The following is a 144179-nucleotide window of genomic DNA, read 5'->3' on the forward strand; positions in this document are numbered from 1 at the left end:
CACATGACGCGTGTGACATAGTAATTGTGGGCACTGAGGGGTGGGCACGTTTACTATGCAGTGTGCGCGACCGACTTGAGTCGACATTATGGGCGCAGGCCCTGTGTGCAGGGCTGTGCTTACATGTGGAGATGGGCACTGAGGAGTGGGCATCGTCACTACATTTATAGCACCATCGGCCGTGGCCGGACGAACGTGCACGGGTTTCGTTTTTACAGAAACCACATGACGCGTGTGACATAGTGATTGTGGGCACTGAGGAGTGGGCACGTCTACAATGTAGTGCGCGTGATCGACTTGAGTCGCTTTTATAGGCGCGAGCCCTGTGTGAAGGGCTGTGCTTATATGCGGAGATGGGCACTGAGCAGTGGGCATCGTCACTACATTTATAGCACCTTCGCCGTGGCCGGGACACCAGGAATTACACCTTTTTCGGGAAATATCTGGGTAGCCGTGATAACGGTTTTCGTGTGCAGGCAAGCGGGCAACCGTACAGGCTTGCGCATTGCAAACAACGCTGAAACAGTCACAATCTCTGGAAACTGAAACAGCGGCGCGCTTAGGTGAGAGCCCGGCCGCAGCGGAACTCGTACACCGGCGCTTCTATGAAGCAGCCATCGTGTGTAGTGCCGACGCAGCGTCATGCAGCATGCGTAGATGGCTTTCCCAGGATGGCTTCGGGGCTCCCGGCCTCACCGTAATCCTCTGCCGCGGTCCCCGCGGCGCGGGGCGACGGCCAGTAGAGCGAGAACGGGGGTCTCGAGCTGCGTTGCTGAAGCTGTTGTGATAACGGCTTTTGTGTGCAGGCAAGCGGGCAACTGTGCAGGCTTGCGCATTGCAGAAAACGCTGAGACAGTCACAATTCCTGGAACTGAAACAGCGGTGCGCTTAGGTGAGAGCTCGGCCACAGCGGAACTCGTACACCTGCGCTTCGATGAAGCAGCCATCGTTAGTAGTGCCGACGCAGCGTCACACAGGAGGCTTTAGATGGCAACACCGCTTTTGCCGCCGTCCAGCAGAGGGCGGACAAAGGTGCGTCGCTATCGCCTGTTCCACCGGCGGAAGTGAGTGGTAGTTCCTGTTTTTAGCATCATCAGTGTGGAGAATGCTAGTGAGACAGACGAACGAGTTCGTGCTGAATATGGAGCGTTCCAAGCCTTCGCCACCTCTTCGTGAAGCTCAGGAAGAAATGAGGCGGGCTTTGAGAAGTACGCTCATCCGAAAGGGAAATACCATCCAGCCGGGAACGAGGGGGGGGGGGCGCTGGTGCAAACCACTCGCGGCCGAGACTCATCGCGGCCAACACGAGCCTTCGCCCCGGCTCCTTCTCGATGTCAGCTCGTCTGCTGGGCTTCTGAGCAGAAGGCGCGAGATCCTCGGAGCTCGCCCAGCCCTCACTGCCCGAAGCTAGCAGAGAGCGCGTGTCCTCTTCCCCCGACGCGACCCTGAGATCGACTTCCTCGGACGACGCGCCGGCAAACAGCGGGCGCTGCCCACCGGGAAGCGATGCAGGGGGGGCCGGTGAAGCAGGGCGAACCGGCGAGCTCGGTTGAGCTGAAGACGGTTCCAGAATCCGCTGGAAGCGATGCTTTTACGGCGCCTCAGCGCAGCGGAGAATGCAGGCTCAGAGAAAAAGGCCAGGCGAGTCCTCAGAGTCACCATGGCAACAGCTCGCAGTGGGGGCATCCGCCGTCAGCGAGCGAGCGCTGCATGATCTTCACCCAGGCAGGAGACACAGATGACGTACCGGTCTCCCTCGCTGAGTGGGGTTCTGACGAGCCGCAGGAAGGCATCTTAAAAAAGACGCGAGCTCTTTTACGAGTGTGTGTCGCCAGGGCGAACACACACACACACATAAAGAACAGCTTGTATAAACAGGATTGAAAGGATATAGGCGCCGGATAGCGCAGCAGGAACGGCAATGGAAGGCGGCGATGCCAGCAGCTTCAGAATGGCTCGTCCTGCTGATGTGCTTTCTCAGACGGCGCTTGCTTCCTCCGTGATCCAGCGATGCGTGAGCTTCGCTGAAGAGATGAAAAATCAGGTGAGTCAGCCTTTTCGAGCTCCTTTTATAGGTTGGGCCACACCCGTTTCGGCGGGAAGTGGCAAGAAGGGCGCGAAGCGCCCTTATTGGTCTGATGTTGCATCAGCCCGCGCTCGATAGGCTGTGCAGTTGCCGCAGAACAAGCCAATGAGCGAACGAGCCGTCTCGCCTATGGCTGTGTACTGCTGCAAATGCGCTTTACAAAAATACAAAATTAAGGATAATTTTTTGCTTCAGTATTTCGTGAAAAGAGACTTTTCCCATAGCGTCTTAGCTAAGACGCAGTACGAGAGAGCTCTCGTAAGAGAACCTGAATTTCATGCTGTCCCTTCACTAGAAGTAAGGGACGTAGATATTGACACTGGAATATCTAGCAGGAATGACATTTCACAAACTGACTTATTGCAAATGTGGCATCACAGCACAACACCTAAATTCACTGAGGTTTTTGGAATGACCCATTTTCTAAATGCCTGTAAATGCAGACTGCATGGCTAGGTAATAACAGCAACAGTAATAACACATTTTATATGAAGAGGTGTATATTTATAGTTTTCATTTCATACATTTATTTATTTACCTAAATGGTTATTTACCCTGATAAAGTTTACTTAAATTTATTTAAACTGCTAAAATCTTTCGATTCTTCTAGGTAAAATTGCAGTCAGTTCAGGTTTAGCTTTAACAGTCTTAACCACATGAAATACATATCATTTTCCTCTCAGTAAAAATACCCCAAATGAAAATACAGTACATTCAGTGCCAATATTGCTTAATGAATGAAAGAAAATGAAAAACACAAAATCATATAAGTACTGCACACAAAAACTCAAACCTCAACTGAAGTAGTAGAGGGAGTATAATAGCTACTTCACCAATGAACAACTTGTTTCATTGAGGTACAGTGTGAGAATGTCTTGTTTGTGTTATTTGAAAAGGCCTGTGCATTTAGTTCTAGAACATAAATTATATACAGTCATACTTCAAACGTTAATAAACGATCAGCATTAAATACACTCTTAAAAAAGGTGGTTCACGATGCCATAAAATAACCTTTTTGTCTAATTTAGAACCTTTAACATCAGAAGAAATTTTATGTTTCAAAAAAAAGTTCTTTGTAGCGAAAGAAGGTTCTTCAGATGATAAAAAGGGAAGAAAGAGATGGTTCTTTAAAGAACCTTTGAATGAATGGTTCTTCTATGGCATTGCTGTGAAGAAAGTTTTAAGCACCTTTATTTTTAAGAGTGTATCCATTTAAAATGTCTACATATCTACAGAAATCCGTGGTGTAATATCTTCCTGCATTTAATCATAGGAGGTGTTTTGGTCCTGCTCTACATCTCTGGTGAAGGTGGGAACTGGGCCTGTGGGAGTGTTGGTAAGAGTACAGTAGTCTTGTTTGAAACACGCAGGCACTGGGTTAATAATAACCGCTGCTTCAGAAGTCTCGCAGCCGTTAAGACACTCAAGACTAAGAATGGAGTCCTTCAGAGACAGAACATCCCCACTCAGACACAAGTTCAGAGACTGGAAGAGATTTTCCACTTTATCAGGCAACTCTTCGCAGAACAAAGGAAATTCCTCACACGGGATGCTTGTCTCACTGCGCGTATCAGGCATTTGGCACGGGGCCCAGACCTCCGCTGTGGGGCCCACATAGGGTGTGTGGCATTGTGCTGTGGGATACATGCCCGTTTTCTCTACCTGATCCTGTAGTGTGGTAAAGACCTCGGAAATCTTGTCAATTTTTGAAAAGTCTTCCGTAACTTGAAAATCTTCTAAAGGAGTTTTTGCCAAAACCCAACACTTGTGAAAAAAAGCAGGACAAACATTAGTATGATCTGAATCTATGGATATATCTATATATTAATACAATTTAAACTACATTAAGTTTTCTATAAGACTAAAATGTAATTTATTCATTGTGATATCAAAGCTGAATTTTCAGCATTATGACTCGGAAGTCTTCAGTGTCACATGAAAATCATTCTAATATACTGATTTGGTGCTCAAGAAACATTTCTGATTATTCTCAATGTTGAAAACAGTTTTGCTTTATAGTTGTAAGTGAGTTTTGAAGCTGCTGTTTTTGAAGTAAACACATTTGAAAAAATGTAAAAAACAAAACACTTTTTTTTCAACAAAGGATCAAAGAATCCTGGGGATAATCTTACAAGGTTCCATAAAAATATCAAGCAGTTGTTTTTAACATTGATAATAATAGCAACCATGAATAACTGAGCACCAATTGATAAAACCTGAGCAACATTAGAATAATCTCTGAAGTATCATGTCAGCCTACAACATAAAGTACCCACTCTCTCACAAGCCCCTTCGAGTCATTTCATGAAACCCCAAAGGGGTTAAACCCCTGGTTATGAAACCCTGCTCTATTTGAAGTGTGAAATATTACCTGAAAATTGCCATGGTAATTTTGATAAAGTGGCTGGAAGTACGTTTCTGGTGTTGGCACCCATGAAATATCTTTCATCTTAAATCTGCAATGCATAAATATCACACAATATTCACATCTATCTTCTCTGTGACACCTGAGTTGCTCATTATCTCTGTATATATTTCCCATGTCTACAACACAATTGCGCAATAAAAACTATTCTGCAATAGCAGAAAATGATAAACAATTACCTGGCAGCAAGAAAGGACATAAGCAGAATTAAAAGTCCAGCCACTGCAAACATTCCAATGACAATCTTGTCTTGACTGGGCTCATCTTGTCCAATCAACGGAGCAAACATTGATGGATTGGCTTAGATTTTACGTAAAAGATATATTAGAAATGAGAGTGTACATATATATATATATATATATATAAAGCAGTAGCTAGCACAGTATTCACCTCTGTATGCTGTTTTCCATTTCACAGCACTGCTCCAGTCGCTCCACGTTCCACTGTAGGTCTGTCTGTTATCTATCTTACTCTTCACCATCACAGTGTACATTGTGTCCGGATCAAACCTCATTTCCTCAATCTGAATCATTTCTTTGTCTAGTTGAACACTGACTTCCTTAAAAAAAAATGTCAATGTTAACCCATTCGTAGAACACATTTATTTTACATTTAGTCATTTAGCCGACACTTTTGTCCAATTTTCACAACAGGAATACCCAGATAGATGGTGTCACATATGTTTCTTTGATGTGGGTGAAACAGAGGATGTTCTCAGAGAACATGTCCTATGAATGGTAGACATTCATAATTGAATCATCACTATAATTAGTCTTACACTTGTAGGATCTCCGTCTTTGTAGTAGTTGAATTCATATTTGATAGGTAGAGCTATCTGGTAGGTATGTTTTTCATATCCACTCTTCCAAAAGAAATGATACGTCCCATTTGCATATTGTAATGTCAGATCAAATGGGGTTTTTGGTTTAACTGAGAAAAAGAGAGAAGCGTCATGTATGTGAAATATAAACTGTGCAAATCACTTTTTTCTTTGACTACATACAAATACTCACTATTTTTTACTGGCTCAAAAGAAGCATCCAACAGAAATGAATTCACAGTTCCATTTTCAAAATAATTAAGTTTCATAGAATATTCATCAACACTCATGAAGCCTGATTCTACTGTGATATTGCAGATGTGATCTTCATGTACTCTCTGAAGTTGGCAGCTATAATTCCTGTGTGTGAAAATCCATGTTTAGGAAGATCTTGCAGTGCACACATTCATTCGCATTAAAAAGAAATAAATTAATAAAAAAAAAAAAAACTGAAAAATAGTGAATTAATTACTAAAGAGACAAGGAATAACTGGAGCATGCTTACTGTTTCCTGCTGATGGCCTCCAGCCAGTATGATATGTTTCTAGTGGATGTGATTGGTAGTTTTAAAGAGCAGCTGATGGTATGCCAGTAATCTGTCTCACAGATGTACTCTTTTGTCAGATATAAACAGAGAAACGGTCATGCATTTTCAGAAATCCATTGTGACTAAAACTGCAGATTTAAGAAACATGTTTTACCCTGTGAAGCGGCTTTAACCTGCACCGAAAAAGCCAATAAAATGCAGTAAATCCCAGTGGGGCTCATTGTTCTTGTACAAAACTGTAAGAATGCGCTCTTCCAGACTTCAGCTTTGCCAGAACTCACACAACTCTGCACATGCAACTTACAAGACATGAACTGTTTAGCATAAATGTAACAATTTATTCATTTAGAAGACATTAAAGACGACTTACCGGTGAGGAATACAAGAACGATTCATCTTAAACCTTCGATATAAAACCCCCTCAGATTCCATTTATTAAGTGATACAAAATCAGATGTTCATTCTAATGAGAATAAACTGCAAAAGTCAAAACACCCAGATGCTTAAAAATCAAGTATATGTGTTCGCTCAAATTTCAAAGAAGACTCATATTAACTCACCTAATTTATTCTGAAGCATTAGAGAAACATTACATAAAAGCGTGAAAGCTGAAGTCTGAGGCAGTGAAGGGCATCAACATGACTTTATATACAGAGAAGTTCCTGTTTATGTAGGAGGTCTTAACCTCAAATTTTATCAAAAAATCTCTCATTAGTGAAGATGGTATCTCAAGGTTCTCACTTCACCAAACTCCACGAATGGATTACACACTAAACTCTCACAATAAATGAACTTTTGCAGGTTAACATGTTCACTTAGGAGATTTTAAACCATATAAACAACATCATGTAACTGTAGCAAGGAGAAAGTTTGCCCACAAAAGAGTTCGCATACAGGTATTAAATCAAAGGGAGGATCTGAATGCATTTTGAATAGGCCTAAACATAATTCTTTATTATTTTTTTATTATACTAAATTGTATTACTAATGCATCTGAAACATTTCCAGTCAGAAACATCTCGATGTGACTTTCCCCATGTATGACTGATTCTATAAATGACTGCAGCTGACATTTAGCGCAGTGATTTAAGAGATTAAATGTTACAAATGTGAACCTTTATTTGTGGCTTTCTACTGTATGTCACGGTGTCTTTTTCTTCTTCCACTATCAGCCGTTGCAGAAAACATTTTAAAAGAGATCCTGCATATACAGTTAGAAAAATAAGGCCACAAATGTTGCTATACAAGTAGATTTTTCTTATTTAAGCAAAAGTTAATACTTGTTAATACTTATTTGGCTGAATAGCCTATTAAACAAACAACTTTTACAGTAATAAGGCTGAAAAGGAAATGTAAGTTTGCTTTCAAACCCTCCATTCTAACTGCAAATAACATTTGTAATCACCTACAAATATCAAAGTGTCTGCTTCCTTAGTAATAAATAATCTTATCATTAAAATAAAGTGCATGAATCATTTCATGAAAATCAGAGCATTAATGGAAAAATGCAAAGTTTAAAAAGCACTTGACAAAAAAAGAAAACAATTCCCCAAAACAATTCTAAATTCTTCATCTGTCTGCTGAACTAATGATTTGTACAAAAGATCTGAAATGTAGAAATACCCGTAGTATTATCAGGAGGCTGTCATTTTGTAGATCTTTCTGAAACATGCCTTTATCTTGCTCAGAGCAAGCTCTGATAACTGCAACATTGTGTGCAATGACAGAAGAACCTCATTAGATAAACAGTACCTAAACACTGGTTGCACCTCACGTCCCATACTTTTGCTACATGCCAAATAAATGTACTTCAACTGCTGCTGGGAAAGTACAGAGCTGCAGCTGAGTTTGTAGTAAGATGGTATGCCAGTACTGACATAACACCACATCATAAAATCACCACAGACTCCTGTTGTGTATTATTTGTGTTAGCATGTAGCTAAATGTGTTACTTATCTTAGGTTCCAAACATGTTTACACATTCTGTAAAAACTCTGAATATTAGTTGATTAGTATGGGGTTTTCAGTGAATGAATCTTGAACTTTAACTTATTATAAAAATACAAATAAAATGTATTATGATTTTGGCATGCACTAATTCTACTCTTGCACACTAAATGCAGAGGTTGTGTGGTTAATTTGGCAAAACTGTAAATGCATAATGATAATTCAAAATAATTCAAAATACATAATTCACACCCAGAATGCTAACTATATTAGCATCCACGCCAATGCACAATAAAGTTGTTTTTATTATAGAAGCATCCTGCAGTTCTGTCGACTGCACTTTTATTGCCTGAGCTTGTTAGAGCACGTTGGATTCTGATTGGCTGTCAATGCCTTGGTTGTTCATCAAATGGAAAATATCATCCTGAAAGTGGAACCGTACCACTATAATGTTATTGTTATAGCTGTGGTATGAATTCTCTTAAATTTAAAATGATTTTTAGAACTTTACAGTTATCATTCTTGGTGTGAGTGGGCCTTAAAGGACACTAATCATGGAATCCTGCCTCAGAGTACAAATTAATTATTTAAAAAACAACTACGATTTAATTGGTTGCGAATCTGAGCTATAAAGTCACAAATATATTTTTATGCATTGGTTTTAAATCAGAGATGTTATTGCTTGTAATTGTGACTTTATTTGTTGTGACCTCTTATCTCACGTTGTATTACATCTGAAAATGCAATTAGGCCTATAAATATTTTGTTTTATCTTAAACTTTCTCACCATTTCTTCAGGTTGTTTTTTTTCTTCCTTTTACTCTGTCAAAAATGGACTTCAGTAGTCCAAGAGAAAGAAAAAGGTTTTAAAATGTAGTAGGATTTCAAAAGTAGGATTTGAAGAGTGTAATTCATGGGTTTCTGAAGTTCTTGTGACACAGTCACATTAAGATATCGAGTGTAACAATATTTTACTGAGATATAAAAATAGAGTCTGACAGAAAAAGTACAACCCAGTCCATTAGAGTGACAAATAATTATTATTAGTAGCACAACCTCTGACTACAGAACTGAATCAGGTTAGACACCATATTGAATGTAACATAGATCGAAACGAAGCTGTGAAGGACAGGCTTACAGACTGTACAATGTAACATACACTGTATAAAGGTCATAGGTCAGGTCTTTTTTACAATGCACAACTTTTGAAACTATTTTCTAGAACTTTTGTCAACTAAAAATAGTTTTCCGTCAGTTGAGCAATTGTTATATTGTTAAACAGCACTAAAATACTTTGAATTCTCTCACAGCCTCGTTTCCAATCCTGTCATATTAAATATGGCACTAGCTTGACTAGTCTATAGACCTAAAGGAATGATAGTATGCAAATTGAGATGCAGCCACACATACTGTCCTGCAGTCTTAATGTAGAGCAATGTCCTGTGAATGATCACACAGCTGATGTCTAATGAGTCCATTTATGCCACAAATACAGTTCAGTGCAATAAAACACATTGTGAGCAAGTTAGGTCCGACTAGTGAAGTCTTCAAACACTTTGTAGATGCTTTCACTTTCTATTGTCTATTATTCAGCTGTGATTTAGTTTGTTGTAGCAATAGAAACTCCCACGAACAGCTACTTTCCATTGCTCTGGGCATCAACTTGAACTGATGTAAAAGCCACCCACTGTTTGACATAATTTGAATGGGAGCGTCCCACGCCATCCAGCGATGAAGTATCGATCTGCTCGTTCCCATCGAACGCAGAGGGGCTGGAACAATCAGACTCAAGAAATCCACTGTCTATGGTGTCCAAATCCAAACCCATTTGTGGGTAGCCATCATCGGACTGCTCATTAGAACCGAAGGAGTCCAGCGAGACCTGCTCCATGTTCTCCAGATCGTGCTCCTGTAGATGCCAGTCATCAAAGTCTGAACCCTGTAAACTCCTCCTGCCGTCCGGTACAAGAGGCTGTCTGTCATCCAACTCAGCCACTCTCTGATTGGCGTCTTTGTCGTTGAGGAAGTCCTCTAGGCTCCGTCTTTGGATATCACTGGACCAGTCAGCCATGACGCCCTCCTGACCTGATACTGTAACGGTGTGCATCGATATGTGGCCGCCGGAGTGTGCGAGGCCTTGACTGTTGCTGCCGTGGAAGTAGAGTTTAGATGAGTTTTGACCCGCCGGACCAAAGTCTCGCTCGCCGGTCCTGTTAGCAGGTTCCTCTGAGCTGTCATTCTGCTGCTTCTCACAAAGCACCTGCAAAGTGGTGCTCTTCTCAAGGACATCAAAGCTGTTGAAGGTCAGGACTGGTCCGACCCACCTCTGAAATAAAACACAAGAAGATCCTTAGAGTGGTGTGAAATATATACACTATCATTCAAAAGTTTGGATTCAGGAAGTCTCTTATGCTCGCCAAGGCTGCATTTATACAGTTTGTATAGTAAAACCTGCAATATTGCAAAATATTATTCTATTTGAACATATTATAAAATGTAATTTATTCTTATGATTTCAAAGCTGAATTTTCAGCATCGTTACTCCAGCCTTCAGTGTCACGTGATTCTTCAGAATTTATTCTGATTATTTGCTGCTTGAGAAACATTTATGGTTATTATTATTATTATTATTATTGAAATGATTGGTGCTGCTTAATATTTTTGTGGTAAACCGTGATTGACTTTTTGATGAAAAAAAAAATAAAAAAATTATATATAAAAAAAATATATATATATATTTGATAGAAAACTTCTATAAAATTATAAATGTTAATAATGTCACTTTTGATCAATCTGATGCATCCTTGCTGAATAAGAGCATTCATTTAAGACTTTACATATATAAACTACATATCTTAAAGCTGTATGAAATTCTAAACCAAATGAACTTATGAACCCATGAACAAGTGAACAAATTAACTTGTTAAAACACTGATTAAGATCAAACCACTTCTTCACAAACGACGCCTACTTGCATATAATGCAAATGACATCCGTAATCAACTTAACCATCGTTTCCTGACTTTAAAAAATGTGTTAATAAAAAAAAAAGAAAAGACAAAAGATAATTAATTAAATGATTTTACATTCCTATGAATGGCTAGTAAATGCTCCTAAACATTAAGTCATAAATCACAAAGCAACATTTGTCGAGTGTTTGGTCCACTCAGAATGAAAACTAATTTTCTAAACACTTAACTGTACAACTACACACCAAATAAATAAATAAATAAAATAACACAAGGTAAAAAAAAAAAAAAAAAAAACAACGTTCAGTTATTTTAATCATTAAATTTGTAGCACATTCTCAGAAATCTATTTTAGAATAAGAACGGTTGGAAAACGGAACGGTGTCATGGAACAATTTAGAGCAAACACAGAGTAGATCAAAAACACTTATCCCACTAACACTCTACTGTTTTGACACAGTATGTCAAATATTTTCTATTTTAAGTAAAATATAAACTTAAAATTCTTTTGGAATTATATATATTTAAAAATAATAAAGATGACAATGTTTTAAACCTTCAATTTGATGTCACACAGATCTCGCTGTTGTTAATGCGGCGTGTTACTGACCCCTACTGGAAAACGTGTTCACTTGCAGGTATAAAAAAAAAAAAAAAAAAATCATACAACTGCCAGAGTTCCTCAGAAACAGTTTTACCGAAACAAAGCTGGTGTCACAAGTCTTGCAGGTTCAGGACACGGCCACGTTTCATAACGCTTAGGTTTTAAAGAAATCCTCAAACTCCTCAGAAATGCTGTTTCTATTAATATCTTGTCAGAGTTACTAAAGTCCTCAGAGGGACAAAAATAACTCAAGAAGTAGCTCTCAAACCTTTTTATTATTATTTTTTTGTGCCAAGCCTGAGATAAAGGGTAGTACTTTCAGCTCACTCTAGCCTACCCAGCGGAATATTCACTAAATTCCCCTTTAGTTAAAAACAACTATTTATAACTACCCACCTTATCAGAGTTTGGGTTTGAACTCATAGTACTTTCCATTAGAGGGGAAAACTGCTACTTTCAGTTTTCATGTTTAACGCAATCTCAGCCAAATGTTAAGTGAGCCCTCCTGTTACTTTGAAGCCCCTACAGTCTGACTCATTTGACAAATGTCACATTCCCCTCTTGCAAGTGAGGTTAAGCATGTCGCACTTCTGAAAGTCCCCTGATAAGACATGTTATCGTGCTCACAAACGCACACAGAGACTTCTGCTTGTGCACCAGAAATGTATACAAAAAGTCAAAAGAAAGCATACCTTGAAGTCTCCTTGATATGAATTGTAGAGTGGTGTGAAGTACTCATGAGGGCTTGGGATGTGTTGCCATAAGAACAGCTTTTTGATGCCCCCTCTGTAGATGCAAAAAGACTAATGTTACAGGAATGAAGTGTAGTTTGGTCGGTGCATTAACAGGCTGCTTTTGTAGGACACAAAGTCAACTCCGCATTATTTTTTATAGCGCTTTATACAACAGAGACTGTTTGGAAGCAGCTTCACACAGCATTAAAATGTGAAAGTAGCAGAATCAGTTATGCACACTACAAAAATGAGGCAAATCCAAACTCTGCTAAAAACACATGCTGATTGTGTGCCCTAAAAGAGAAATGGAAACAGTGGCTGTCATGAGAAACATCTAGCTTTATCCGCTTGCAGAGCTTGTACGTTCGACTTCCTCCAGTTTTTGGCCTACATGAAAATAGACCGTCTGCAAAAACATATCTGCTGCTGTTGTGGTTTTCGTGAACGTGGGAGGTGAGAAAGAACTATTCATATACGGTAAGTGCGTCATATCGATTACTGGAAAACTCATTTAGAGGAGGCACTATCGAAATTTAAGATCACACTCGTCTGTAGTCTTTTATTCAGCCCGCCACTTTGTGGGATATCATGCAAACTTCTCAGTACATCATCTTTTAGATTTTTAGGAATGAGTGAACTGATCTAGATCGTTTTAAAGGTTAATACAGGCTTCACAGATGTATGACTTACAGATAATAAAAGTGACTCATGTGACTCATAAACTGACTAACAGTCATAACAAAACAGGTTTGAGTTTGCTTCACTTCTGCAATTTGTACAATTCCCTAAATGTACCTCATGGCCTTTATAAGGAGCCAGACTTCTTGATTTTAATTTGGACTTTCTCGAGTAAACAGTTTGTACTGAGAAAGGTCATTTATTTCAGCCTAACGCATATCTGAACTGAAACAAAGTGAAATATTAGACAAATAAAAGCAAGATTGATACTCACAATTTCCCACTGTAAACAAGCAGCACCACCATCAAAACAGGAAGTGCCAACAGCAGGAAATAGAACTGTTCTGACTGTGAAGAGTCAGATGTCCATTCGACACTGTTGCTCCATTCACTCCACATGGATGGAAAAGTTGAAGGATGCACTGCAACCTGAACTTCTGCTACATACTGCCTTCCTGGCAGGAGTTTTTCACCGATGATAACCATTGATTGTTGTTCCTGCTGCAGGATGTAAATTTGGGCCGTCTGAGGAAGCATCACACCATATTCAGAAAAATGTCAGTTAAAGATTTTATAGTATGTATATAATAACACACACATAAACAAGTTTTACCTTATCTGGGTGACTTTTAGTTCGTAACCGTACTGTGTAGTATAAGTCTTTATGCAGAAAGTGTTCTGTATAAGCCACATCCCAAGTTAGGTTATAATCTCCACCAATTTTTGTAATATTTAGGTTGAACGGTTGTTGGGGTTTAACTATGAAACAAAAAGAAAAGCAATGTTAGTGCACTGTACACAAGTAACCAAGACTATTAAATTACAGTGGGGTCCAAAAAGCCTGAAATCGCATTCAAAATCTTGTACCAAGCTCTCATTTCAACCAGAATGTTTTAGGATTTTTAAATATGACACCAAAAAGGTTATGTTCATTAAAGCTCAAGACTGCTCTTCGGATCAGATCATGCTGGAGAACATTTCATCAAAAGAGGATAAACCAAATACTATGAGAGCACTGGTGTTCTTGAACATTTGGATCTCCCTGTATCCACTGTATTACGCAAAGCAGAAGTGAGGTATTTTTTTGTGAACATTCAAGACTTCTGATTCACTAACCACAAAAATAGTTTGATAAAAAATAACAGTTTGCTGTGTACGGCATTATAACATAATTTTTGTGTTAAAAAAATTATCTGAAGCAATCGACAGCGGAAGTCTCCGAGTTACAAAAGCCCACCCACGCTCTTACGTTAAAAATTAGGTGGATATGACATTTACACCAAGCAGATATCAGGACATACCAAATCTGTATAATACAATATTTTCAGAGTGACTCTTTGCTGGGGTCTCCATATTGCCTTGTTTGGTTATTTGTGTGACTATGATAGAGCATTTAGTATCATAGGACATTATATATTCCATATCCTCTGGCTCCATTGTGCACCAGGATTGTGGCGCTTTGATAGTGCAGCTCCCATTCGTGGCATCATTTTCATCCCTGGAATACATGAAAATGTGCCAATTAAAAAACATGTTGCTCAAATGTAATGGCGGTTTAAAAACAATGAACAGTCTAGACTAGGTTCCAGCTTAATGACTCAGTTTCTGACTTAAAGTAAGAACACGATGTGCTAGATCTGTACCTGCAATCTGCCGCAACATGACAAGAAGCTGCTCCTGTCGAGTCAGAATTGGAGCAGTTGAGCATGGAGATAAAGTCTGTGGTGCAGGTCACGTTGCACACGCCATCATCTGCAAACAGTGATGTGAGAGGAAATGTGGTCAATCGAGCTACAGAAACGGTACCATTTCTCCTCAAAGCAACACCTGAATAGGTCAAAGGACACCCAGCTAAATCACTTTTACTGCTCCATCCTTTTGAGGGTGTCGTGTTTAATAAATGCTACCTCTGCACTTGTTTTATAAGATGCTTGATGTAGACAAGAGGGATGTATATATTGCAAGAAATATACACTTACTGCACTTAATAAGTCCACAAATCCCAAGCAAGGCTATGGCTTGCCATAGAGCCATCATGTAGGAACAGGGAAAAAATCTGCGGTCAGCCCTGCTCAAATGCATTGTACAGAGTCCACATGCAAACTGCAAAATAAGTACATACGTTTTTGTACTTCTGTTAATTAATTCTGTTATTAATTTGTCGTCATTTAAATTCTAAAGTTAACCAACACATTAAAACAACAGCAAATGTAAGTAAATTTTTTAAAATTAAATAACACACACATAGATTTTTTTATACATATAAAATGTACACCATGACAATAATGTATGAAATATTTTTCCTCTTTAGCCTCAATACGTGGTTAGTATATGATCAACATATTTGTATTAAACAAGAAGATATTGTCGAGTTCAAAAAGATGCACGAAAGTGCCTATAAAAAGAAGTAGAGGAATATTAAAACTTACCTTGATATTGTTCCCATTGAATCTGTTTACAAAAATCTCAAATCTGAGTGAAAATATTTAATTCTCTTGTTCTCAATCAAACACCAGTCGTACATAGCATAACTCTTGACATTTATACCATGCCAATCTACTGATCAACATGCACAGTCAGAGTGCTTATGACGAAAATATAACATGAGGGATGTGGTTGTGGTTAAACAAGAGCCTATTTCCAGATGCTCCGCCCCTTGTGAGACCAATTAAGGGTATTTCCTGTTATGTAGGTGTTGTCCTCAAGGGCCTGATAAAAGTGCAGTGTCATCAAATTCTGATTTTAGGGGGGTCTGGACAGTTGATAACAGATAAATCATGGATTGGCATCAATTAAACAACACTGAATAAATATAAATGAAAAAGCAGTGATGATGTGTGACATTTTATATTGTGGTGTCAGTGCTGATGTGCAATACTGAATTAAACAAAACACTGTCAACAATTACATTATGTTTGAAACATTAGACTCTAATATTTATCTCCTCAGTCATATTTACAAAAAGAATACATGTGCGCTTAAGAGCTAAAGCTGTGTCCCAAATGACACACCGGACACTCATACACTATGTACTTATGCACTATGTACTCAACCATGCAGTGTTTGAATTATCAAAGGTTATTTTGTAATTCATAATTGGAGTATGATAGCCCCTCCCACTTCGCTACATAATTAAAAACAATTGAGTGCATGAAGTGTCCAACATTACACACTAAGTTTTATAATTTTCTTTTTTTGTTGTTGTTATTTAAGTGCATTGTCCGGGTATTTAAAGTGCATTAATAAAAACTTTTTCTTTTTGTATTTTTCAACGTGAACGTACTACTCGCACTATTCATACTAAAAAAACGTCAAAGAATAGTGTGTAAGTATGCGATCGCTGAAAAATACAAAAAGAAAACGTGTGAAATACCCGGACAATGCACTTAAATAACAAAATATATATATATATATATATATATATATATATATATATATATATATATATATATATATATATATATATATATATATATTGTTAGCATTTTGATTATGCTCGGGCCAGAAACGTAGAGCTCGGTAAAGCCGCATTTGACAGTCGCAGCATAATAGTTTACCCCTAGATTCAATACGAAACTCTTAGTAAAAAAAAAAATTGTGGTCATAATCATGATGAGGCTTTGTAGTTGCAAAAGTATTTAATAAATGCTGACTCACGCATATGAAATGCCCCATGCAATCGCATCTCTGGACCGGAGCCAAAGTCTGGATGTGCGCTGCCACAGTTCGTGTAAACAATGTGAAACCAGACCTCATTTGCACCAATCGAAAGCATATTTACACTGTCTGAATCGTTTCTGAAAATTTCTGTCATATGCACATAAACTGACAGTCTACTGATTGATTAGCTCCTACTAAATATTGAAGAAACTTAATTTTCTGTAGTTGCTTTGCAATGATTTGTATCGTAAAAAGCGCTATACAAATAAACTTTAATTAAATTCACTGTACAGGAAATACTGTACAGTCGTGGCCAAAGGTTTTGAGAATTACGTAAATATTGGAAATTGGAAAAGTTGCTGCTTAAGTTTTTATAATAGCAATTTGCATATACTCCAGAATGTTATGAAGAGTGATCAGATGAATTGCATAGTCCTTCTTTGCCATGAAAATTAACTTAATCCCAAAAAAAACCTTTCCACTGCATTTCATTGCTGTCATTAAAGGACCTGCTGAGATCATTTCAGTAATCGTCTTGTTAACTCAGGTGAGAATGTTGAAGAGCACAAGGCTGGAGATCATTATGTCAGGCTGATTGGGTTAGAATGGCAGACTTGACATGTTAAAAGGAGGGTGATGCTTGAAATCATTGTTCTTCCATTGTTAACCATGGTGACCTGCAAAGAAACGCATGCAGCCATCATTCCGTTGCATAAAAATGGCTTCACAGGCAAGGATATTGTAGCTACTAAGATTGCACCTAAATCAACAATTTATAGGATCATCAAGAACTTCAAGGAAAGAGGTTCAATTCTTGTAAAGAAGGCTTCAGGGCGTCCAAGAAAGTCCAGCAAGCGCCAGGATCGTCTCCTAAAGAGGATTCAGCTGCGGGATCGGAGTGCCACCAGTGCAGAGCTTGCTCAGGAATGGCAGCATCTGCACGCACAGTGAGGCGAAGACTTTTGGAAGATGGCCTGGTGTCAAGAAGGGCAGCAAAGAAGCCACTTCTCTCCAAAAAAAACATCAGGGACAGATTGATCTTCTGCAGAAAGTATAGTGAATGGACTGCTGAGGACTGGGGCAAAGTCATATTCTCCGATGAAGCCCCTTTCTGATTGTTTGAGGCATCTGGAAAAAGGCTTGTCCGAAGAAGAAAAGGAGAGCGCTACCATCAGTCCTGTGTCATGCCAACAGTAAAGCATCCTGACACCATTCATGTGTGGGGTTGCTTCTCATCCAAGGGAGTGGGCTCACTCACAATTCTGCCCAAAAACACAGCCATGAATAAAGAATGGTACCAAAACACCATCCAACAGCAACTTCTTCTAACAATCCAACAACAGTTTGGTGAAGAACAATGCATTTTCCAGCATGATGGAGCCATAAGGCAAAAGTGATAACTAAGTGGCTCGGGGACCAGAATGTTGAAATTTTGGGTCCATGGCCTGGAAACTCCCCAGATCTTAATCCCATTGAGAAATTGTGGTCAGTCCTCAAGAGGCGGGTGGACAAACAAAAACCCACTAATTCTGACAAACTCCAAGAAGTGATTATGAAAGAATGGGTTGCTATCAGTCAGGATTTGGCCCAAAAGTTGATTGAGAGCATGCCCAGTCGAATTGCAGAGGTCCTGAAAAAGAAGGGCCAACACTGCAAATACTGACTCTTTGCATAAATGTCATGTAATTGTCGATTAAAGCCTTTGAAACGTATGAAGTGCTTGTAATTATATTTCAGTACATCACAGAAACAACTAAAACAAAGATCTAAAAGCAGTTTAGCAGCAAACTTTTTGAAAACTAATATTTATGTAATTCTCAAAACTTTTGGCCACGACTGTACACTGTGAACAAGTGACTGATCTCAGCCACAGCTTCGGCGTCTATTAATAGTGCAGAAGATTTTATGAAAAGATGAAGAAAAAAAAACATTGAGCAGTTGTGGCAGAACAGATTATTTGCAAGCTTTGAATGCTTATATCTACTTAATCCGAATTTTGTCACTGTTTTGGAGCACACTGCCTTATAGATAACCCTAAGACCAGTGTTGGGGAGTAACTAGTTACATGTAACGGCGTTACGTAATTTAATTACAAAATTATTGTAACTGTAATTAGTTACAGTTACTAAGAAAAAATGAGTAATTAAATTACAGTTACTTATGAAATTTTTTACGATTACAAAGGGGATTACATTTGAATATTTACACACATCCACATACAGATTTAACGGATTTCTTTCCCAAATTGCACTGACTATTCTGAGACATACCGCCCTAATAATTTCCGGGATGCGGAAATACAGTCTGGTTCGTAGAATCCAGTCTTAAAAACGAAATGCCTAAAGCGGACGGAATATGCCACATTTTGGATGACTAAATCAAAAGTAGGTCAGTACACTTGAATCAAAACATGACATTGACTAGTGTCTGTGAATATAAAGCCCCAAAAATGCAATATATGACTTGCACGTTCTGCGTGTCTGTGGAAATCAGGCGCGGACTGGACACCGGGAGAACCGGGACAATTCCCGGTGGCCTGGCAGCCGATTTTGCCCCACTATTTAATATCATTATTGTATAATTGCCTGCCGAATGTACTAAATTGCGAATCCGCCATTTGATAATTGAATCTCTAATAAGTCATGAATTGTTAGCCATGACTCGCGCCTCTCCGCGCCTCCGCCAAACGGTTTGGATCAGACTCAGAGTAATCAATGAGAGAGAGAGAGAGAGAGAGAGAGAGAGAGAGAGAGAGAGAGAGAGACTGACTAGAGTGGACTGCTGGAGCAGAGAAGCAGAACTCCTGTTCTGGGTTTCATCTGTAAAGATGCTTTTTTTGTCTTTGTTTTTTTATTTATTTAATCAAGCAGCAGCACGTTTCTCATCAGTCATCACTCAAAATACTATATAAAGGACATCATTATTATCTGTTGTAATGTTACAGTAGTAATTTAGCTGAAAAAATTCAGATTTTTTTATAGGTTTAGGGGGAGCTACGACAGACAACAACACAACCCTTACGAAAATTTACATTTTAATATTTAACTATAAATCCAGAGAAAATGGTTACTATTGTTTAACTGTGATAACCAAAAATGTAAAATTATTTTACAAATGTATTTATTTAAAAATAAATACAAATCCATTTGCAAAAAAACAAGGTTATTTTACTTTTATATAGGCTAATAAAAGCATGGTAATTTTTTGTAAGGGAAAACATGACTCGTGTACAGTATTAGGATTTTTCTATAAAGATATTGTAGTATTGTAGAGTATTGTATTGTAAAGTATAGTTTTGTTCAATCTTGAGTATTAAAGTCATGAGAGAGATGGATAACAGGGCAAAATAAAGAGACTGAAGAGAAAAATGGAAGTGAAGGTGCAGTTCGGGAGAGAACTTTTAATTATTTTGCATGTCCCCAAATTAAAGATTTAAACCTTTTTTATGTCAGGTCCATACAAAAATAGTTTTTTTAAATTAATGGCAAAGACATGGTTTCATTTACTACACATAGGCCTGCCTCAGTATAGGAGTACACGAGCACATAAACATAATTTCTAGAACTGCTCTGTGTCACTTCATGTGCATTTTACTTATTTTGAGAAAACTATCATCATATACAGAAACAGCAGTTTAAAAAAAACACCAATGTTTCAGGAGTTTATTACACAGAATACGTCACATGCTTATTAGATAACTGTATTTAAGTTGATGTATATGCTTTTATTTATTATTCTTTAATTTTTACAAATTTAGAAAGTAATCAAAAAGTACTCAAAAGTAATTAGTTACATTACTTTAATAAAGTAATTGAAAAAGTTACACTACTATTACATTTTAAACAGGGTAACTTGTAATCTGTAACCTATTACATTTCCAAAGTAACCTTCCCAACACTGCCTAAGACTAACATATTGATGCTAACATCCAAAAACCTGGTTTCATGGGGACTTTAAGAGATCCTATAGGTGTCTTAAGAAATGCCTGACCAAAATGTTTTAAATCAAGGGGTTTCTCTAACTCAGTTTGTAAAACATGCAGTAAAAAAAGTTTAAACGTATTGTTATTGCACTAATCACATATTATTAATGATTATGTGTTAATCAGTTTAATTGTTTTATTAGTCAATTATCAATTATTTGTTCTTAGCTTGCTTTGATTTGGACATTCAGGTGATAATCATCAGCTTGTGTTTATAGATAATAGCTTGCAACTCATTCGCTTGTAATTAAAGGAAACAGTCCTTTCAGTTTAACTCTGGACGTTGATGAAAGTATCACACAGGCATCTGCGTGTGTGCTCACGGGTCCTAATTATCGTGGGTAAATGTCTGTTTTCTTTTTTCCAGGAGGGGAATTTCGATAGATTTTTGCTTTGAGTTTGCCTTGAATTCTCAATTAAACGGTGCTTGGTTTGGAGTACAGCACTCTCCTTCACTGATAAGGTATGTGACGTAAAAAACCGAGTTAATTTCTGAACATGTACTGTAGTTTGCGGTGTTTTTGTTTGCGGCTCTTGTTAGCTAACACAGCCAGCTATGCTAGGCTAACAGTGTATATTCACACCTCTCTTGACGCGAAAAACTACAGCACCCATGCATTATAATTCAGTAGATGCATGCACGTTGAGTAAACCGTTATGTGCATGCAGTTTTTACGCGAGCAGTTAATCGCAACAACGCGTGCTTTGGCTCATTCAAACGGTTAAAGTGCGCACTGAGGGATGCTCGTGTGGGGAATATGCGCATCTGACAGGTCCACGCGTTCAACGCGCGTTATTCGCTCATTACTGTAATCAAAGCTAGACCAGCATATTCGTTATAGGTAACTGCTTTGTGCTAACTATAAAAGCCCTGAATTTAATGTGGATGTTTAAACCTTCTCGTCTTTCCAGTCATGCATTGTGTGTGTGTGTGTGTTTTACATCTATCTATTTTAGATTAAGTGTCCGCTAAACACATTGGATAATGCTTATCACTTCCTCCTATTAGGTCACCCCCCCCCCCCCCCCCCCCCAAAAAAAAGTAACACTTTGTTTTGTTAAATTAAACGGTGGTTTTTGGATGCGTTGGTTATGAGAACAGCGCATATTTTTAGCTTTTTCGCTTCTCCATTTATATTTTTCTCTCACGACAGATTTGTACTGCATCTTCGATAGATTTTAATTTTCCGCAAATGATAGCAATGAACACGCTTGTAATGATCAAGTCTGCATGAAATAAATTCCCCTCATCTGCTTTTTAAATGCAGATTTTACATTGTAAAAATAGGGATCAATGTACTGAATTACTTTTACAAGTGTATAGCCTGCATCTTTTTTCTTTTGTTCTTTTTTTATTTTCTTTTTAAATTGTGTTTTAGGGTTAATAGAATATCAATAAAATTAATGGATGGATATATATTTCTTTTTGTATGTGCATATGTTCAGGGCTTTTGGTGAAATATCAAACTTGCATTCATTTGTGTGCAGTGCCCACATTTCAATATCGTAATCAACAGCCACTGGAGAGAACCAACTCCTGTCCTACTTATTACTGTTAAGATAATCCATTATGCCGTATGTCACAATACTGGCCTATGAAGATGTCTAAAAATATCACTTTAAGGGGTTGAATTAGTTTTCTGTTTTGTGCATGGTGCACATTTCTCTTCCACTTAACTTTGAAATTATTTTCTTACAGTAGTTTGTCTTGAAAGTGTATTGTAAATCATACCCCACTCTTATTGGTTCTTTTTTTTCTCATGAGTATCTAAGATTAAATGTTATTAATCTGGAAACCTTTTTGCTGTTTCCTGTTTTTCATGTCATTGCATTGAAGGGAGAGCTGCACTATTCCTCCTATTAGAAACCCCAGAGGACCAGGGTTTAGAATTGTATTAAATCGGGAAACCTATTAAATGGTTGCTGTTATGAGTGTATTACACAACCTATTAATCACTTCTGGTAAAATTAGAAAGTAAAGTAAAAGTTATACTGTACATACATGATCAGTAACCAAATGTTGAGAAAATCCTTATTTGTATGATTAAGCCAGATTGTGTACTATTTTGGAGATTTGTGAAAAGTACAATCATTCTGCACTAAACCGTGTAATATTGCATATTATTATTGCTGCAATTTCACTGCTGCATGTTCTTACAAAATAGAAACTAAAAAGCTCTCTATATTTGAGACACTATGGTGACATTTATTCATTGGTGTGAACCAATGTGGTTTCAAGTTTCACCTTTTATGGTAGTCAACCAATTGTATGAACAAAGTTTCCAACTTGATTTTATTCAAGGTCAGAATGTAATACTATTTTGATAAATATTATTTGGAGTCTTTTTTTCTTCTCCCCAATATTCAGTCTTGTAATAACTTATAAAGGCTCAATATAAAGTTGATTATTGACATAATGCAGTTTTTGAAATTGCACACTGATTGTGTAGCTTTACAGACACATGCATCTTATTGAAGAGACATATTTTCCATGTTTTCCAGATTTTCAATCATTTTGTGGGCCACAAGTCATGTCTGGTATAGCGTTAAGTCGTCTTGCCCAAGAACGGAAGGCTTGGCGGAAAGACCATCCTTTTGTAAGTATGCAACGTTTCCGATCATAGATGTGCAGCTGTTCTACTGCTGTTTCAGATTCAACAGGTTTAGAGTATATGTATCCGTTTCTAATCAACGTTTGTTCGAAAATTTAATTTTAGAGTTTTTCGTATCTTTTGGAGGAAAGGCACTGAAGGGGTTAATGAAGGGGAGTATGTTCCATCTGTGGAGGAGAAACTGTTATTTTAAGATGTCTATTACAACTTATTCTGCTGAGACGTCATTATTGAAATTGTTGGGGCGTATTTGTTCACACAAATGAGACCACAGATTAAAGAGTTTCTAGAGTTTGACACTTTAAAAACCTTTGCAACCACCCACAGGATTTATATAAAAAAAAAAAAAAAAAAAAGTATATCAGTGCTGCTTGAGAGTTTGTGAACCCTTTAGAATTTTCTATATGCATAAATGACCCAAGACATAATTCGATTTTCACACAAATCCTGAAAGTTGACCGAGAATCCAGTCAAAGGAGACAAATATATACTTTATTTATTTAAGAAAAATGGTTCGGTGTTAAATATTTCTCTTTAGCAAAAGTAGATGAATCTTTGCCTTCAGTATCTGCACCCCCCCCACCCCCCACTTGCAGCATATAACCGTAACTAACGTTTCTTGTAACTGCTGATCAGTCCTGCTGTAGGAATTTTAGCCCATTTACTCAGTACAGAAACACTTCAACTCCGTGATGTTGGTGGGTTTCCTCTTATGAACTGCTTGCTTCAGGTCCTTCAACAAAATTTCAATTGGATTAAAAAGGTTGGTTCACCTAAAAATGAAAATAAGCCACTCGCCCTCAAGTCATCCTAGGTGTATATGACTTTCTTCAAGACGAATCCAGTCAGAGTTATATTAAAAAAAAAATTGATCTTTCAACCTGTTTAATGCCAAGTGCCCATCCATTTAAAAGAAAAAAGTCTCGCATGGCTCTGGGTAGTGAACAAAGTTGTCCTGTAGCAAATTGATTATGCTTTTTGTAAGAACATTATCAATTTAATCTAGCTTGCGCTTACTATTGTACATGGAAGCAGCTCTGGGTGGAATATGTATGGAGGTTGGTTTTGCACATGCGCTGCTCAGTGATGCATGCGGAAGCGCAGCAGAGAGATCTAAACAAACCAACAGTCACAAATTAGAAGTACAAAATGAGGATTTGTAAAGAATAATTTTGGAGGATCTTGATTAGGGCTGGGTATTGTTCAAAATCTTTCGATCCGGTGCCAATTTCGATACCTCCGTTTCGATACCGGTTCCCATGATACTTTTTTTCAATACCATATGTTTTAAAATCCATTTCAACACCAATACATTAAACAAAACTTTTATTTTTCACCTAAATTAAAACAAATTCTGGTAACATTTCACATTCAAGATAACATTATTAATACAAATGGTTGTGCTTTTTGGATAGGGGTGTGCCAGCAGACACTGGTAACTTGGCCAAAATTAACAAAAAAAGAGAAACCTTTTTGCCACAACATGAACATATTATAAATAAATAAACAAATTATATTGTGTACAGGCTAATATTGAACCAACTAAAATGCAAAAAAAAAAAACCTTTTTAGTGCAAAATTAAACTGCATTTGTGGGTTAAAGAACATTTCATGACTTCTCAGACAACTGTACATTTGTGGCTACTGTGGGTTAATTATAAACTCTATCGTTAACTCATATTTACTATAGTAAAACATGGTACATTTTCTTTAGTTCATAATTAACCCACAGTAGCCACAAACGTACAGTTGTCTGAGAAGTCATGAAATGTTCTTTAACATCATGAACCATAAAATGTAGTCATCGTTCTGCTATGGTTTATTTTCATAATAGGTAAACACAGGTCACAAGTTAACACGGTCACATTTCCTTGATTCAGCAGCTGCACGAGATGACGCCAAGAGTCCTGTCTCGAATCCAGAGACCTGGAGCTGATTCGGTGTAGATCTGTAGCTCGGTGGTTTGTGACTGTTTTGCGGCGCGCTGTCTTTTAGCGAGTGTTCGAAACCCGCATGAACACAGACGTACTTTATTTGTATTTTTTTGTTTATCCTACTTCCGCCGCGAAACAGGCGATCATACTAATAACCTGTAATCTTTACAAGAATATCAGAGTCTTGCAATGAGCATGTCTGCGTTTATTAGACACTTAATATCACGTCAGTTGGTGCTTTCAGAATCGCCGAATCTGCTGCCGTCATTCCAGCACATCTGCAGCAGAGACCTAAACCAGGAAGTTGGTCACCAGATAACACGGTAACCAGTTAAACCGTAACACTGGCTTTGGTTGCAATACTCTTTAGACCTCTTTGCCATTGTAAAACGGAAACGTTTTGAGAAAAAACAACTACACTTGTGTTGTGTGACTGCGAGTATCTTCAGAAATCGTCCCCGTCACGTGGTGGAGGACAGCCAATCACTGCGAATTTAGGTCCTTACATGCACGTATGCTTCAAGCTCACACAGACCCAGCCGCTTGGCAAAAAAAAAAAAAAACGCCGCTTGGCTTTTGGAACCGAATTTTGGCACCGAAAGATAATTTTTTGATACTCCTAGTATTGAAGTTTTTCGTTCGATACCATAAAGGCATCGAAGTTCGGTACCCAGCCATAATTTTGATATAAGTCAATAGGAGATTGGTTTTCCTTTGCTAAAGTAAGGAATCTTACTGCAGATGGGCAGCAATATTCTTTTTGGAGAGCAGTGGCTTTCTTCTTGCTACTCTGCCATGGACACCATGGGGTGTTCAGTGTTCTCCTGATGATGGGAATTAACATTAGCCAATGTGAGAGGCCTTTACTTGCTTAGAAGTTAGCCTGCAGTCCTTTTTGAAACCTTGTGGACTTTTACATGTCTCTTTATGGTACTTTTCCACTGTATGGTTCTCTTTTTTTTTTTGGGGGGGGGGGGGGGGGGGTTCCACTTGGTACGGTACCAGGTTTTTATTTTTTAATCTGTATGTGTGTTCCCTGGGAATTGAACCCACAAACTTTTGTGCTGCTAACACGAGGGTCTACCACTGAGCCACAGGAACATGTGAACAATCCCACCCACTGTGATGTGATACTACTGTGGAAATGCCAACTGCAAAAAAAAGCACCATTAGAGTGTTTGTTGGTGGAGGGTAACAGTTAGTGGTTAAATGGATCGTATTTGATCTGTGATTCGTACGGACCAAGCCCCATGGTTTGTCATGCATGTTATCTGGATTAATTGCAAAATTTGACCATAATGAAGTGAAAGTTTATCAATTGTATGAGTTTACACACACAAGTGATGTTAAACCATTTTAGCGAAATAAAAGGCAGAATGGAACTCTTCGTTACTTGCCCGTGCTGTTTTCCATCACAGCCACACAAACATGAAGCTCGCACACGCAGAGAGGTGCGTTTGACTGCGCACAAACATTGAACTGATTTCTCTTTCCTGACTCATTCACTCCTTACCTTTGAACAGGCACATGTACACAAAATTGACAAAATACAGATCTTGACAATCATGCTGGCTGGCAAATGCAGTCTGTTGTCTTAAGTGAACAAGAACAGCTGAGAAAAGACTGGATGTGTATCATTGCTGTGCGTTCACATCGCCGCCATCGAGAGTGTCAAGAATCGCTCTGGCCGTGCTGCCAACAGCGCTGTAGAAAGATTTGTGGACCTTCTGACGTAAATCGAATGCTTATCTTGTATTTAAAGTGGCCGCAACTCAAACAAGCTTACTGATCTTTTGCAGACTGACGAAGTATTACGATCCTTTACCTAATGTATAAAGCACGAATACCACACTGTAAAAATACAAGTAAACTCTTGTTACAACTCTTGATACAAGTAAAAGTCCTGCATTGAAAATGTTACTTAATTATAATCGGGTATAAACAATTAATGTAAGTATAATCAGGAAAAATTATTTATCCTGTTAGCCAACACCCCCGTTATGGGACTCACAGCTGAAAGTGCCCTACCTAACTTAAAATTGTAACCGTTCCTTACTTCAGTTTGTTACACGCATAATTTTGGTGTCTTTTGAAAAGACCCTTTGGCCTGTATTTAAGGGTTCTACAAACTATTTTAGTCACTAAACGTACCACTGCATATTTTTTTCAATTATATAACAATAGACAGAAACTTAGACATCATAAAAGTGATTTATTTGAGCACTAGAAAGATACAATAAGAATAATTGGAGTAAGAAAAATAAAAAATATTTAACTTTGTATGCCAATTACAGAACATCCTGAGATTGCTAGAAATGCAGCATTTACAATGAAAATACGTGCTGATGGCCAGTTAGAGATGGTAATCATTTAAATGCGCCATAAAGTCAATAAAAATCACACTCTATTCCTATAGATGGCGTTCACTTTGATAGCCGTGATTACACTGTAATGGCAAGCTGATTTGCTGTCAAACAGATGGTAATCATGCAGATACAGGCACATTGAACATAAAACACACACATACCATATTTTTTTTGGACTATAAGTCGCACTGGACTGTAAGTCGCATTTATTTAGAACCAAGAGAAAACATTACCGTCTACAGCCGCGAGAGGGCGCTCTATGCTGCTCCGTGTAGGCTACAGGAGCACTGAGCAGAATAGAGTGCCCTCTCGCGGCTGTAGACGGTAATGTTTTCTCTTGGTTCATTTCTCTTGGTTCATGTCAAATTAATTTTGATGAAGTCGCACCTGACTAAGTTGCAAAAAAATGTGACTTCTAGTCCAGAAAATACGGTATATAAAAAGTTGAAAAATAAAGAAAAAGATGACCCTTAAGTTCCACCTCCATCAGATGACAGGTGTCAGAGCGCGTGTCACCAGACGGCACCAGAATTCAAATTAACCATTAGGGCTGCTCCGATCACGATCATTAATGAGCATCTCGTCAGTAAAGCCGGTTCTCTAATCGGCGGTAAATTCACTCAGGTGCGTGACTTCACATAGAGCAGCTGTTACTACACAGAGCCATTGTTAACTGAGAAGATGCGCAAATAAACGCTGAAAATGAAGTTTATTTGCGCATCTTCTCAGTTAACAATGGCTCTGTGTAGTAACAGCTGCTCTATGTGAAATCACACACCTGAGGGAATTTACCGCCGATTAGAGAACCGGCTTTACTGACGAGATGTGCATTAACGATCGGCTGATCGTGATCGGAGCTGCCCTAATAACCATCTTCTGTCTATCTTTCCCCTCTTCGTTCAGTGGACCCTTACCTTTCTAACTAAACTGGAATTTACAACTGTGGATGTTTATGACTCGTTATTACGACGAATCTGGTATTTACTGCGTTTTTCATTCATGTTTTGATGTGTACTGCTTACAAAAATCTAGCAAATACATTATAAGCTTTCCATTGGAAAAACACCGATCTGTTGATCTTTATGATGATATATAGTTTGTCAAGATTAAATTTTTCCCGTTTCATTTAATCTATTCGTAAATCTTGACAAGTGCAAACAAGGACGTCGGGGTGCAGGTTAAAGGTTTAAAAGTTAACTGGGACTGTAATACTATGATATCATTGGATTATTATTATTACTATAACGTCAATGCACCTCAGCAAGACAGCAACTCGCCAGGAACACCAACACCTTGGTCCACGCATCATTTTTATGTCTCTGTACGCAAACAGGGACACGTCATAGATTAATGGGAAACCCGCCACAGCAATAATTGACCTCCATTTTACTTGGGAGCTAATGTGGTCAGAACCAGAGTTTACAGAGTTTAGTGTGTATCAGGTCTTAAATGGGCAGCAGCCTAATAATACCTGCTGCCGTCATTACGCTCAAATCACAAAACATCAATGTTTTTGACAGCTTAGTCCTTTTAATTTTTTATTAGTAATGTACAATGTGAACACTGAAGTTTAATTTTACACTTATTACAATTCTGTATGTGAATACTAGGACTGAACGATATATATCGTAATATCAATATATTGAAAATTGTTAATATTGCAACATGGAGACGGCATGCAATATTTGAATCATTTTAAAAATAGGCTACTTGCATCAATGTTGCAAAAGGTCAAAGTTTTAGTTTGACCCATATAGCAGATAATGGCTTGATGTTAAAGAGTTAAGTGCATTAAGTTGCAGAAAACAACTCTGCCGTTTCTCTTGCTGTCTGACTCTCACCTGAAGCAAGCGCACAAGCAACATCTTTCACACACGTGCAAAGTGTGCGCACACACACACACACACACACAGACGCGTTTCTTTCAAATGGAGCGGCATTTAATAGCTGTAGATCACTGACAAGCTACGCAATATCACATTCATTATCACAGATGAAATGCCTTCGATAATAAACGCGATATTGTGTACCTTGTCAGTGATCTACGGCTCTGTGTATTAAATGCCGCTCCATTTGAAAGCAGGTGATAGTGATTAAGCAGTAATGGAACCAGATTTACTGACTAGATGCTCATGATCATATTGTTAGATATATCGCCCAAGTAGTAAATCCCCTTTGTTGGCCAAAAAAAGTTAGCGTTATTTTCAGTAATTAAAAGATAAATTAAACGTTTCATGCCTTCATTTGATAACCAGAAAAGTTGATACACAGAATTTGAGGGGGAGAAAATTAGGAAATTTAAGAAAAAATAAATTAAGTTTTATGGATACAAATAATTAGACATGCTAAAACACAGAATTTGGTAACAATAAGAAATATGGTGAGGGAAAAAATAAAACATTTCATAGGGCCCTAAAAATGTTTTTATTTTTTTGTTAAACTTTTAAATTGATGTGAAGTTTCATGGTTAATTAATTAGACTTGCTTTTTGATTTAATGAATAAAAAAAAAAAAAAAATAACAATCCAGAAAATTCAAATGAAAATAACGGAATTTGGAAAAAGATATAACAGATTTAGTGGTAATGTCAACATTTATTATTACTAGTAGTAGTAGTAGCATGATTCAGTTTTTTCTTTAATAAAATGTCACTATTTTAGTTTTTGTTCAGTATCCGTTTTAAAACTTATCAGTTAATGTGTGTTTGTGTGTATGTAAGAAGTACTTAAAGTCCCAATGATATAAAATTAGTGTCAATCATTCATGCATTCAATTTTTATTTTATTACTTTATTTTTAAATTCATTGGTTAAACTAAATTTTCAGATTTGTGACATTACTTTTCATGTACTGCTACAAGTTGTAGTGATTATTTTCCAAGAATGCAAAACATTGGTTATATAATTTTCATTTTTATATAAATTTTATTTTTCAGCATTTTTTTTTTTTTTTAATCTCACACCGCTTATTTGTAACCTTGTTCTATTTTTAACATTATAACTAGGGATTGGCGTTTTCCGCAAATGTCAAATTCGAATATTTGAGCTCACAAAAAACGAATATTCGTTTATTTAAATTAAGTTTAATGACAGTCGTTATTTTTCAGCAACATTTATGGTTTCCTTCATTTTGAACAAGCTTACACACAATAAGCTTGAACATTACACATCGTGTTTTGTAGCTGAAAACCTTTAACAATGCGTGCAAACAAACAAAAGTACAGATTAAAAGCAAAAAAAAAAAAAAGTGAACAAAGAAAAAACGTAAAGCAGCAATTAGGCTATTGTAGAACGTTGCCTACACTTATCTTTGAAACTGTCAGCAAGTCTTTTTTGCTTTTTTGTATTGTTTTACATGTTCTTGTTACGAAATACGGGCATGTAAACATGATCGGGGGAAAGTTGGCTCCTTAGTCTGTTAACAATAAGGCCGGCTGCGGAGAAAACGCGCTCTGACGGCACAGACGTTGGCAGGACTCACAAATAACGGTGTGCTAAGCGAATAAGTTTTGTTAAGCGCTTCGTGTTTTCGTTTCACCACTGAATGGGATCCTCATCTGGTAGAATACAAGGCTCCAGCAAGAACTGTTCCCACTCGTCTCGGCTGGACTCTCTATAATCATCGCTGAAGAACTGGCTCAGCCTTTTCCGACGAGTGGGCATTGCATCCTCTTCATCGTTGGTGACAGCGGCTGCATCCGCACCACTCGCATCAATGAAAATGTTCTGATAATGTTCAAAAATATTTTTTCTTCTCATGTTTTCATCGCGATACCTGAATTGTTTGTGTCGAGGGTCCAATGCAGATGCGAAGAGGAGTTTTTTTACTGCATTCTCCAAGTTAGCGGTGTTTATTCATTGCTTGAGAGATGCTGCAACAATGTTCTTGAATTCGGTCACTTTCTGTGATTCTCCACGGCATATTTGAAGTACTGTAGAAGACCGCAGTTCTTAGGGGCCGTTCACATATCGCGTCTTTTTCGCGCTCAAGTTCGTTATTTCCAATGTAGGCGCGCGGTATGCGCGCTCATAATGGAAGCGACATGGTCGCGATGCGCACGCGGTTTTTTCCAGGCGCGCCAGCACCGCATCGAGTTAAAAACATCTCAACTTTTCAGAATGCTGCAAGCGCACCGCGGGTCATGTGACAAGAACTAAACATTCAGCTTCTTTCCCATAAAAACAACGTTGAAAGCTCATGAAGGAACAGCTGATCATAGCTGTATATGGATTGCCATTTTGAAATAAACTTAGTAGCAGAGCTACTGAAAGCATTTTTTTTTTGTTGCAAATCCATTTATCCTTTGCTGAAATTCCTGCGTTTTCATGGAGAGAGCGCGTCATTGTTGATTAGCAACGGCAGACGCCTCAGGAGCGCTTCTGCCCGAGCGCTTTGGAAAGGAGAAAGCGGCCCGCCTAGCGTTTTCCACGAGTTTTTAGGCGCGATATGTGAACGGCCCATTCATTCATTCATTCATTCATTCTTTTTTGCTTGCATACATCTACAAATATGCCATGGAGAATCACAGAAAGTGACCAAATTAGGTTTTATTGTGGTGTGTGGTTTTTTTTTTTTTTTTTTTTTTTTTTTTTTGCGAAAATTCATTTTTATTTATCGAATAATTAGAGCAGAACGAATATTCGAATGTTCAACTATCAGTGAACACGCCTAATTATAACTGTGTTCCTGTGGATCAGTGGTGAATGCTTTGGATAAGTGTCTGCTAAATGTAAATTGTACTTAGTGCTGTGTTCAAAATATCGATATGACTATGTATCGTCACAGAGATTTGACAATACGAAAATCGATAAAGCTGGCCCTGTATTAATATTGTGGCACGTGGACAGCAGTGGACAGTGCTTAATTTGAATACAAAAACACCGTTAAAAATTGAGTGGGAAAAGTGCAAGGTTTCAAAAAAATAATGAATAGATCATAATATATCGGCTACAACAAAGTTTAATCTGGCCGCAGAGGAACACAAACGGGGTTGCCTGATATAAAGAGATGTTATCCCTGAAACATTGCGCAATATTGAAATGCCTGTTAAGCGTGTCAGTAATCTTTGTCAAACTGTTAACCCTGTGCACGCACTCTTTCCACTAGAGCTGTAGCTATCGAATATTTTAGTAATCGAGTATTCTACCAAAGATTCCATCGAGTAATCGGATAAAATGTGTTTTTGCTTAAAGTGCTAGATTTGTATAAGTGTATATTTGTATAAGTGCAATTATGCAAGAGAAAATAAGACTCCTGGGTCTCTTAAATTGAACAACTAAGTTTCCTTTTTTAAGAATTTTTTTTTTTTTTTAATGCATAGAATGCAATGCATACATCAAAAATAAACCTTTAATTATTACCCATTGTTTCTCTGTCTGTACTTGTACTGTGAACAATGACAATAAAGTTGACAGATGAATTAAGTGCCATTCAGTTGGGGTTTTAAATAAAAAGCATTTTCTGAGATGCACATTAAACACATAAAACATTAATTTAATTCTTGAAAATTAACTTAACTTTTTGGTAACTATTTACTATTAAAAAATAAAAAACATGGAAGAAATGTTGTGATTTTAAATCTTAAAAAAAAAAGTTTTTTTTTTTTTTTTTTTTGGTAGTAGGCTATGTACATTCTTCTGAACAATAGTCTTTAACCGGACTTTTATTTTGACGGGTTGACGTACTTTTACAATTCGGTGTATGTGAAGTGACTCTAGTTTAACTCCAATCAAATGGTCAAATGCTCATGAAGTGACCGTCAGAGCAGTTCTGGAGATGGTTGTTCATGTGTTCACGTCCTTATTTAGTGAGACAACAGACGCTGAAATCACCGGAGCGTCACGCGCGCTTCAGTGTGTGTAAATAAACGAAGAAGCACTTCTGCGCCATTCATTAACAGAGACACGCAGAACATGCAGGATTCATATTTAAATAGACCGTTCTGGCTTAATATTTGCAGATATTACTCCATATCGTGATTTGATGTAAGTGCAATGACCTATTTGATTAATTTTATTCAAAATTTAGCGAATTCCGTGCCATTCCGCGTTAAACTGTAAAATCCGTTTTTATGACTGGATTCCGCGATTCCCTCCGCGTTTTCTGCATCGCGGAAAACATAGGGCCTTAGTTGTGGTATGCCAGCTCTATCTTGCAATGGACACACACCACAACGTTCTCTTTACGTTTGCCCGCGCCCTCAAATCAAAACACTGCTGACTACTTGCAGTGTGCGACTTCGGACGTAGCGCTTGTGTCTCCTTCTGCTTTGTGGGTGACGTAAACGCGTTGTCACATTTAGTGTTGTCACGGTACCAAAATTTCAGGATTCGGTACCGATACCAGTGAAAATCCACGGTTCTCTGTACCAATTTCGGTACCAAAACGAAACACAAAAATGCTAATTAAAAAAAAAAAACAACTTTTTATCACTAAAAATAAAACCAATGCCATTCTTTATACTTATTTACAATTGTGTTTAAAGTTCTTCTACAAGTAATATAATTATGAAAAACAGTAAACAAGTTTCACCAATTTAATTTGAAATTTAAACACATATTATTTTTTGGTAAATGAAGTGGATTTGCTATTAAAATTAAAACATGGAAGACATATTGTGTGATTAATTTTTAATTAACAGTAGTAGCAGTATCGCATACATTTTACAAAATAATAGTAATATTTCTAGCACAATGCCTTTATGTAAAAATGAATTTGTAATGAATGCATATTTGTCATTTATCTGAACTTAAGACTGGTGGTGATGCTTAAGACATTTTTGTTCATTGAGGGTTTCTGTAAAAAAAAAAAAAATAGTAATAGATCATAATTATTATTAAAAGATAATGATACTACTAATTCTACTACCATACTAACAATATACAATGCACTATGGATTGATGAGCTGCTGGGTTCATGAATATTAATCACGTTGTCTGCGTTCGGTCGAACTAATTTGCTGAAATCAAAACGGGGACGGTAAAAGATGAGCGCCAGCCAATGAAATTGCCATTTGCGCATTAGCTTCGCCCACTACCGGAGAAACCGGCATATCTTCTGCTTGTTCGAAAACATGAATAATTCTAAATGAACTACATTATTTTGACAGGAGAAGACAACAAAGAATATAGTTTACATGTAGCATGTCGATTCAGCGTGGTAAGACTCTCGCTCTCTCTCTTTGCATGTGTGAGAAACAGAGCTATCAGCAAAGCGACGGCGAGTCGTGCCTCTTCACACAAAGTTTACAGTTCGGCAAATACCATAGACAGTAAAAGAGGCAAATACAGGTGTACTGTGCGTCCATTGAGATGAATTGAAAAGTACAGATCGCTTGATGGAGAGAGAATTCTGAAGCGCTCAGTCAGTGTTCAGCGAGTGAAAATATATCTGCGCCAATCTTATAATAGCCTCGAACACACACACACTGGCAAGTAAAATCTAAGAATTTATTAGCCAATGGCTAACAATAGACATAATTTACTCGCCCTTAGTAAAATTTATTCACATATGCGAGTGATTTACTCGCAATGTAGAGGCTGTTTTGACGGTTTTCCGTGAATACCTTTAAATTGACACTGGTTTTACTCAAATGAAACCGTAAAATGCTTGTGAAGTGAACAGTTCTGGTGATGTTGTATGTCCTCATTACTGCAAGCGTCATGCGCTTCAGTCTATGTAGTAAACAAACCATTCATTCATTCACACAGAGACGCGCAGATCATGCAGGATGCAGATTTCAACCAACTTTTGATTCTTCTGCACAATCTGACTTTGCTGCAGCTTGGAATTGAACTACTGGTTTCGTCTGGTCAGAGGAGAACTGGCCCCCCAACTGAGCCTGGTTTCTCCCAAGGTTTTTTTCTCCATTCTGTCACCGATGGAGTTTCGGTTCCTTGCCGCTGTCGCCTCTGGCTTGCTTAGTTGGGGACACTTCATCTACAGCGATATCGTTGACTTGATTGCAAATAAATGCACAGACACTATTTAACTGAACAGAGATGACATAACTGAATCCAATGATGAACTGCCTTTAACTATCATTTTTGCATTATTGACACTGTTTTCCTAATGAATGTTGTTCAGTTGCTTTGACGCAATGTATTTTGTTTAAAGCGCTATATAAATAAAGGTGACATTGACATTTTGCGGCTTAACATTTACAGATACTGGTCCATATGGAGATTTGATTTGATTAATTTATGCTAACCTTGACAAATTCCGTGACTGTCCATATTAAAATGTAAGTTTCATTTTCATAACTGGATTTTGAGATTCCGTCCGCGTTTTCTGCTTCGCGGGAATCATAGCGCTGCATGCATCCAGAACCGGGTTTGAACGGGTCCTCGGTACTACCGGTACTTAAAGAAACCTGGTACCGTCACATTTTAATTTTTTTTAGTACCGACTTGGTACCGAAGTACCGGGTCTTTTGACAACTCTAGTCACATTAAAAAAATCATTGCGAAAGAAGCTGACGTGAGATTTAAAATAAATTGAGGCTTCGAGGCAGAGGAATTTGCCTCCAATCCTTTTTTGTATTCGAGTTACTCTAGGAATCGTTTCAGACCTACTTTCCACTATAAACACGCTTGCTTTGTGAAAACACCAGTTGGCTTACAGTTTAGCGATCTCCACTTCCCCACTATTCTCAGAACATTGTAATTCATCGTGTTTTATTTATACGAGAGGGAAAGAGAGGAGGGAGGCTGTGCACTTATGAATTGCCTCCGTTTTGCCACATTTCTCTATTAACAGTGAAGCTGTGGCTTTTATTCCTTTAGAAACCATTGTTACCAGCTCCATGTTGAGGAAGATAATGTAGCTCTTGAGCAATTTAGCTATTTATAGTTTATAAAAATATCGGGGCAGTGCTAAAAAGTTTGTTCCTGAATGTCTGATTGCACGAAAAGCGTGATCTGTGTGTGTGGGTAAGATTCAGAAGACTTTACAGAGGAATTAGTTTAGAACTCTTTATTTTTAAACAAGTACGGAGTGCATTCATTTGTTATATATAGGAGTACATTATTGTACTCTGGTACAGTTATGGAGGCCCTTTATATTGCAGAGGTCAACTGCTTGTAGTTAGCACTGGCCCTAAAGTATGCAGTGTTTTATAAATGGCTGTTTTACTAAATTCTACTGAGGTTCAGTGCCATCCTGTATCTTAATATGTATTGTGGCCTCTGTATCGTGATTTCATATTATATCGTGACTGCTGGTGATACACAGCCCTAAATGTACTGGATGTTCACTTGTCTCTTTAATCTTTGAACTTTCTTAGGTTAAGAGCTTTTGCTGTGGTATCATACTTGCGGAAAGCAAAGTTACATAGTTTTTACATCGTTTTTTTCCCAAAAAAACGATCCGATCAATGACTCAAAAACCGTAATCTGATGTGAACCGTGAGATTTGTGATCAGTTGAACCACTAGTAACGGAGGTCTTGAATTTCCTCCATTTGTACACAATCTGTCTGACTGGATTGGGGTCCAGACTCTTTAGAGATTGCTTTAAAAACATTTCCAGCTTGATGAACATCAACTCTTTTTCTGAGGTCCTCAGATCTCCTTTTGTTCATGCTGTCATATACATCCACAAACATTACCAAACTTTGATGGATCTGTTATTTAATCAAAACAGGAAACACTGACACCTGCTAGTCATCTCACTGATTAAAAACCCCTCTGAACAGATGGACTCTAAGATTAGCCATTAATTTGAAGGTGAAGTTAGAGATACACATACTCTTGCCACTCACAGATATGTAATATTGGATCATTTTCAGTATACATTTTCCATCTCATTTGTTTGATTGGGTTCTGTCAACTTTAAAGACTTGCATGAATATTTGATTTGGGTCATATTTGTGCAGAAATGGGGACTATTCTGAAGGGTTCACAAGCTTTCAACCAGCACTATACAATATGATTTTTATTTTTATTATTATTATTTTTTTTCTCAGGGTTTTGTAGCTGTACCAACAAAAAACCCAGATGGAACTATGAACCTGATGAATTGGGAGTGTGCCATCCCTGGAAAAAAAGGGGTGAGTGTCAATCTGGATGTAATGTTTGTGTTCTATGAATACGTATATAAATTAATATTTCAAGTTTGTAAGACCCATTACTATTCACAACTAGTATTTTCTTTCGTCTTAAATGTCTTCTGTGAACTCTTTGTATTTGTGTGGTTTGGAAAAAACATGTTTTTTTTTTTTTTTTTTTTTTTTTTTAGGCCTTGTATGCTCTTGTATTTATTATGAATGAAGATAATGGTAACTTAATTACTTTTTCCTTTTCAGACACCGTGGGAGGGAGGCTTGTTCAAACTCCGAATGCTGTTCAAGGACGACTATCCTTCCTCTCCACCAAAGTGTAAGTCAGATGTTTAGTGGATCTAATTTTGTTTGTACTTTGTAATCTGCACATTGTGTCTAATTCTGGCTGTTTTTTATAATGTGATTTCTACAGGTAAATTTGAGCCACCTTTATTCCATCCGAATGTATATCCGTCTGGTACCGTATGCTTGTCTATATTAGAGGAAGACAAAGACTGGAGACCTGCCATTACAATCAAGCAGGTGAGCTGTAAAGGTTGGATCCTTAAAGGTTGCACCACTTTGTAAATGTATGGACGAGTTTTTAAATGCTCTTTAAATGGAGCAGCCAATAACAAAGTGTAGTTCAAGATTTTTATGTTTAAGGATGAATTATAATTTCGTTGGATTTTGGTTTCAGGGATATATATATATTTTTTTTTTTCTAAATTGAACTTCAAATGTCATTGATTTGTGGTGCATCTTAAATTCTCCTTAAACCAAATCTTCAATGCAATCCTGAAGAGAGCAGTGTTATCTCATAAAGCTCTACAACTGATTTATGTTTCTAGATCTTGCTAGGAATCCAAGAACTCCTTAATGAACCAAATATTCAGGACCCAGCACAGGCCGAAGCATACACAATTTACTGGTATGCACCTCCAGTTCAAATCTAGTCTTGCCTGTTGAGACCGGAATGCTTATTGCCTGTGTTATGAATCTTGTGTTTGCGTTTCTGTTTCAGCCAGAACAGAGTGGAGTATGAAAAAAGGGTCAGAGCACAAGCCAAAAAGTTCTCACCTTAAACCACAAGATTTCGCACCGTATTGGAAATGGGTTTTGACCAGGTCTCCCTGCCCCTGTAACTCCCCCCTTACAAATCATATCCACTTTATACTAATGTACTGCTGGGCTTAAAGAAATGAATGTGTCGTGCCATTGTCAATCCACTGATTCTCATCCTAACAGTCTCTTCCTGGGGGTTTTAATTTTGGCCTTTTGTATAGTATCTATTTTCTTCGCATTTGGGCAGCAGAGATGCTCACACAAAGTTGTGAGTTAAGGAAATTTCTTCTTCTTTTTTTTTTGGTGGGTAGGGTTACTTGGTAACAGTGCTACATATTTGCAAAAAAATTAAAAAAGGCACAATAAACATCATCCAGGCAGAAGAAATGATATTCCACAGATGCAGGAGGTATGAGCATAAAACTGCTTTCATTTTGCTTAATCTTTTTTTTTCTTTCACACTGGCCTCCTTAGTCTCTTTCATAGTTTTAATAATTTAAACCTTGCTATTAATGTCAGTATTTCAACTGCTGTAAAATGATACTTTTATACTTTTCTTTACTTCGTGTCAGTAGCGAGATTTCCATTCCTGATGCAGGCAGTGTACTAAGGAAGCATGCATTCGGTATGATAGCATCATGCTGCCTAGGCCGTTTGTGTTTTGCAAAAGAAGGAAAAAAAAAAGACTTAACGTAAAAGGCCTCTGAATCAAATGGTTGGTTAGTTAACCGCTGCATCAGTCTCTTTGTGTTCATATGGTGTTTTGTTCATGTAAGTGTATAGAGTAAATAAAATGTTTATACAAAGCCAGTTTGAGAATGCAGGTATGTTCTTCTCATGAACGGATTGATGTCAACCATCTTGAAAGGTAAGTCATCTCATGGTTCTTGATCATGGTCACTTAATGTTTAAATGGCACTGGAATGAGGTTTGATTTACTGTATGTATGTGTGTGTGTATATATGTATATATATATATGTGTGTGTGTGTGTATGTGTATGTGTGTGTGTGTGTGTGTGTATATATATATATACACCGTACAGACCAAAAGTTTCTTCTGCTCATCAAGCCTGCATTTATTTGATCAAAAATACAGAAAAAAAATGTAATATTGTGATATATTAGTACAATTTAAAACAATTGTTTTTAAATTTATTATACTTTAAATTATCATTTATTTCTGTGATCATTATGACATGATCCTTTAGAAATCATTCTAATATGATGATTCATTATCAAAAGTTGGAAACAGTTCTGCTGCTTAATATTTTCTCAGAACGTGATACTTTTTTAGGATACTTCGATGAATAAAAAGTAAAAAAAAAAAAATGTTTTTAAAATATAAATATTTTGTAATAACAATATACACTACTGGTCAGTAATTTGGGTCAGTAATTTTTTTTTTTTCTTTTTTTAAAAATAAAATCAATACTTTTATTCAGCAAGGATGTGTTAAATTGATAAAAAGTGATAGTAAAGAAAATATATTATTAGAATATATATTAGAATTTTTTTTTTTTGAATGCAGTTCTCTTTAACCTTTTATTCATCAAATATATTAGACAGCAGAACTGTTTCCAACACTCATAATAAATCAGAATATTAGAACGATTTCTAAATGATCATGTGATAGACTGGATGTTACATGTGACACTGAAGGCTGGAGTAATGATGCTGAAAATTCAGCTTTGCATCACAGGAATAAATTATTTTTAAGTATATTCAAATAGAAAATTATTATTTTAAGTTGTAGAAATATTTCACAATTACTGTTTTTTTTTTTTTTTCTGTATTTTTGATCAAATAAATGCAGGCTTGATGAGCAGAAGAAACTTCTTTCAAAAACATTAAACCGTAATGTTTCCAAACTTTAGGTCTGTACTGTGTGTGTGTGTGTGTGTGTGTGTGTATATATATATATATATATATGTATATATATGTATATATATGTATGTGTATATATATATATGTATGTATATGTGAATGATGGCAAACACAAAGTTGTGAATTGGAGTTCAACATCTGGGAAGAGCTTAATTTGACATGACAACTCCGGAAACTGTTATTGATTTGCAGTAATTATATACATTCTTATTGTCAATATTCTTTGATTTAAATATGAGAATAGGCAGAAATGATGAAACATTGAAAATCTGATTTAATAATGTAACAAGGGTTGTATAAAATAACTAGTAGACAGGAATTGGAACAATTTTATAAACTTGGAACTTAAAGTAGACGCCAGAAACCGAAACTTTGAATATTTAAATGGTTAAAGACACTTCATTAAATGGGTTGGTAATTAATAATAATTTTCAAATTAATAGTATTAGTTATATCAATATTTTCAAAGTTATAAAACGTGTGATCTCTACTAGTTTTATGAATCCTCTTGTTTTGAATGAGATGGTGATAATATTACCAGTCTGACAGTAAAGTGCCATCTTGAGTGCATCATTTCATAACTACAGGAACACTGCTAGTCTATAAATTGGGCTTTATGTATACTGAGTGAAACCAATTTTTATAAATTCAAGGCAATGTATGGGATTAGGGGGAACTTGTGTAGTGGTGGTATCTGGTTTGAGAAACAACCAGATTAAATATGATGGTGTTTATTCATTATTGGTATCCGATTTAGCAAAGCTTTCTAGGCTCGATGCTGCCTAGCAGCTGCAGACCAGGACCCCTGCTCGGAAGGTCAGTGTGTTGTTGGGCTGTTTGTTAACAGCCAGACACCCATGAGAAAAAATGCTCTCTTTTGAATGTTAAAGGAGTAACAATGGCTGGCCTTGAATTTGAAAAGACTCCCCATTGAAATGAGAAGCTAATGCAGGTGAATTTCCATGCTAATTATGTATTCTTCCTCACAAAGGTAATGTTTAATCACGCTGACATTAATCTGGTAAGCTGTTCTTACTGCTCTCATTCTCATGAGAATTGCAGGTACTGTGAGCTTGTCAACGCTGTTCTGATAGAATGAGGAAAACCCCTGGACTCCAGCCTCTTGCGGGGTCAGCACGATTATGAATATTTTCTGCATGATGTCTACAGCCTGAGCTGTAAGGAATCTGCTAGAAACCACTAAGGGGGGAATCATGTCAGTATAGAGACAGAAAGACCCACTTACAATGTTATTCTGCTAATTGCAAGAGGAGAATGCTACAATTTATTGGTAATTACTGGGTTTATTTAGCTCTTTGAAAGCATATTTTGCTACTTTTAAAATTCTTGGCTTGATGGACTTAAAATTAAGTAAAAAATCTCAGCTTTACAAAAGCTGGCGCACTATAATTAGTGGTAAATGTAATGGTAACTACTGTTGTTGATTTTTCAAAAACCTTATCAATTATGGTATGAAGCTCATGCTTTTATCAATAAAAGGAAATTCGCAAGGACTCGCAACAGTTCGAAGTTAGAAACGTCTTAAGAATGGTTTTGTTTTTAACAAACACGCAACTTTTCCCTTCATATGTTAAGAAATAATTAATAAATAACTATCAACCACATAGCAATGCACTAGAATTATGCTGGCTTGTTTTGCATTGGGAAAAAAAAAATCTTAGAATCTAATTGGACTAATTTTGTGGCCCACTATAGGCTTTTAAAATAATGTATCAATCTGCATTTTGCTAATTACAAAGTAAAAGACCAAAATGTCTCCAGAACCTTTTAGAGTCATTTCTGTCTTAAGGGGTTTCCTACAGTTACCTTGTTGATTGTCATCTTTGAGTAGCTGGTTAAATAATATTAACACACAATGCAAATGACAGTTCTGCAATGCAAATGAAATCATTAACCGTGTTCTACCCACATCCTCGACATCATTAATGCAATTCTCTCCCCATTTCTGGAAAGGTGGCGTTGATTATTTTTCTCAGTCATGCTTCATAAATGCTGATTGCCATTTCGAGACCTTTAACTCCTGACATCAATTTCATTTCTAAATGACTTATTTTCTCTGTATCCAGAATTGCTGCATGTAATATCTTTTTAGAAATCACTCACTGAATGTAATGGGACAATTTTATCCTACATGTTCAGGTGTCACAGACGGTCTGAGACCAGGAAGAGATATACCTTTGATGCATTACTGCATTCCCTTTCCAAACCAATGCAAGATCCTATTGCGTGTTGTTGTTGTTTTTTTTTTTTTTTTTTTTTAACTTTGTTTTAAAGATACTTTGGGGTTGGTGCTTCAAACCTGATCCAGCTGGGGCAGTGCACTAATGATGTGCCCATGGAAACAGACAGAAGGGTCATTGTGAACCTTTTCTTCTAATCAAAAACCATATATCTGCAGTCATCCACCAAGGGATCTACCACACGTTCTATAATGCCAAGAAGCTGTCATTTATATGGTGGGAATTTAATTATTTGCATATATCGATGTGTTAGATTAGAAGTATGAGTCATTTTAATATCAAGAAATAACTTCCCTGTATTTGTGTCTCACTGTTTATTGAGCCGAGCTTTGTTATTCATCATATTTGACGTTCGTTAAGCCTTTCGAATTAACTACATTTCTGCATGAATGACTCATGAAATGTGATATCAGCTGCATCTAGGTACAATAACAGACTTATTCAATTAGCAACATGCACAACATTTGGCAGTTCTGTGTTTTTAATGAACAAATGCTTTGTTGAATAATTAACAGAAAAAGTTTGTGAGCACTTATATCTAGTATCTAGCAGAAATAAACCGCTTCATCCATTTATTTAGCCCTGCAGTACACTCTCAGGAAAAAGGAATAAAAGCTGACACTGGGACAGTACCCTTTCAAAAGGTATAACTTTGTACCTTATTTACCCACAAAAGGTGCATTAGTGCCTTAAAGGTACATATTTTACCTACACTGTTCAAATGAGTACCTAAAAGGTACATAGTGCCTTTTGAAAGGCTACAGGGACAGCTTACAGTTCAAAAAAATAATAAATAATTGAAATAATATTTATAATTTATAAATTTATAATAATATTTAAGAAAGCAGTTTACCATCTTATGCTGCTTTTCTGTAGTTTATATAATGTTCTTTGAGGCTCCGTCGTCTGACCGATTTGGTCAGCGTGTCTGACCGATTTGGGAAATGCCAAACTTCATCAACTTTGGCTACGACATAGCCCTTCTCGATCGCCTTTAAAAGTTCGATGCTGACCCAAATACATATACAAATACAAATACCCCATACAATCACTTTTGGCAGCTCTGAATAAACCCTAATATATGAATGCTTACTATTATTCAAAATGAGGAGACGTCTGTGTGGTGACGATTCAATGCATGAAAGCTTTGAGTGCGGTCTATGAAGGAAGCTTGAAAGAATGATTTCAATTTGATCCTTTCAATCTGTGATTGTTTAAATAAAAAACAGTAAATTGCACCACAAGTGGGCTGGTGGAAGTGGAAACCTAGAGCTTCAAAAGACCCATCAATTGCAGTGAATGGCTATTTATAAAGTCCAGGCCCTACTTCTCCATGTTACAAGCAAGCACAACACAGTAGCAGCCAGTTCAAATCTAATTCATTCTGGCCCGACCACTTAGCATCCACTCAGAAAGTAAGAAACCAGCGTGCTCTTGTCCAGTGGATCTCATTACATTGGGTTAAGGCTTAATAACAGTGCCTCATACTCTTAATTATGGTTTTTATGACTTTTAACATGCTTTAGTTGTTGTGGAAAGTCTGTTTCAATGCTAATGCATCTATAAATTACTAAATTGGACATTTTAGATTTAACTATAGTCAGCACTGGAGCCAGATGCATCGTAACAGAGCTGTTGGCTGTAAATTGAGTTTTTCTGTGCTTTTAGCTGCTCCATGTTGGGGAGTAAGGTAGTGATGCTACTAAATCAATTAAAGTAATTTAAATGTATTTAAACCATACTCTAAAATAATGGTGCTAAAGGTGGTTCATGGCTCGTAATCACAGGGGAACCAGATTAAGTGTTATATAGTCTATCAACTATCATTAAAGGTGCTCTGTAGAACCATAAGAGGAACTCCTTTCTCCTCCTCAGATTTTAGATATGTTACTTTACTCTCATGTCAAATGTTGAGAACCATGTTATCTTCAGAAAATACACTGCATTTTAATGTTGTTTTTAATCCCTTCCCCAGCTAAACTAAGAGACTGTTAAAGAATCTTTAAAGAAATAAACTGAACTTTGTGTGTGTGTGTGTGTGTGGATACTGCAGCTTTTCCGAAAATGATTATAACCCTCATTCTGGGAAAAGTTTGAACCCAGTTGAACAACAGCTTATAAAACATATACTTTTTCTAATAAAACAATACAAATTTTACACTGGAACGTTAAAGAAAACATTTTAAAAAAATAAATACATTTTAGTTGCATAAACTTCCAGATGAATAAGATGCTGCTTGGTTCATCAATAAGCAATATAACAACATTTCATCTCGGAAGTGTGTGAGGTATGGAAAGAGACAAAATACTTTCAAAATCCTTTAAAATACTTTCGTGTTTCAAAGCAGCTTCCCTAAGATGTTGGATGGCGACAATCCCAATCCATTCCGGCATTCAAGCCTGTTGTTTGATTTCAGCACAGCTGTGAAATCAATGAAAGTAAATAACCGTTGGACACATCCTCCTATCCCCACCTTCTTGCAAGCAGGTAAGCCATTTAGAGCTTCTTCCAGCCATTTGGAAATCCGTTGCTGAGAAGAGATGCCCGGCTGGTGCTTTGTTTTATTGGCTCTGCTAAAGAATAATTTCAGTGTACTGAGAGGCACCTCACCCCAGCAGCTACGTAATTAATGTGTCCGGGCCTATTTATAGTAGCGAGGAAAGGCAATGGAGACGTGGGTGGTGTAAATGGGTGAGGGCTACGGGTGGTGGTGGGGTATTAGGATCAAGCCAGAGGGGTGAAGGGACACTGCGTCACCTCTTCGCTGTGAATTCAGAGGCTTCATACGTGGATGACAAATAGTGAAATGTCCTGAGACAGGTTCTGATGTAGCAATAAAAGACAAATTGAACCGAGTCTAGAAACATCTGATCAACTACTTTTATCTTCTGTACAACAAATAATTATATATATATATCTTTATATATGATTTATATATATATATATATATATATATATATATATATATATATATAAAAGTGACGTGACATATGGCCAAGTATGGTGACCCATACTCAGAATTCGTGCTCTGCTTTTAACCCATCCAAAGTGCGCACACACACACACTGTGAACACACACCCGGAGCAGTGGGCAGCCATTTATGCTGCGGCACCCGGGGAGCAGTTGGGGGTTCAGTGCCTTGCTCAGGGGCACCTCAGTCATGGTATTGAAGGTGGAGAGAGCACTCCCCCCACCTACAATTCCTGCCGACCTGAGACTTGAACTCTCGACTCTCTAACCATTAGGCCACAATTTCCCATATGTATATATATTTAACTATATATATATATATATATATATATAATCTTTCTGATGAGAAAAATCTAAAAATTAGACTTCAAGACACTCCATTCAATCTCATTACTGTAGGATAAACAATTGAGATGTCACCTCTACTGAATCATATTTGATATGCACATTTCTAAGGTCTCTGAATGATCAACATGATTGAAACTGCTGAAAAACCTGTTGTATAAAATCTACTACATGCATTATCAATTGACTTATATTTTGGCTGTTAATATAATTGTAAAAACCTTCTCCGTCATGATTCTTTTTGTTGTGCAAACTTTACTATTTTTTTTTATAAAGTAAACATAAGAATATCTTTCACATTGTTAATAATATTTAAAGAGTCATCACTACTTAATGGACTGAAGCAACTTAGGTTTACTTGATTATCCATATAGTTTTCAGAAATATTATTTTGAGGAAACTTTTTGTTTGTGTGTGTGTGTGTGTGTTGCATATGTTTTCACCCCATATATATATATATATATATATATATATACGTTTTGTTTTCAATAAACTGTTTCATTAAAAACAGAATTAAGGAGGACCTTCGGCCCCAGGTTTCCACAATTCTTTGAACAAAAATGGCCCGTGATTGAATCATCGAGGTTCTTCTTGAGTTTAAAAGCTGGCATTTGGCAAGGATTGTGTTTTAATTTCCTGAATTGACTTGCCAGATCTGTCTTTTGAGACTGACGTTGGCTCATCCGATAGCTGTGTTGGCACTAATCTAATCTGGTTTCCCGCGTTGAAAGACCGGTAATCAATAACCACAGCTCAATAAGATCAGCCTATATTAGTGGAGGAGTGGGCTAATTTGAAAGAACTCACCCACATAGCCTGTCACGTGCACATTTTAAAATTAGAAACACAACAGAAAAAGGAACAAAACATCTCAGCGATGTTCTCTACATAGATTCCCTCAGTTGTGCTCAGTTCTGTAGATCTTCCTCTTGCGATCCACAATGTTTTTTTCTTTTTGTTTTCCCCCTCTGGCCCTGAGAACTTAAAGCATTGTGTTTTCTCATATTCTCACACACATGTGCATGAACACACGTTTGGTCTGTGACAGCATGAGTCACCGCACTGTTTGGGAGCCCGGCTCCACGCTTCTGTTTTACTCATACTAATGTCTCAGATGTACTGTCTGCAGGGTAGCACCTCCTCCTACTAATTGGAACAAAATAGAGGAGACCTACATAAATGCCAAGTCTTGGCTGCAGCTTTCTTTCAGTGAGCTCTGAAAACAATAGCCTAGTGGTTTTATGGAGGTTTTGTGAAATTTGCCCTAGTTATACAATGGTGGCAAACCCACAGTAAGGGAGAGGCTATTATTGGGCTGATTTATAAAATTGTAGGCTGTCCAGACTGTGATATTCATCTGTTTGGCAGGCAATACTCATGCAATCCTTATAGAGAATCTATTATTCTCCATACAAAGCAGATGACTTGCTCTAGCTGCAAATATGAACACTTTCTGGACGTTTACACCTGTTTTGCATAAGGAATTATTATTATTATATTATGTTGCTGCACATGACCTACACATAAAACTAAAACATTTCCTTGTTCTATAATAGTATAAAAACACGGCAAAGCTGTTCTTTCTTGGCAAAGCGGCTGACAGCCCCTCAGTAACAGCTCGAGGCATGCAAAGTAGTCTCGCGCTTCCCATTACCATATATAGCTCGAACCGGCGCGCACAAGAGCAGACGGAAACGTCTCGGAGAAATTAAAACGTTTCCATGTCATCAGATGTGGACAAATTCACGTTTATTGCTAAGCTGACATCTCCCGACTTCAAGGGGTAAACCACAAACCAGTTGCGTAGATTTCGATGGGCGAAGAAAAGTCTGAGACGCACAGAAACATCGCACAGCAGTGAATGAGAAATCCACAGGTGAGATGCCTTTCAATGGATTTATGCCTAAATTGTGTTGTCTGAATTGTATTCTTTCATTGAAAGCTGCGAATTACAGTCTGATAAGCATGCGTAGGAAATATTACTAGCTTTAATCTGTTACCTGTGAGTACAAGTCAATGTATATGTTGTTTAGTCTTGCTTTACACCTGCGTTAGTGTTACAGGATTTGTTTTTTGTTTTTTGTTTTTTCAATATAGCCTAGTAAAACGTATTATTTTTGTAATTTAGTTTGCGTAATGGCTTACTGTGGATTTGAATTGCGATTTAGTGTCTATTTGGTCTTTTTAAGATTTTGATTTAAGGTTTCTACCTCTTTTTTTCAACACCTGTAGCTATGTCTCAACAGATGTTATGGGTGGTAAAGTAGCTCTCAGAGGGCGCAGTTTTTGGATTTAATTATTCATTCATTTGTCTGACAATGAAAAAGAGCATTTTGCCCTGAAACTGAATCATCTTGCTTTTGTATTTTGTATGCAGTCATTAGACACAAGCAGAATTGCAAATGATGTGATGTGTATATATCATTAAGTTTTATTGATGTATATAAGCTGATGTTTCATATCCCATTCTTTTGTCTATGTTGTAAAAATGTAATGGATTAAATAGTATAAAACTGCTCCATGCACTAAAAACTAAATTGAAATTTTAAGGAGTGCAGATTTCAGCCACCGAATGCACACATAATGCAAGAATAACTGAGAGACGTGTGTTTGGATAACTTAGGGGTACCCATAAAAAGCTTCATTTAAATGCGAATACATATTTTCTTTTACCCCTGAGATGGTGCGATGGTGCACAAGGGAGTTAGTTGCCAAGACAACAACACATATAGACACAAGATAAGGTTGAAAATTCAAGAAGCAAATTATAAACCATGTGTAGTATATTCATTTAAACACAGTTTGAAGAGCAAAAACTTTTTAGTACAAAGAGGGGAAAAAATCACATAGAATAAATGGCAACTAAACAACTTAACAGGTAGCTAGATGAAGAGTTTATTCATAACATTGTTTTAAATAACCATTAGCTCATTAATTTGATTGTGTGAAGTTGAATGGGAAAGACTTTAGATATCATAAAATGTATGTTTTTTATATACTCTATTCATCATAAACATAATTTCATAAATTGTCAAGATTTTAGAAAATATTGTATACAAGATTGAGATATCTGTAGCTGAAAAATATGTCTTTCTATTTTTACATTGGCCATAGAGAAGCACACGCTCACGCAATAGATTGTCCCACTGTAATTGAATGAGAAAGCTCCGCATTCTTCCCTTTGGAGTCTGATTGACAGTTTAAATCTTTGCTGTTCTTAATGGGGGCTTGAGCAGACGTGTGAGCAGAGCTTCTTGCCACAGGTAAAAGACAGCACTCCATTCTCTCATCTGTCTTTCTGTGAGTTGCTGTGAATGTCTCAGTACAGCTATAGAAAAAAAAAAGTTGAATTGTATTATTTATTTATTTATTTATTTGCAGCGTCTATATTTGAATGTGCAGCAATCAGATGCCTTCTTGGAGTTTAAGAGTCCTTTGATTTGAAAGTAACTATTTTATTAGAGCTGTTGGCTTGCAAATATCCATCCATTTTTCGTTCCTCTCTAAAATCATGATGGCTCGTCATCATTTACCCTTTATGTTTCTCAATCAGCTGCTCCACTTTAGTAGAGTAAAATCCACTGCCTCATTTGAGAAGACTACTTGAAAATTGCTGTTGATTTAAGCAGTGACCTGTTAAAACCGTAGTAAGTGTCAAATAAATCAAGGCAATATTATTGTTTCATATGAAACAAGCAGCACAAACTTTCCATTGATATACAGTGTAGTGGACTACACAGCCTGACAGATGGAAAATATGTGAAATAGATGGTAATAACTGTGAAAGGTAAATAGTAAATTAAAAGTTAATTATGACAAATTAAATATATGATAATTGTGATAACTCACCCTCTCTTCAAAGCTCTATTCTTCACGATGGTAGTTTATAGTGACCATATCTAATAAGGTCCAAAAATAAATCATACAATGTATTGTTCTTCTTCAAGTCTTCTGAAGTCATTTAAAGCATTGCGTGATGAACCAAATGAAATTTAAATAATTATTCACTGAATGTCTATCAGTGAGTTGAATGAGAACCACGAAACTGTTGTATAGCTGTAAAACACTTGAATATAGCTCAATTTTTTGTTATGTTTGGAGCTTAACATTCGTGCACAGACATTTTGGATGATGTAAGGGTGAGTAAAGGATAACAGAATTTAAATCTTTTGGTGAACTATCCCTTAAGCCAGAAAAGAAATCGAGATAAACTGCTCTTTTTTATTTTTTTTTATTTTTCTGCTCCTTTTCTGTTTCATGGATCAAGCATACTAAATTAAGCGGCTTCCTAGCATACCTTGTTTTAGGCAAAATTCAATGCAGCAGTGCATGTATCCTTTGTGGAGAATTCGATTCAGGATGCACTGCAGTGACCTGAGGAAAAAAATAAAAAACAAATAAATGAAAATAAAATAGAAAAATATATGTATTTTTGTATATAAAAAAATATAATATAATCAAATATGATATATGTGATGAGAGGGGCGGGGCCGGTGGAGTTGATGATAATAAGAGACACCTGCACCACTCACCCGTTTCGAGTCCCACGGAGGAGCTCCGGTAGGATAAGAGGAGGAGTGAAAAATCTGGACAAGGCCTTAACTATTTTATGTTGTTTTGGTTTTGTTTGTGCACGGCAGTGGTCCTTGAGGGACTGTCGCGTTATTTTCAGTTTTGTGTTTATTTTATTATTAAGGTTGTGGTTAAATGTTTGCCAGTCCTCACCTCCTTCTTCCCAATCTACAAACTTTGTTACATTGGTGCTGAAACCCGAGAGGAAGGAGGGACACGCTGTCAGAGAGCCCTCGTTGCTGAGGGGGATCACGGTGCTGAGGAGCTCAGGCATTTCAGAGCGCTATTTGTGTTGCAGCCAATATACAAATATATGGTACTACTAAAGAACTACAGCATGTTGCCTTTGATTGATTCAAGTTGATGGCTAGTTTGCTACAAGAAGTCACAGATCGCAGTCCATCGAGCAAGCGTCACTGAGAGCGAGAGCGATGTTGCATGCTTCTACAGCTGAAATTTGGCAGCCACAAACATGCCATGAAAGCAGAGAGCATCACATTTTCTTCTCTAGTCACGTTGGATCTCCCAAGTTTCCATGCGATCAAGTGTCACTGTGAAATCATTCCAACAGTCATCAAGTGTGTGGTCTTGTGGTCTGGTTGAAGCATGCAGATTCGGGCAGAAAGTATTCAAGGAGCTGGGAGAAGAATGATCTCGTAATTGACGCACCTAGTCAGCGATCAGTTGTGTAGAGTGCACAGCAACATGACAGGAGACAAGAAACTGAGTCTTTAAGTGTCCACAGGGAGATATTTTTAGTCATGCAGAGCATGTTTGGCTTATTTTGGATGTTTTTAAGAGTTATTTGAGATGCCATGATGGTTAGGATGCTGATTTAGAGGGAAGTTGCCCATGTAGGCAGTGAGGCAGATCACTAGGTTTTAGAAAAGGGCCAATATTTCACTAGCTGTCATTGTTCAGCATTCAGTGACACAACAAATTCGGTGTAAAAGACTGTGGCATTGGACGTCTATCTGATTTGTTCCATCACATGGTGAGTGTAAAGACCCGTAAACATCTTAAATGCAGCTTGGATGGATACAGAACTATAGCTATTCTTATTTAGTTTCATTTCTGAGCGACCAATAGGGTTTAGAGTCCGATCGATCCCAATTGCAAAATGTCTGTGGTATTATGCCTGATGTTAACGTTGATCAACACTGCAGACTGGCTCTTTGAGAATGGCCTTGTGGGGAATAAGCTGGCATAGATCCCCTGATGGCCCCATACACCTTTTTCACAGCCTGGGGGATTATTGGCTTTATCGCCCTGAGATTGTAATGATAAGAGGCCTGGTTCCTCCCCTGTGCTACCTGCCCTATATTAGTGTTTCCTAACCTTTTTTTGTCTCAGGACCCCAACAGACCATCAGTAGTAGTAAGTGCCAATTCATCCACATCAAACCTGAAATATGTTGCTTTTTGAAAGCAAATCATATATATTACTAGCCATTAAAAGTAGCCATTACTAGCCATTAATATTTTAAAAAGCAATTCTGGCCATGAAACTGTATACATTTTTATTTCTTCATAAAAAATTTGGGAAATGCATCTAAATACAATTTTATTATTATCAGTATTTTCAATGTATTATTATTATTTTGTTATTATCTTATTATTATTATTATTATTGTCATCTTCTAATCAAATTATTATCTAATTAAGTCAATACAAAGTAATAGATATCACTAATACTACTGAACTGTAAAGTATTTAATAAGGATGATTTTATTAATAATTACAGTAACTATGGTCCTTTTTTTAATTAACAAATATTTTAGCAGTGGAAGTCATAATAGGTGGATACATTTCTATAGCACTGAATGGGAGGCTACCGCAAATATATATAGCCTATATATATATTTGAAATTCTAATTGCTTAAATAGAACATTGAAATACTACACAATAGTGTTTTCATGACTTTTTTGATGCAAAGGCATTATAATACTAAGTAAATGTAAATAATTTTGTTTAAAATTAAGAATATATATATATATATATATATATATATATATATATATATGTATGTGTGTATATGTATATATGTATGTATATATGTATATATAAACTTAGTTTTTATGAATGTAAATAATTAAAGTTTTATAAATGTAAATATATATATATTTTTAAAGACGGTTGGAACTTTGTCATCACAGTCCTGTGAAAAGGGTCCATTATTGTTTTTGCCATTATTATTATTATTATTAATTAATTAATTAATTATTAATTAATTTTTTACATAAGAACAGTACAATTACATTTATTTAAAAAATAAATAAATAAACCTGAAACCACTGATCTTTAATTTTGGCAGGAAACCACAGGGAAATGTTTGAAATGATTATTTTGTTTATAACAGATTTATAAACCATTCTCACAGCAAGCTGTTTGGCATTTTATATTTTCAAACGAATATATTCATATTATCAATCTCACAGAGATGGAGTTTGTGTGGAACAGCATTAACTGTCAGTCGTTAAAGGACACTCAGCGCATCAGATTACATATTTATCTAATTAAACAGTCTTTGCTATTTGATCATCACACTAAATTGTGTTCTCAGGCGTTGTTATTATTATTAATAATAATAAAAAAAAAGTAATCTTGCAAGTAACAGTATTTCATATACTTGCCAACACTGATTATTAATAATCTTTAGCACTTGGCAAGTTATAATTTTAGGCCCTGATTATTGAATTTAGTAAATTTTTGTCTTTTGTGTATCATTCATTAAAATAAAAAGATTAGTATTTAAAAGTTGAAATATTTAAAAAGTTTTGACAGCCCCAGTAGTCTTTTGACAATATATATGTTGTGTGTATAAAATATTTTTTTCCTCATGATTTCTGTTAAAGAAATAGAAATCTTTCTATGTTCCCATGGAATCACCCACTCACTGAGCAAACCCATGTCTCATACCGACAACATCAGCTCTGCCCCTCCACTGACTGATCTACAGCTCTGTCTGTCTCGTTGTCTGTCAGGTTAGACATAGCTTTCACTCCAAGGTCTCGCTTGGGGAGAAAAAGCTCAGGGTGTTCTTCACCAACCCAACTAATATATAGATGACACATTCTGAGAATTGTGGGTCTGATTTGATTGGATCACATTGTGGCTAGACAGGTTAAAATATTAAATATATGTGTATATAATTTTGTTATTGAAGTGAAAAAAAATTGTCACCCATACAGGCAGCCTTTTACCTCACTATTCAGAGCTTTATAATGAGAAGGACACTTGACATTTTTCCAATTTATGAAATACTGGAGACTTATGGGCTGGAGGTTATGGGCCGTCTCTCAGTGCTTATCCAGAAAGACTTCATTGTGAGAGAAGAGAGCGGTGATTGTGTCAATGACAATCACAGGGTCTGCCATCACAAATTATTATGAAAACAGTGCTCCTGTTGGATAAGTGGGCCGAGAGCAATAGAAAACATATGAAATAGTGTTCACACATACGATCAATGTTAAAATATCACACATATTTATGTTTTGCATTATTTGTGTGATATTTTAACATTGATCGTATGTGTGAGACCAGAATCATACAAGCTGTAGGGCACTATGATTTCCTTGATGCAGAAAATGTGGATGGAATAGTGGAATCCGAATACATTGAATTTACTGTATAACAAGGAATGTCGCTGGAAATTTGGATGAATAAATCAAAATTAGGTCACTACACTTAAATCTAAATGCGTTATGGACTAGTGTTTGTGAATATAAAGCCACAAAAAATAGTATTTAAATATAGTTCCTTTATGTTCTGTGTGAATGAATGGCACAGATGCATTTCATTCATTTACTTTTTCCGTTTACTTATTGATTTAATTTACTACACACATACTGAAGCGCTTGACGCTCAGTGTTTTCAGCCTCTGCCGCCTCAATATATGAGTACATGAACACTAAACATAATCTCTAGAACTGCTCTGAGAGTCACTCCATGAGCATTTTACCATTTCTTTTGAGTAAAACTATCATCAGTACAAATACATACATACAAATAGAAACCTAAAAGTCTTCGCAACTACCCGTCAAAATAAAAGTTTGGTTTAACTTGAAGAAACTGTGACAGAAATATATTACTTAATATAATGATAGAACTACTAGGCAGCTAAAAATAAAATAATTATTAAAACATTATTTTTAAGAAATATTTACAAGAATTATTTATTATTAAATAATATTTACATTATTATATATATGTATATACATATATATATATATATATATATATATATATATATATATATATATATATATATATATATATATATATATATATATATATATATATATATACATATATACATATATATACATATATATATATACATATATATATATATATATATATATATATATATATATATATATATATATATACATATATATATATAATTTATTTAAAAAAATACTGTGTATTTAAATTATTTTCTGGAAAAAAATTCTGGTAAATACATTAATAAATTTAATTACTCTGAGATGCTTTTTATTATTAAAATGTAATGAAACTATTTTAAAAAGTATTCAAAAAATTAACAGAAACAGAATTTGGTAAAAAAAGAAATACAATTAAATTTAAGAAAAAAAAGTATTTCATTGGGCCTTAAAAATTTGATTTTTGTTAAACTTTTAATAGATTGCTGTTAAATTGTATATGTTTCATGGTTTTAATTATTATTTTTTTTCATGATTTTCGATTAATATAATTTAATTTAACCAATAAAACACAGTCTAGAAAAATTAAAACTGGAAGAAAAAAAACACTGAATCCAGAAAAATTTTAACAGAACAAAACAGAACTTTGAAAAACAACAACAACAACAACAACATGATTTTGAAAAATAGATAAAACGGAATTTGGGAAAAAATTAAATGTATTTCATAGGGCCCTAAAGATGGTCTATTTAGTGACATATGGCATAAAACATAAATACTGACCGGGAAAACCTCATTGTAGACTGAAAGGTCTTCTTCGTTGGATGGCATATCTTGTCAGAAAGAATTAGCCACAAATAAATGAAGGCTGGGGAATAGGCACTGGTCAGTCTGGCGAGAGCATTATACAGCAGCCCTTCCTCATTTCACTTGACAAAGATCAGAAGGTTAACTCATCTCTATGAATGAGAATGAAAATCCATACAACGAAGCGGTCGCTCCGCCTTTGTATATGAATGAGAGTAAGAATCTGTGTAAAAGAAGATTATGAAATCAATAAAACAATTTGGTAGCAATTGGCGAAATTGAAATCGATAAATCTGAAGCCAAGGAGAGATGCGTTTCAGCAATATTGCTTATCTGATGGGGGCGCTCTTAACTTTTACATGCGAGTTTAGGAATAGACAATGGGAATTTTTGGGAGTTCCCTGGTCACGATTGCCAGTGTAACTGCCCCAACAAAAGGTGATATGAGCAAAACAAAAGGGTGATTTGTGCAGCTTTTGTTGAATACTTTGTACCTGCATTGGCAGTTCCTCTCGCTCAGCCGTTACCATAGAGACCCCTCCGCCCCCAGCGGAGAAGCCTTTGACTGCCAGGTTTACCGTCATTCTGTTGAGCAGCGGTGTCATTCACATGGCCCTAGAGCCTCTGCGAGGGACAGAGGCTCAGCGAGGACGACCCGGTGAGAAGGAGCCGATGTTCCTGCTGTCGGCTATGGCAGCGCTCCATGGGCAGCTGTTGTCTTGTGTTTGGTAGTGTGTCAGTTCTAGCTTTTCATGGGAGCTGATGACTGAGACAGAGTGACATTCAATTCAGATGGCGGAGTGCGTAGTTGAAATGATTTCACCTGGGAAGCAGCTGCTCGGTGGTCTGGTGCTAATTGCCACCAGTAAGAGAGCTGAGAATTCAGGTGAATACGCCGCGGTGCTGTTCGATGCACATTGAGCTCGATTCCTGCGCAGTGACTGGTGGAATTTGCTCTGTGTAGGGAGTCGGCAAGGTGCTGGGATTCAGATGGAATGCTTTGCTGTTTCTCATCTTTCGACATTTCTTAATGCATGTCTGGTCAAATTAAAAGAAGAGGAAAAGCAAACAAATCCTTTCCTCTTGTCCTGAGGGTTAATCAAGAGAGAAACCAGAAATTAGCTTGGCTTACTGGAAAAGAAAAACTCTGTGTATAACCTGTAACCACAAACAAAATTTTCCATGTCATTCTTCACCTGAATATATGCCAAATAAAATGAAAGAGGGTGATTTCATGGTTTCTGGTGAAGACGGGGTGCCTACTTTAAGTTATGCAGAGATCTGCAGTCGGAAAAGTGACAAGGATTTCAAAATGTTGCTCGGGTGGTCCCTAATCAGTTTCAGTTTGTCCAGTTACCTGCCATTTTTAGGATAATTTGTTAATCGCAACCAGAAACTTGCCTTATTGTCACGGCAAAGGTTCATGGCCAGGTCAGATTACATCAGAGTTTGTTGTCGTTTGTTTGAAAATTATATCACACTACTCATGTTTAGTCTGGTTAAAACTAATGCCAACCAACGACAACAAATGCGGATAGGGGTAACACACTGATCCAACAAACTCTGACAGACTTGTCTGTTGGTGTTTTTGTTGGCATGTGTCTGTACAGTGTGAATTGGCCTTTTGTTGTGTCTGGAAATGTGTGATAAGTCATTTAGTGTTTGATAAATAGTTTTATATGCACCAGTAGAAGGTTTTATGAATCACCGTAAATTTGGTTTTGGCAGGTCATATCCAAGAGTTGGTCAGGCTAGACCACTGAAAACTGGTTCAAAAAGGCAATACAAACAGGTCCAAATGGCATCAAACAGTGTTTTCTTTGCTGATTGAAAATGCTAAATCTTCAGAAATGTTAATGCGTGTATTTGGTTCATCTGGAAGCTGGTGTTAAGCCTCGCCCATTAGATGGTTTCCCAAGTGACCAGCTGAAAAGTGCCCCAATCCTTGCTAAAATCAGTCAGAAGACCATGCCCCAATCCTTGCTAAAATCAGTCAGAAGACCATGCTGACCAAGATTGGAGAACAGCAATCCAGCTTAGGCTAAAGCCTTCTACACACTGCATGATTTTAGCAATCCAATCAAACCGTGCGACATGAATCTAATAAACTTGTAGGACCCTCATGTAGACTGTACTATGATGATACCTATTGACTCGTCCGCTTCGACACACGTTACTATAGAAGAATAAAACATCATCAACATGCGCTAGTAGTAAACAAAAGAGCATGATGAATCACATTTTGACACTTGTATTTTTTTATGTGTGCTGAAAAAAATTAGAAGCAGCAAAAGAGGAAGGCATAAGAGCTTGAGGTAAGCAGTTTTATGTTTTAGCGCCATATCTCTTTGATTTCATATCAAATTTTATTGGCTGGTCAGTAAACGTGGGTCATAACTGCAAACACACTGTGCGATGATCATGCTGAATTTCTTTCACTGTTAGTAAACTATCATTGGCTATATTTGGTCGCAAGACCTTGATGACGGCCGTTGTTGAACCTCTCTCACTGTACAACACCGGACCACAGATTAGGAGCTATAATCACAGAAATCACCACGATTGTTTCACAATGCCAATCTTTCATCTTGGGACAGACGAAAATCATGCAGTGTGTTTCAGGCTTAAAACAGGGCTATAAAATCCTGCTCCTTGAAGTCCCACTGTACTGCAAAATTTTGCTTCAACCCCAATTAAACACACCTGGACAAGCTAATCAAGTTCTTCAGGACCATTAGAAACTTCCTGACAGGTGTGATGGGGCAGGTTAGAGCTAAACTCTGGATTGGGCTAAGGTGTTTTTTTCAGATGGGTGGGTTTCAAGTCAACCCTGCAGATGGACTAAACTAGCTAAATTTGTAATCAGCATAAATTCCTCGTTTATTTTGAGGTGTTTTGAGGCAATTTCATGCTAGTTTCAGCAGGTCATGTGTAAGAGTTGGTCAAGCTGGAGCTTGAAAAACATGATATAAACAATATAAACTGGTCTAAACAGGTCAACACTGATTTAAAATGCTAAATCTTCAGAAAGATTATTAATAATAAAATGTAACCAAAACCCTGACAATCTGTTGTAGTACTGTGAAGTAATGTACCAGTGACATGTGAACACAGAGATGTTTGGGCTTGTCTTTGATGTATAGAAAACAACTGATACAACAGTGGGCTTCTGAACTCCTCCTCGTAACATTTAGAGATTTGATAAAGGCGGACTGTCATGAGATGAAAGAACCGTTTGTACATCTGCATGTGACATCTCAATCAAAATTACCCTCCGCCACTGATTCTGTCAATCTCTTACGCTCTGATTTTCACCCCATGGTTCTTTCTCTCTTTATGCCACTGCTTTTCCCAGAAATGTGACTAAATGTGGCTCACTAGTGAGTCACTCTCGGTCCGTACACAGAAGTGGCTGTTCTTCTCTCTCAGGCTCTCCCTGGGTTAAGAGCCTAGAGTTTAAACCTCTGGTGCCCAACTCTTACAATCTCCGTCTGCACCACATCTTGAGCTGCCGGGTGAAAAATCCACCACCGTCTTGACATTGAGAGTAATTGCAGGTTTCTCTTCTCATACCGATGACCGCTCGCTGCAGCTGAAGACAAATGAGCCTGATTGGTACGTCAATTAACACTGGACAGCAGCCGCGTGTGCCTTATGCAAAGTGTGTTTTAAATGGATTACTAAAGGGAGAGATGAGGCCTGTAATTACTCATCGTGCCTGTTGTGTGCACAGCCAATGGTCGGCCCGAGAGGTGGAGGCTGGGTTAATTGTTTCGTTGCTCACGCCTTTCTGAGAAGTGCTCTCTGATAATGGCCCCCACACGTCCCCTCGTTCTGTCACCTTTTCACCCCTCCTGTGGCGTAGCTGATGCAGTATGTGGTATTTTCTGCAGATAGTGAACGATCATGTCGACACTGCTGGATCTGAAGAGCAGTGTGCTGAGGCAGGTGCAGAGGAGCCAGTCTCTGAGGACCAGGAGGGAGCCACCGGCCAGTACCAGCACTGGAGGGAGTCCCCCGACACTTGCCCGCCGCTCTGGCACCATCGTACACAGGTGAGTCTGGACCACAAGAGCACACACTCTCTCAAAACTATGGCTTCCATTACAACCTAAAAGGCTTTAACTGCTGAACCTGCTACTTTATTCACCACTTCTATTCCATTTGTACTTTAGAAAGCTTCATGTTACCTTATAGGCAAAGCTGAACACAGTCCAGGATTGAATATCACGTCTTTAAAGCACTAGTACAAAGATTTATGTTTTCTGAAGAACATAATAGTTGTAATCTCTAAAGAACAATGAAATCAATTCAATTTGTATTCGTAGGTATTGTGCTTCTCACAATGTATAGTTCCAAAGCTGCTTTACAAAGAATAGAGCCTTTCGAACCTTCCAGAGAGCAAGACAAAGATGACAGTGGGAAAAGTGAGCATGTTTAAGGAAGTAAGAAAGTTTGGAAAGGCCATGGCTGTGGAGGCCTGCATTCTCCCACTGACACATGCATACAACATTGACAACACATTTATACAAAGCATGTTATACATGTTGTACAAATCTGAATAAAAACATATGTAATGCAACCATAATATAATATAATATAATATAATATAATATAATATAATATAATATAATATAATATAATATAATATAATATAATATAATATAATATAATATAATATAATATAATATAATATAATATAATGCATTTGCAGTCTTCAGTGTCACATGTTTCCTTAGAAATCAGGCTAATATGCTGATTGCTGCTCAAGAAACATTATTCTTATATAAACATCTTACCATTATTAATGGTAATAGTTTTATTCAGTTTTAAACAGTTGTGCTGCTTAATATTTTTGTTGAAACAGTGACTGTGATTGTTGTTGTTGTTGTTGTTAGTGTAAAACTCATTACTTTTAATAAATTTAATATATCCTTGCTGAATAAAACTATTGTAAAATTGTAACTGTGCACACATTTATAATTTATCACCTGCCACTAACTAAAAGCGGCAGCAAATCGTGTTGGTGTGTATTTGAGCAAACACTTGTTCTTAATTTTATTTATCATCAGCTGATTGGCTGCATTTTATTCATCTTAAAAATGTCTTTGTGATTTATGTCCACAATCAACCTGTGAAGTGTGGTTTTAGCAGATGTGTAAACTAAAGGCTAGTTAAAAAAGATGAGCACTTCGATATGTCTTAATATTACACTTAAGTTCAGAAAAGAAATTGCACCCACAATGTGCAATTTCATGGTTGTTTTAACAACCATTATTAGTAATACAGTAGAGGTTAATACACTTAACAAATGGAGGGTAATTGTTTCAATGTTCTTGATGCTTCGAGTTTTGTATTGATCTATTAACTTCCTCCAGATCTTAGCAGATGGTGGCATGACTGTCCATGAACTGGCCAGTGACTCATTTAGCTCTTGAATGCCTACTGTGTCTATAGTACATTCACGCTTTGAGAATGACTCAATCTCGACACCTTGCTCTATCAAATTTCTAATTTATCGTTGTTCAGATTTCAGTACAAGAAGGCCTTTGTGCGGATCATCAACCCGTTCTCATCTCAGGGCGTCATATAAGGCCGTTTGTTCACGTCCCTCTGCGTTTTTTGCCCACGCATATAGCACCCTTTAACACGCACATGGCTTTTAACCAACTTCAATGTAAAACCACCCGCGATGTTATTACACGCTCAGGGCTTTGCCAGTCGTCAATTCACCTCACCACTGACTACACGTAATAGGCGTTTCCAGCAATGACTTAAGTTTGCTCTATGATAAGGATTGCCTGCACCTAATATAGGAGGTCAACGTTTTCCATTATGTATCTTTCAAGAGGAGTCTATTTGACATTTCCAACACCCTTGTCGTCTGTGAGAGACGCTCAGCTTAACCACCTCTTAATGCAACCCACCCGCATATTACAGGACGCAGTTGGACTTTGCCAGCCAATCCAAGTGTGTGATATCAGACGCTTTCAGCAACAGTAGTGTGCGTAGGCTACAATTTCGTTTAGTTTTAAATGTCTGTGGTAGCGTACCCAATTTAAACGTCAATGTGTTCTAGGTATCCTAATTAAAAACACGACAATATAGGTTCCATTATCCCTTAATTGCCCGCAGGAGTATATTGGCCGAATTCAACACACACCCTTTATCGCGTGTGAGAGACGCTCATGGCTTTCAACCATCAATGTAACCCACAGGCGTTTAACAGGATGCAGTTGGACTTTGCAAGCCAATTCAAGTGCGTGATATCTGATGCTTTCAACAACAGCAATGTGCAGAACATTTGTTTTTTAATAAGCTGCCTACTTTATCAGCCTTTGGCTGTTCTGCAGCACTGAGGACATAAACATCGCTATCCTCAGCTAAGTGCTGAAGCGGACAAAGAAATACACCTTCATTGTTGGCAGTAAGCTAACTTCATTTATCTCTTTTGAACGTTTCATTTGCAAAAGTGTCTGTGTCTGTCTTGAATGAATGACGTCCGCCAACGTCATTCGTTTCATTGGATAACTTGCTGGTGACGATGCAGAGTCCACACGTGGGTTAGAAGCCGCTGATTGGCTTAGAAGCTTTCACTCAAAGCTTTCCTCGGGCTGCTTATTGGATGAACCGCTAGAATGAAAATCACTCACTACTCATAGGCCTGGGCCAAAATGTGTGCTTGGTAGGCCTAATTAAACTCTACCATATTATCCCTTAATAGCGAGACTGTCCTCCTCCTAAAAACAACCACATATGTTGTCAACGTTTTTAAATCAGGCGCCCTCTAGCGGCCTTATTACGACAGTCTCGTTTGTTGGTTGTGTTGTCATCAAATGACCTTTACTGTCGTTACCATCGTTACCACTCACAAAAAAGGAGGAGTGACCCAACAGTTCGCAGAGCGTTGTTGTCCAGGTGTGTAAACTATTTTATTTTATGGTTTATTTTTTAAGGTACTGTTTTGATTCTCTGCAATTAATGTGGAAGTACGTTATAAGTGCAGTTTGACGTTTTCTTTACAAATCTGTTGCGAATGCCAGTAAACTAATTTGTGAAATGCCCTGTGACCACAACACTTACCATATTATTTACCATGATAACTGTTTTACTGTGGTATTTGTAGTTAAAGAAAATTAACCACAGTGCCATGCCTTTAATACCTTTTTGTAATGTAATTTTCAGTGTTTTTCTTTTCTGTTTTGCAGTTTCTTCATATCACACACATCACCAGCTCCTACAACAACATTCAGTGTCGAGCAGCTCTTTATGAAGCTCTCTCTCTCTCTCTCTCTCTGATGTTCCTTCCCTATTTTTCGGAACTGTAATTTATAATTCAGTCACACATATGTTTATTTCTTTCTCTTGTTCATCATGGTATATTTCCAAAGCTCAGAATCAGATTTGGATCAGTTCTGTCAGAAAGCTGCTAGTATTAACAGGGAACTTGAACTCGAAGCTCAATGCTGAACTTGAAGAAGTTGTCAGGGAAGCTGAAGTCCTTCACAGGTTCAACACTTGACAGGTAATCTTGAAGACATTTAGTTATACCTAATTTACTTTAAGTAATTTATTATGTGTTAATAACCTTCCTTATAATTTCTTTAAAGTAAACAGTGATTATCATGTAGATGTGGCAGTGGGACGTCTATCCTGTAGCCTGGTTATGAAGATGAGTGTCTCTCAGCAGTGAGATCCATGCCATCTGAGACTTGAAAGCCTTAGTGATCTGAAACAAAGAAGACAACAGCCAGAAGGTGCACAGTAATATACTCATGCTAATAATGGGGAGGGAGGGAAGGTTGCAAGCCGTTTGAGCATTCTTACCGAGCAGTGGTGCCACGTATTTATGTCCGTGTCTAATAGGAGAGTAGTGATTGGAGCGTTTTGACAGCTGACTGCATCATGTGGCCTGACTGAACTAATGCTACGCTTGATGAGTGTTCACAGTAGAGATGGGAGTGTTGACTAGAGGAGAAATAATACAAGTAGACATGCTAAAAACTGAGAGCAGATGTGCCACACAAGAGAGAGTGATGTGGATGCTTTTGGAGAAGGACTAAGTGATCTGTGAGAAATTCTGCAAGAAGGAAAAAAGAGAATTTATCACATGATGAACAATTAAAACATTGACAACAAATGAAAGTGACAAAAAAGTGAAAGCGACGTAACATACAGCCAAGTATGGTGACCCATACTCAGAATTTGTGCTCTGCATTTAACCCATCCAAAGTGCACACACAGCAGTGAACACACACACATACACACGGAGCAGTGGGAATCATTTATGTTGCGGTCATAATATATGACTAGTCATAAGTGTTAAAAGCCAGTTACAAAAACATAGATTGGCCAAATAATGAGAAAAATTAGAACGATTATCTTTTGGCTCACTGCTAGTTAGTCAACTAGATCTTAAGACACAGTCTTAACATAATAGCTATGTTTACCCAACCAGCCCGTGATGTGTCACATGACAAGTTAAACAGCATTTCCAGAACTGCTTTTAGACAGATGTGTTCAATTAAAATCAACATGGAAATAAAGGCAGACTGTGAGGTGTGGACAGATATCATGTACTGTTAGAACGGGAAGAGACGGCACTAATAAAGAATATAGTGGACTCAATATAAACTTTAGTATATAAACGCTCTGACTACTTACAATGGACACAGTCTGCATGAGAGGCGAGGCGATGGTCAATGACAGCAGGAGGAAAAGCTCAGGGCTTGTACTGATGGGGTCGTGGGGTATGTAAAAAGTAAAAAAAAAAAAAAAAAGAAAAACCTTCAAATTCGGTGCAAAATGTAACTGCAGTAAAGTTCTGTTGAGGTGCTCAGACCGACACAGACGTACCACTGGAAATATCTGCCTAGCAGCTTTTAGTCTTCTCCATAAACACACAAGATGGTCAAATTCATCCCTCTCCAAAAACAAGACGGGTTTGAATAGAGTTTGATAGGCCTTCCTTTGGTCTTCCTTTTCAACTGAAATACAGAAAAAAAGGGAAATGTTGTTGTTCTTTTAATACATACATGTTGAGACAGTGTGTTAGAAATGATCTGTGAACAAAATATTTGAAAGGAAGGACTATAAGGAAGGTTATTAACACATAATAAATTAATTAAAGTAAATTAGGTATATGTAAATTAACTAAATGTCTTCAAGATTACCTTTCAAGTGTTGAAACTGTGAAGGACTTCAGCTTCCCTGACAACTTCTTCAAGTTCAGCATTGAGCTTCGAGTTCAAGTTCCCTGTTAATACTAGCAGCTTTCTGACAGAACTGATCCAAATCTGATTCTGAGCTTTGGAAATATACCATGATGAACAAGAGAAAGAAATAAATATATGTGTGACTGAATTATAAATTACAGTTCCGAAAAATAGGGAAGGAACATCATCATGGTAAATAATATGGTAAGTGTTGTGGTCACAGGGCATTTGACAAATTAGTTTACTGGCATTCGCAACAGATTTGTAAAGAAAATGTCAAACTGCACTTATAACGTACTTCCACATTAATTGCAGAGAATCAGAACAGTACCTTAAAAAATAAACCATAAAATAAAATAGTTTACACACCTGGACAACAACGCTCTGCGAACTGTTGGGTCACTCCTCCTTTTTTGTGAGTGGTAACGATGGTAACGACAGTCAAAGGTCATTTGATGACGACACAACCGACAAACGAGACTGTCGTAATAAGGCGCCTAGAGGGCGCCTGATTTGAAAACGTTGACAACATATGTGGTTGTTTTTAGGAGGAGGACAGTCTCGCTATTAAGGGATAATATGGTAGAGTTTAATTAGGCCTACCAAGCACACATTTTGGCCCAGGCCTATGAGTAGTGAGTGATTTTCATTCTAGCGGTTCATCCAATAAGCAGCCCGAGGAAAGCTTTGAGTGAAAGCTTCTAAGCCAATCAGCGGCTTCTAACCCACGTGTGGACTCTGCATCGTCACCAGCAAGTTATCCAATGAAACGAATGACATTGGCGGACACTCTCACACGCGATAAAGGGTGTGTGTTGAATTCGGCAAATATACTCCTGCGGGCAATTAAGGGATGATGGAACCTATATTGTCGTGTTTTTAGTTAGGATACCTAGAACACATTCACGTTTAAATTGAGTACGCTACCACAGACATTTAAAACTAAACAAAATTGTAGCCTACGCACTTGGATTGGCTGGCAAAGTCCAAAGTTGGAAGTTGGTTGAAAGCCATGTGCGTGTCATCTATACGTAAAAGGGTGCTATATGCGTGGGCAAAAAACGCAGAAGGACGTGACAAAACGGACTTATATGACGCCCTGAGATGAGAACGGGTTGGGATCATGCAACAATTACCTTTCTGGCTCTGTGCAGTATTACAGGCTTTTCTTGTCCATTCAGGCCAGGTTTTTTTTGACAATTTCCAGGCAGAAATGATAAAAGTGGTTTGGTCTCTGTGGTTAGCGAAGAACGGTAATGCAAGTCTGTTTGATCTTTACGAAAAGGCAAAGAAAGACCTTATACCAGAGGCTATAAATATAACATGGCTTAAGTGTTTTCCAGCACATCTCCACTGGTTTTAGAAGAATAGAACATGTTTTTTACCCTATCTTGTGTATTTGCTGCTTTATATACTTGTAAAGACATCACTTTAACTTATTTTGTCCCACTTTAACTTATTTTGTCTCCTTTTGTCCATTTAGTGCTATATGATCAACTTCACGTCCACAAACATGTATGTGGAGAATGGGTTCACTGCTGTAGCTAAACAAAGTTGATTGTTTTTCAGTCGTCCTCTCTATCTGTCTTGTTTTGATTCCTTTTCGACTGATTTCAAAGCCAAACGTAATGATGGGCATATGAACCTTGAGGTTTCTATAGCAACCAAAACACGTCTGTTTATCACAGCTGCTCCTAAAATATGAGCTGCTTTATTTTTAATGACTGCACCTCTTCTGTCTGAGGGAAAAACACCTGTTACGTGCAGAGCTGAACTAAATGATTGTTTTGCGCTTGATTTGATGTCCCCTTCTCCGCTAATGTTTTTTTATACCGTACACGAGGGTGATTGCTGTCATTGCCGGCCAGATGTAACAAGCAACGGTCAATGCACGCAATCCCTCCATTGTTTTCCTAACTAGCCGCTGGACTAGACAGGATTCAGTCAGCCTCCTATGAGATTCTGAAGTGCGTTAGCTGCCGTTGCCTCTGGCTATATGATTGCCATCATTAGGTCAGCAGGAAGTTGTTTGTCTCCTTCATTAGCACCAAAGAGAACTAGTACCTGTAACCCAGATACTCATTAATATTATGCAAATGATAGAAAGCTGTGTGGAGTGTCCCGTCCTTATTCACATCACAGGTGACCCTGATTACAGCCTGTGTAAGATCTTCAGATCAATGGAAACGTTTGAAAATGATTATGTGGAGTTAGATCCCAATGCCAGGCACAGATTCATGAGAGATTACTGTATTACTATTTTATTACTCATATATTAGGCCTACTATGTATAAAAATACAAAATAAAAACATTTCACAGCTGTATTGGTCCCTTTTGTCAACACTGGATGATCTTTATGAGAGCATTAAAATATATATATATATATATATATATATATATATATATATATATATATTTCACATGCTTTGAGTTCAACAAGGTTTTTTGATGTTGTCATTTTTCAATAATCTGATCCAATTATGCTTATATTTTGTGCACTGCTTTACAATAAGTTCCCTGTAGTTTTTGTACTTATAGATAATGCATCAACTGACATCAACTAACAGAGTAATACATTTGATACAATATTAATTCATGTTTGCTAGATTTAGTTTGTTCACGAACGAGATTTACTTAATCATTCAACTCGTTCACGAACGACATGGGTATCAGTTCAGTCATTTTGTTCACGAACGATAAGATCTCTAGAGGTTTTCATTGTTAGTTTGTGACAAGTCCATTAATTAATACTTACACAACATTAAGAAATGTATTATTAGATGTTGAATTTAACACAAACTAAGATTAATAAACGTGTTTAATGGTTAGTCCATATTAAAGGCTTATTCACTTCCAGAATGAAAATTTCTTAATTTATTCACCCCCGTGTCATCCAAGATGTTCATGTCTTGTAGTGGTGGAAATTATGATTCTTTCAAGAGATTTGTTCATTTTCAGTTCGTTCACCAAAATGATTCATTCAGAATCTTCATTGATTCATTCAGTTTTCATTTCTTTGTATTACACAAAATATGCCAGCAGGTGGCAAAAAAAAGAGTGTATTATGTATTTTGTCTTAAGTCAACGAATGTATTCACTTGTTACAAAAACTGATCTGGCTTCATTAAAATGTGTGCATAATCGCATTCAATATATTAAGTCTAATTAACTTGTTCAGATGAACAAAGCACAAGGTTTTCTTGCCCAATTAGCATTTTAATTGTTTGGTCAGATAGGTTGTATATTATATATATTTACATTCATAAATCGGGGATTAAACGTGGAATTCTGTATGCTAAATATCAAAACAAGCGTATGTGCACAGTACCTATAACTGTGCTTTGCATTTTGCGAGATTGACATGCTAAATGGCAGACTAACCCGGTTTACTCTCATTCATTTCGTTCACGAACGAGATAAGCTACCAGTTCATTACATTCACGAACGACGTATCCGTTCATTCAACTCATTCACGAACGACATGTGTGCCAGTTCAGTCATTTCATTCACGAACGAGATTTACTAAATCATTCAACTCGTTCACGAATGACATGGGTATCAGTTTAGTCATTTCGTTCACGAACGATAAGATCTCTAGATCTCGTTCAGACTCATATGAAACTGTTCATTGAAGGGCGTATTCAATCACTACATTCAACAAATCACATGCTCCATCACATGTCATACTCGAAGGCTATTGGCTCGAGGTTGAGTAATTCTTTGACAGGATGAAATGGTTGTTTAGCTGCACATGCACTGCTAATAGCGCCGCACTGCTGTGGAGGGAGGAACTTCAGTGAACGAGAAATATGAGTCAGTGGATTATGTGAACGAGAACGATTCCTTTACCTAAAAGATTCGTTATAAAAGAATGATTCGTTCACGAACGACACATCACTAATGTCTTGCCATGTTCATCACTGTTTCATTAGATAAGACCCTCATTCCTCAGCTAGGATCGTGTAGTAGAGCCCTTTAAAGCTGCACTGAAACTGCAGTTTGGACCTTCAACCAATTGGCTCCCATTGAAGTCCACTATATGGAGAAAAATCCTGGAATGTTTTTCTCAAAAACCTTAATTTGTTTGCGACTGAAAAAAGAAATATATGAACATCTTGGATGACATGGGGGTTTTCAGGAAATTTTCATTCTGGAAGTGAACTTCTTTAACTTGGTTAGTTAACTACTCTTAACATGTGAAAATTTATTTACTTATTTTGCTACTATTAGCCTATATTTTGCATGTAACAGCCATATTATGTCATCTCCATCATATAAATTGTATAGAAAAAATATATAATTGTTTAAAATTTTGTAGATAAGTTATAATAATAGCCAACTACTATACAAACTATAGCAAACCTGAAAACCAAAAGGAATGCAAAATACAATACATATGTGGTTGAATATTTAGAACGAACTGAAAATCTCATTCTTTATTATAATCATTTGTGTGTCTGATGATGTTGACCCATGTTGAGTGGTAGGACAATAAAAACATACTGAATGAGAATATGGGATAAACTAGATTAAACAAACCTCTAAACCTTTGGATTTTTGAGTTCTGTAGCCACTGATGTCCCATATCTCCTGAATCAGAGCAGGGTTTCCCTTATTTTTTCAGTTATTGATTAGATCAGACAGTTTGTAATAGCTTTTCTTTTGTCTTGTTAGGATCTAATCATGCACATTAATTTGAGTTGATCACTACAGCGAATAGCAGAACATTTTATTTTGTATCGCACAGAGAGCAATTTGTCATCATTTTAAAAGGAGAAAGAGGTGGAGGGTTTCTCCACCACAAGCTTTTTACTGAATCACATCATTACAGATACGTGCAAAATGTTGTACTTCTGGTCGGTAAGGGAGTATAAAAAGCAAAGGAAAAATGATAATTATAATAATTAATTATGATAATGCTAGCTAGTCTTGAGTTTTGGAACCAAGAATTGTAAGCTTCTCTTGTTACATTTATCTTTCTTAAAAAGATAAAAGTGACTATTTGAGCCCATGACTTTAAATTAATATAACAATTTTAAGTATTTTATCCAGTTACCACATATTGTGCAAAGCTAATACTGCACACTCAACGTGAAAGCTAATCAAAAAATAATAATTTTGACAGCACAGATTGTGACAAACTAGAAGAACCAAACAATAAAGTCAAATTACAGATTAAATTCTTAATCATCCATAAGAATAAAGACTTTTGTTAAGACGAGAGGGAGTTGTTACAGTTCAGTGCCATGTTTACTTGATATAAACTGCAGTAGGAACCTGGATGTGTAACTTTCATATAGCTCTGACAGTCATCTAAATGACCTGGTTAAGAGAAAGATCTTGTATTATGATGCACCCACAGTACACAGCGGAAAATATGAGGAATACAGGTGATTGGCGGCAGCATTAGAAATTAGCGTAATCACATGCAGTATGACCTGGAGGGACCGAATGGAATCAGAGGTAATGAGCTCCATCCACAATTTTATTTCCTGTTGTGTGGGTGAGCATTACTTTTATTTTCTGCACAAACTCGGCGAAATTATTTGTCTCTAAATTTCACCTTAACCAAAGGATGATTATTGCGTACTTAACATTTAATTTTGCTGGGCATTCATCTGATTCATAAGTGCCAAGCTGTATTTTTTTGTTCTGTGCCTCTGAAGTCCAGTCGGCGGGAAGCTCCCGCATTCATACACTTGTATCTGTGTGTGTTTGTGATATTCCAGTAAATCATTTACTTTTTCATTTTTTGTTCTCCAATACAATCTTTGAGTTCTGAATAATGAAAATAAACAATATTGCTAAAATAATAAAAAGCTTGATGGAAAAGTCTGTTTCCTAGCAACATGAATGTGGATGGCCAAATAAGCTTTGTGCATATTTGTGTGTGTGTGTGTGTGTGTGTGTGTGTGTGCATGCGTGCGTGCGTGCTTGGTGCATGCGTGTGTGTGTGTGTGTGTGTGTGTCACTTGCATTCGTATAAATCACAGAAATTGTAATAATCCAGGTTTAAAAGCTTTGACTGAAGATATAAAGCCTAGCACAGACGCAAAATGTTCAAGACTTTTAAACAGCAAGCTTATTGGTTTTTAGCATCACTCAGAGTAAAATATTACAGCTCAGAGGTCACCGTTTAAAAGCTTTGTCAGTTATGTCTCAGATGTTTCTTTTAAAAGCAGGGTAGGTAATTTGGTTAAAAAAAAAAAAATAATAATAATAATTATGCTGTTTGAAAGTCTCTACACAACTTGATAGTAATCACTAAGTTTAAGCGATAGTTGACCCTGAAATGCAAAACCTTTAAGACCTTTGTTCACCTTCAGAACAAAGATTAAGATATTTTTGATGAAATCCGAGTGCTTTCTGAGCCTCCATAGACAGCAACGCAACTACCACATCCAAGGCTCATAAAGGTAAAGACATCGATAAAATAGTCCATGTGAAATCAGTATTAATATGTATTTATATGATCTGTGGAAGGCGTAGTACTATAAAATGCTCATCTAATCATATCCCTCGGTCTGGGGCCTATAATAGGCTGTCCTATTTGCCTGTCAACATATGTATTTGCATACCTCTGTGCACCCTGTTCACGGAGACATGAAACGGCATCAGTGCGTTCCATTATGCTATTGCAGAGTGACCGAGAATGAAAGGCATTATTATTGTAATATTATGCATTTACTGTAATATTTTCTCACCGAAGGAGACATGAGGTAATCTGCCAGCATTGCATTCAATCCTCCACCAACGCTGTCACTTATCGTGTTGCTGGTTAGCCTCTGTCTGTCAGGTTCATATGTTTTGGAGGAGGCCTGGCTTTGGAGAGTGATTTGGGATCCTATGCTTTCAAAGCTAGCTTGCTGTTGCTTGCCTCTCTGAAATCTCTGAAATACTGAAATACATCACTACCTGTCTCTATCTGACAGTACTAGGCTCTGTAAATAGCTGAAAATAGCGAGAGAAGCAGCCTCTGAAACTAGCCAATCAGAAACAGTCTCTGCCTTTCAATCATTTTGCATGGTTGCCAAGGATGTCTATAATACCTGTTATTTGATATCTGCCATCTGTGCTCATGGGACCATAACTTATTGGAACATATTGCCTGAGTCAAAAATCACACGTAACTAAAAACATAAGGCTGCATGCAAAATTGCATACTTTCTGAGTAGATACTTATTTTGAAAAAGTACATACTTAAAGACCTTTAAAAAAAATAATGTTCTATAGTATGGATAAATGGAATCTGGATGTACTACATCCATCATGTTGTCATTGTCATGTGACCTACCAGCATTAGTTGTAATCATTAGTTGCATTAGTCCTTTCACTGCCATTCACAAATCCCCTCCTGTGGCTTACAGTGAAATCAGATGTGCACTACATAATCTCACTGGGAAGAGTAGGTCTTCCAGGGACCTTTTGTTTACTGTTTTATGAATGCTGTGAATTCAGACATAGTACTTCATTTACTTTACAATAGGGAAGTATGTGATTTTGCAGACATGTTTTTGGAGGTTTGGATTTTGGACGGTGGGTGTGTTCTTGAAATAAGCAAAATAGCGGAAGTTAGCAAATCGCTGAAATTGCATGCAGTGCCTTCACACTTCTTTTTATCTCATTGGCATCTATGAGAATCAACTGAGACTTTAAATGTGTAAATGGGTGTAAATGCTCACCTGCTGTGATGGTGTTTATAAAGAAATGGTCTGGAGTGCTGTGGGCTGGATAAATAATGAGAGACTGGGGGCTGGAGCCTACTGAGGTGGTCGGACAGCTGTATGGCCATACTGATGCATTCCCTGCTCATTCCTCTACACTCTGCTGAAGTCAGGCAGGGCAGAGCAGGAGAGATGGGCGATATTCCCTAGGTGCTGCACTCTGCCAACCAATCCTGCATTGAATGTGCTATCATCACCATGACGACCGGGTCTGGAAAATTAGCAAGTGGCAGGGGTCCAGGAGTTCACCCCTGGTTTGTGGGAGATGCTCGCTTACCACCTCCTCCTCGGATCGCCTGGTGATAAGATAAATTAAGTTGGACAGTATGTAAGAGTCTTGATCGGAAGCGACAAGACGTGATTGTATACTTGTTGCATTGATGATGTTTAAGCAGTGCGGCATTGACTAATGAGGACGGAAAATGTCCATCATCTTCTTATCTCCATGAAGGCCTTTCTCGAGGAGACGTTTCAAGCTGTTGATTTTCAGGCTTGTCAGAGGGATAGGGAGGCCTGTCACCTCAATCCCCACTGAGCACAGGCGTTCTGCAGATAAACGTGAAGCAACAAGGTCCACAACAAGCCCTGAAATCTGCTGTCAGTGTTTCCCACCATGTTTGTTTGTTTAGCTTGACTGAGCCACATCTGCTTTCTGATCCCCTTCTTTCAGATGTGTAAAGTAACGGATTACCTGCCTAGCTGAAAAGACCAGCATGCATATCCATTATGCATTGGTCTGGGGTGCATTTCGCAAAAACACCAGTAGCCAACTATGATTGCAAGATTCATAATTTTCCATATAGTTCAACGATTTGGTGTTTCTTGAATCCATAGTTCCAAAGAACATTTGCAAATAGCATCACAAACTTGTGTGGTTGAAACTACAGCTTTCGGCCTGTGGTTACTAGCATAGTTTCTTGTTATTATGACATGTGGACTTAAATAGATCATGCACTTGAGCAAAATAATCAGCATAACATGCAGTATAATCTGGATCTGTAATTCCATACATTTTACAATTTATATTCTATTTCTGGTATATTTAGGAGAATTAAAGTGGCAGTTTAGCATGCACATGTGTGTATGCAAGTCATTAACGACAGTTCTAACAAATATGGTTTGAATGATGTGCAATAAAGTTCATGCTTTCTAGAAACAGCCGTGATTAGCTTGTTTGGAACACACCCAAAGTTAGTGCTAGTTTGGTACTATCCAACTAGTGAAATAATGCAATTTTTATCAGCAAAATTTATCTGGAGAAACTGGTTAAGTCATTTGATAATTACAAACCAGCAAAGATATAGGAGTCTTACCTGTGCAATTATCTCACACATTCCTTTTTTTACCGCCTTATAAAGCTAAAAGAGGAACCCAGAAGCATTTTAGGTTTAAAGGATTTAGGCAAAATAGACATTTTAAAAGTGAAAAATACGTATCTCATAGTATTACAATTTGGATTTCTGAGACACACAATAAACTGAGAGACAGTGTGACCACCAAAACTTGAAATCACACCATAAGCATTTTCATTCATGACGTTCACACTTTAGTCCTGTTAGTTTTAATAAAAACTCACTATTGTGATCCCTAGTGAAAAATACTACAAATACATTTACATATTTATATACTTAATAAAAATACCCTGCAATTTGACTTTTAATACTACAGTGGTATACTCTGCTCAATTGGAGCAACTAATTTTTCACTTTCATTGTGCAGAAATGTACTGCTGAGATCCTACTACAGATAAACTGAAGTATGTTTGGTTATGCTAAACTGGAACTATTGCAACTATTCTTCAGGTACACTTTAAATATCTTACATTTAAAGATGGATGTTATTTAACAATCATACAATCCTTATCAATAGTGACATTTAAACAAACTTAGGCTTAATATTAAGATATGTGCATTATTCACAAGTAGCGCGCAAAAACAGTTGAATTTTTTTTTATATCAGTAAGTCTCGAGTGATATGTCAGTAAATAGATTTGATTTGAACTATACTTAGTATTAAAAAAATGTATTTTAAATATATTACTTTTGTTTTTTACTAGTGTTGTCATTTTAAATATATTCATTAAACATGTTACTTGTTATGTTGCAAGTTGGATAATTATTACAGTGAATATATTCTCTTTTATAATAGGTGATTCATTATTCGTTTCTGTTATAAGTCATTATTTGTATTATTCAGAAGAAGGTGTTCAGCACATCCCGTGTAGCAACTGTTATTGTCTATTATGGTTCATATCAGTGTTCACATAGAATAGAGAAGTTTAACTTTACTGTCATGACAAAAACATTTTTACTTCTCTTAAAACTTAGCGTTGTCTGAAAGTAAAAGCTTCATACTAATTTGTCCTCATGTCGGCAACGCTCTCAGTTTCAGCCTAAATTTGACAATTTGACAGTTTATTACCACTTCTCCATTTATCTATGTTCCAGTAATTACATGTCAGCCCAAAACAAGCGTTTGGATGCCTGTCAAAGATCTCTCAATGTTGCTCATCTTATCTTATTAGTGTGAATGAGAAGCACTCCAGAGGTCCATTCAGCATATATGTGATAGTGATTACAGTGTATCAGTGCCAGGGTAAAAAAAAAAAAAAAAAAGGAAAGGAGGGGAAACTCTTTTTGAAGCCACATTGTGTAATTAAATGTAAACAAGGGTGAAATGTTCCGCAACTGAACTGATCCGTCTCTATTTCCAGGGTTGCCAGGGGAAACGGGGATTTCTTTGACCGCATGAATAAAATCCTCCAGAAACAGGATAGTCTGCTGTCTGCCGGCCAAACTGAGGTAACCACATTCTTCAAAAGATTGCATCCCTGCTTTTACCAAGGTGTATCCCTGTCACCACATTCCCCCGTGTGATGAAGAATCAGGTCATATTAAAGCAGCTCTTTCTCCTGAGCATTGCTGCGGGATTCAGCCATCACAGAAACTCGCCCTCCCTTTTCCCCCTCATATAAAGACAGCGTCAGAGTTAATGTGCTTGAATTAGATGTTTATTGAAGAGCGTTCCTCTCCTACTGTTCTAGCAGTAAATGTTGAAAGGGACAGCGATCAATGCTGGCTGAGTAGAATTTGCCTCCAAGTGGTTCTGGGTGATAAAAACAGTATTAACATTTATAATGGATAGTATTGTATACTCACTATTGAAGAATCCTACAGAAATGGCATCCTTAAGATCTAATCATGCAATTAATGTGTGAAATTACGCTTTTCCGCATTGTCATTGAACACAGTAATCCAACATTCATCATCTTTGAGGGGAAAACGGTGCAAACCTTGATATAGAAATTTTCTCCTTTATCCCTTGATGCATGAAATTAATGAATCACAAAGTAGTTAAAGTACATTTTGTACTTGGAAATAAGAATATTGACACACACACACACACACACACACACACACACACACACACACACACACACACATATATATATATATATATATATATATATATATATATATATATATATATATATATATATTTATATATATATATATATATATATATATATATATATATATATATATATATATATTATGAAGGACTGAAGAAAGGATGCATGTTCTTAAGCAAACCCTTGCATGAATTTCTCTTTACGTCATTTTAAAGATTTTTGTGCTTGAACAGGTCATGCCACAACATTTCATTTGACTAAAGGTCAGGACTTTGACTTGACCATTGGAAAACACAAAATGTAACTGGTTGTGCCTTTCCGTTATTGATTTACTTGTGTTTAAGATCATTAGCATTGCGATGCACAATCTACACACAGTTCGGCTTCACCTCGAGGACGTATATCCTGACATTCACTAGTATATTTTTCTGTATAAGCCAAGTCAGGTTTAGTTCCACTCTTCTCATTATAGTCAAACTGGAAGGAAAAACAATAATATGTCCTCCACAACCTTACAGCGACGGTGGCAATGATACGAGGAAATTTCATGTAATAACGGTAATAAATGTCAGCTAACCTAATTGACAGACAAAAATAATAAATGTAGTGCAGAATGAAATGCAATGCCTAGTGAGACTGGATACAAAGCGGACAGAGAAATTCACAAGTGTTAGTCGGCAGTACTGCCGTGGAGATGAAGAGTACAATTAGGATTCATTATACCCACAAAGACTGCGAGCTATCTGGATCTTAGACTGTAAATCATGATACTCCCACCACCATATGGCATGTCTGCTAGAGGGTCTGAAGTATTTGATCTCTTCACTCTGGTGGATGTTTCTGGACCATTCTGGTGGTCTTTGACAAAGATGAAATGGGCTGCACTATTCTTTTTGGGTACAAGAGAATCCCTCCTTAATAACTTCCCACGCACATATCTCTGGCTCAGTTTTCCTTACAGTGGATTCATGAACTCTTGACAACAGTCAGTACTAGAGTTATTGCTAGTGAATTGCTAGCTGTTATCTTGGGATTTTGTGATCAAGTGACTGTTGCTGAACTTTTAATTGAATTGGCCACACCCACAGGAAGTTGATTTGAAATTAGAGGAAGTGTAATTTACCTACTCACAGTAGAGTGTAACAGTCATGCTCCTGGAAGTAAAAATCTCATTCATTTTCTCCATATGTGGAATTGATTTTTAACAATGACTTATCAATCATTAAAAATAGACTTTCTTAAAGGCTACAAAGTTTAATAGTTTTTGTATGCTTTTGTTGAAGCATTAGTCAACATTATTTCAACATTTATTTTTTTATATCATTCACAATGCTTTATGGGAGTATAGTTTCTTCACTAAAAGCATTAAGTACATAATCTTGTACTTTGTGTCCAGTTTTCCATTTTTGCTTTAAATTAAAGTTTGTGATGTTGTTTTTCACCTTGTAGCTAGATGGTTTGGTTCATGAATTAAAAAAAAAATCAATTTGGGAAAAATACTTCCAGAAACAAGGCTGCTGAAAAAATGGAAGGCACTCAGAAATTCAACAGGCATGGCATTCTGGGAAATGTTCTTTCACACTTGTCCATAAATGTGTTAAATATACAGAACTATATATAAATTAAATACAAATATATTAGGTGAAGGAATCAAATTCAAATGGAATGTTTTTTTTGTTTTGTTTTTTAAATCTTGAATTAATTATGAATAGCACACAAACCTAATATAGTGAGGCTATTAATTAATAACCATTTGGTACCGAATAAGTGCTTTATTTATGGCCCATAGTAATTAATACAATGGTTCTATCACTGGTAGTAAAAACCTTTCTATCTGAGTTTTATTTTCTGTGTTATTTATTTTTATTTATTTATTTTCAGATTCTCCCTGAAATAGCTGATTGTGAAGACATTGATTAGAACATTCGTCTCAAATCACTCCTCTTGCGGAACTGATTGTTGTTGTAGATTCGCCAATAAAAAAGTAAATGACGTTCATCGACAAAAGTGGGAGTTTATCGCTGTGCCATTGTCAAGATGCCCTTAACCTATTAGTGAAGCTCAAATAAAAACAAGCTTATATTTTGGATCAAATTATTAATTTCTCACCGAGGATAATTCTGAGGGGCTCATGAACTCTCCTCTTGTCAGCTCATTGCTCTCAGCCGGTGAAGCCTTTGAATCTACATGGCTAGAGAGCTGCTTTGAGCTCATTGTTACGCACAATTAATGATCTCCCCACTCTTCATTGATCACCTCACCTGTCATCTTTGTTTTTTTTTTATTGGTTCTCCATCCTCATGCATTTACAGGAGGAGAGCAGCTGTGCTCCTCCACCCCCGGAGTGCAAAGACCAGGCTTTTGTTCCAGAGCGATCCACCAGGGATGAGGTGAGTCTCTTGGTCATCCTTTCAAAAGCAACAGTTATACAGATATCATGATTCCTTCTTGTGGTACTTTGTGGTTTTTCTTCTTTTTGAAATAAATCATTCTGTTATAGCTGGATTTGTTGTATGAGGAGGCAATCTACACCGTGGTTAATCGCGTTGGGGTACCATCACCAGAATATGTTACCAACGAAGGGGACATTTTCAGCTACCTGCAGAAGGTGCAACTTTGTTGTTTTCTCAATAAATTACATAATGCATGATTCAATCGCTCCTGCATCCCTCCATAACAACACAATATATCACAATGTGTGTTGTGTCTCTGGTGCTTCAAATCCACCAAGACCTAAATAAATATAATGCTCTGATTGATTTCTAAATAGAAATGAAATACACAATAAATACCATTTTTGTTTTATCTTTTGTTTTCAAAGCGCTTGTATTCTTGAGAAAAAAAAAAAAGCTAGTCCTTGAAGGGATTGTAGGCGAACACAGGGTTGTGCTTGGATGGTGGTGGGGGGTTTGTTTACTTTGACTTGGTTTTATTAGTTGGAGCAGATGCTCTTGTCTCAGACATGATTAAACATCAAAGCCCGTGCCCAATGGGGATTGATGTTCGGTGCTTATATTACACCCATGAAACCCCTGTCACTCCAGAGGAGCCTAATTCCATTCTGAGACCTCTAACACTGAGGTGCAGCAGGTCTTACGTTTGAAGTGTTTGATCTATGTTTTTTGATCAGTATGATCAGTTTTTTTCCACTACCCTGGTCGGTCCAGTGGTTCAAATTTGTACTTGTCTTGCCAACATTTTCTAGGAACTAAGAACTATACTCTCATTCTGGCGTAATAATCAAGGAACTTTGCCATACCATGGGTGCAGCAGGCACAATGATATTACGCAGCACCTGAAAATAGTCCCCAGAAACGCTGCTATTGCTGCAACTACACAAATTATCTGGGGACTATTTTCAGGCACTGCGTAATATCACTGCGCCTGCTGCACCCATGGTATGGCAGCAAAGTTTCTTGATTAGTACTAATTTTCCATGATCTATGTTAAGCTAAGCTAAAAGTGCTAACGCCAGACCTGGAGATTGGCTGAATGGATTTGAAAATGGAAAAACTCAGCTGTTTAACTCTAGGGGAGTTGAAAATTAGCCTATTTTCAGAAAAAGTGGAGTGTTCCTTTAAGGCATAACTGACTGTTTTCGAGTATACCCGCCAAGATGGGTATTTGACATGCTGTTTTATGAAGATGTGGAGAGAATAAATAATAATAAGCGGCCTGTGACACGGATCTATGTGTGCATGCCTTGCATGCAGAACACACTGAATGGAGTTGTTTTTCACATCTTCTTGTGCTTGAATGCTTTTAAGTTGTTTTATTGTTCAAATTGATCAGGTATATTTGCCAGTTAAAGTTCAAGAAGTTCCAAAAAAGGACTCCATTTGGGGTTTGTGAATTGTTTGCACCGTACAGACAGAAAGCATTGCACTGATTATGAATTGAGTTTTCTTGCGCTTAAATGCTTTAAAATTATAAACTTTCATGATGCATGCTGTGGCCCGAAAGTCTTAAAACACAGTGCTTATTGTCAACCCCTGTAAACTAAAAGTCAGAGCTTGGAATCAAGTTGTGCTTATCAGCAATTATTTGACACTTCACTTGGACTCCAAATTAGAGATTAGAGATCCACGAACAACATAAGAGGCTTTTGCACCAAATCTTTTCATAGTTCCTATAACTATTTGTAGAGATATTTTTTGCCATGTTTGCACCACAAGAATTGGAAATGATTTTAGTTACAGGAACTCTTTTTGGGGGGACTGCATTAGATCCTATTTAAATGTAGGGTCTAACCAGGCACAATAAGAACTACCAGTGATAAACCATTGCACCCGCCATGTTGACCTTAACTCCACAAACATTGAACAGCAATAGTTGGACTGAGGGCGAAATCCAATTGTTGACAATGTTGAATGCCATTCTGAATTATGACTATGATGCCTGTCAGTTTTGCATTAATTCAGAGAGAGTTCTTACTGACAGTGCAAAAACAACCAAGAATATGGCCCTGGGGAAAGAAGAAATCGTGAAATGCTTATGTCAGGAATTTTTTTTTTTTTTTTTTGACGATTAGAAACTTCATAAAAATAGCATTTATTTTTAATAGAAATGCTCTTGTAACATTTGAAAAGTCTTTACAGTCACTTTAGATCAATTAATTGCATCTTTGCAGAATAAAATATATACATTTATTTTTAATAAAAAAATACATACATAAAGGTACTGTATGCTGAAGAATTAGATTTTTAAAGACTTGTGAAAACTTATGTCATTGCATTACTATAACCATTATACCCAGTCATAAAGACTTCATATTCAAAATGCTATTTTTTTTTTTAGAAACCAATCTTTTCTCTGATCATTCTCTCAATCAGGTCTTTGATATGGGTCAAGAGGAGCATGACATCATCCTTCAGAGAGTCAGAGAATCCAAGGTGAGGGTCTCACATAGATTTTGTCCAACATTACAAACATGACTCTCTTTTTATCAAGCTTTTGTTCTGACAGTCATAGCAATAGTGGTGTCTGCTGCCTGCTCGATATTAAGAGCCAACTTCTAATTTCTTTACAGTCAGATTTCACTCTTTTCTTCTTCCGTATGAGTGAAGGTAAAATAATTCTTCAACAAGTGGAAAATACTGATATCTGTAAAGAGCCTCTCTTACTAAACATATGCAGAATCAATGACATAAAATTTTTTTCAAGTTTTATCTTTTGCAAGGCCAAAGAAACTTTGAAATGTCAGAATGAAAGAAGCTCCAGTTACCTCTTTTAACCTCTTAAAGGTCTTTGAAAAGAACAGATAAATGTTGTGCTATTTGAATGTGCATCATAATGATGAATTATGCCTTCATAATTCCGAGCCTTCATTTGAACAGCAGTCTCCCACTGCCTGTTTCATACATAATATACTCACCTCTAACATCTGAAAAAGAAAATCTCTATTGATTTCTTTCCTCTCGACAGGCCTTGGCACTACAGCACGGCGTGCTTTCATTTATTTTACTGTGCACTCACTCGAGGTGCCGCCACCATGTCGAACAGCAAATAAAACATGCTTAGTTTTTATTACTGCCATGATGCGTTCAAATCCATGTCTGAAACATTCTTTTGTAGAAAGCCAGCTTTTCTCTCAGGGTCTCTGTAATGAAAGGCAAGAATCTCATGGCGAAAGATGCAAATGGTAAGATGTTTTTGTCTTTGGTGAATTATTTGTGCGTTTTGCTTCTAATTTTAATGTCTTTTTGATGTACCCTATGACACCTACTTTTTTACAACAGCAAGACAAAACATTCACATCTAGACATAATACCTATATCCCTTAGAAAATCTTCAAAGGAAATGTTATTTATTTTAACTAAAGCATCACAGAGAATGTATCACTTTAAACGTTATTTTGTCTGCAAAGTTTTATTCTCCTTTTGATGAGCCAAAATTCACATCACACTCTCAAAAAAGGTACAAAGCTGTCACTAGGTTCTACCATAAGGAAGAAAAGGCTAAAAAAGTATATCTTTGTATCTAATTTACCCTTAAATAGTGCATATTAGTATCTTAAAAGTACATGTTAGTCATTTAAAAGTACATAGCACTAAAAAAAGAACACAAAAATTATTCCATTAAAACAGACCATTTGTTTATATGCTTTGAAAGCATTTATTCTGACCTTTATTGAGTTTAATTTGTGAACATTTTTTGTCTGTGGCTGCTGTGTAGGCTATAGTGACCCCTACTGCATGCTGGGAATCCTCTTGGGACAGTCACCCAAAGACACTGAGGAGAAGAAAGAGAGGAAGTTCAGTTTTCGCAAGAGACGGGAAAAGTTAGAGAAGCGCTCGAGTGTTAAGGAAGTGCTGGCGGGCCGAGATATCCAGGTGACCGAAGTCAAACCAGAGACTCTTAACCCAGTGTGGAATGAACACTTTGTTTTGTGAGTATCCTACTGTTAGAATTGAATAGATATTATTAGATGATCTGTGCATTTTTAAATGTGTTTGTTTTCCACAGTGACATTGATGATGTTCACAATGACCTGCTCCATCTGGACATATGGTAGGATGCATCAACATATGTCCCTCAGAACGAGAACAGTCATCTTTGTTTTTCTCACTGAAAAATTGTTTGTTATTTTCCACCCAAGGGATCATGATGACGATGTTTCTGTTGCGGAAGCCTGTAAGAAACTGAATGAAATTAGTGGATTCAGAGGAATGGGCAGGTAGGTCACACAACAACCATCTGTTGTCTTAAAGCTAATGAGCCTGAGATACGTCTGACACATTCTCTGCAAATACTGGTTCAATTGCATGCTGAATGTATGACTCAAATGGTTGCATCATAATATTAGATATTTCAAGCAAATTGCCAAATCCGTGAGGGCTAACGGGGCTGCTGCATCAGGAAGCGAAGAGAATGCTGATGACTTCCTGGGTTGCATCAACGTCCCGCTGAATGTGAGTAGTAATTCCGCACACTTTAGTTTCTATAACAGTAAGGCAACTCATTGTGTTTGTCATTGCATTTACTTTTGGATCACTTTCTGTCCCTCACTAGGAGATCCCAGTCGTTGGTTATGATAAATGGTTTAAGCTGGAGCCCAGATCCAGCGCCTCTAAAGTTCAGGGAGAATGTCACCTGATTCTTCGTCTATTTACCACTCAGGTACCACTGCTCACCTGAGATATAGCAGCATTTATTAAAGGGATAGTAACCCCTAAAAATGGAAATTCTTTTGTTATGTATTCACCCTCATTAATAACAAAACCTGCATGACCTACATTATTCTGTGGAACACAAAATTAGAATACAGTTGGAGAATACTTTTCCATCTACTTATTCAATAGAGATGTGTGCTAGTCCGTAATTGTGGAACTCGAAAACCCAGTTCCCTATTTACTTCATTAAATGGACAAGAGTAGTGAGTGCACTGCTTTTCAAATGTTTGGGATCAGTAAGATTTTTAAAAAAATAAAATTAGGACTTTTATTCAGCAAGGATCCATTAAATTGATCAAAAGTGACTATGAAACACGTTTATAATGCTGCATTTAAATTATATTTATATTTTTTTCATGGAATTCTGAACAGAATCACAGTTTCCCCAGAAATATTCAGTTTTACATCACAAGAATAAATTACATTTTAAAATACATTAAAATAGAAAATTTAGTGTAATATTTCACAGCATTACAGTTTTTTTTACAAACAAATGCGTGCTCATGAGCATAAGAGTTCTTTTTAGAAACATTACAAAAATGTTTCTCCAAACTTTTGAAAGTCAGAGTACTTGCAGCATGCAGGTTTTTGAAAGAAAAATAGCAGAATTTTCCTTCAAGGTTATAATATTCCTATTCATCTTCATAATATTTATTAATCACTCCTACTTCTGCTCAACAGAGAGACACAGCCTTGAGTAAAATGGCTTCCAATGTGACCATTCACAAGAAGATGCTGAGCCAGATTCTGGACTATGAACATAATCAAATTCAGGTTGCACTTTTTTTATTTGCCTAGCATTCATCTGCATCAAACTTAGGAGCTCATCATTAATCATCACACCATTTTAATTGCAGAAAGAGCCTTATAACTGGAATGGACAAGTGTGTGCGGCTGCATGGACTGTGCTGTCCCATCATGCAGTGCAGGCCGACCTCTCCCCTCTGCAGCAGGCCATCATGTACGTATATTAAACATCAAACCTGTAGTGAGATTATACAGTAGCTCATCTGTGACATGCCATGCAGTCAGCATGTTTATTGACAGGATGAGCACAACAGCATGAAAACAGCAAATGCTTTTAACACCAAGACCCATCCTGATAATCGCTGCATGCTTCAGCTACACATGCCTGCCAACAGTGAGACTGACACTAGTGTGTAAAACGGATGTTTTTGCATGTGTTTGCAGCCGTTGGCAGTGTTACAGCAGCCATCACCGCTCTCAGAGGATGAGTTACGCTCTGCTCCTAAGGCTGCTGAAAACCGTGGAGGCAGAGTGGGAGGATACCGCTGTGCACGGGGAGCAGGTGGGTTTTTACAACAACTCGCTGACCCTCAATGTCTGGGCACAGAAACCAGAGATCACTCTGGGGCTCAGCGCTTTTTGGTGTTTTACACAATATGGGTGAATTCATTGCACTGCAGAAAATCAATTTCTTAATCAACATTTTTGTTCTTGTTTTGCAGTAAAACGCATATGCTTGTAGAATGTGACGTTTTTAGTTAAGAAGCAAATTTGCATGATAATGAGATTTGTTGCCTGAGAGTATTTGGATGCAATATTTTTGTTTTAAGCATACATCTAATCAAATGTGAAGTACGCACTAATACTGTAATATTATCAAACTTATCATTTACCAACAGTTATTCTTATCCTTACAACATCTTGCTGTTTTATCTGGGCTTTACAGTAAAGAATGTAGCAGAAACTTGAGTTTAGCTTACCTGTCAAGAAGAAACGCCACAAGTTTGGTGTCTTTGAAACCCAAACAATCCAACAAATTTGTTTATCTTTTAAAATTCAGTTATTTGCCCATTATTTTACCTATTGTCCGTATTTGTGTATTTTGGCAGGTTTTCAGATTTTATCTTGCACTTCTGTAAAACAAATCTGAGCCATGGCTAGACACCTACTAGCTCAGCTTGCTATACAGAAGCAATGCCCCAAACTCTAGCTATTGGTTGAAGTGGAAAAAGATCTAAATTGGCAAGTTTTTACAGTTTTGGTGAGATAAAACCATGAATGGTACACTAATAAAGTACAATCTTAAGTAAAATGGTTCTAAACAGAACCAAAATTGGATTATTTTATTGTGACAATAGCAGAACCCTTTTGTGCTAAAATGGATCCTTTTTATAAGGTTCCATAAGTATCCATGATTTAAAAGTGCTATATATGACCTATTAAACAAGTAATGAAAAATCTAGCAATATGAATCATAAATTCAATATCTCTGTCACTTATTTAATGGAGAATTGGAGAGAAGTATTCTTAACTGAGCCGAGCTGGTCACAGTTACATGTTCTTTTAAACAACAGAGAGAAAAAGACATGACTGGTAGGAAACCAGTTACAATTTGAAAGTTAAATGTATAGTCATTTTTAAAAAGAAAATGTACCTGTCAAGAGTGTGTTGACAGTCAGTCTGTGTAGTTGAATAGCTGAGCTCCAGAAAATCAGTAATGAGGTAACTTTGACAGTTACAGATTTAAAAATCAAAAAGGAGGCAAAAAAGAACCATAAACTCTAACTCAAAGAACCATTTTAAGAGAAAAGGGTTCTTCAGACTCTTATGGTTATACTAACCATACATAACCAAAAGTTATACTAGCGATACTAATAGTAATACTGTTACTTCATATTAAAAAGAACCTTATTTTTTAAGTGTACTGTAGATTGTAGATTTTTTACATTTAAAAACCTTTTCACCTTTAAAGACATTTATGTTTCTTTATATATATATATATATATATATATATATATATATATATATATATATATATATATATATATATATATATATGTATATATTGGATATATATATATGGAGACCAGCTGCAACAACCAGCTAAAACCAGCTTGACCAGCCTAGCCAGGCTGGGTTACCAGGTTTTAGCTGGGGGGTTTTTCAGCAGGGAAAACAACACAGTCAGCGTGTGCAAATAAACGGTGCTGTCAGCGGGTGTAATTAATTCTCCGTGAACTCCCCCCTAAGGCTCTAGTTTGGGACTAATTCTTTTCATCTGGGTCCAGTCTGTAATTATGTGTTTCTGAGTGCAGGAGGGTCTCTTGGCAGAGAGCTTCAGACTTTACTGTGATTACTGCCTGTCTCAAATGAAGAGTATGCGTCAAGTATTCCCCTGCAACAATTCTGCTGCCATCATACGCTGTGAGCTTATGCTGAGGTGAATTCATACACACACACACACAGGCTACAAAGACTCATGAACTCACACATAAGTTCACAGGCCTTCATATGGTCGATTTCCAGGCCGAAGGACCAAAATAAAACCATTCCAGTTCAGATATTTCTGCCATCAATTGCAGCTGTGTTTGGGAACTCATGGTGCTCTGCCCTTTCAGACTCCTATAGGTAGATCTGTATTGGGTAGTGTGACACACAAACATTGACATCCTGTGTGCATTTCTTGTGTCGCTACTACAATGTAGTACAGTATACTAGGCTCAGAGACACACCAACACACAAACAATTTATACAGTTTCCACATGGTGTCGTTGAAACTGTTCTTTGTATATTGATCTGCTGTATGTATGTATGTGTGCCTTAGGAGCATTGGTCACATGCAGTCAATGGCAGCCTTCAGAGTCGTGTGTTCAAACCGCAGTGAACTGCACTTGGAAATAGCAACAGTTATAAAGGTAATAAGGTGATTCAGACATACAACAGTGAGACATACAGTGGTTCTAAAATGTATTTGGACACTGAAGCCACAATTTTCAAAATGTAGACTACTGTTCAAAAGTTTGGATTAAATAAGCCCTGCTGAAAAAAAACAAAAACAAAAAACAATAGACACCATTAAACATTTTTTTTAATGGTTTTACTGGTTATAGGGACTTTTATTGGTTTTTAATGGAAACTGTAATGGACCCTGTTAATTTCTACTGGTATTTGGCCTTCTATTGATGGCATGTTAAATCAAATAAACCCTAGTGGAATATTTCCCAAAATACACAACAGAAAACCATTTTTTAAATGGATTTGTTGGTTAAAATTTCATGGTTTGCAAAATTTGTAATGGTATTTGTAGTGGAAACCATTAGAATTTTCTGTGATGGTTTATATTGCTTTTTTCAGTAGAAAGAATTTTATGTAGTCAAAACACATTAAATTGACCAAACGTGACATGAATCTATTTTAAATGGCTTTACGTTTTCAAATAAATTCTGTTATTTTTTTAACTTCCATTTCATCAAAGAATCCTGAAAAATTTTTCAACGGTTTCCACACAAATATCGAGCAGCACCACTGTTTTCAACATTGATAATAAGAAGAAATGTTTCTTGAGCGTCATGTAAACATTTTAAAATGATCATAAAGGATCATGTGTTACTGAAGACTGAAGTAATGGAGAAAGTATTGTAATACTTTCTGGTTGCCAAACATAGAATATACTTCATGTCATGAAGTACACCTGTGGTTGATATATTATAAATCTTTGTGAACTGGAGAGGAAGTGACTTTATACATCTTGAGAGACCAGATGGTTAAACGTCATGGCTCTGAAAAAAAGCTTTAAGTTTAAGCAGGGCCGGCCCTGACCAATTTGCTGCCCTAGGCAAGATTTTACCTGGCGCCCCATGGATCACAGCCCATTTCACCCTGTCATTGTGTTCATGATTTAGCATATATATATATTCATACATTACAGCAGAACTGTTTCCAACACTCATAATAAATCATCATATTAGAATGATTTCTAAAGGATCATGTGATAGACCGGATGTCACATGTGACACTGAAGAATGGAGTAATGACGCTGAAAATTCAGCTTTGCATCACAGAAATAAATGATAATTTAAAGTATAATAAATTGAAAACTAATTATTTTAAATTGTAATAATATATCACAATATTACATTTTTTTTGTATTTTTGATCAAATAAATGCAGGCTTGATGAGCAGAAGAAACTTCTTTCAAAAACATTAAAAATAGTAATGTTTCCAAACTTTTGGCCTGTACTGTATCCCCCCAAAACTGCACAACTGTAGAGTAAAACATTAATAAAAAAGTGATAATAAAAAATGCGTCTTAAAACTGACATGATTGTACAAAATCACAGTCTAGGGACTCAGAACTCAGAACAACTGCTAACATTAAGTTTAAGGTAAAAATAACTGCCATGAAATTATAGTATCTTACTCCTATGCAATAAATTGTTCTTTCACTACATATCTTTACCTCTGTCTTTATCCTCTTCTCTTCTTTTTGGCACTGTATCGATGGCAGACTATGCTCATTTATAATGTGTCATGTAAATTCGGCCTTCCGTCACAATCAGGAAACTTTCACCTTGTCTAGAACTGGCGCGAGCTGCCAGGCCCGTTCCTACGAGCTGTGTGATAACAAAAGCAGTGCTGTCTACATTGGATGCGGCGTCGGGCACGCTACACAACAAATTACCAACAACTGATCGTGCGCGCGCTCTGTTTCTGACGCACTTCAATCACTCGATGGGCGGGGGGAGATTGAAGAGCCGAACTTTTTTTTTTTTTTTTTTGCTTTATTTGGTAGTATTTCGAATTAATAGTTTTTAAATAGTAGCCTATTATTAAAAAAAATATGTAAAAAAAAAAAAAAAGAAAAAAAAAATTCACTCGTTCACTCATTCTGGCGCCCCTATGGATGAGTGGCGCCCTAAACATTTGCCTATACCACCTATGCTGCGGGCCGGCCCTGAGTTTAAGCTTTAAGTAAAACATGAGCAGATTCTACTTGATTTTATATTTTATATTGAATGCATCGACATTTCTACAGTTAGTTGGGTTTACATGTCCAAAATTGTCCAAATGCTTTTTGGGCTACTGTACACATTGATTTAAAATAGTTCATAATTTACATAAATATGGATACATTTGTATTCTATTTTTTATTTATTGTTTCTTTGTTTATTCCTGATTTTAGAAAGGTACAGTTGAGTGGTATGAAGGAATAATATCAAACATCAAACCAGATGAAGGCGTAAGTATTGATTTAATAACCATTTAAAAGTGTTTTCAAATGTAGTTCCAACCATTTATCTACTGCACAAAGAAAGCCTGGAAACTGACATGAATACCTTGTTTCAGTGGCCCTTTATATTATGATCTATATTAGCATATAATATAAAACTGGAACGAACTAAAAATTGTATACTGTATGTCTACATTAATACTGCTGTAATTAAAGCACCTGTAGTTTCTCTGTTGCTCATAACTGAACAAGAAAGCATTGGTCAAGCATTTCATTAGCTGATGTACCTGTTGTCTGTACATCTCTACAGACTCTAGAGGAGCAGCTGAGGCGTTTGGTTACGGTGGTGGATGCAGTATGTGTTGATGTTCAGAGAGGACAAAATGTCTACAACAAGCTTTATAACAGGTATCTTTAGACATGTAATTTCAGAATTACACAAAATAATGACTATTTTCAAACAGGTTTCCAAAACATGCTCCCTGCCTACCATTGGCCGGTCAAAGAGTCCCACTACAAACTCACGCCGAGTAAGGATTGCTTAGTTGGGCAGAACAATCAGAACAATGTTTGATTGCCCTGCAGAGACACAGCATTCAGGAAAACCAGCATATGAATAGCTTATTTAAAGCACATTTCATTTTTAATGAGATGGGTTGGGACACAACAAGTATGAAACAAACATAGAAAATGTTTTTGTGTCTTGTCTTTCAGCTCTGTCAAAGTTGACTTTTTCAGCATCTCCTACCGGCAGTTAGAAAAACTTGTAAGTTTGAGCACCCCTGGGAATGCTTAAAAATAAGTCTTTCCTCGATAAACAGGAGTCAGGCGATAGAGCTTTAATGTTGTGCTGTGTCTCCAGGTGGCAGATGATGTGAATGTGGCAATGGAGCGAGTGTGTGGGAACCTGGAGCAGGAGAGTTCGAGACTCACCCAAACCATGGGAGAGACCCTTTTTGAGCTCTACATGTCTCTGAAGTCCCTCAAGCGCTTTAGGGAGTTTCTGCCTCTTAAGTTAGTCACTTGTGATCCTCTTAATCCATCTGCATGAGAGCTAATTCATCAGATAGATTAATTAAAAGAGTGAATGTACATGAGGATAGATTGTTGATAGATTGATGGTTCTACTAATTGACAAGGTTATCTACTCTTGAGTGAGCCTGAGGATGGTGATTCACATGTGGGCATTTCTTTTCAGAGACACTAAGATGTTGGCTCTAACTGGATTTCACAACTGGTTTAAGACCTCTATTCATAAATGGCTGCAGATTGTACATGAACGATCCACTGACAGGATCCGCAAAGCTGTGGAAATGGATCAGGTGAGTTGGAGGCCAAACTCAAGCATTATAGCTTACTATAACTACCAATACAATATGTGGCCAATTAATTAGAGTTCTTCAATGGCGATGTTAGAAAGAATAGCATTAAATAGCTACAGATTATCAGCCTAGGCCTGTTTCCAAAAAACAATGGATTGACTTAACATGAAAATACGAGATTAATCTTAAAAAACATATTTAAAGTGTTGTACAGCAATAACAGTGATAGCAATGCTGCAGATGAGTAGACAGAGAGAAATAGCTTATGGAAGGTGAAGAAGATGGTGTGGGGCGACATGATGACAAGCCAAGACATGTGTAATGATTTCCATGCCTGTCACTGAGTCATTGTAAAGACAGCATATCCGCCTTCAATGTTATTCATATACCTGTAGTTGTCTGCAACCGTCATGCCAATTCCTTGTTTATACCAACATTGGCTGCCCATCCAAAATTTCATTTTCAATTGTATTATTTAGTTTTTATAGCAGATTATTCAGTTTTTAAGTTAAATATAAATGTATTTGCTCTATAATGAAAACAATATAAGAATAGTTGCATCGACTGTTATTGTTTACAGGTATTTTTGTGGATTCCCTGCACTTTTCACTAGACTTTCTAGTACTAGTTACAATGCTTTTGGGATTAAGTTGAACCTGTACTTTAAAGAAATTTTATATAATAATTTCCATTAACTACTTACAGTTCTTTTTATAAAACATGGCCCTGGCAGAAAATGTTCTTCACTGTAAAAATAAATGTTTCTTTTAAAAACTGTTCACTGAAAGGTTCTTTGTGGAACTCAGAATGGTTGCATGGCATCACTGTGAAAACCCCCTTCAGGATTAAGTGTGTGCTGAGAAGACAAAAATCAAGTTAATGTACCCCACTGAGAGAGTATTGTGTTAGCTGCACAGCGTAACGTGTCTATTTTAACTATACAGCTGGAGCCCATCCAGAGTCAGACCAAACACAGCTCCTCGGCGGTGGACATCACAACATGCTTTAGCCAGGTGCAGGAGTTCTGGGCCCAGCTGGCGTGGCCTGATTCAGCGGGAGCCTTCATTTTCATCACACGTCTGACGGACGTGAGCACCTCTAAGCTCTAAGCTCCACTTTCATAAGCATGCAGTTTAAGCTTGCACAGCTGGGGAGCGGCGGTCAGAAACACTGAAAATAAAAAGCATGCTTGTAATGGAAAGGAGAATTGATGGTTTCAACCACATAACGCAATTCTTTCTTGATGTGTGGCAGAATTTCTGCAGCGAGGCGGTGTGTTACGCCGAGCTGATCAAGCGCAAGATTGAAAGAGGCCAGCTGGGACGAGACCACAAGAGTTTCATCGTACAGGTACCGCTTCTGGGCAAGGGAGGGTTGGCTTTCATTACGAGCGAAGTAAATGTCAGCTTTGAGTGCTTCTCCCTGACAACACTGACGTCTCAGTGGTGCGCATGTGTCATAGTGTGTCTGACCTCGTTAGCGCCCCCTTTTCATTTTGCACTATATGATTTCTCTCTCCCTCTACCCCATTTAGACCTCCTTATTTTCTTCCTTTTTGTTCTTTCCACTCTTTACCTCTCCTTTCCTCATTTCCGATCTCCCTTCCTCCTCTTCCTGGCTGCTACTTTGGTGCAGGTTTGTGTCGCTCTGAATAGCACAGAGCTTGTGCGCGTGTACCTGGGGGGTCTGCCACGGGAGCTGGACTGGCGGGGGGTCGAACAGGCCATGGAGGAGTCATGCGGCTTGGAAGGAAAGGAGCAGGTCAACAAGTCCCTCAATGATCAGCTCTACAATGCTGATATCGATCTGCAGAGGGAGGCCAAGCGCCTAATCACACACCTTACTGATAGGGTAATGACATACATCAAGAAGCACAGCTCAACTGCTAAGAGACCTGATTATATCAAGAGCTATGGCAACAAACTGTACAAGCATGCTATTTTAACGCATATTGTACCCAAACACAGGTTTCTGAAAATAATATTTTTGGGGTGCCTTTTCCATTTTAGGACGTAACTCATTACTTAAAGGAATAGTTCACCCAAAAATGAAAATTAACCCATGATTTACTCACCCTCTAGCCATCCTGGGTGTATATAGCTTTCTTCTCTCTGACAAATACAATTGGATTTAAATTCAAAAATGTCCTGGCTCCACCAAGCTTTAGAATGGCAGTGAATGGGGGTCAAAATTTTGAAGTCCAATAAAAGTGCATCCATCCATCCTAAAAAGTAGTCCTCACAAATTCGGGAGGTTGATTAATGCCTTCTGAAGTGAATTGATGCATTAGTGCAGTAAAAATTTCTGAAAACTGTAATCTCTATCTTCCACTAACTGTCTTATGCACATTCACGAGAGAGATATTCAGCAGATGACGTAAGACATAGGCAAACGTGGTGACAAATGCGAAAGCACAAAGGAGAGAGCAAAAGGAGGATTTGTAAAGAAAAATGTCAGAGGATTTTGATACAAGCCAAGAGTAGATGGTTTTTTCCTTTTTTGTAAACAAAACTTAACTTTTGCTAGACTATATTCTCACCGGAGCCGTGCCTGTGTGGAGCACTTTTTATGACTGGTAGACACATTTTATTGGGCTTCAAAATCTCAGTGGCTATTCACTGCCATTATAAAGCTTGTAGGAGCCAGGACATTTTAAACAAAAAAAAAATACAATTATGATTGCATTCGTCTGAAAGAAGACACATTAATAAAACATGGTAAATTTTCATTATTGGGTGAATTAACCATTTAAATACGTAATTTAATGCAACAGTGGATAAATAAACTAATGTCAGATTAAAAAGAATAAGATTAATGTCAGATTATTTCTGTCATGTCTGTTTCCCGAGAATATAGAAACTATATATCGCTCAGCCGTTGTTTGAACCACAAATTGTTGTTAATGACACCACAATTGTGTTTGAAGCAATAAATGATGCTGGTTAATTCAAGGTGGAATTAAAGTCCGATGTAATGTTATGCTATGTATGTTATGTAAACAAAAAACATGGCATCTGAAAGCTTCTATTGTTCACCATTTTTTTTCCTTTACTTCCAGATGTTTGAGGTTCCCCCAGAGTACAAGAGTGCATTTACACATGCGCACTCTTTAAAAACGTCACTTTTATTCTCTTGAGAAGCATGGAATGGAAGATACAGATTGACCACATCATATATTTATCTAATTAAGTCAACATCAACTATGCTTGTAACCACATTTCAAGAGCAGTATTTCCAATTATTTGCAAAGTTTAAAGTTTGCGATACTGCTTTGCGAATGTTTGTTGGAACTGAAGTTTTAGGGAAAACCAAATCATTGAACTGTTGATAAAAACAGACATTATTGTGACCATAATTGGCCAAGGATGGTTTTGGGAAACACACCCCTGACTGCTGCTCAGTTTCTGGAGTAAAAAGTCAATCATATGTTTCCATCCAAAGATACGAATTTAACTTACAGTATGCGCAAATCTTGAATATTGCCAAAAACATTTGCGAATAAAGCACCTTTTCCATCAACGAGTCAAAGAGAACAAAATCGTCATTTCCTGATAAACTGGCATTAAATATCTCTAAGAAAACTAGTAGAAGCCACTAAATATAATAATTTTCATATGTAATAAATTACTTGCGCTTCAGACAGGGCAGACGTAACACAATAAATGCAGTCATAGCTTTTAGAGATGGATGCCTTCTGTTTGGGAATGCAGTCATGTAAGACAGTAATTATACAGAAATACTTTGATGACAGACATTCCTCAGACATTTCAGAATGACCAAAACACCATATAGATGCTGTGAACGAGATCGGTCCGATGGTTAGTTATCCCATCTCATACCGCAAAGTCATGTGATTTTTTTAATGCGCATGGTGAAAATGTATTCAGTAAATTCCATCATAGTTTATTTGCATTTTTTCTTATTATATAAAAAGTTTATCCTACTCAGTTATGCACATACATTTTTTTTAATGCACATCTTGACGTTTTCATCCATCAGTATTTTTATGCAATCATCCAAAATGCGCATAAAAATAGGTGGATGGAAACATAGCTACATAAAACTTTGTCCCACACAGATGCTTCCTGAACTCAGAAGATGTATTCAACACATCAGCCTATCTCCAGACTCCATTAACACTGATGAGGTAAGTATGAATAAACAGAGAAAGAACATGTAATTATGGCCTAATATGTTTTTCAACGTATGTCCTCTTTGATGAACTGCTCCAGGCTGTGGCTCCTCTGATGAAGTACCTAGATGACACTCTAGTCGTCCTCAATGAGTCACTGGTTAAAGAGAATCTAACAAGGTAATTACTTGCTTCATTTTGTGATAAGGGGGACATGCTGTAATGATAACAGTAATGACACACAGATTTATCCTTGGAAGCATGTTTTTTTTTTTAAGTAAATTGGGCTCTGTAAAGTGGTAATCAACTGCATGTGAAGGAGGTCACTGCGTCCGTGAGCGTGATCTTTCTGGTTGTTGTTCACCCCAGGGTTCTGCAGAGTCTGTGGGAGCTGCTCCTGCGGATGATCCTGGACACTGTGGGGGAAAACAGGGGCGTCCAGGTGGAATTCTACACACGGTTCCAGTACACTGTAGAGGTCAGTCACAGCTTTTCCATCGTTGGGAAAAGAATTTTTCTCGTTGTATAGATATGACTTCATTTCCACTGTGTGGCTGATAACATTGCTCATAATACAATATATATCATTCGTTGCCCCAGTAATCAGTGCTGGGTAGTAACTGATTACATGTAATCTGTATTCCATAATCAGATTACAAAAAAAAATTAAACATAGTACTTGTAATGATATTACATTTTAAAATACTAGAAATCAGACTACAGTTATTTATTTTTTATCGATCACATTTTTACATATTATTCACACAAGCTAGGATGGCTTTTGCCTTTCAAACTCATTTAAATGCATAAAATCGCATGACTTTTTAAATTTCTTATTTATATGTACAGTATAGCAGGGATTTCCATATGATGAGCAAACCTCAAATCCTAGCAAATTTTAGTGCAGAAACGTTGTACTTTTTTGTCAGCCGAACCTCTTTGACCTAATATATTTACTTGAAATCAACCTGAGATTTAAAAGCAATAGTACAAAGTTAATAATTAAGTAAAATATTTGCACATTCATGGTTCTTTGACATTGGTTAATTGTCACATGAAATGCAGGTAAATAAATAAAATATTTCATGCTTTTTAGTAAGCATTTTATTTTGATTGATTTAATTATTTATGTCAGTTTCTTTACAGATTGGAAAACATCGATGTAATTTAATTATAATAACGATTGGAATATATTTTCATTCTCTTTGTATTTTATGTCAATTTGGTAAAATATTATCCTATTTAAATCACTGTGATGAACGGGTTAGGTCGAAAATGATCTAAAAGTAATCAAAACGTAGTCTGATTATATTACCTAAAATGTTTAATGTAATGGATTACGTTACTAACATGACAATTTTTGTCATGTAATTTGTATTCAGTAACGGACTACAATTTAATCTTCTCAGCTCTGTCTGTAATCCAAGTGCTTACACACAGTTTGAGATGTAAATAGCGACTGCAATATGGAGGTTGTTTCTGTTTACTACACTGAAATAAGCACTTGGCTACAGAGAGAAACTGGTAGCCAGAAAACAGACCAGGGACCAATCCTGAGAATCGACGTCATTGCACGCAGTCTACCAGCATGCTTCCAGGTTGAGAATGGTTTGTAATCGTACCGTGCCAAACCAAGCTCAAGTGGAAATGAACTGTAACTGTTCTTTAGTATTTTTTGAACGGTTCGGCCCGACGGTGGAGAAGCAGCTAATAAGTATCACAAAGTCCCTTTCAAAGATATGCAATTCACTCTGTGACCGTATTTGACAGCTGTTTCACTCATACAAATCCAATTCTTGAATGGGGAAATATCAAAGTCTCAAAAGCTTGCCAAGACATTTGTTTAAGCTTGTTTAACATTTCAAATCAACCATAAAATCTGACACGAACTGTCCTAAAAAAGTTTTTTTATGCTCATATAGTGTGAAAAAATAATTTCAGGTTTGTCCACACGTGCAGTCCCAAGCGCGGCTCTCAGGACACCGGCTGTTTCTATAGCAACCAGAGCTTCTAACGGCGGCTGTAGTGCTGCGATGACTTTACCATTTGGGATCTGGCTCTTTTACTTAGAAGACAAGATTTATTCTGCCATATTGTGCGTTACTTTTTTCTTCCATTTTACAGTAATATGAGTGAACCATCTCGGTTTATATATAGTCATTGGTCTCCATAGATATGTTACTGGTTCTCAGCCTGGAATCATTCTAAGTTTTCCCACTGAAAAAAAGGTAATTTTAGGCCAAAGAAATTGGCTCTACAATGGTCTAAAATCCTGTACAGCAATCATTACAGCAAGAGATCCCTATTACAAAAATATATATATATATATTTATTTAAAATACATTTATTTCATACTAAGTATATTTAAAAATTATTAACATTGACATATGGCTGGAGACTTAATGATATAAAACGTACTCGGTTACTAAACGTAACCTCGGTTCTCTCTAGAAGAGCGAACGAGTACTGCGTCTTAGCTAAGACGCTACGGGAAAAGTCTCTTTTCACGAAATACTGAAGCAAAAAATTATCCTTAATTTTGTATTTTTGTAAAGCGCATTTGCAGCAGTACACAGCCATAGGCGAGACGGCTCGCTCGCTCACTGGCTTGTTCTGCGGCAACTGCACAGCCTATCGAGCGCAGGCTGATGCAACATCAGACCAATAAGGGCGCTTCGCGCCCTTCTTGCCACTTCCCGCCGAAACGGGTGTGGCCCAACCTATAAAAGGAGCTCGAAAAGGCTGACTCACCTGATTTATTTCATCGCCGAAGCGAACCAGAGTGAATCGTACGCACGGCAGAGAACGCAGTACTCGTTCGCTCTTCTAGAGAGAACCGAGGTTACGTTTAGTAACCGAGTACGTTCTCTTACGAGAGCTCTCTCGTACTGCGTCTTAGCTAAGACGCTACGGGAACCCGATGTAAAACGCCGTGCGCGCAGGGATCACACACCGATAAACCTGAAGCAACGCCCAGGATATACAGTGCACAGTCACCTGAGGGACTCACAGAGAGTCCGGGACAGAAAAAAGGGGGAAAAACCCTCCGTCCCATATCTAGCAGCATCCGTAGATGCGGCAATATGACATCACACAGCCGAGGCAAGGCCTGACCAATGTGGCAATGCGGGTCTTACGCAATACTGCCCATATAACAGTCGGCAGCGCCTAGCGCTCATGAATTCAGAATTCCCCTCAGGGCCCTGATTCTTCTATACCGACAGCAGCCTTGCTTGCAAGGCGGGAACCTCCAGGTTATAGAACCTGATAAATGTAGACGGCGAGGCCCAACCCGCCGCCATACATATATCCTGCAAGGAGATCCCAGTAGACCACGCCCACGATGAGGCGACGCCTCTTGTGGAGTGTGCTCTGACGCCCAACGGGCACTGAAGGCCCCTGGAAGCGTAAGCTAACGCTATGGCGTCAACTATCCATCTGGATAGAGTCTGTCTCGAAACAGCCATTCCTTTGGAACGTCCACCGAATGAGACAAATAGCTGCTCCGTCTGCCGAAAGGCAGCAGAGCGAGACACATAAGCTCTTAAAACCCTGACAGGGCAAAGAAGACTCGAGTCTCCATCCTCCCCTGACACCAGCAGGGCGGACAGGGCAATAACCTGAGCCCGAAACGGTGTGTTGAGGGATTTCGGCACATAACCGTGCCTAGGTTTGAGTATGACCCTTGAGTCATTGGGCCCAAACTCCAAGCACGACTGGCTCACCGAGAGCGCGTGCAAATCACCCACACGCTTCACAGAAGCGAGAGCCAACAAGAATACTGTCTTGAACGACAGATGCTGAAGGCTAACCGATTGGATAGGCTCAAAAGGGGGACCCTTCAAGGCCTCCAAAACCGCCGCGAGGTCCCACATAGGGACTGACGGAGGTCTGGGAGGATTCAGCCTCCTAGCTCCTCTGAGGAACCGGATGACTAAATCGTTCCTTCCTATTGACTGACCGGACGCCGCTTCAGAAAACGCCGCGATGGCCGCCACATAAACTTTGAGCGTGGATGGGGCTCTGCCCTTATCCAACAGCTCCTGTAGGAAGGAGAGGACCTCCGTCACCTCACAACTAAGGGGTGAATAACCTCGAGCTGTGCACCAGCTGGAGAACACCGACCACTTCGAGGCATACAGACGTCGTGTCGACGGAGCTCTAGCCTGAGTGATGGTATTTAGCACTCCCACTGCGAGATCAGCGGGTAACCGTTGAGTGCCCATACATGGAGGGACCACAACTCCGGTTGAGGGTGCCAAATCGAGCCCCTGGCCTGCGAGAGGAGATCTCTCCTCAACGGTACCGGCCATGGGGCGACATCTGCTAATTGCATCAAATCTGGGAACCATGGTTGGTTCTTCCAAAGAGGTGCCACAAGCAGTATTGAACATCTCGTTTCTCTCACCCGTTCTATCACCTGCGGAAGGAGGGAGACGGGAGGGAACGCATAAAGCGGGCAGCACGGCCATTTCCGTGACAGCGCGCTTTCGTTCTTGGCAGTGAGCGTTTTCGTGGGACGCAAAGAGGTCCACCTCCGCCATGCCAAATCTCTCCCACAACAGCCGAACTGTTTGCGGGTGTAGAGACCATTCGCCCGTAGGGACATTGCCTCTGGACAGCCTGTCTGGACCCAGATTCTGCAGTCCAGGCACATGCACCGCTCTCAGCGAGCGCACGTTGCGTTGAGCCCAAATCAGGAGGCGTTCCGTCAGCCTGTACAGGTTTCGGGACCCGAGACCGCCCTGGCGATTTATGTAGGACACCACGGACATGTTGTCCGAACGGACTACGACGTGGTGATCCTTGATATGGGGACAAAAGCGCGTCAGCGCATTCTCCACTGCCAGCATTTCCAGGCAGTTGATATGATGGAGCTTTTCCCGTTCTGACCATAGGCCAAAGGACGGTCTGCCTTCGAGCAGCGCTCCCCATCCCGAAGTGGAGGCGTCCGTCGACACCATTTTCACACTCGGGGAAGTCCCCAGGCTTACACCTGATCGGTACCAGCCGTTCGCTGTCCAAGGTGCTAGAGCCGCAACACAGCTCTGATCGACCTTGAAATGCAGCCGGCCAGACGCCCACGCTCTGCGCGGCACCCGAGCCTTCAGCCAGAACTGCAGGGGGCGCATGCGGAGCAGGCCCAGCCGCAGAACCGGAGATGCTGAGGCCATGAGACCCAGCATCCTTTGACAGTGTTTGAGCGACACAGTCGCGCCGCAGCGGAAAGAACTCGCTGCGCGCTGAATGCCCATCGTGCGCTGTGGTGACAGTCGCGCCGTCATGAAACACGAGTCCAGAACTATACCCAGAAACAGGATCGTCTGACTGGGGTTCAGCGAACTCTTCGCCCAATTGACACTGAGGCCGAGCTTCTCGAGGTGATCGAGTAAAACAGCCCTGTGGTCCACGAGCTCCGCTCGTGATTGGGCCAGAACTAGCCAGTCGTCCAAATAATTCAGCACTCGTATGCCTCTGAGTCTGAGAGGAGCGAGCGCTGCATCCATGCACCTCGTAAACGTACGAGGAGCTACGGACAAGCCGAATGGCAGGACTGCAAACTGGTATGCCTGGCCCTCGAAGGCGAATCTCAAAAACCGCCTGTGGTTTGACGCTATCTGTATTTGAAAATACGCGTCCTTCAGATCTATTGACATAAACCAGTCCCCTCCGCGAATCTGCGCGAGGAGCTTCCTGGTCGTGAGCATTTTGAAACTGCGTTTCATCAATGCCTTGTTCAGCTGCCTTAGATCCAGTATGGGCCTGAGACCCCCGTCTCTCTTGGGCACCAGAAAGTATCTGCTGTACAGCCCCCCCTCGCTTTGAGCTTGAGACACAGGCTCTACAGCCCCTTTGCTCAACAGTTTCGATATTTCGGCCCGAAGTATGTGTGCTACTTCTGTTTTGACCGTAGTTTCGACGCGCGCTGAGAAGCGCGGTGGGCGTCGAGAAAACTGTAGCGAGTAGCCTCTCTTTATAATGCCTAGCACCCAATCCGAAACCCCTGGAAGCGCTGACCATGCATTTGCATGAATGGCTAAGGGCTGGATGTGACACGCGCTCCGTTGACTGGGCAACGGCGGCGCTCGAGTGTGCTGTGCATCTGAGGCGGGGAGCGCGCTGATCACAGCGGGCAGATCGCTCATCCTCGACCCCGTTCCGGCGCTTAACCGACTGGAGGGAGGCTGAGCGGGTCCCGTGGGACTCAATATATCTGCGAGTAACCGTGGGCTGCATGTGTGCACTTTTACCACTTCCAACTCGCCGTCTGCCTGTGCAGAATGTACGTGCACGGGCCTCGTTTTTACAGAAGCCCCGCGCCGTAAGTGACATAGTGTATGTGGGCACTGAGAAGTGGGCACGTTTACTATGCGGCGCGCTCGACCGATCTGTGTCGATCTTATGTGCGCCCGCCCTGTGTGCAGGGCTGTGCTTACATGTGGGGATGGGCACTGGGTAGTGGGCATCGTCACTGCATTTAAAGCACCATCGGCCGTGGCCGGACGAGCGTGCACGGGTTTCGTTTTTACAGAAACCGCATGACGCGTGTGACATAGTAATTGTGGGCACTGAGGGGTGGGCACGTTTACTATGTAGTGTGCGCGACCGACTTGAGTCGACATTATGAGCGCAGGCCCTGTGTGTAGGGCTGTGCTTACATGTGGAGATGGGCACTGAGGAGTGGGCATCGTCACAACATTTATAGCACCATCGGCCGTGGCCGGGACACCAGAAAAAACGCTGTTTTTGTGAAACATCTGGGTAGCCGTGATAACGGCTTTTGTGTGCAGGCAAGCGGGCACTCGTGCAGGCTTGCTCATTGCAGAAAACACTGAGGCAGTCGCAACTCTTGGAACTGCAACAGCGGCGCGCTTGGGTGAGAGCTCGGCCGCAGCGGAACTCGAACACCGGCGCTTTCCCAGCAGTGCTAGGATGCTTTCGGGGCTTCTGGCTTCACCGCAATCCTCTGCCGCGGCTCCCGCGGCGCGGGGCGACGGCTCGAAGAGCGAGAACGGGGTCCCGAGCTGCGCTGCTGACGCTGTCGTGATGGCGCAGCAGGAGGCGGTGGGCGTGACTGAGAGCTCTGTGGGGCCGGTCTAGAGCGGCTAGCTGCAGAACTGGAGCGCTTCGGCAAGAAGTGCTTGAACGCCTGTGAAGCTTTCTGGTCCTCGGCGAATCTCTCCACAAACTCGTTGACGGAAGATCCAAAGAGGCCGGCAGGAGTTAGCGGAGCGTCAAGAAACGCAGCGCGCTCAGACTCCTTGATGTCAGAAAGCGTCAGCCACAAATGCCTCTCAGCCACCGTAGCGGAAGCCATAACCCGTCCCATGGCCTGTGCAGCGGACTTAGCAGCGCGGAGGGAGAGATCCGAAGCACTCCTCAGATCCGTGAGACAGATCGCTTCAGGTCCCATCTCATCCAGCTTGCGGAGAAGATCGCCCTGGAAAATCTGTAGCGTCGCCATGGTGTGTAACGCAGACGCAGCCTGCCCAGCAGCAGAGAATATCCGTGTGAGCAGCGATGACGTCATGCGGCAGGCTTTGGATGGCAACGCCGCCTTAGTCCGCCGTCCAGCAGAGGGCGGGCAAAGGTGCGCTGCTATAGCCTGTTCCACCGGCGGAAGTGACAGGTAGCCTCTGTTCTTAGCACCGTCCAGTGTGGAGAATGCTGGCGAAACAGATGAGCGGATTCTCGCCGAGAATGGAGCGTCCCAAGCCTTCGCCACTTCTTCGTGAAGCTCAGGAACCGGCGGGAACCGGCGAGCTCGGCCGAGCTGGAGGCGGTTCTGGTAGGCGCTGCGAGCGGCGCTGCGAGCGGCGCTGCGAGCGGCGCTTCTTACGGCGCTGCGGCGCAGCGGATGATGCAGGCTTCGAGAAGTATGCCAGACGAGTCCTCAGAGTCACCATAGGCATCAGCTCGCAATGAGGACATCCGCCATCAGCGAGCGCAAGCGCTGCATGGTCTTCACCCAGACAGGAGACGCAGATGACATGACGATCTCCTTCGCTGAGCGGGGTTCTGCACGAGCCGCACGAAGGCATCTTTAAAAAGACGCAGCTCTTTTGTGAATGTGCGTCGCAGGGCGAACACACACAGAGATTATGACAGAACAAGGATTATGAAGGATATGGGCGCCGGATAGCGCAGCAGGAACGGCAGTGGAAGGCGGCGGTGCCAGCGGCTTCAGGATGGCTCGTCCTGCTGATATGCTCTTCCAGACGGCGCTTGCTTCCTCGTGATCCAGCGATGCGTGAGCTTCGCTGAAGAGATGAAAAATCAGGTGAGTCAGCCTTTTCGAGCTCCTTTTATAGGTTGGGCCACACCCGTTTCGGCGGGAAGTGGCAAGAAGGGCGCGAAGCGCCCTTATTGGTCTGATGTTGCATCAGCCTGCGCTCGATAGGCTGTGCAGTTGCCGCAGAACAAGCCAGTGAGCGAGCGAGCCGTCTCGCCTATGGCTGTGTACTGCTGCAAATGCGCTTTACAAAAATACAAAATTAAGGATAATTTTTTGCTTCAATATTTCGTGAAAAGAGACTTTTCCCGTAGCGTCTTAGCTAAGACGCAGTACGAGAGAGCTCTCGTAAGAGAACTTATATTTAAACTTTATTTGGAGTACCAATTGTGAACAATGCACATTTCTCAATATTAAGCCTTAAATGTGTTTTAAAATCCCTATTGATTAAGATTGTACATGATCTTTGAATAATATTGGTCTTTAAATTGCAAGATATTTAAAGTGTAGCTAAAGAATGCTTGCAATAGTTCCACTATCACAATCAAATATATTTTAGTATATCTTTATTTAAACTTCAGCACTACTTTCACTTAATTAAGGTGCATTAAGTACAAAACGAAATGTTCAAATGTAGCAGATTTTTACCAGTTTAGCAATTGCAAACATTTTTTTTTTTAGTACATAAATATGTAAATGTATTTGTAGTATACTTAACATGAATGTATATTTCAAATATATTTTAGTTAGTGCTGTCAATCGATTAAAAACTTTAACTAGATTAATCACACATTTTTCTGTGATTAATCGCAATTAATCGCAATAAAAAAGAAATGTTTTTGTACGTTTTTAATATATTTTTTAATGTAATAATGTCACAGTTAAATTTAAATACTTGTTTAAATGACATCTTTTTATGAATGAAGGCCAGTATTACTGATATTAATACAGCTACTGATTTTTTTTTTTTTTTTTTTTTTTACATTTATTATTAGGCTTCAAAAATATAACAGTTTTTAATTTAAGTAAACTTAAAACAATGCTAACATAAACCCATAATAAATGTCATGTTTACTCCTGCCCTTCCTGTCTTAACAGTTAGGAAATATACAGAAATTTAATAAAGTTATCTAAGTTATATGCAGTCTGCACTGCATAAACTATAAATTAAATAGTTAATCCTTATTTAAGCTACAAAAGTTATTTAGTCAAGAGCAGCGAGTCATTTTCTCTGTTCCCTTTGTTCTTTAACTATACTGACAGGAAGCTTTATTGGCTGCTGTCCCTTTAAGAGCAGACAGACACGCGGATCTCACCGTTTATATACTGTCTATGGATCTCGCCTCATTCTCTCACAACTCTTTTTTGTTCATTTTAGACTTTATATAAATCATTTAAGATTGCTTTTATGAGGATAATCGACAAAACTTGGCACTTTGGGATGTTTATTGTTAGTTCAAGCGCTTAAGAGAAATGGATTCTGGCGCCCTGTCTATGCATTGTGTGTGTGTGTGTGTGTGTGTGTGTGTACGTGTGTATGTGTCATATAAGGGCATTCACAGACAGCGCATTCTCTTTTGTCTTGCCGCGCTTGAAATGTTTAAAAGCATTTAAATGAATAAGAGCGTGATCATATAATGTAAAGCTAGCCAACGGATGGCAGAAAATACGGATGCTGCGTTAATTGCGTTAAATATTTTGACACGTTAAACCAGACAAAAATTAATCGCATGCGTTAACGCGTTAACGTTGACAGCACTAATTTTAGTATATTTATCTTTCACTAGGGCTATGCAAATAAAACTCTTTAAAACTGGACTTCTATTATAACTGAACAATGTGTCAGTCCAACACGTGTAAATTGATAATGCATTCATTATATACAGTATTTGCATAACAGTAGCTCCTAAATATGCTGTATCAAATTACTTAATATGATAATATATGTGAGTAAAACTTGTAAGACTGGAATACACTGCACAACTTTGTACATGAAAAAAACTCACAAAGAAACTTGTGGATGGAGACACATGACGAATGTTCAAAAATGGCTTAAATGTTCAATATCCTCCAAATGGATGGAATTATAATCTAAAGATAAAAAAAAAAAGTTGGTTTTGAGAGAGGTTGGCAGGTCCCTTGCCAGAGCTCCAGGCAGCATTTTCAGAACTAATGAGTACTATATTAGTCAAGTTAGTTAGAAAATGCAGCCAAAAGCCAACTATGTATTTTGCCAGCTGGTGGTTTATTACAAGAACTCTGTGACTGAAAAGGGCAGTGATCCTCATGTCCGGTTTCTCTCAGTTTGCATTCACAGTCACTGTGTTACATCATGCCTAACACCGTCAGATATTCGCCAGAGCTCTTGGCCTCAGCTCAGTGGAGAACTTAGGACGTCCCCAGCAGAATGTCAATATGTGAGATCCAGTATTCCAACAGAGAGGAATTGACAGGAACTCACCACAGATTTACATGAAAACTCATGAAGTGCCGAGCGAGCGCGTGGGCTGAACATGTTATTCACCATATAGTTGGTCTATTAACATAACAAGTCTCAAGAGCATGTTACGAGAGTCTGCATGTCTGCTGGAGTCTGTGCAGTCAAAGAAAGAGCACAAGAAAAAAAATGGCATGAGGTATAAAGCACAGTGACTTGATTGTCAGTCAGGTTACCTTTATAACAAGCTCTTTTTGTGCAGACACTGGTGCGGTTCTTCCATGCTGATGGAGAAGGGCTGCTTTTGGAAGACCTTAAGAGTGGAGAATATAAGGTATTCTTATTTTTAATCAATGTGGCTAATGAAATGAGTGAGCATGAGGCTTCATCCGCCATTCATTCCCTCTTCCTTCCCATCAGGCCCTGGACGAGGAGCTACGTCTGAACAAATGCTCATCCTTTGAGCTGATCGAACAGTATTTCCTGGAGAAAATCTCCCAGCAGGTGGGTAGGAGTCTTGCTGAGCTGCTACAGCTTTTAGCTCCAGCCCTGCAGAGAGAGGAGGTGTTGATTAGGAGCTAAGACATCACAAATACTATTCCTTCCTCTGATGATTAAAAGTTTACATCAGTCATTTCCTCTTTGACTAAGCGTTCTTTGCACTGTGAAAGATTTCGCAGCCTCTGACTGTGTCTCAAATCCTGCTAAGATGACTTGCTGTCTGCTGCCTACGGGGGCAGATGTCTGCACAACCAGCATGTCATGAAACCCAACCGCACCTCGTAAATGTCTGATCTGAGTTGCTTTCACAGGCAGCAACTTTGCAAACTTCTCGATTTAAAAAAAAGTTTGCTGCTAAAAACATATCATTCCTCACGTCAAGTACACGAAAAACAGGTCCCACAGTTGATGTTGGCATGTTGCTAAACAAGTCAGTTCTTTAATAGTTATCTAACGTGCAGAGCTGTATGCAAGCATCATAGTTCTTAACACACGTTGGCTCGTGGGTTCTTGGCTTTGTTGCAAGGAGAACACTGAGCTAAATTTAGAAGTTAATGTGGGAATTCGAGGGATTTTGCTTAGGGTATGAAAACTTAAGGCATTTCTTGTCCTCCTTTTTCATTACAACATTGAACATGACAGCAAATGCACACAAAATAAATTTTCTTCTAAACTGACATCCCTCTAATCTGGAAAGTCAGGGTTAAAATAAAAACCGGTGGTGGTGTTCATGTAAGGTAAATATGATATTTCAACATGACCTGAAGTAAGATTTATCCAATAACTTAATACCACTATATAGATGGGAGATACATGCAGGGTTGCCACAAGTTTTGGCCACAGTGTGGTGTCCCAATCTCAGAAAATAGCATAATTTCACCACTTACAATTTGAGACAATTTTCATACAAGGTCCACATCAATGGTGCCCAAAAATGCTATTTCACTTGCTTTTGAAGCACAACCTGTTAGATACATTTTCACTAAAAGCAATTGTAGAGTTTCAACCTTGTCTAAGGTGTTATTAGTCCTAAACTTGATGTGAATGTTATATGTATTATTTGCTATAGATGGTAATCTTTAACAGATGCATTTGCTTTACAGAGAATCTTAAAGCACAGTCGTTTTGGTCGTATCAGTGTGAAGTGTTACTATGATGCCCCTGAGCAAAGACTCACTGTGGAGATACTGCATGCAGCTGACCTCATTGCTCTGGATGCGAACGGTAAAACAAAACAAAATTATATATATATATATATATATATATATATATATATATATATATATATATTTATATACTGTATATACCTTATATTAATCCTTATTGTTTTTTAATGCTAATTTCCCTTATGTTTACATTTACCTTTAGATCTCTCTTTATTCGTTCATGGAAAAAAAAATCTTTAAAAACACTAGTAATGTAAGAACACTGTTAAATGTAATATTTAGCATACCTCAAAATGATTATCAATTTCCATACAGTGCATTATAATATTTAGATGCCTAAATTCACTTACAGTATAGCATTTAAAGTATTTGTTTTTGTATTTTTATTTATTCAGGAAAAAAAATAATTTGTAATATCTGACTGATTTTTTTATATATCTATGAATCCATATTCTAGCAATGCTTCTACTGTAAACCCCTAAGCCTAATTATTTAAAAAATGTGCATGTAAAATATATTTTTAAGTCATTTCAAATTAAAATGTGGAAATCTCCTATTGACTAACATTGACATAGTTTAGCATTCAAAATATTTAAGAAAGTAATGATTTCATAACATTTGCATCCTGAAATTTATTGGTCTTTTTTATATCTGTTGTTTGTTGCATTTTTTAACCAATTTTACATTGTAACAAATGAGTTGCATTGTGTGTTCATTCTGATGTGAAGGTTTTCCTAAAATATTGGCACTTTTCCTTTTCTGCTGTGTTTACTACTGCCGTTTTCTTCCAAATCTAGTTGATATATTCTGTTTTGATCTGTTACTGGATTTGTCTCTTTCATAGGCCTCAGCGACCCATTTGTCATCGTGGAGCTGTGTCCTCACCATCTGTTCCCCACGGCTCGGAGTCAGCGCACCCAAGTGAAGCTCAAAACCCTGCATCCGGTTTTTGATGAGCTTTTTTACTTGTGAGTACCACACCAACTGCTTACCTTAACACTTGAGTCCCAGCGCCCCAAACAGCTCTTTGATCCTATTTGCTTCTTCACAGCCATGTCAGCCCTGAGCAGTACAGGCACAGGTGTGCCTGTCTGACCTTCACTGTAATGGACTATGACTGGTTGTCCACGAATGATTTCGCTGGCGAGGCTGTTGCCCCACTGAGTGACTTCTGCTGGCCGGGCAGGCCAAGTGCCACACCTGCTGGAAAGACCCTTCAACCCGTTATCCTGCACTTGTCTCGCCAAAAACCAAGCGGTATGCTAATCTGTCCATTTTATCCACCTACCAGTGACATTTCTCCTTAAGAGCAAACATAAAACATCTTAAATCAGGGGCTGCTTCTGAAGACCTACTGAACCTTCATGTAGAGTTCAGATCTAGTCCTTCTCTTAAACCTGCCTGTAATTGTCTAGTAATCTTTATTAGCTGGATCAGATGTGTCTGAATAGGCCCTATAACAGTGCTGAGTCCTATAGAATAATGCTGAATTTTAAAGTAAACATGACATTATTTAAAGACTGCTGATTATTTCTACATTAGAGATAAAGATAGAAAGGCTAGTAAGACTGGTTAGATTTCATTATTTTGTCAGCATTGCTTAGTGTTTAGTATCTGTTGCAGCCTGTCCTCTTGAAAGGATTTTCAATTATATGTGTCATTGTCTATCGAGAGGTCTGCCACATCGACATTATTGTTGTGTCTGGTCTGATGGATTCATTTCTGACTGAGTTACTTCTTGTGATACAGAAAAGCCCATCATGAAGATGCTGGAGGCGAGAACGGGAGACAGAGAGGCTCAAGAGTTTGTGCGAAAGCTGAAAGAGATCGAGAAGTCAATGGAGGAAGAGTAATGTGTCCCCTGTAGTGCACGTATTTCTGCTGGTGGTCTTTTTTACCTGTTGTTTACTCTTTAAATGTAATGTTTACTCTTTAAATGCAAACTCTTTTAAATGTATTTTTCACTGTTGTCAAGAAAAAAAGGTAGTATTTTATCACTGTTCAGCACTTAATGTGTGCTGTGTTTTGATGTTGAAGCCCTCTGATGGAGCTTACTGTTCATAGGATTGTATGAATTTAGTAGTAGAAGGGTCTATTTTGAAAGAAGCATTTGAATTTGAACACTTATCTGAGCTTATAGATTATTACTTGAACTCAGAGAACTTGAACTCTGAAATAGACACAAGATGTTTACTTGAGGATTTTCAACAAACACTACAGAAGTAACAGAAGTTCTATACATGCAGCAGCTTCGCAAGGCCGCGTACACACTGCAGATAAATACAGAAAAAAATTAAATAAAAGTATCAGTATTTTGGCTTGTTTTCAAGTCTAAACATTCTTTTAGAGATTAGTTTTTCATCTAGAATATGAAAAAATACACATTTTGTTCACTTTAGGAATAGTATATTAAGTATTTTGTTGCTTTTTTGTGTAAAAACAAAGAAATTGTGCTTTTTTTCAGGTTTATGCTTTTTAGCATTACAAATTTTGGGGTTAGTAATTTTTTAAAGTCTCTTATGGCTATATATATTTATTTTGGTCTCTTAGGCTATATATATTTATTTAAAATAATTAAAAAATTTATTTTTTTATTCATTTTCAAATATCATTTATTCCTGTGATGCAAAGCTGCATTTTTAGCATCATTACTCCAGTCTTGTGTCACATGATCCTTCAGAAATCATCCTAATATGCTGATATGCTTCTCAAGAAACATTTCTTAATATTATACATGTTAAGAAAACAGTCGTTCTGCTTAATATGTTTTGTAGAAACTGAGATACATTTTTATTTTCATGATGAATACAAAGTAAAAACAAAAAGAATTGATTGTAACATTATAAATGAGATTTACTGCCACTTCTGATCAATTTAGATGAAAGCATTAATTTATTTAAAAATCTGATCTCAACCAACTGCAAAAATTTCTTCAAAAATAGCTGAGTGTCTCAAACTACCAGCCCGCAAGATAGTTTCATACGGCTCCTTGAGTTTATCTTTGCACCAAGCCCATAAATCAAATGTCATTTAATATTTCCCCAGAAAATTTGAGATGGAGAATGTTGGCATCTTTGTTTTTTACAGCCAAACAATTGCTATGGTTATCACCATGTCAACCATCTCAAAAGTGACTCTTGTATTCCACACACACGGAAGGGATCCACAGCCGCATTCAAATGCAGTCGTCACTCCCAAAACTTTGTAGTGTGTACGTGGCCTACATGTAGCAAGAAAGGCAACAGAATGTTAATGACTTTTTCCATGTAATCGTACAGCAGCGCAGATATGATAATGTTTCCCTTATTATTGATCGAAAGTGTTCTCTGTTCGCTCTGATCAAGGAAAAGTCTTTTATCTTAAACCGTGAATGTTCAGTACTTGTCCTTGAAACCCACTGGATTGTGTTGAGATTTTATCATAGCATTTCTGTAAGATGTTGTCTTTCCTAAAGAACGTATTCGTTTATGCCAAGTGGTTTATCAATTTACGGGTTTAATGTTCAGATGGTTCTTTTCTCTTGTATTTTCTCTGCCAAATGACTTGTATTTATTGCCAGTAAACGATTAGGGTAAAAAAAAAAAAGACTTTTCCACATTGCAAAGGCTTTTCACCACTATGTTTTGAATGTCTGGCTACGTTTGTGACTAAAGCAGTACAGTATAGGGGTTTATTCGATTTATGAACTATTCTATCACATTCTTTCCCATCTGTACATTACCAGTAGCTCTCAGCAGGCCATTTCCTATTCAGCTATTATTACTTCAGCCTGTTACTTTTCCTCACCAGCATCTCTCTTCTTCTGACCTTCACACTTATCATGTGCTATTCACCTCCTGGTGAGTGAAAACCACCAGGAATGAGCCACTCACAAACAAATGAAGGCCAAAGCCTGCTGAAACATACCGCAGCACCCAGCAACACTGATATTACTGCTCCACTTGAAACATGCTCAAGAATGTGATACTGTCAGCAACTCTCTGTCTCCTTTGTGACTCCAGTAATGGTGTATATGGTGTGTGTGTGTGTGTGCATGCACGTGTGTGGCTGCGTGCACTTTGAATTCAATAAACAGATGATGACGATTAGAGAGAGACGTGTTTATGCTGAAAACATTGAGTCATTGAGGGATCATGATGTTTTTTGGTTTAGTTTTTTAGCACTTTTTCTGCACATGGTGTTGTGGTGGCCTTCACGTTTCATCTTCTCCCACCATCAGAGACGTTTTCAACCTCATTATCACTGTATGCTTTCAAACCCACACTGCAACTGAGCCTCACAATTCTGCAGGTAGTCCAGGTATTTGATAAATACAGAATTGCAGAAATCCATAATTTTATACCCTTGTTTTTTATTATATATATATATATATATATATATATATATATATATAGAGAGAGAGAGAGAGAGAGAGAGAGAGAGAGAGAGAGAGAGAGAAAGAGAGAGAGAGAGAGAGAGAGAGAGTTTTAGTATAATATGAATTTATAGACCCTATTTTTCAACGCGGAAGTGTTTTGTGTGAATGTCCGAGACTTCCGATTTACTTGCCGCCAAGTAAAATAACAAAAGTATATTTTACAAAAACAGTCAGTTATTCTTCATTATTTATTTATTTATTTACCGAAAAAAAAATGGTATTCGTGAGATTCTATTTAATTATCGTCATAAACAACCTGCTTTGTATCTTTAAAAACATGTATTGCATTTAGTTTAAAACCAAGCTCTCGCTCGCTCTCACGTTACAAAGGTGGTACGTTTCAGATTTAGTGTCGATTATCAAGTTTTATGAAACAAAATGTTTGAACAAACTTGCAGTGCAACACTCACAAGAAGAAATTCACCAGCAGGTGTCCCCACAGATTTCAGTATGACTGTCTTTAGTTCCTTGTCCGGACACTAGGTGGCGTATTAAGAGGTAAGATGGGTCAACATTTGAACGGTAAAGAAAATACTGACAGGGCTCTTTAAAGGACAGATAACAGTATCATAAAAGACAAAAGGGCAAAACGCCTACTGGAAGAGGTGGGAAGCTAATCTGTGTTGCATTGCAGCATCATAATTATAAGCACAGATAAGACACCTACTTATTAACTCCAGTTATTATGTATAGTTATTATACTAATAATTTACTGTAGCAGTCTTAGTTCAAAACTAGCATGGCAACACTGCCTCGTATTGTTTACAATGTATCATTAGATTGCTAAAATTAGATGTTTTAATATTGCTTTGGCTTTGAGGTGTAGCCTATTCTGAAACCTTTTGCATATGCATACTAATCTTAGAAAATAGTAATAGAATGTTTAAATGTATTTAATCTATGTGATGCAAGTGAAGGCCACAAAGTTTGTCAAATGATAGATGTCTGAGTCATATTTCACCCTAAAGACTAGCCTATATATAGTTAATATAATTGTATTACAAAGTATGGTTATTTGCATTATATATTTTATCATTAGAATGCAATGAAAATTACACATTGCTTAAATTGTAAAGTATTTATACATAATGATAGTATTAGCAGGTATTTCATACATTATGTGTGTTCAAATTACATTTGTCAAGATTTATTTTATTATTATTATTGTTATCTTCCGACTGGCAGTGCTCCACTGAGTTGTGCTCGGAGATCAGCGTGTGCTGGAAACTGACCTGAAAGGTCCACTTCCAGCCTCCTTGCACATGTTTGTGTCCTGGCTGCGTCTCATAAAGCCAGCCATGGGCTGTTAAATCTCTAAGTGGCTCCTGCTGATGGTCAGGCTCTGTGGACTGTTATACCTGGTGTGTGGGCCTGATTGGACCCAACAGACTAGTCTGTGTTCCAAATAAACCACTTCACTGCCTACATAGTCAGCTGTCTTCTAAGACAGAATCCATAATGGAACCTCGCAGGTGATTGATTTAGGTCACTCTATATGGGCAGATACAGCACTCTGCATGGGTGAGAATTAAATGTTATGTTTTCGGACACTTAATGTTAATAGCATATTAAATTAAATTTTTTTTTTTTGCATATTTGACACTCTTAAAAGATTCAGATCATCAAACTAATTTTAATATTACACAAAGATAATGCAAGTAAATACAAAATGCAGATGATTTCATTTATCAAGGGGAAGAGACCTGTCCAGACCTACGTGAAAAATTAATTGCCCCCTCCTGTTAAATCATGAAAGAACTGTGATTAACCACATTATTTTAGAAATCTGAGTTAAACTTCACTAGCCACTCCCAGGCCTGATCACTGCCAGACCCGTTGAATCAAGAAATCACTTGAATAGAACCTGTTTGACAAAGTGAAGCATGATTAAAGAGCAACACATCATGCCGCGATCTAAAGAAATTCAAGAACAGATGAGAAACAAAATAATTGACATGTATCAGTCTGGAAAGGGTTTTAAGCCATTTCTAAGGCTTTGTGACTCCAGCCAACCACGGTCAGAGCCATTATCTACTAATGGAGAAAACTTGGAACAGTGGTGAACCTTCCCAGGAGTGGCCAGCCTACCAAAATTACTCCAAGAGTGCAACGACAACTCATTCAGGAGGTCATAAAAGAACCCAGAATAACATCTAAATGGACCGGTAGTAGTGTGATGGTCTGCGGCTGCTTTGTAGCTTCAGGACCTGGACGATTTACCATAATTGATGGATGCTGTGGCATGAACTTAAACAGTCCATTGATGCTCAAAAACCCTCCAATGTGGCTGAATTAAAACAATTCTATAAGAAGAGTGCATAGCGGTGTGAAAGACTCATTGCCAGTTATCGCAAACGCTTGATTGAGTTGTTGCTACAAAGTACTTTTTCACATAGTGCCTGGCATGTTTGGACAGCTTTGTTCCCTTAATAAATGAAATAATTTCAAAACTGCATTTTGTTTTTACTCTGGTTATCTTTGTGTAATAATAAAATTTGTTTGATAATCGGAATCTTTTAAGTGTGACAAATATGCAAAAAATATAAAACCTGAAGGGGACAAAAACCTTTTCACGGCACACGGAAGACAAAGCCTTCATTTAAGGAACAAGACTCCTTCAAATGCAGCCTCTGTAGGCAGCCAACTACGATTTGGAAAAGAGCAACAGACTCACGTTCACAGCTTGCTCACTGACTCACTCATTCCCCTAAAGCACTTATTCACTTACACGTTCATTCAGATGTTCCGGCAGGATATAGATGAGATCCCCTGATGTCACGAACAGGAACTTTTTTTATCCTTATGGCCATTACATCACATTATTAACACATAACAGGCCTAGTCGTGTCTGGTGGTGGGGGGAGGGCTAATTGCATTTCCATTCCATTTGTCATACATGTTGTCATGATGGACATCTCCTTACACATGGTCCTCATCCAGCCTGAACTTCCTGGACAGATGCAGCAGGACTTTTTAAACCCGATTAGCACTCGTCCTGGATGTGGATCTCTCCGTGGGGGAGCGAGGCCTCTTCTGAGTGCATGTGTGAGGGCCACATGGTGATTGGGACGCCTGCCTCACAGTAACAGCTTTGTGTCTAATAAAGAACAGAGGGTAGATGAGGAGAGAAGTGCAGACCCACTGTCAATCCTTCATAAATATTACATAGAATGACTGATGAGGGGCACAGAATGAGAGCATGTTTGATAAGATGGAATGTGCTGATATGAATGCCCACGCCCGCTGAACGTCCTGAATTATTCAGAGGACATGCACTACTGCGTCTTCACAAACATGAGTTAATTCTCTAAACCACCACATTTTGGTAATCAGCACTTTTTTTTCTTTCAACTCATTTAGAAAGTTTGATCTCATGCCCTAAAGGACTATTCTGGGTTGAATTGCTAGCAACTTAAGCTATTGCTGCAAATGCTTAATGATTAGCACAGAAAAAAAGCTTTATAATGAAAACACATTTACTCATTTTAATGCTATAGCAATGGAATAAATGTTATGCAACTGTTAGGCAAACATTTTTCACACTGTTTCAAGATCGTAACACTTTAAGATTAGTTTTAGAATGCATTAGCATAAAAGAGTGATTGAATCTAAAAAGCACTGCCTGCATAAAGCAAACAGCAAACTCTTATGTAGGCCTATAGTGCATAACCAGAATTTCATTCCACTTAGGAAGTCCCCTCTAAAAGGATGGTTTAGCCAACTTAGCGGCTAAAAACCCTTTTTTTTTAGGAATCAATGTAAGCTCTTTAACAGAAAAAAAGCTTGAGATTTTTTAAACCCTCTAAAACACTTGTTTTCTTTGACTGTTTTCAATTCTTAGCTACAAATTGAGATAGCAGTGAAAATTTGTTCTAAACATATTGTATTTTACTCTTATTGTAATTTATTATGCAAAAAACAACTGAGGCTGATATCACAGGAAAAATAATACCAGCATCAGTTTCATCACTTTCATTCACAAATCCTATCCTTAGCCTTAAGTATTCATCAGATGCACGCTTCAGAATTTCACCAGTAATAGGTCATCTGTTTACATTTTTCCTAATGTTTTATGAACACTGTGCATCATGACATACTAGACTGTTCACATACAGTGTTTTTCTTACTATATATAAAGGAAGTATGCATATTTGGAAGCAGCCTTCGGCTACATTCAAAATAGGCTAGCATAATAGCCATACTACCACATATATGGCAGAAATATTTAAAGTAGCAAGCTAGTATACTATTTCAAATTCAATCCTTGCTCTGAAGCCTACACAGGAACACTAGCTCAACCAATAGTCTAAGTTTGGGAGGGGCTTTCTGTTTGACCAACTAATGACAAACAGTGGAAGGTTGGAAAACAGTTTTTTCAATTCCATATTTATGCCAGTAGCTCAGGCATTACACCCTTCACCAATAACCAGAGATTGTCTTGATTTTGAACCTGAACCTACTGCATCTCTCTCTCTGGGTGTGTGGAGAGTGTCTGAGAGAAAGAGAGAAAGGAATGCTGGCAGGGGGCTGTGTTTGGGGGTGGGTCTCAGTTTGGATCTGGCTCTGTCAGGTACATTTAACAGTGCTCTGATCTCACATCCCTTATCTGTTCCCACACAGCCTTAATCCACCCACAGAAATGTAACAGTAAAGAGTTTCATCAATAGCAAGCCAGCTCCCCACAGCCTGCACGTTCCTCTGTTTCACCTGAGCAGCCCACACTTCAGGATTAGTAATGATATCAGAGGGGATATGTTTTCATTTGAGATTTATGCCTGCAGGGCATGTCATTAACCACAGGGTTTGAGTTACTACTCTCATGTTTAAACATGTTGTCTGGAAGCCGAAATCCTCTCACGGGGAACTTCTAGACTTCCAGCAAGTCAAAGCAAATGTCATCAAAGGCAAATAAAATCTGATCCGCTCTTAAAACAAAAACTTTTGCACAGCTCACTGAATCTACGGTATCAGAAGAACTGGACTACCCGATGATACAAAATACACGTTTGAGAACACATAATTAGATTCCAACAGATAAAAGCTGAACAGAGGCACCTGTTGAAGGCCCTTTGGCAGAAGGCCACAGGTGGGCTGCAGATTGGAAGTGGCGTCGGGGTAATTAAGCATTTCAGAAAGGAAGGTTGGAAGAGCTGGGGTGAGGATAGACTGGCACAGTGACTTCTTTGTGGTTGCCAGAGCTCCTGTCAAAGGGAGCAGAAATGGTATTGGACAGCTCGCCCCTGAGGAATGCAGCTGGACTTGCAATAGGGGCTTCGCTCAACCCCTTCCACTGTCCCAGTACCTCTAGCCTCACAGGACTTCTGAAAGTTCAGAATCACTCTCGTTATCTCCACTGAAGAGAAAGAAAGTACAGTGAGTATGCAAATTTAAGAAGGAAGGTTATTTAACTACACCATGTTAGGAGACTAATCGTTAAGCAACACAGGGTTTCTTTATTGTGACTTTTGCAAGGGAAACCAGTTCAGCAGTCCAGATCCAAACCCAAGATTGGTTTCACCTGAACTCTGAATAGTTTATCATAAACCTTTTTTTTCATACCGAGAAATACCATTTACTGTACAGTATACCTTGTAAAGGTGCGTTTCACAATTTATTTCCACAAGAATCCTAATCGTGGGAAATCAGCAACAAAATTATGCTGATTAATTTGATAAACAGAAGTACTGTAGCTTTCATCTACATCTCTCCAGATTCTGAAAACCAACCACTTTCCATCACTTATCTTGTGTAGGGTCACAAGGATGCTACATTGTCTCGGGCCACAGGCATGGAAACACCCTGGATGGATGGTCAATAAGAGCAGTGGCGTGCACAGGAGGGGGTCCGGGGGGGCTCTAGCCCCTGCCCCTTTGAGGTCCGATGCTTAAGAGCTCTTGTGGTCCAGTATAGCCCTCGGTCCACGATTTCTGCCAAAGGCAGGGTTGTGCGATATGAAGATTTTTGATCTGCTTTTGAAGAAATATCATTGTATCGTGCAGCGCACATTCTATCAGCTGCAGTTCTGGCACTTCTGAATCAATCTAGCCTTCTGTCCAATGCAACATATATTAACATCAGTGTTAACGCAGCGGTAGAGTTACTCTCACGTGACACTGCACTTATTAAAAATCACAAAAGTAAATTTTTTCCATCTTCTTTAAAGCCTTACGGTTAAACGTTTCATTCGTGTGCTGTTCTGATGAGCCCCTTTTCTGAGCACACCCAAAAAACCCATCAAACAGTGCCTGATTACTCAACTAATTTATGTTTTGTGCTAATACTGTCAAAACACACAAGGTTTATGTGTAGACTCAGTTGGTTATGTCTAAAATGAAAGCAAACAACTGAGAGAAAGAATGCATACTTGTATATTAGATGCGTGCAGGTCTTAAAGGGACAGTAGGCTACATGCTGCCGATTGCAATTAAAGGGACAGTTCACCCTAAAATTACATTTCTGTCATTGTTTATTCACTCACATGTTGTCCCAAACCTATGTTACATTCTTTCTTGTGCTAAACACAAAATAAGATATTTTGAAGAAATTGTGTAAACAGTTGCTGGTCCACATTGACTTTAATAGTGATCGACTTTAATGTGTAGGTTGGGTGTTCGATTCCCCGGGAACACATGATAGGTAAAAATTGATAGCCTGAATGCACTGTAAGTCGCCTTGGATAAAAGTGTCTGCTAAATGCATACATTTAATTTTAATTTCAATTTTAAATTTAATAGGAAAAAAAGAAATACTATGGAAGTCACTGTGGACCAGCAATTGTTTGGTTTTCCACCTTCTTCAAAACAGCGCTAATGTTTAGCAGAAGAAAGAAACTCACTCAGGTTTTTGAGTGAGTAAATGAAATAAAACACTAGTATATTTAAATTTTTGGGTGAATTATTCCTTTAATCTTAATAAAACACCAAACACAAAGAGAAAAATCACTCACTACTCTTGACTAAAAAATGTAAATACAGTTGTTTTAATAGGAAAAAATGTGTATAGTGTTTTATTTGTATGTTTGTTCATTCAGTTTTTTAATGCTCCTGCTAAGTACACCATATTGTAGCCTATACCTGATAATTATTTGTATAATATGTGTATTTATAATGTGTAGGGGTGTCCCCGACTAAGGATTTTCATAGTCGAATCAGAATTTTCGAATCTTGCCAATATTCGACTGATAGTCGAATCATATGTTTGGGGGCGGGGCAAAATACATTAACAAGAGTCAAGTCAGACATTCGACTAACATAATTATGTGTAATGAACACCTTGCAGATATAAACGGGGTAAATATTTTTTTATGTTTTGATGAACAGATAGCTAGTACTTAACGTCGGCAAGACCATAACAATTAACAATATTTTTTATTATTATTATATATATATTTTTTACAATAGTGCTCTCATTGAAACTTTAGCAGTTAATGTTCTGCATTTCTGTTTTGAGCTGCGCGCGCTGAAGATTACCAGTAGAGTGATGCATTTGATAGCAAGTTTTTAATCAATGGGATTCAACTCATAATTTCATATAGAATACTCTTCGTTATTTATACAACATAACGTTAATATTAAGACTTATAGGCTATTTGCAAAAAGAGCCCAAATGCACATGAACATATCTGCAGGGCTCTGTTCTTCACAAAACAATGTGCAGAAAAACGGCAGCTAAACTCTAAAAATTCATAGCATTTTAGTATAATGGTGTTCTCATTATAATAGTATGTATATAACAGTCCAGTCATAGTTATTAATATTCTGCATTGTAGTTTGATCTGCTTGCGCTGTGCGCTGAAGAGATATCACCGTAGTGATACAATGAAGCCCTTGACTCAAAACCAAATGCATCATATATCAGGTAAATAATATATCCACGATCTATATACACCGGCTAAAATGTTTTGAAATCCCTTGTACCCTACCTGTTCGAAAAAAATCTAGTCTCTGCCTGTGTCAGTTTGAGTCTTGGTAAAGTTTTAAATCCCTGCCGCCAAGATGATCCTCTGTCAGTCACGGATTATGGAAAGTGAAACATAAATCTATAGTGGTAGTTGGATTTATTCACACACTTTAAAAGTAATTTGAAGCTTCTTTCTTTTCAGATTCTTACAGCTTCATCATAATAGGCTACATATTAACTTATTGGGAGAAAACCAGTAGTTCTATGTGGAATCAGACATTTGAGCTCCCCCATATAGCCAAAATGGCATAATCAATAACACCCCGCGAATATTCGACTGTTAGATTGCTAGTCGAATCAGGCTCCTTGAATCAAAGTATCGATTCGTCGAATATTCGGGGTCCTAGTAATGTGTATCTTTGTTCTCATTTTTTAATAACAAAGATAAAATAATGACAAAGATTTTTATCTTGGCCCACTTTGGACACAATTTTCTTGAAAGGATTTGTCTTTATAATGGGGAAATTAGTTTGGCTGTAATGCTCAAACAGCTTGCAAAATAGAATAACAACATGAAAAAGAATTGTGATAAAATCATGATATAAAAAATAAATAAAAAATATCATGATATTTTTGCCATATATTGCCCATCCCTAGAGGGGTAAGAAACCTATACACCAAACCCCAAAAAAAACCCACCACCCGGTCCGCGAATGTGCTCTCATAACTCCATTTCGCACCTGCCCCTCCAGAGGTCTGTGCACGCCACTGAATAAGAGACACACATTTGTAATCTCCACTTGTCCTGCATATCTTTGAATCATGGGGGAACTGGAGTAAACCAATGCCAATATGTAAACTCCACAAAGAAAATCTCATTTAGTACTTGAACCAGGGACCTTCTTGTTATGAGCTAACATCTAACTTACTATCTTACTTTTAGAAATATTGTCACTGCCAACTTGAAATTTTATAATGAGTTTTCCTGAAACTCAATTTTCCTGAGTGTTCCACATTGCTTATATCATTTCATGGCCATGAGCCTAAGAACATTACTGCTGTGCCCCTATAAAATATTACTGATAAAACCTTGTCTCTCAATTAAGTTTACTGTATACCAACCTGAGAAACAAAACGAGCACTGAATGAGCTGGATATTTACCCATTATAAAAAAATAAAAGTGGCAAATGTATCATTCGGAAATGACAGATCAGCTCTTTATTTGCATTTAAAGCTCGTTATACCCATATATCCAAAATAGTATCAAACTATTGGGTTGCTTTTTTTTAAGATGTGAGACCTTATGAAAGGCTAGGAGTACCTCTGTGTGAAACGGTTTATGTTAGGACCTTTGTCGGGAAGGAACTTTAGAGATGGAACACCCCAGGATTAATGTATGGAACATAAACACCCATTAAACACTGTGTGTCACAGTAAAATCTAGTCATAAACAGAATTCTACAGAATGCATGAATGACAATTACAAAGAGCAGCTGACACCAGAGCAAAGCTTCAGAGCTGGGAAGTCGATCCTGAATATAACTGATACATTGTATGCACTGAGCTCAGGACGTTTCTATATGTGGCCTGGCAGGGAATCACATGAGCTTAATCTGATTTTTTTCCCCTTGTCCTTGTGTTTCTGCCGTTGATATTGTTTTCTGAAACAGAATGGCATTAAGCCAGCATTGTAGAGAGGAGCCAAACAGTCCATAGGTTTCATAGTCTCAGGGGCCTTTAGCTTGTGCAATTAATTAGCTAAGGTTGGCTCACTTCCTTCAGTGAAATCGAATGACATCAGATTGGTTGGCTCATTTGTTTTTCCTGCCCTCAGCCAAAATTGGGCTCCACTTGCAATTTTGTGTGTGGATAAAAGCAGAAAAGCCTTCCAAACAAAAGAGGGGGACAGTTGGGGAGTGACGTTAACCCACTCTGGGAGCATTTTCTGAGGCCTGAGATGTTCATTTTGGGAGCGCTCTAATGCGGTGGATGTTTGTTCTGCTGGGTGGAGCAGAGGGGGAACAGCGGAGTACCCATTATTGTGGTGAGGCTGGGCCACATCAACCCTCTGTTTATGCCAACAGCTCTGCATACTGAGACATTCTGCCTCCTTCTTCTGCAGTCTCCTCACACGCACATCAATGCTCCAATGAGCAAACCTCACACGCGGACTCAAATGACAGCAAGTGGACCAGAACTTTCCTATTAACTTCCTATTAAAGGGTTAGTCCACCCAAATATGAAGATTCTGTCATCATTTATTTATCCTTATGTCGTTCCAAGCTACTATAACTTTCTTTCTTCTGTGGAACACAAAATATTTATGTGCAGTTATAATAAATTATGTTTTCAGACTTCAAAAATGAAATGACGCAAGAGCACTATGAAGCAGTCAATGTGTGTGCTAAACCTGAAAAACTGAAAGTCCTTTCTCAAGTCCTACAACATTGTTTATTATAGATATTTGATTTAACAGCAAATTGCTCTTTTGAGTCTGATCTTTTGAAGGAATAAGCTGATTCAGAAAAGTCTGAATCATATAGTACACTCTTAAAAATAAAAGTTCTTTATTGGCATCATTGGTGCCAATAAAGAAAGAACCTCAAAAATCCATGGAACAACGATATGTTCTTTATATTGGAAGAGGGTTATTTGGATTTTAGGGTCAATATCACAATAGAGTGCCAATCAACCCTCACAATACATTTTGGTCATAATTTCCCATTCGCTTTATGACATGTCAAGAATAGTAGACACTTAAGTACTATAGAAACATATTAGATGAGCTTCCACACATTTTTTTTATTTTAGATAATTATGGGCCATAATTTGAAGCATAAACCATAAGATATGTCTACCCTGTCATGAAAATATTACTGTTAAATAAATTTTTATTGCAATATTAGGGTATGATGTCCCTTTTCTAAACAGGGTTATTTGTTTGCATTCAAATTATAAATGCTTAAAAGATTTTATGTAATCCATCTGTTTTTAAAGAAACTCATACAATTTGCACATGTACATTTTCTTATTTGGAGAAAATCTTGATATTTAGATGCACTTTTTTGTTTGCATGTTATTGCCCACACACCAACAGCTATTGAACACACTGGATTGTATAGATATGTATACCTATTATTTAAAATATTATTTTAAAATATCAATATGACAGGGTAGACTAGCATATGACGGGGTGGCTACATACAGTAAAGCATAACACCCAAAGCATGACAAAATATGACAATGAAACATTTATTAATTTTATATATATATATATATATATATATATATATATATATATATATATATATATATATATATACAGTCGTGGCCAAAAGTTTTGAGAATTACATAAATATTGGAAATTGGAAAAGTTGCTGCTTAAGTTTTTATAATAGCAATTTGCATATACTCCAGAATGTTATGAAGAGTGATCAGATGAATTGCATAGTCCTTCTTTGCCATGAAAATTAACTTAATCCCAAAAAAACCTTTCCACTGCATTTCATTGCTGTCATTAAAGGACCTGCTGAGATCATTTCAGTAATCGTCTTGTTAACTCAGGTGAGAATGTTGACGAGCACAAGGCTGGAGATCATTATGTCAGGCTGATTGGGTTAGAATGGCAGACTTGACATGTTAAAAGGAGGGTGATGCTTGAAATCATTGTTCTTCCATTGTTAACCATGGTGACCTGCAAAGAAACGCGTGCAGCCATCATTGCGTTGCATAAAAATGGCTTCACAGGCAAAGATATTGTGGCTACTAAGATTGCACCTAAATCAACAATTTATAGGATCATCAAGAACTTCAAGGAAAGAGGTTCAATTCTTGTAAAGAAGGCTTCAGGGCGTCCAAGAAAGTCCAGCAAGCGCCAGGATCGTCTCCTAAAGAGGATTCAGCTGCGGGATCGGAGTGCCACCAGTGCAGAGCTTGCTCAGGAATGGCAGGAGGCAGGTGTGAGCGCATCTGCACGCACAGTGAGGCCAAGACTTTTGGGAGATGGCCTGGTGTCAAGAAGGGCAGCAAAGAAGCCACTTCTCTCCAAAACAAACATCAGGGACAGATTGATCTTCTGCAGAAAGTATAGTGAATGGACTGCTGAGGACTGGGGCAAAGTCATATTCTCCGATGAAGCCCCTTTCCGATTGTTTGGGGCATCTGGAAAAAGGCTTGTCCGGAGAAGAAAAGGTGAGCGCTACCATCAGTCCTGTGTCATGCCAACAGTAAAGCATCCTGACACCATTCATGTGTGGGGTTGCTTCTCATCCAAGGGAGTGGGCTCACTCACAATTCTGCCCAAAAACACAGCCATGAATAAAGAATGGTACCAAAACACCATCCAACAGCAACTTCTTCCAACAATCCAACAACAGTTTGGTGAAGAACAATGCATTTTCCAGCATGATGGAGCCATAAGGCAAAAGTGAGAACTAAGTGGCTCGGGGACCAGAATGTTGAAATTTTGGGTCCATGGCCTGGAAACTCCCCAGATCTTAATCCCATTGAGAACTTGTGGTCAATCCTCAAGAGGCAGGTGGACAAACAAAAACCCACTAATTCTGACAAACTCCAAGAAGTGATTATGAAAGAATGGGTTGCTATCAGTCAGGATTTGGCCCAGAAGTTGATTGAGAGCATGCCCAGTCGAATTGCAGAGGTCCTGAAAAAGAAGGGCCAACACCGCAAATACTGACTCTTTGCATAAATGTCATGTAATTGTCGATAAAAGCCTTTGAAACGTATGAAGTGCTTGTAATTATATTTCAGTACATCACAGAAACAACTGAAACAAAGATCTAAAAGCAGTTTAGCAGCAAACTTTTTGAAAACTAATATTTATGTAATTCTCAAAACTTTTGGCCACGACTGTATACACACATTCACATAATAATTGCATTGATATACTCCTCACCCCCATTCTTTTTAGTTTTTAGCAATATTTACTACAAATGAATGCTATGTCCACTCTGTCATGTGTATGTCCACAGGTACACAGGTATTTTTATAAAAATAATTTTTCCTTCTTCCGTATTAAAAAAGAAAAGAAAACGCAAACACATGCTATGATGCACTGTCAAGAGCATGCCAAGGCAACAGGTGGTGATAATCTCCACCATAAAGGCCTGGACACACTAAGCCGACTTCAAAGAACTAGCGACGACAAAAGTTGACAGTGTTGTTGCCTCACTTCGGCAGCGTCAAACCAAAAAGCAGCACTGGAACACACTACACAGAGTACAGTCGACGGCAAACTAACACGTGAGCGGAATCAATTCTGTCTATATTAGCAGCTATCAATAATATATATTTGTCATTCAAAAAGAAAAAACAAAATAAAGATATACAAGATAAAGTCAGATATACGAAATGTAAACAAAGCAGTGCTTGCTTAGCATTTTGAATATCAGTAACATTGATAACGTTGGTATCATTTTAAGTAGCTCATGTTATGAAAAAATTTGCACATTAGAATGATTGGGAAAGATCATGTAACATTTAAACAGCCTTCTGCCTATACCGACTTCATTTACGTTCTTGTTTTAATTACTTTTGCTTTAATTCTGGGGCACTGACTTGTTTGCTAAACTGAACATCCAATCAGAGCTCTCACTCGCGCCGACGGCCGCCAACAGCCTTGACGCCGATTTAACATGTCGAATCAGGCAAACTGGCGCAGACATGAGCCCGATTAGAGCCGACGAGTGGATCACCCCAAACAAACTAGCCCGACCGTTGCTCGCCGTCGGCCCGATGGTTTCAGTGACTGCCACTGCATTTGCGTGTGCAGACAGCCAAACAGTGTAGAAAAATCTGCGGTTTTAAAAATAACTGCGTTCATGTGGACAGGGCATAAGTGGCCGACAGGGTGGACATTTTGAGCTTAAATTAATGTATTCGCTTACAACTAACTGTGACAGTCTAAAATAGTTAGACTGGTTGTTGAAAAGAATTTGGTCTTTTTAAACTTATACAACATATTTAGAAAATACTGTATTCTAATCACTTCCGGCATATTTTCTGATGACTTATACGAAGAAAATTTGTCATTTGAAGTCACCCTGTTGTTAATTGTAATCTAGTAATGTAAACGAGCTCCCTATAGTTTAGAGCAGTGGTTCCCAACCTCGTTCCTGGAGGCCCCCCAACACTGCACATTTTGCATCTCTCCTTTGTCTGACGCACCCTTTTCAGGTCTTGGAGTCTCTACTAATGAGCTGATGATCTGAATCAGGTTTGTTTGATTAAGGAGACATGGAACCACTGGTTTAGAGCATACGTTGAGATAGACATTTATCCCTAAATAAATTTGAATTATAATTGAATTTATTTAACGAAATGGCAATTTGTTAACCATTGTTTAATAAAAAAGCTATTTTATGTTTATTTTTCCCCCTGCTGTAAACCTTAACTCAACAGGGACGTAAAAACCTAGGTACGTACTGAACCATCATGTCGTCAAACAGTGTGTAACAATTTCTTTTTCAACAATACCTAATTTGGCACAACTTGAACCATTATGCATAAAAAAATTGCTATAAAAGTGATTTCAAGGACATATTGTTGAACTTGCCTCCTCTAAATTAAAGACTTCTATATGCAGTTAGTTCCTCTTCCATAGGTTTTTGATCTAAAGTAAGGACAAGGGTAAGCAAAGAGAAGCACAGGCTTGCTCAGCACAAGGTTTAATTGAATGTGAAGGACCACCGCACTTCTGTTTGCTTATGTGTGCCGCTCTCCATCTGTTCTCTCTAATACAATAAGAGGCTTAACTACTACAGAAGTGCCCCCCTGAATCCAGTGACACCGCACTGCAGTAATCTATACTTTATTTCCTATCATGAGTCCAATAAAGCCAGGCAGTTGCCGGTCAATTGGTCAGTCATCGAGCCAAAGTGTCCACAGCTCTTTTCCTTTGATGTCTTTCATGACCAGTGAAGTAACAAAGACCATGGTAGCCATGAACACCAGCAGAGCAAGAAAAAGAATGACCCCAGTTGTCATGGATGCAGTCATCTGGTTCATGTTAAGGTCACTGGAGCTCCTTCTCATTCACAACTTGGCACATTTTAAAGAATAAAATCAATCTGTAGGAACTGACACAAACACCATTAGAGTGTCAGAGCCTCCTCCAATGCTTCCCTGATAACAAGTACAGTGGACCTTTATTACAGACAAATAAACCAAAGCCATTCTTTCCTGGACAATATGGATGATTGATTTCAGATTTGCTGATGCGTTTACATTGAGTGACTTACAATTTACTCATTACAGAGGAGGCCTCTCCAGAGCAAACTGAAGCTTACTGTGTTGCTAGTTCATGGATCACACCTTCGTTCAATCATTCCCACCAACTATCAGACTTGATCTGGTGCTACTGAAGTACAAATCTGAATACTTATTATTGTCAAGTGAAACACTGGGAGCAGTTAAATAACTAAACAAAGACTTGTGGTTCAGATGGTGCTGATATTCTGCATAGCCTAGATCTTTACATCCATCTTGTCATGAACTAAAATACACAATACCATACAATTTTTATGGTTTTGTTCAGTTTCTGAACATCCCCTAAGTTTACATACTTGGTTTATGCAGGTCTGATGCAACTAAATCACACAGAAGTTCCATCAATTTCAGTGTTCATAATTATTTAATTTTTTTTTAAGAATTTCACACATTTTAAAAGGGAAAAAAGTCAATACATTAAACCATTGAAAGGACTGAAAAACAGTAATTGGAAAACCTGAAATCTTTTTGAATCTTGAACTCATATGATTTGCACACTAAAGAGTAAATATGCAGTCCTTTTTTTCTTAATCTTAACTTCATTTTTTGATATGTTGTTCAAAAATAAAGCTACATTTTAAATAAAGACTAGCTGATATACTTACATATTTTTTATGCAAAACTTAAATGAAATACAAAACATTGGATATTACCAATTATTATTATAATTTAAATATGAATTATGAATTACATGTTTATTAAATAAATAATGATTTATTCAATACATGTAGAGAAAATAAAAATGGATGACCAGTGTATCACAGCGCTAAAACACACACAGACATACACACATTCCCAGTGATTTTACATCTTCAGTGAAGCTCACCCACAATACACAGTTCAGTGAGTGGACCAGAGTCAGACCAGTCATGAGAATTTTCTTGAGAGTTTTTGTAAATCTAATAGGTGCGTTTATTAGAATATTTGTCAAGGCCACCTAAAATGTCAGGTCTAAACCCAGTGAAACTACTGTACTTTCTTACGACTTCATTAAAAGTGCAATAAAATGTTCCCTGTGAGGCGCAGGCACAGATTAACATCTTTCTTCTTTCCCTCTGACCTCTATAGCTCCTGGTCAGCCAGTTGCTGAGGAACTGTGGGAATGCTTGTAGAGAAACTTCCCACTTGGGACGTCAGTGTGTGAGAAACACAAATTCCTCAAGGCTTGCTGCTGGTCATGAGGGCTTGTTGGTACAGTGTTCTCGTATACAAGGACTGGTCAGGACGTCAGCAACTCTGCAAAATTCCCTGTGAGTCCAACCCTACAGAAAGAGTCCGGTTTATGTCATTTGCCCTCCACACCCCTCACAATCGCCCCTAAACCGCCCCGCTGCCATTGGGCGCAACAGCCTGAAGGAGGCAATGTGGCCTATGCACTCCACTGCAGGAGGTGAGCAAGTGGAGCATTTTGATGGGTGCCGAGCAGCTGTTAAAATGTTATTTTAACGTGTTTTTTTTTTCTTCTTCAAAATGCACAGAAACATAATGTTTCAACAACATGTGGCATTGTCTCAGCTGTTCCTCCTCCCCAATTTATATTCTGTGAACTTGACTAAGAACATGTTTTTCTCTTTAACTCGTATGTCTTCATTGTTCCTTCTCAAGTATGTAATGGATTACACTCATTTGTAGTGGTGTTTGTTCATGCAAGCATCACTTTTACTACTGGATTATCCAAAACCCCTAAGTATTAAACTTCAGCATGCAGTTCATCCCACATTAAACCTCAAATAGAGCAGCTTGTTGCAGAGGCATGCTTTTATTTTATATATATGATCAGACTTATAAACATGTCATGGACTTGTACTCAAGGAGGGACCTGGATATCAAGAGGCTTGAGGGTGCACTGCTTTGACCTGGGCCAGTAAGAAGCACTTAATGACACCCAGAACACCTAATCACCCTTTCACTGAGAATTCTGCTGTTAAAAACAATTAGCTTATTCATAACACAGATTGAAATAATTCAAAGTAATGGCTCAAACAAAAGTATATATATTATATACAATGATTACCAACCTCTGAGCTCACAGGTAACTCTTTAAAGTTTAATTAGTTGTTGTTTAAAATAAATGTCCATATGGAAAACATGGCAGTTTTCTTCTAGAACAAGACTTTTTGCACTTTAATGAGTATGCCTTAGCAACCACATAACGACCCCCTGGCAACCACTCAGAACACTCTAGCAACCACATAGCAATGCTCAATCCCCTCTCGGGCACAGCATATGAATAGATGATAACACTGTAAAACTGGAGGGAAATGATGGCTCATTCAACTCAAGCTCTCATTTACTGTCGCTGCTTGCTTCAAAGGAATAATGTACTCTTGCTGACAAACAGGAGCTTTAGCAAACAGTTTTCTTGAATAGACCTGTTTACACACTGCCATCTATCAAAGATAGGAGTTATGTCAGAAAGGCAGCGCTCTGTGAAATTAATACAACGACTCTTGAGTAATCTTCTATTAATATCAAATTCAGATCAGGTACATGTGACTGGGTGAGATTATTCAAATACCGGTACCCTATACTGTATCTACATTGTCACTCCATCCATCATGTTCAGACACGCTCAAGGTTACGCTAACAGCTCTCTCCTCACGTCTTGTTAGCAGCCAGCAACCACAGAGCTGAGGTTAAACTCTATTCTCACGTAGCCAGAAGTTTTGGAAGAAAATCCCACTTTGAGAGGAATCCACCGCTCCTGATGTAACCTTTGTTAAGCCTGGGATTCTGACAAGCACACGTGAAATTAGCGTGCATGTGTGCGGGTTTGGTTCTAATCAAAGAGGAGATGTTTGTTTGGCTAGCACCGCCCGCGGAAGATGAAGCCCAGCCGGGAGAGCAACAGGATCCAGATGCCTGCTAATGGATAACACCAGTCAGCGCTGTCCCTCTGCTCTTCTGTAGCTGTCAGAAGGCACATCACTGCCTGAATTAAACCCCTGAACGGTCTCTTTCACTTCTCCCTTTTGTTCCTCTCTGTTTTACGTGCTCTGCTCCTCCTGGTTCCACTCCTCTCTTTCATTACTGTACACTCAGTAAACAGCAATTAATGATCCAAACACACAATCCGATGCAGCTGGAGGAACAAACAATGCATTAGAGTGTATTACAGCATTACAGTTGGGACCAAAAGTCTGAAAGCTCTAGCGAAAGAGAGAAAGTCAGATTTTTAACAAAATGTTTTCAGTGCAAATTAAAATAATTTAATTTAATTTAATTTAATTTAATTTAATTTAATTTAATTTAATTTAATTTAATTTAATTTAATTTAATTTAATTTAATTTAATTTAATTTAATTTAATTTAATTTAATTTAATTTAATATTCATTGCGTCCCCCTTTCTTTAGTTCACAATTGTAAGATTGTACACAACTGTGAAATTCAAATTTTTCCCATTTTATTTTATTTTATTTTATTTTATTTTATTTTATTTTATTTTATTTTATTTTATACTAGTATTTCTTGGTTGTGTTCCCCGTTTTACATTATTGACAACAGCACTAGTGAAAATTATTTCAAAAATTTCTAATTATAAACAAAATGTTTTCAGCACAAATTGTTCATTATTTAATTTAATTTAATTTAATTTAATTTAATTTAATTTAATTTAATTTAATTTAATTTAATTTAAAATTTCTTGGTTGTCTCCCGTTTTGCTTTAATGACAGCAGCACTATAGAAAATGCAAAATTAACATATTTTTCATTTTCAGCAATTCAAATACAGTACAAAATTAGTACAAACCTTTATTTATATTTATATATTTTTTTTTCCAACATTGGTTGTGTCCCCCTTTTGATTTTAATGACAGCAGCACATGATCTGATATGGTTTTCAAAGTGGTCTCATACTTTTGGACCCCATTGTAAATTTAATGGTAGCATAATAATAGAGCAAACATTATAATAATAAAGCAAACATTTTTTTAAACGAACAATTAAATGTGGAAAACAGTGTAGAATGAACTATTTTTATTTCTCAATGGGGGACTTTTAGATGAGGAAGTCCCAGCAGGGATGATTCACCTAATGGGAAATGTTACTGAAAAACTCATTAGATTCTCTGCTTCTCTGGAATCACTCCATGAAAAAGCAGGCCATAGGCTGAAAGCTTTCCAGGGAAGAAAAATAGTGCCAAGGTCTGCCTCCACGGTTTATTGGCTTTCCCTGAAGCAGAGGTGCTATGACATCTCTGACATACTTTACAGCTTATTACAACCACAATCTGTCTCATACGCACACAGATGCTCATAAGCAGATGACTTCACTGACTTACAGTATTGCTCATTTATCAGTTCTGCTTTGGCAAAGTAAAACTCGCTAGCAGCTATGACTGCCAACATCACAAATAGAAAGCAAAAGCAAAAATGCTACGTTGGCTCATTGCACACTCCTGACTGCTTCTTTTTAATTGTCCTAAACATGCAGCCACTTTAGAGGAGAGCCATTATGAGCATAGGAAAGGAAAGGAAGCTTATGAGCATAAAGACGCTGCAAGATAAGTATAGTATACATAAATATGGCAACTTGAAACAATACACAGGATGGACATGCACGAGAAGTGAATTATATTTAATAAGCAGGGGTCACGCATGACTCCTATAAGACTGTATTCATTACATGTAATCATGCAGTTATTTGTGCAAATTCTGGCTGCGTTCCAGCAGTAAGAGCTGCTTGCATACGCTGCCAAAATGTTCTGCATCACTTGGCGAGGAATCTTTCAACAAAATGATTTAATTTTCCCCCTGCTTGCCATAGACAATAATGATGTCCACATTCGGATTATGCTCACAATGCAGAGACAGACAAAAAAAAGCCTTGTTTGGGATTCTTTCAGCACAAAGGAGAAATATTATTTGCAAAGACTTCAAATGTCTTTGAAGGTTTGTCGTCCTCCATTCACTGTAGGAAGAATTCTGTTGACGACGACAGCAGAACTTTATGTTCCACACTCACATCTAGTGAGTGCAGGCAGCACATTTAATCCAACACATACAAAAATAAAGCTGTGAGGCATAGAAGTACAGTCTGTTCCATACTTCAGTTATTGTGTCCTTGGATGTTGATCATTCAGCACACAAAACTTTTATATTTTTTCAAGGAATTTCTAGTGGAAAATACATTTTATAATCAATGCTTCATTGTAGGGATTATTGAAAGTGAATGACTGAAGAGAATGTACTGTACATATGTTCCTCACCGCTTTACTTTCATTCATCCAGTTAAATACTGTAAGCGTGTTTATGAAAATGTATGAATTCAGGATTCAAATATGAACACTTAGAGAGTGATTCAATGAGCAGAGTGCCTTTTGTGTCCCTCATGAACATATGACTGTGGACTTTAATAAATAATAGTGAAAGTGTTATTTTATATATATTACAAAACAATGCCGATAAAAATCATTTAACTTCATTAAAGTTTATTCTGTTTTTTTTTTGTATTCTTTCATAAGGAGGATGCCTTAGTAAATCACCTCTAATTGTGTTTTTTTTCCTTCTTCACAAACTTTACGTATTTGGCCTCTTAAAATGCCTCTTTTATAAGGTTATTCAGTACTTGTTTTCAATGGGAGACAATCTTACATGGTCAGTCATGTTATCATGATTTTATACTATGGATATTGTAGAAATGTAATCATTAATTCACATAACATATTATAATCGTTATAATAACCGTTAACACATTGAAAAATCATTATAAATTGTAAAATGCTTGACCTCGTCACTGTCAATTCTGTTAATTTTAAAGTCTTCTCTTTATACCAAATTTCCTTTTTAGCTTGAGATGGCAGAATAGAGAAAAAATATATATCTGATCTGACAGAAACTGTTACAGAAACGTTTTTTCCTCCCCCCAAAACTCGAAATTATAAAGCATTTCAAGTAACAATCCATATTTTCTGGTCTACGTTTATGCTTCTAAGCTAACAAATTCATTGAAAACCAAATGTTTGGAAGTTCGCTGAATATGCTTTCATCATTCTGACAGAAAACAGATGCTAGAGGGTGGATGCAATAGTTTTGCTAACAAGTAACAGTCAGTGTCATAAGAATGCTGTGCAGTCATAGTTATGATGTGCGTCTATGGTACTCCTTTCTGTAGACTGATACAGTAAGTGTTACCATCTCTGTTGCCAGCAAGTCTCAATTGGGAAAATAGAAACCTTTGTTCATGCTGAGCAACTTGAGGCTGAAACAAATGTTACGATCATAACATTATGTACGAAAACAGCAAGGACCAGGTCATGAACTGTCACTATACCAGTTAAATACCAACCCACTGTCAAACAGAAGAAGAGATTATGGTTTTCCCATTTTAAATCTACCAGTCAACTTTTTTCAAATGTTGGTTTTAAGGCTGGATTTCACTACACAACTTTTCAGATATGAACCCATTTTAAAGCACTAGGCCTTAGGGATAGTTCACCCAGATAAAATTTTGATGTTTATCTGCTGACCCCCAGGACATCCAAGATGTAGGTCACTTTATATCTTCAGTAGAACACAAACAGAGATTTTGAACTCAAACCGTTGCAGTCCATCAGTCTTATAATGTAAGTGGATGGGAATCACGGCTTTGAGAGTAAAACGTACACAAACAAAACCAAATAAAACCCTGCGGCTCGTGATGATACACTGATGTGTAAAGACACAAAACGATCGGTTTGTGCAAGAAAATGGACAGTATTTATATTGTTCTTTACCTCTGATTTTCACTGCAATGTCTGAACTGTCTTGAGCGCATTTGCGTCTTCTTCTTGCTATTACGGCAGATCGCAGACTTATAAATGTATTACTGCCACCTATCTCTCAAGTGGACCATTGACACTCCTAATTGAGATTGTATATAGAGTGTTAATGATCTATTTGAGAGATAGGTGGCAGTAATGAACTTATAAGTCTGCGATCTGCCATAAAGCAAGAAGAAGAAGACACCTCACGCTCAGGCATGAAGAAGAAGAGTGAACGCGCTCAGGACAGTTCAGACACTGCGGTGAAAATCAGAGGTAAAGAACCAAATAATCAGTGTATCGTGATGAGCCGCAGGATTTAACTTGGTTTGTTTGTGTATGTTTTATGACTCTCAAAGCTGTGATTGCCATCCACTTACATTATAAGACTGATGGACTGCAACGGTTTGTTTTAAAAATCTCAGTTTGTGTTCTACTGAAGAAACCATCACCTACATCTTGGATGCACTGGGCGTAAGCAGATAAACATAAAATTTTCATTTTTGGGTGAACCAGCCCTTTAACATCTCTGTAAATGTTGCTTTTCTTCCTCTTTTGTAAGTCCCCTTAGATAAAAACCGTCTGCTAAATTCGTAAATGTAAATGGTTAGAGAGAAAAACTAGGCTTCACACACTAAATGACTGAAGATCACACAATACCTGACTTTAAAGTTGTTATGAACACCACAAACTCACACAGAAATGTGTGCCTTATTGCTAGCAAATGGAAGATAAGTGAATACAGAATGTGTTCTGAAATCAGCTGAAAATAGCAAACATTTACTATCTTCCGAGAAGGAAAAATTGAGTCCGTGGCCATCATAGCCTACACGATTTTCTGTGAAATCTTTCAACTCAAATCTGCAGACTGGCTCCGACCTTTACCAACTAGCGTCAACTGTAAATTGTGGCAAAAATGTGGGTATAAGTCTTTTTGAAGGATTTTTTCTTTGACATAACCTCTCCCAAGATTCCACAGGGAAAAAGGTTAAGCGTCGCTCTAGCTGTCTTAATGAGTTAACCAGTAAATACTGACCAAGATAATGTCACCTCATGCATATACTTCTCCAACCACCATCTTTTATGAATGTGTTTAAATTTCACTGGTGGGGATTGTGGGAAAGGCAGCTTTGCTGGTGCTTGCCAGAACAGCATTCTAGTGCGTCCCTCGTGTGTGGTCCTCCCTGCCCAGGGGGAAAACTCCTATTAATGAATACGTGGGCTTTAATCAAATCCCCTTCCTGAGAGGATTCAATTAGGTGCAGAAGATCACTGCCTTCTGCAATCTAATAAACAGCATGCATCCTGAACTCTGGCATCACTGAAATGCTGTCCGATGTAGGCCACAAATATGGCAGGGCACACAAAGAGCTCCTTGTGAGGGCCGGGAGGAATGCTCGACTTACTCTGTGTCTGTTTTCGGAGCTTGTTCTTATCTGATGCATTGTGAGGAGAGGTTCAGGCCGTGCCATTGTTCAAACTGACTGTGCAGGGTTGAAAGGGGACAGTTTGGCTCCAGGGATGAGTGCACACCGCTGCCTCACTGATACATTATCACACACAGCCACACTGGCAGCAACGACGATGCATAAAACGTATGAAATACAACTGTAAAGACATTTATTTTACAAAAGCTTTATTTTTCAAATAAACTTTCTATTCATCAAAGAAGCCTGCAGCAAAATAATGTATCCTGGTTTCCACAAAAAATATTTAACACCTTTTTTTCTTTCTTTATTTAGGACATTACATTAAGCAATTAAGAGCAGGAAATCAGTATTAAAATGATTTCTGAAGAATCATGTGACACTGAAGACTGGAGTAATGATGTTGAACATTCAGCTTTGCATCACATTAATGAAATTATATTGTAAAATATATTATACGGTAATAGAAAACTCTTAAATTGTAATAATACTTCACATTATTACTGTTTTAACTGAATTTTATCAAATAAATATAGCCTTGGTGAGCATATAAAAAAAATAAACATTAAACATTAAAATGTCTTATCAACCTCAAATATTTGACTGCTAATGTATAGTATGAATATGGACTAATGCAACAAAAGTTGAACTTTTTGTAAGGTGTGTGTCCTGACTTGCCATAATTGATGGAAGCATGAATTGTGCACTCTTTCAGAAAATCCTGATGGAGAATGTCCGGCCGTCAGTTTGTGTCCTCAAGCTCAAGCGCACTTGGGTTATGCAGCAAGACAATAATCCCAAATACACCTCTGAATGGCTCAAGAAAAACAAAATTAAGGTTTTGGAGAGGCCAAGTCAAAGTCCGGACTTAAATCCGATTGAGATGCTTTGACATGACAGTCCATTCATGCTCAAAAACCCTCCAATGTGGCTGAATTTTTCTGCAAAGAAAAGTGGGCCAAAATTCATCCACAGCGATGTGCAAGACTCATCACCAGTTATCGCAAACGCTTGATTGAGTTGTTGCTGCAAAGAGTGGCACCAGCAGTTATTAGATTTTTACGTAGTGCCAGGCAGGTTTGGACAGCTTTTTTCCCTTAATAAATTAAATTCTTATCTCCAGACTGCATTCGGGTTATCTTTGTGTAATATAAAAATTTGTTTGATGATCTGAATCTTTTAATTGTGACAAATATGCAAAAAAAAAAAAAAGAAGGAAGGAAGGAGGCAAAAACCTTTTCATGGCACTGTGTGTGTGTATATATATATATATATATATATAACACAAACAAAATTAAACATAGCCTACTTATCAACAAATAAATATTTTAACAAATGTTTCTCTCTAAGTGTATTTGACTGCTTGATTATTTATTTAAAGTTATTATCTGTTGTCTTTGAATTATCTCAGTCATCATGTGACATGCAACAAACAAACAAAAAGTGACATGGTATTACTGTAGTGCAGCACTAAACCAACCCAGCACCATGTGATCAGAGAGACAACAATTACTGCAAGAAATGGCACTGCAGTATTGAGAAACCCAGAACAAAGGGAGGCTTAGTTATCACAAGATATCTGCAGCACTAGAACTATTTGCTGCTCAGATGGTCTTAACATTGTTGCTTGCTCCCGAGGTTACAGTGCGGACAAAAGCAGAACTCCATTCCTGAGACTCGTTCTTGGCAGCGATGGGCGCTCGATGAGCACAGGGAAAAACAGAGACTCCCTTAACGATCCTCTCCATATGGGCCCCACCTCAGCTATGACCTCACAGTACTGTAGAACCTCTGTATTTTGGTGGAGCGTAGCTTTCATAGCTTTTCTGGGGTTTGTGGGTGGATGTCGGGATGTTGCTGAGTGGCTTTTGTTACGTTGCTCTATAGTCAAAAGACAAGTCAAAAGAGTCCAACTTTTATCAACCAAGCAAAAATCATAATTTTATTACTAGGGTTACGTGCTGTAGGTTTAGGGCTAATCTCTACACAGTGTGAACAGTGTACGGCTAACAGAACTCTTTTATGGGCTGAGGGTTTAGTCGTCTGCTAGTTTGTTTGCTCCTGAGGGACAGGCCGAGTGGATGATAATCCAGCTCTAGCGTGTATGAAGCACATACACACGAGTGTGTGTTACGCAGGTGAATGTGATTAAGCAGGGTTGTGTTTGGGTGTCTGTGTTTGTGCTTGAGATTGGATCGGTCGGCCTTGTTTGTCACAGTTGGGTGTCTGAAAGTTTCTGTGTAAAAAGCTGCATGTGTTTATGGGTTTACTTAATTATACTTTATAGAAAAAATAGTCAGAAGTAGTAATCTGGCAGGGATGTTCATTGTTTGGAAAAAGTTAATAATAATAAATGTAAAAAATCTAAATAGTTTATGTTTTAGAGTTAATTGTCAGTAATTATATTTTCCTTTGTATTTCAGCATTGGAAGTCTATAGTATGTCCATAAGTAGCTATGTAAACATGTGCGCGTGTGTGTGTGTGTGTGTGTGTGTGTGTGTGGGATTGGGGTAGAGCCAAACTCTAGTGATTTTGACAGGTCTCTTTGAACACACCCACCAAAATAACAGTAGAGATTAGCAGGACTACAGTGTAGAAGAGGCCCATGAAAGGGCTTCAACACATACAGGCCACACCGCATGAGGACAGCCGGGTCTCAATATACAAACATCGGACCACGCTGTCAAACATTTTCACAGGATCAGAGGAAGATTAAGAGAAGATCTTAGGAACGATCACTCTTTGTTCAACAGGCTGAAAATCAAACTACTATATTTAAAATCTCTTTACAATATGGCTGAAATTCGATACAAGTTCCACATTCACATTATGTTCTACAGACCACTTCTACACAGCTCTTTTAAAAGACCCTTAAAGGGACAGTTCACCCAAATTGATTCATTATTTACTTTTCCTCATGTTGTTCCAAACCAATTGTGTGTGTGTGTGTGTGTGTGTGTGTGTGTGTGTGTGTGTGTGTGTGTGTGTGTGTGTGTGTGTTTGTTTGTTACTACAGTTCAGATGTTTGGGTTCAGTAAGACTTTTTTTTTAAAGAAGTCTCTTATGCTCACCAAGGCTGAATTTATTTGATAAAAAATACATTCAAAAATCTTGCAAAATGGTTTTACAATATAAACTAATGGCTTCTATTTTAATATCCTTTAAAATATAATTTATTTCTGTTATGCAAAGCTGAATTTCCATCAGCCATTACTCCAGTATAAAGTGTTTCATGATCATAATTCATTCTTATATGCTGATTTATTATTAGAATTATCAATGTTGGCAACCGTTTTTTTTTTTTTTTTGTGGGTTCAATACTTTTTTCAGGGTTCTTTGATGAATAAAAGGTTAAAAAGAACAGCATTTATTCAAAAATAAAAATATTTTCTAACAAAATAAGTGTTTGCTATCACTTCTTAACAAATGAACACATCCTAGTTGAATAAATTTCTTTCTTTCAGAAAAAAATGAAAGAATAAAAATTTACTGACCCCCAATTTATTGTTAGAAACGTTTTCTATTTTAAACAAATACTTTTCTTTTAACTTTTTATTCATCAGATATTTCTGAAAAAAAGTATCACAGGTTCCAAAAAAAAAAATTATATATGTATATATATATATATATATATATATATAAATAAAATATGAAGCAGCACAAAGGTTTCCAGCACTGATAATAAATCAGTATATTAGAATGATTTCTGAAGGATCATGTGACACTGAAGACTGGAATAATGATGCTAATTAGATTTTTGAGCCCATTGGCAAATATTTGTTCTTGTTTTAAGAATAAACTCACTGCATTTTGATTAATTTCTCAGAAATCAGGACTTTTTATTTTGTGCCATTTTGCTCCTCATGTATATGTGTTTCGATTCTTGCTATCACAAGAATAAATTACATCTTAAAATATATTAAAGTAGAAAAGTTATTTTAAATTGTACTAATATTTCACAGTATTAGATTATTTTTAGTGTATTTTTGTTCAAATAAATAAAGAACTGGTGAGCATGAGACTTCTTTTAAAAATATGACAAAACATATCCGACCCCAAACTTTTGAACAGTAGTTTATGCATAATAACAATAATGTGAAAGCAATCAGCTATTTTTAACAACACGTGAATCTAAGCTACGGCAATTTCTCAAAAACCTTGTATTTCTTTAAGCTACACTCTGATCTCAAATCCAACAAAACAGACAGATGAACTTTCTCACTTTTGAACATATCTACTCGAGAATGCCATCTGTTCTCCGAATGTATTTATACAAACGTACAGGTCAGAGCAGCTTTGAGCAAGCAAGAGAGCGGATGCCAGAAGACAGCGCTGTTGCAAGCCACTGAATTTATGATGAGACATTTTCCTCCAGTTCTGCCTGGAGTCTTCAAAGCAGCTGCTGCCAAACAGAGAGCGTCTTGTGTTCTGATGAGTACCTGGTTTATATAGAACCACAGCAAACCTTGATCGCTTTACTGCACCAAATATATTTATAGCCATGGTATCTTGAAGGTCTTACTGTTCCTTCTTTTTTCAATCTCAGATTCATGTGTAAGTACTTAAAATAAGGTATTATTTATATCCATGGCCTTCGCTGCAGAAAAGAAAAAATTCAACATGCCAGAATGCTGGAATCAAAGCGAGACCTTATTAAAGGTGACTTGTTTGCTGTTTTTTTCGCCATGTCTACTTCCTCAGTGCTTTGCATTGACCCATATCACATTAATGGCTTTCAGCTAGACTATGTAAACACATTTTGTAGCCAAACGTGATATGTGAGAACACTGAAGCATTTGGAAGTTGCCCCGCTTTCGAGTACCATGTTAATGGGTAATAAATGTTGGTTATTTAACTGCACTCTTTTGGTGCACCACAATATTCAAGCGAGTTAATGCAGAAGCAGGTCCCACATTAAAAAAAAAAAAAAAGCCTGCTGATGCATTTGATTTGGTGAGATGGAGGGAAAGTTGAGGCAGTAATTGTATAAACAAAGTACGGCAAATTCATCTGTGACGTAGATGTGTTTCTGCATAAAGCTGTGCGCAATGTTTTCCCAGTCCTAGGTTCTTGTAAAGTCGAATTCTTTTCAATGTAATTGATATGTTGCGCTGACTGTTAAAAAAAAAAAAAAGAAAAAAAAGAAAGAAAGAAAATGGTACATTTATTATGATTACTTTTTTATTTAAAATGTATAATTAATAAAATAAGTATTTAACAATGTTATTTTTATTATTTATTATTTGATTTGATTTATTATATGATTTTGAATTTTATTTTATTATAATAAATATTGCATTTTAAGAGCTTTATTTAACACATAGGGAATTGCCACTTTTAATATACCAACAATATGTGGCTTTTTTACTTATATATTGTAATGCATGTTATTGCATATTCAATAATACACTTATACAATATATAGATGAACTTGTGCTAAAATATGGTATGTGTGTGTATAAATATATCTGAAGATATTTGTACTATATAAACATATATGTGCAATATATGTACATAGTTGTGAGCATTAGCAATATGTGTCCCCACTTAGTGTGTGTTTCTGACTTAGGTGTTTTCCCAATCCAAATGAATGAGTATAGAGGCTATTCTTGGGAAATCTGATCAATTCCGACTGCAGCTGGTTGTACGGAGGAGGAATGCATTGCAAAAGGCAACACCTTTAAATGGGTGGCCAGGTGGCATGTTGCCAAGAAGAGTTTTTTTTTTTTTGGAGGGGGGCAGACATGCTGCATTTCTTTGTTGTTACACTGGAATTTGAACACAACCATGGCAGTAAAAACAATCTGTGTCAGAGACACGTAATACAGTCTTATCTGATGGATGCTGAGGGTAGAATATTTCTACGATAAACATCACACCTTTAAAAATCTGCTCAGATGTTGTACAGCACACAGATGCTCAAACGCCTGTGTGCCGCTCTGGAGCCAAAGGTTGCCTTCAGTGTGGTTTGGGCCAGTGAGCAGAACAGTGCTGGTGTTATCTGATCGAGGGGCCCCATGGCAACTTGGGGCCGGTAGAGTCTGTGGAACTGGGTGGGAGAAGGGGGTTCAATTTCTGCTCCGTTAAGATTGAACGCAGGAGGCCCTGTGCCTCTCCACAGCGAGGGGGCTTCACTTCCAAACTGCTTTTAAGAGCCTTTCATGTCGGATCACCCATTACAACACAAACAGCTTGAAACTTGGATACCCAAGTACACTTTTCAGGCGGTTCAGATCAGAGACAAACTAAAACAATGGCAATCTATAATATCTTTACACTGGAAGCAGACTAAAGACATGATGTCGGCAGGGGCGAACATAAATGGGGCAGTGTAACAAGTCTGGTGGGAGTTCGGGGAAAGGGTGAGAGCAGAGTTACCAATGTCTTTTTATACCATGCCAGGGTGGCTCCTCTATTACCGGTGGATGAGTTCAGGCCTAACAGAGACATGCATTTAAAGCTATTGGTGGCTAAAACTGGATACGACAGCAGTAGGGTTTGGAAATGAAATCCATTTCTACCTAAAGCCAGAACACAAGCACTCTAAAGCCTAAAGTCTTTTAGGGTTATGCAACAAACCTTCTCAGGCAAAAGAACAAAGAACATGCAAATGTTTTCACAGTGTTGGTTCACTTCAGTCTTAAGCACGCTGTGACACCATAATACCACTGATCTGTCTGTGAACACACTCTGACGAATGCACAGATGCACTGCAGAGACTGTGACCAATATAGATTTATGTAGCATTTACAGCTGATACCACCAGTTGTTCCTTTCCTCCATGTGTGAACCTACCAGGTAAATGAAATAGTATTTATAAATGCAAAATCAGCCTTTTAACTCTTACAAATAAGTACTTGTGGTACCATGGTATAGAAAATGGAAGCAAGAGATGTTATCGTGGTGCTTTTCTATATGTTATGGCATATATTCAGGTACCACGTCATGTGCATGGTGCTTCTATTTCAAAAAGCAGCATGGTATTTCCATGTCAAAAAAAAAAAAACACATATGGTATGATCATGGTACCATGTCCAAAATGAAACAAAACAAATATTGTAATAGCATATAGTGGATTTTAGTGAAAGACTACAAGGGATACAAAGAATGTTCATTCAAAAACCCGCCCGATTAAGACTAGCCCAATCGTATTTTGAGAGGGGTCCCTAGGTAAAAGTGACGTTATGGGGGGTAAATTACATGTTTGTTTGTTTTTGGGTGGGGTTCCCCCTAGTAAATTTCACACTCCAGGGGATAAAAATCATGTTATTGGGGTCGCTTTAAAAACAAGGCATCAGTGTTAAAGTAGCCCAATCATATGGTTTTCAAACCGGTTTCCTTTGTCTGAGCTCACAGCATTGGTCAGGAGTTAGTGGAATAAGGCTAGTTAGATAAACACAACAGACAGATGTTTTTTTTTTTTAAGAGTGTCATTTTAGAATGTATGTCCCCCACTTTTCATATTGTTCCTCTCATGTTTGGATGAATTAAAGAGGCACTTGTGTTTACCTCACAGGTCAGATCATGTCCATTACATTTACATTTATTCATTTAGCTGACGCTTTTATCCAAAGCGACTTACAATTGCTATATATGTCAGAGGTCGCACGCCTCTGGAGCAACTAGGGGTTAAGTGTCTTGCTCAGGGACACATTGGTGTCTCACAGTGGATTCAAAACCGGGTCTCTCACACCACTGCGCCAACACCACCCAATGGTTAATAAACAGTTACTCACATTCTTGTATTCCATGTTTATAGGCACTATGAAATAAGCTGTGAGGTGTACACATTAAGGTCTTTTCCTTTTTCTCTCCCTGATTTGCCCTCTTGTTGCTCAGGTTTCAGAGGCTGCTGAGAAAATCAATATGGAGTACCTGTTGAGATACTACTGTTAAGAGTCGCCTTTCTCACAGCAAACCAACCAAGCCTTCAATTTAGCAAGATAAATCACCACAATCACACTGAATGTAAATGGCTCTCTAGTCAAAGCCATGGATTCGAATTCACTTAACTTCGCTTGCTATTTTTTTTTTCATTTTCTTTTTACAGGCCGCGTTCAGGCAGCCAAAGTAATTTACTGTTGCAGTTTATCATATGCCTTACCAAGAAGTCTTTGTTTGCCAAGGTACCAACTATGATGTGCAATGTTTCTCTTTTACCATGCAACAACTTTGCAATGGTTTCTGAAGAAGGATGTGGTTAGTTGATGTCATCTCTGGTTTCAAAACAGTCACACTTGACAATAGACGATTGGGATAGGCTACTTTCCTTCAAATAAGCTGTGTATCTGTCTCAAACAATACCATACTAACCACAAAATGTAATCGTCGTTCCTAATCGTCGGGAAGAAGGAGGCGGGAACCGGCGGACAATCAAAATGAAACTTTAATTACAAAACAAACACAAAACAGCGCACCAGCCCCTCACGGACGACTGGTGCGCGCAAATAAAAACCAAAACACAACTAAAAGCCCAGGCCTGGTCCTCTCTCGTCCTTCACTGTCGTCGCTCCAGTTTTATATCCTTCCATCTCCTCCGTGGGCCTCGAGACCGGCGGGTCGAACAGGTGTAGCTCATCTCCAATCACTCCACCGGCCTCGCTCCCATGTCCCTCGGCCCCGCCCCACTCGTCACATACCCCCATCGCCCCTCACAGGCCGGGGGGTACTCCCGAGACTGCACTCTACTCCCCCCCCCTCCCTCCGGGGGGGACCGCTCACGGGGACCTGCGGGAACCTGGGGGTAGGACAGGCGAGGCGAGAGAAAAGGAGATGGAAGGAGGAGCGACAGAGACGAGAGAGGGGAGAGAGGAGAAAAAAAAAAGAAAAAAAATCCGGTTCCCAGACGCAACGCTGCTCGGCCCTCCACCAGCTGGGCAATCTCCTCCGCGGTGCCTGGCGGTGGCACTGGACGGCCCTCGGCGGACGGCACGACACTCCTCCGCCGCCCGGTGGACGGCGACGGCTCCTCCGGTTTTGGGCAGCCGGCAGGAGTCCCCCGTTCCCTGCTCCTCCCCGTTCCGGCGGATGGCAGCAGGCTCCGGCCACCTGGCGAACGGTGCCGACTCCTCCGCTCCCTCACGGAGGCAGCCGCCCCTCCCTATCGTGGGCGGTCGGCAGCGAGCTCGCCCGTCCCCGGCAACTCGCTCCAGTCCACCGCCTCGAGCGTCCATGGCGGCACACTCCTCGCCTGCTCGATGGCACCGCGGATTCACCACAGCGGCGAGGGATCTTCAGCAGCGCGTCCCTCCTTCTCCCGGGTTTCGGCACCACTGTAATGATAAACTTCCTAATCGTCGGGAAGAAGGAGGCGGGAACCGGCGGACAATCCAAAATGAAACTTTAATTACAAAACAAACACAAAACAGCGCACCAGCCCCTCACGGACGACTGGTGCGCGCAAATAAAAACCAAAACACAACTAAAAGCCCAGGCCTGGTCCTCTCTCGTCCTTCACTGTCGTCGCTCCAGTTTTATATCCTTCCATCTCCTCCGTGGGCCTCGAGACCAGTGGGTCGAACAGGTGTAGCTCATCTCCAATCACTCCACCGGCCTCGCTCCCATGTCCCTCGGCCCCGCCCCACTCGTCACAACTACATTTGGAGATGACAATTGCTAGATAAAACAAACATCAGATTCT

At 38.1% G+C, this 144179-nt stretch overlaps 4 protein-coding genes across 5 annotated transcripts; 2 read left to right on the forward strand and 2 right to left on the reverse strand.

Moving 5' to 3' along the window:
* Positions 1-2645: 2645 nt before the first annotated feature.
* Positions 2646-5717, reverse strand: LOC132122353 (interleukin-9 receptor-like). Its single transcript, XM_059532569.1, has 6 exons — positions 5525-5717; positions 5290-5441; positions 4902-5070; positions 4691-4775; positions 4458-4542; positions 2646-3850 (listed from the first exon to the last, which is right to left on the reverse strand). Exons 1-6 carry the CDS (start codon positions 5619-5621, stop codon positions 3350-3352), a joined length of 1089 nt encoding a protein of 362 aa, XP_059388552.1. The 5' UTR covers positions 5622-5717; the 3' UTR covers positions 2646-3349.
* A 478-nt stretch (positions 5718-6195) lies between these two features.
* LOC132149989 (interleukin-21 receptor-like) lies at positions 6196-15407 on the reverse strand. Its single transcript, XM_059559211.1, has 8 exons — positions 15240-15407; positions 14790-14913; positions 14454-14562; positions 14112-14308; positions 13424-13569; positions 13085-13335; positions 12091-12184; positions 6196-10151 (listed from the first exon to the last, which is right to left on the reverse strand). Exons 2-8 carry the CDS (start codon positions 14890-14892, stop codon positions 9462-9464), a joined length of 1590 nt encoding a protein of 529 aa, XP_059415194.1. The 5' UTR covers positions 14893-14913; positions 15240-15407; the 3' UTR covers positions 6196-9461.
* Positions 15408-20724: 5317 nt separating this feature from the next.
* LOC132150005 (SUMO-conjugating enzyme UBC9-B) lies at positions 20725-39276 on the forward strand. The gene is made up of 7 exons (XM_059559212.1): positions 20725-20911; positions 22953-23049; positions 37327-37410; positions 37666-37738; positions 37835-37944; positions 38253-38332; positions 38426-39276. Exons 2-7 carry the CDS (start codon positions 22984-22986, stop codon positions 38484-38486), a joined length of 474 nt encoding a protein of 157 aa, XP_059415195.1. The 5' UTR covers positions 20725-20911; positions 22953-22983; the 3' UTR covers positions 38487-39276.
* Positions 39277-47380: 8104 nt separating this feature from the next.
* LOC132150021 (BAI1-associated protein 3-like) lies at positions 47381-109270 on the forward strand. 2 transcript variants are annotated; one of them, XM_059559214.1, is made up of 34 exons: positions 47381-47804; positions 59367-59528; positions 75127-75214; positions 78138-78215; positions 78347-78433; positions 80658-80717; positions 81400-81466; positions 82000-82213; positions 82291-82335; positions 82424-82501; positions 82631-82736; positions 82837-82944; positions 83679-83771; positions 83855-83958; positions 84189-84306; positions 86060-86184; positions 86569-86659; positions 88927-88983; positions 89285-89382; positions 89689-89740; positions 89837-89988; positions 90173-90296; positions 91241-91384; positions 91551-91646; positions 91932-92147; positions 94375-94443; positions 94529-94608; positions 94798-94906; positions 105361-105432; positions 105519-105602; positions 106703-106823; positions 107610-107733; positions 107817-108022; positions 108515-109270. In XM_059559214.1, the coding sequence occupies exons 2-34, from the start codon at positions 59380-59382 to the stop codon at positions 108616-108618; spliced, it is 3519 nt and encodes a 1172-aa protein (XP_059415197.1). In that variant the 5' UTR covers positions 47381-47804; positions 59367-59379; the 3' UTR covers positions 108619-109270. The 2 variants fall into 2 exon arrangements, with proteins under 2 accessions (XP_059415197.1, XP_059415196.1); XM_059559213.1 differs by having other exon boundaries at positions 47382-47804; positions 78326-78433.
* The last annotated feature ends 34909 nt before the right edge of the window (positions 109271-144179 follow it).

Source organism: Carassius carassius, chromosome 1 (genome assembly GCF_963082965.1).
Source record: "Carassius carassius chromosome 1, fCarCar2.1, whole genome shotgun sequence".
Classification (NCBI taxonomy): Eukaryota; Metazoa; Chordata; class Actinopteri; order Cypriniformes; family Cyprinidae; genus Carassius; species Carassius carassius.

Coding starts and splice junctions, on each gene's coding strand:
- LOC132149989 (XM_059559211.1), bottom strand. CDS start 14,892: ATGCATTTGAGCAGGGCTGACCGCAGATTTTTTCCCTGTTCCTACATG. Junction 13,570..14,111: donor TATTGTATTATACAGATTTG/GTATGTCCTGAT, acceptor TTTGTTTCATAG/TTAAACCCCAACAACCGTTC. Junction 13,336..13,423: donor CTAAAAGTCACCCAGATAAG/GTAAAACTTGTT, acceptor ATGCTTCCTCAG/ACGGCCCAAATTTACATCCT.
- LOC132150021 (XM_059559213.1), top strand. CDS start 59,380: ATGTCGACACTGCTGGATCTGAAGAGCAGTGTGCTGAGGCAGGTGCAG. Junction 94,907..105,360: donor GGTTCCAGTACACTGTAGAG/GTCAGTCACAGC, acceptor CTTTTTGTGCAG/ACACTGGTGCGGTTCTTCCA. Junction 106,824..107,609: donor CATTGCTCTGGATGCGAACG/GTAAAACAAAAC, acceptor TCTCTTTCATAG/GCCTCAGCGACCCATTTGTC.
- LOC132150005 (XM_059559212.1), top strand. CDS start 22,984: ATGTCTGGTATAGCGTTAAGTCGTCTTGCCCAAGAACGGAAGGCTTGG. Junction 23,050..37,326: donor GGCGGAAAGACCATCCTTTT/GTAAGTATGCAA, acceptor TTTTTTTCTCAG/GGTTTTGTAGCTGTACCAAC. Junction 37,945..38,252: donor CTGCCATTACAATCAAGCAG/GTGAGCTGTAAA, acceptor TTATGTTTCTAG/ATCTTGCTAGGAATCCAAGA.
- LOC132122353 (XM_059532569.1), bottom strand. CDS start 5,621: ATGAGTGTTGATGAATATTCTATGAAACTTAATTATTTTGAAAATGGA. Junction 5,442..5,524: donor TTTTGAGCCAGTAAAAAATA/GTGAGTATTTGT, acceptor TCTTTTTCTCAG/TTAAACCAAAAACCCCATTT. Junction 3,851..4,457: donor ATTACCATGGCAATTTTCAG/GTAATATTTCAC, acceptor TTTTTTCACAAG/TGTTGGGTTTTGGCAAAAAC.